Source organism: Primulina tabacum, chromosome 1 (assembly GCF_025594145.1).
Source record: "Primulina tabacum isolate GXHZ01 chromosome 1, ASM2559414v2, whole genome shotgun sequence".
Lineage (NCBI taxonomy): Eukaryota > Viridiplantae > Streptophyta > Magnoliopsida > Lamiales > Gesneriaceae > Primulina > Primulina tabacum.
Genome location: NC_134550.1, coordinates 55,107,725 through 55,219,636, shown reverse-complemented (window position 1 = coordinate 55,219,636; position 111,912 = coordinate 55,107,725). Strand labels below are relative to the sequence as shown.

General features: G+C 34.5%; 14 protein-coding genes across 20 annotated transcripts; 6 read left to right on the top strand and 8 right to left on the bottom strand.

The window, feature by feature from the left end:
- Positions 1–1,797: 1,797 nt before the first annotated feature.
- Positions 1,798–3,736, top strand: LOC142519892 (uncharacterized). The gene is made up of 3 exons (XM_075622909.1): positions 1,798–2,387; positions 2,482–3,071; positions 3,158–3,736. The coding sequence occupies exons 1-3, from the start codon at positions 2,279–2,281 to the stop codon at positions 3,674–3,676; spliced, it is 1,218 nt and encodes a 405-aa protein (XP_075479024.1). The 5' UTR covers positions 1,798–2,278; the 3' UTR covers positions 3,677–3,736.
- A 7,667-nt stretch (positions 3,737–11,403) lies between these two features.
- Positions 11,404–14,034, top strand: LOC142551299 (protein Asterix). The gene is made up of 3 exons (XM_075660457.1): positions 11,404–11,641; positions 11,816–11,916; positions 13,739–14,034. Exons 1-3 carry the CDS (start codon positions 11,474–11,476, stop codon positions 13,803–13,805), a joined length of 336 nt encoding a protein of 111 aa, XP_075516572.1. The 5' UTR covers positions 11,404–11,473; the 3' UTR covers positions 13,806–14,034.
- Positions 14,035–15,918: 1,884 nt separating this feature from the next.
- On the bottom strand, positions 15,919–20,847 carry LOC142551282 (uncharacterized). Its single transcript, XM_075660434.1, has 6 exons — positions 19,711–20,847; positions 18,496–19,587; positions 18,175–18,279; positions 17,584–17,673; positions 16,829–16,939; positions 15,919–16,652 (listed from the first exon to the last, which is right to left on the bottom strand). The coding sequence occupies exons 1-6, from the start codon at positions 20,656–20,658 to the stop codon at positions 16,143–16,145; spliced, it is 2,856 nt and encodes a 951-aa protein (XP_075516549.1). The 5' UTR covers positions 20,659–20,847; the 3' UTR covers positions 15,919–16,142.
- A 1,475-nt stretch (positions 20,848–22,322) lies between these two features.
- LOC142551290 (uncharacterized) lies at positions 22,323–24,207 on the bottom strand. Its single transcript, XM_075660445.1, has 2 exons — positions 23,770–24,207; positions 22,323–23,044 (listed from the first exon to the last, which is right to left on the bottom strand). The coding sequence occupies exons 1-2, from the start codon at positions 23,824–23,826 to the stop codon at positions 22,430–22,432; spliced, it is 672 nt and encodes a 223-aa protein (XP_075516560.1). The 5' UTR covers positions 23,827–24,207; the 3' UTR covers positions 22,323–22,429.
- A 3,792-nt stretch (positions 24,208–27,999) lies between these two features.
- On the top strand, positions 28,000–31,118 carry LOC142519869 (calcium-dependent protein kinase 10-like). Of its 5 annotated transcripts, none has more exons than XR_012813802.1 (5): positions 28,000–28,747; positions 28,863–29,016; positions 29,380–29,579; positions 29,674–29,841; positions 30,545–31,118. XR_012813802.1 is itself a non-coding variant. In XM_075622888.1 (5 exons), exons 2-5 carry the CDS (start codon positions 28,964–28,966, stop codon positions 30,653–30,655), a joined length of 444 nt encoding a protein of 147 aa, XP_075479003.1. In that variant the 5' UTR covers positions 28,000–28,747; positions 28,863–28,963; the 3' UTR covers positions 30,656–31,118. The 5 variants fall into 5 exon arrangements, 4 of the variants coding, with proteins under 4 accessions (XP_075479003.1, XP_075479009.1, XP_075479015.1 ...); XM_075622888.1 differs by having other exon boundaries at positions 28,863–29,012; positions 29,380–29,495; XM_075622894.1 differs by having other exon boundaries at positions 29,380–29,495.
- Positions 31,119–37,580: 6,462 nt separating this feature from the next.
- Positions 37,581–40,517, top strand: LOC142551272 (uncharacterized). The gene is made up of 5 exons (XM_075660421.1): positions 37,581–38,049; positions 38,558–38,691; positions 39,270–39,417; positions 39,535–39,641; positions 40,297–40,517. The coding sequence occupies exons 1-5, from the start codon at positions 37,758–37,760 to the stop codon at positions 40,336–40,338; spliced, it is 723 nt and encodes a 240-aa protein (XP_075516536.1). The 5' UTR covers positions 37,581–37,757; the 3' UTR covers positions 40,339–40,517.
- Positions 40,518–41,659: 1,142 nt separating this feature from the next.
- Positions 41,660–44,063, bottom strand: LOC142551263 (uncharacterized). Of its 2 annotated transcripts, none has more exons than XM_075660402.1 (3): positions 43,471–44,063; positions 42,530–42,924; positions 41,660–42,405 (listed from the first exon to the last, which is right to left on the bottom strand). In XM_075660402.1, the coding sequence occupies exons 1-3, from the start codon at positions 43,607–43,609 to the stop codon at positions 41,989–41,991; spliced, it is 951 nt and encodes a 316-aa protein (XP_075516517.1). In that variant the 5' UTR covers positions 43,610–44,063; the 3' UTR covers positions 41,660–41,988. The 2 variants fall into 2 exon arrangements, with proteins under 2 accessions (XP_075516517.1, XP_075516524.1); XM_075660409.1 differs by having other exon boundaries at positions 42,530–42,918.
- A 6,260-nt stretch (positions 44,064–50,323) lies between these two features.
- LOC142551256 (hypersensitive-induced reaction 1 protein) lies at positions 50,324–52,752 on the top strand. Its single transcript, XM_075660390.1, has 6 exons — positions 50,324–50,438; positions 51,153–51,344; positions 51,512–51,632; positions 51,760–51,851; positions 51,948–52,044; positions 52,170–52,752. Exons 2-6 carry the CDS (start codon positions 51,156–51,158, stop codon positions 52,532–52,534), a joined length of 864 nt encoding a protein of 287 aa, XP_075516505.1. The 5' UTR covers positions 50,324–50,438; positions 51,153–51,155; the 3' UTR covers positions 52,535–52,752.
- A 9,657-nt stretch (positions 52,753–62,409) lies between these two features.
- Positions 62,410–66,072, bottom strand: LOC142551247 (isochorismate synthase, chloroplastic-like). The gene is made up of 13 exons (XM_075660381.1): positions 65,807–66,072; positions 65,492–65,686; positions 65,167–65,378; positions 64,928–65,045; positions 64,723–64,839; positions 63,999–64,286; positions 63,752–63,870; positions 63,605–63,662; positions 63,393–63,503; positions 63,175–63,259; positions 62,985–63,082; positions 62,797–62,889; positions 62,410–62,682 (listed from the first exon to the last, which is right to left on the bottom strand). The coding sequence occupies exons 1-13, from the start codon at positions 65,927–65,929 to the stop codon at positions 62,623–62,625; spliced, it is 1,677 nt and encodes a 558-aa protein (XP_075516496.1). The 5' UTR covers positions 65,930–66,072; the 3' UTR covers positions 62,410–62,622.
- Positions 66,073–69,357: 3,285 nt separating this feature from the next.
- On the bottom strand, positions 69,358–73,692 carry LOC142513572 (uncharacterized). Its single transcript, XM_075619731.1, has 3 exons — positions 73,112–73,692; positions 72,673–72,834; positions 69,358–69,432 (listed from the first exon to the last, which is right to left on the bottom strand). The coding sequence occupies exons 1-3, from the start codon at positions 73,556–73,558 to the stop codon at positions 69,358–69,360; spliced, it is 684 nt and encodes a 227-aa protein (XP_075475846.1). The 5' UTR covers positions 73,559–73,692.
- Positions 73,693–75,832: 2,140 nt separating this feature from the next.
- LOC142551238 (uncharacterized) lies at positions 75,833–80,155 on the bottom strand. Its single transcript, XM_075660370.1, has 5 exons — positions 80,028–80,155; positions 79,704–79,931; positions 76,436–76,520; positions 76,147–76,225; positions 75,833–76,049 (listed from the first exon to the last, which is right to left on the bottom strand). Exons 1-5 carry the CDS (start codon positions 80,124–80,126, stop codon positions 75,998–76,000), a joined length of 543 nt encoding a protein of 180 aa, XP_075516485.1. The 5' UTR covers positions 80,127–80,155; the 3' UTR covers positions 75,833–75,997.
- A 1,797-nt stretch (positions 80,156–81,952) lies between these two features.
- Positions 81,953–85,119, top strand: LOC142551226 (HVA22-like protein a). 2 transcript variants are annotated; one of them, XM_075660350.1, is made up of 5 exons: positions 81,954–82,192; positions 82,492–82,518; positions 82,682–82,804; positions 84,532–84,778; positions 84,877–85,119. In XM_075660350.1, the coding sequence occupies exons 1-5, from the start codon at positions 82,128–82,130 to the stop codon at positions 84,934–84,936; spliced, it is 522 nt and encodes a 173-aa protein (XP_075516465.1). In that variant the 5' UTR covers positions 81,954–82,127; the 3' UTR covers positions 84,937–85,119. The 2 variants fall into 2 exon arrangements, with proteins under 2 accessions (XP_075516474.1, XP_075516465.1); XM_075660359.1 differs by lacking the exon at positions 82,492–82,518 and having other exon boundaries at positions 81,953–82,192.
- Positions 85,120–91,203: 6,084 nt separating this feature from the next.
- LOC142551219 (transcription factor TCP15-like) lies at positions 91,204–92,890 on the bottom strand. Its single transcript, XM_075660337.1, has one exon. It carries the CDS (start codon positions 92,556–92,558, stop codon positions 91,392–91,394), a length of 1,167 nt encoding a protein of 388 aa, XP_075516452.1. The 5' UTR covers positions 92,559–92,890; the 3' UTR covers positions 91,204–91,391.
- Positions 92,891–107,456: 14,566 nt separating this feature from the next.
- LOC142551213 (protein PHYTOCHROME KINASE SUBSTRATE 3-like) lies at positions 107,457–109,178 on the bottom strand. Its single transcript, XM_075660324.1, has one exon. The coding sequence runs from the start codon at positions 109,002–109,004 to the stop codon at positions 107,637–107,639; it is 1,368 nt and encodes a 455-aa protein (XP_075516439.1). The 5' UTR covers positions 109,005–109,178; the 3' UTR covers positions 107,457–107,636.
- Positions 109,179–111,912: the final 2,734 nt, after the last annotated feature.

The window sequence follows — 111,912 nt, the reverse complement described above, 5'->3', positions numbered from 1 at the left end:
GGTATTTATAGGAGGATACCTGGGCCCTTGATGGGCTTGTCTTCCATTTGGGCTAGGGATGAGCCAAGAGTAGTGGGCCCATCCATGTCTTCCATCTGGGCTAGGCCCATCCATGGGGTATCACCAGTCTCCCCCTCCCGAGTCGAACTGAATCGTAGGTTCAAAGTTCGATTAGTTGTGTTGTCCTTGATTTATCGGCGACGAGGACGTACCGTAATAGAAAAATTTATTTCGTTTGTCGTTAACGAACGATGTTTGCCGCTGTGAAAATTACGGGGATCGACCTGCCAGGTCAGGTCGTGGGGGTGTGGGGGCAACGCCCCCATAATTTTTTCAGAAATAAGCACTCGCAAGGGTGAGGCCGTGCATTTTTCCTGCGGTTCTCAAGTCTCCCAAGATTTGGAAACAAATCAAATCGCAATCTTAATATGGAGGGAAAGATATCAAATCAAATCACAATCTCCTCCTAAATGGTAAGGTATGGGCTGAGCTCCCCTATAAATAGAGGCCACCTTCTCATTTCATTCTTACTTCTCCCACAAAAATTTCCGCTGAAATTCATTCACTAGCTCCTCCTTGCCCACGCTTTACCTGCGTGTTAACCCTAGCGCCGCCTCACAACCACTCCACCGTCAATTTAATTCGCCGCCCCGGCCACCACTGCGCGCCGTCCCACTCTCGCCCGAGCCATCGCACGCCTCGTCTTAGCCAGCGCACGCCTCGCACAAGCCCAAGCCACGAGCTCGCCCCTCGCCGAGCCCGCCGAGCGCCGCTGCACGAGCGCCACGCTCGCCCCTGCCGCGCGCACGCTCGCCCCTGCCGCGCGCACGCCCTCGCCCCTACACGCTCCACGCTCGCCGCTCGCCGCTCGCCCCTGCCAGCTCCAAGCTCGCCCTAGCCCGAGCATCCAGCCCGCCCTCGCCCGAACGCACAGGTGCACGCTCGCCCACATCGTAAGCTCGCCGCCGAGACGCTCGCCCAGGGCGCACCCTCGCTCGCCGAGCCGCTCGCCCGGTGCGCTCCTCGCCCCGCACGAGTGCACGCTCGCCCCTCGCCGCTGCGTGCTCGCCCACCGAGCCGCTCGCCCCCGCGCGCATACTCGTCCAGCAGCACGCTCGCCCGAGCGCCTCGCCCCTTCCACGCACATACATTGCCACGAGCTCGCCCAGCCGCACGCTCGCCCCTGCCACGAGCTCGCCGTGCCACGCTCGCCCCTGCCACGAGCTCGCCCGACCGCACGCTCGCCTCTGCCACGAGCTCGCCAAACCACACGCTCGCCCCTGCCACGAGCTCGCTCGGTGTGCTCCTCGCCCCTGCCACGAGCTCGCCCCGCCGTGCCACGCTCGCCCCTGCCACGATCTCGCCCGGCCGCACGCTCGCCCCTGCCACGAGCTCGCCCTGCCGTGCCACGCTCGCCCCTGCCACGAGCTCAACACTTGTTCATTCTTGCGGTCCAATCTTTCGAGTATTTTTCCGCGCCTTACCCGGGTCAGTTCTCTCCTTTACCTGTTTGATTATCCTTAATACTCATGTCTTCTTCCGATTCCGAGTTTAGTTACTCGAGTTGCTCTGAGAGATCTAGCGGGTCTAGCGAGTCTAGCCAGAGTAGGACTTCCCTAGCCGATCCTGATTTTACCATTGATCCTCCTGAGGAGGAAGTCACCACTCATAGTCATCCGGGTAAGGAAGTTCGTCACGTGATCCAACAAATGAATATATCTGAAGCAGATAAACTATGGTACGATCACTTGTCATCCCACATCCCTCCTGCGAGTCACAACTTAGGACTCTGTGGCACATTCATTCCTCTCACCAGATCATCATTCCTGGCCCAAAGGACCGGCCCTATTTAGCCCCTAAGGGCTACTATACCTTCTTTCAGCATCATTTTGATGCCGGTCTCCGTTTCCCTTTGTGCGATTTCTTTCAAGAATTAAGCAAGTACTACCAGGTGCATTTAGGTTTACTCACGCCCAATGCTTTCCGTTTAATAAGTTGTTTCGCTGTGTTACTCAGGGCCTTAGACCTCCCTTTAAATTGCACCACCTTTTCCTACTTCTTAGTTTTGTCCAGGTCAAAAGATGGACCTTTCTATGTAACCTCCCGGTCTAGTCACAAACTGTTCGATGGGGCCCCCAGTCATGTGAAGGACTGGAAAAAATACTTCTTCTTTGTACAGCCACCCAAAGAATTGACTTGCTTTACCAATTGATACCCTGTCTTCACTAAACCCAAACTTTCCAAGAGTTATAAGAAAGATGAGGAGTACCTGCAGATAATGAGTGTACTAGGACATCGATGCTTTAACATTCCCAAACTTCTATATGAGGATCTCCTATGTCATGCCGGGTTAAGTCCCGCTAAAATTAAGCTGAAGGAGAATGCTGGTAGATATTCTCATCTTTCCATACTTCTTGTTTTTCTTTTGTTTATTATGTTACTTGATAACATTCTTATTTGGTTCCTTGTCTCTGCTTGCAGGTACTAGAGTCATGAATGCCCTATTTCTCCGTGAACTTTCCAAGACGAAGGCCGGGGGTTCCTCATCAGCACCCCAGAAGTCCGTTACCCCGGCAGTCACGATGGGCCCAAAGGGAGATTGTTCTGCTGCTGAGAAAAAGAAAACAGGTTCCTGTTCTACTACCGCGAAGAAGCCTGCTAGCTCCCCTAGCTCCCCTACTGCTGCGAAGAAGAAGAAGGCAGGCTCCTCCTCCTCCGCCTCAAAGCGAGCCTCCTCGCCACCTCCTCGCGCCAAGTCCCCTCCTTCGTCTAGTAAGCAAAAGGCATCCACTGATCTTAGCCCGTCAGCCCCTCAGCATGGCAAGCGCAAGATTTCTGAGATTTCTGTCGTATCGGTCTCTTCTCCAAAGGGGTCCAAGCCCGATGAGGGGCCTCCCCTCGAATCGGCGGTGCATCCTCTATACACTTCGGATTCGGCCATCGTGGGGCGGGGTCCTACTCATCTGGCTCAGAAGATAATGTATCAGCTTCCTTCCGACGCCGATGCAGCGTTCATGAGTTTACTGGGGTGGTCAGACCTCCTCCGCCGGACATGCAGCAGTGTCACCGAGGTATACTTCTCCTTATAACCTTTAGATTGATGTTTAATATACATTTGATCTTCTTGTCGTCTTTTCACCCTTGTCTACTTATGCAGGGCATGATGTACGTCGGGGATTTGGCTGAGCGCGCTAACGCTGCTCGATCCGACTCTTGTCAAGAATTACGCGAGGGTCAGGCTCTCCGCGAACAGCTCCAGGCTACTATTGATGAGATGAAAGTGTCGCATGCTGAGGAGCTTTCGGAGTCCCAAGCTCAATTGTCGGAGTCCCAGATCCAGTGCGGCGAGCTCTCAAAACAGAAGCAGGAGTCTCAGCGGCTGATAGAGGATCAAGCTAAAGAGATCCAGAAGCTGAAGAAAGAATTAAAGAATTCACAGGCTGAGCTTAAAGACGCCAAGGCACGACATGTTGCAGAAGCCTCCTCCTTCAAAGAGGAATTTCTCAAATCCGAAGAATTTGTCGAGATCTGTGGCCCGAAAGCTTTTCACTACCTGAGGGTGGGTTTCGAGGGTGCAGTCGGCCTCTTCAAGGCTCAGGACTATCCTCTGCCAGGCGCCCCTACTGACTTCATGGACCTTGAGGGCTTCATATCGAGTCTCCCCCCTGATTCTTAGATTGAGCTCCTTTATTTATGTTATTTTCTGCATTGCTTTACTTTCCATAGGATTATGCGACTTTTGCACTGTTTACATTTGGTTATTTCCTCATGCGCACTTTTGACATGTACGAACTCGTTTTATTATGCAACCTTGAGTATTTTGCATTTGAATTTACTGCTTCTCACGAGTTTGTCTCTGATATTATTAACCTGCTAGGGCAAATAAAATCATCACCCTCTAACTCTTCTGCTAGGCGATACCTTAGCAGGAAAATAGAAATTCACCACCTCCCCCCTCTAACTCCTCTGCTAGGTGATACCTTAGCAGGAAAATAGAAATTCACCACCTCCTCCCTTCTAACTCCTCTGCTAGGTGACACCTTAGCAGGAAAATCAACATCATCACCCTCTAACTCCTCTGCTAGGCCATACCTTAGCAGGAAAATAAAAATCAACACCATCACCCTCTAACTCTTCTTCTAGGTGATATCTTAGCAGGAAAATAGAAATTCACCCCCTCCCCCCTCTAACTCCTCTTCTAGGTGACACCTTAGCAGGAAAATAGAAATTCACCACCTTCTCCCTCTAACTCCTCTGCTAGGTGACACCTTAGCAGGAAAATCAACATCATCACCCTCTAACTCCTCTGCTAGGCCTAACCTTAGCAGGAAAATAAAAATCAACACCATCACCCTCTAACTCCTCTGCTAGGTCATACCTTAGAAGGAAAATAGAAATTCACCACCTCCCTCCTCTAACTCCTCTGCTAGGTGACACCTTAGCAGGAAAATCAACATCATCACCCTCTAACTCTTCTGCTAGGTGATATCTTAGCAGGAAAATAGAAATTCACCACCTCCCCCCTCTAACTCCTCTGCTAGGTGATACCTTAGCAGGAAAATAGAAATTCACCACCTCCCCCCTCTAACTCCTCTGCTAGGTGACACCTTAGCAGGAAAATAGAAATTCACCACCTCCTCCCTCTAACTCCTCTGCTAGGTGACACCTTAGCAGGAAAATCAACATCATCACCCTCTAACTCCTCTGCTAGGCCTAACCTTAGCAGGAAAATAAAAATCAACACCATCACCCTCTAACTCTTCTGCTAGGTGATACCTTAGCAGGAAAATAGAAATTCACCCCCTCCCCCCTCTAACTCCTCTTCTAGTTGACACCTTAGCAGGAAAATAGAAATTCACCACCTCCTCCCTCTAACTCCTCTGCTAGGTGACACCTTAGCAGGAAAATCAACATCATCACCCTCTAACTCCTCTGCTAGGCCTAACCTTAGCAGGAAAATAAAAATCAACAACATCACCCTCTAACTCCTCTGCTAGGTCATACCTTAGAAGGAAAATAGAAATTCACCACCTCTCTCCTCTAACTCCTCTGCTAGGTGACACCTTAGCAGGAAAATAAAATTTGCTCCTGCCCTCTGCTCCTCTACTAGGCGATGTCATAGTAGGAAAATAAAATGTTCCCCTACCCTCTGCTCCTCTACTAGGCGATGCTTTAGTAGGAAAATAAAATTTTCCCCTGCCCTCTGCTCCTCTACTAGGCGATGCCTTAGTAGGAAAATAAAAATCTTCTCCGGCCCTCTGCTCCTCTACTAGGCGATGCCTTAGTAGGAAAATAAAATTTTCCCCTGCCCTATGCTCCTCTACTAGGCGATGCCTTAGTAGGAAAATAAAAATCTTCTCTGGCCCTCTGCTCCTCTACTAGGCGATGCCTTAGTAGGAAAATAAAATTTTCTCCTGCCCACTGCTCCTCTACTAGGCGATGTCATAGTAGGAAAATAAAAATCAACACCATCATAATATAACAACATTCATAAATTCGAAAAGAAGAACTTGATTTATTGAATTCCAATGGATTACATAAGAAAGTTTAGAAAGTAAAATGCATCGACGACAGAATCAAGAATAATACTTCATAAGGTGATAAGCATTCCTAGGCCTCTTCAAAGCTTTGCCTTGCGCATTCTCTAAGTAATAGGCTTCAGAGCTCAGCCTCTCGATCACTTTGAAGGGACCCTCCCAATTTGGGTACAGTTTTCCTCTCTGCTCTTCTTGCACCTTCCTCAGAACCAAGTCACCCACCTGAAAGTTCCTCTGCACGACTCTTCGATTATAAGACTGTGCAATGCGGTTCTTATAAGCTTCCAATTGAATGCTGGCAGCCTCCCTCTTTCCTTCCAAAAGATCAAGGTCAGTAGCGCGTCTCGCACCATTGTTCTCGTCATAAAACATCACCATTGCCGATTCCAACCCGATCTCAGCCGGGAGCACTGCTTCATTACCGTAGACCAAACTGAAAGGAGTTTCTTTGGTTCCCTCTCTCGGAGTGGTTCGGTATGCCCATATGACACTTGGTAGCTCATCCACCCAATTGCCTTTGGCTTTGCACAGTCGAACTTTCAGACCATGTACCAGCGTCCGATTAGTCACCTCCGCCTGGCCATTACTCTGCGGGTAAGCTACAGAGGTAAAGACTTGTTGGATCTTCATCTCTTTACACCAAGCTTCGATTTTGGCCCCTTGGAACTGTATCTCATTATCGGATATCAGCCTCCTAGGTACCCCGTACCTGCATACTATACTCTTCCACAAGAATTTCAGGACGTCGTTCTCAGTGATTCTGGCCAAAGGCTCTGCTTCCACCCACTTTGAAAAATAATTAACTGTTACCAGTAGGAATTTTTTTTGAGCTGGAGCTATAGGAAACGGTCCCACAATATCCATTCCCCACTGGTCAAAAGGACATGCGGCCGTGACAGCTTTCATCATCGCGGCCGGCCGGTGATTCAAACACGCATGACGTTGACAACTATCACAAGACATCACGAACTCTTGAGCATTATGCAGCACTGAGGGCCAAGAATAACCGGCGAGCAGCACCTTCCTCGCCAATGCATATGCCCCCAAGTGATTTCCACAACATCCCTCATGAACTTCTCGGAGCACATAATCAGCCTCTTGGTAACTCAAACACCGAAGAAGCGGCCCTGCAAAAGATGTTCTAAACAACACTTCCCCAATCATTACATAACGCGAGCATTTCATCTTCAACTTACGAGCTTCGCGAGGGTTATCAGGAAGCTTTCCCTCTTTCAAATATTCGGTTATAGCGGTTCTCCAATCCCCTTCTTCTTGCTCAACTACAGGAGAACTTATGTGAGGTGTGAGTTCGACCTGAAAGACCACATCTCTAGTCTTCCAACTCCCCATTGTCCCAGCCATTTTGGCTAGAGTGTCTGCCTTCTCATTTTCTTTCCTGGGAATCTGTTCAAATGTAATATCCGTGAATTTCTCTATGACTCTGTCTACTTCTTGAGCATATTCAATAAGTTTCTCGTCTTTCACATCATACATTCCCTTCATCTGCTGTGCTACCAACTGTGAGTCAGAAAAAACAAATACCCGAGTAGCTCCCACGTTTCTGGCTGCTCGCAGTCCTGCCAACACAGCCTCATATTCTGCTTCATTGTTAGATGCTCGAAAATCCAATCTAACTGCCAACTTCACCTCCTCCCCAGCCGGCGAAATCAATACTACCCCCACCCCACTTCCATCCTTAGAAGATGAACCATCAACATATACTTTCCAAGGATCTTCATTTTCAAGATGCACGGTCTCAGCCAGAAAATCGGCTAAGGCTTGTGCTTTAATAGATGTTCTCGACTCATACTGGATGTCATACTCCCCTAGCTCGGTAGTCCACTTGATCAAACGGCCAGACATATCCGAATGAGTTAGGATTCTGCCCAATGGACTGTTGGTGAGCACCACAATCGGATGAGATAGGAAGTAGGGCCTCAAGCGTCTTGCTGTCATCACCAGAGCCAAAGCCAATTTTTCCAACCCGGAATATCGGATCTCTGCCCCTTTGAGTGCATGCGAAACATAGTACACCGGCTGTTGAACTGATCCATCTAGCTTGACAAGGACTGAACTCGCGGCCCCTTCGGTGGCGGATAAATATACCCACAAAGGCTCACCCATTGCCGGTTTGGCCAGGACAGGAAGCTCGGCAAGGTACTCCTTCAATTCTGCGAAAGCCTTTTCGCAATCCGGACCCCACTCAAATATTTTCGCCTTTCGTAAGGTCCGGAAGAAGGGTAAGCTCCTGTGGGCGGACCTCGAGATAAAACGTGCCAGCGCGGCAATCCTCCCTTTTAACTGCTGAACATCTCTGGGCCCCTAGGGAGAGACCATATCTCGGATAGCTTGAACTTTCTCGGGGTTAGCCTCAATCCCCCTCTCTGTTACCATATAACCCAGAAACTTCCCACTCCTCACCCCGAAGATACACTTTTGAGGATTCAACTTCAGACCGTAGGATCTGAGGGTAGCAAAGGTTTCCAACAAATCCGGTATGAGCTGGGCTGAATCCTTAGACTTCACCATGATGTCATCCACATACACCTCGACATTCCTCCCCACCTGTTTAGAAAAGACTTTATCCATCAATCGCTGATACGTGGCTCCGGCGTTTTTGAGTCCGAAGGGCATGACCACGTAACAGAAAGTTCCTTCAGAGGTGATGAAACTCACTTTATCTTGGTCCTCCACAGCCAAGGGGATTTGATGGTACCCCTGATAAGCGTCCAGCATGCACAAATATTGGTGTCCGGCCGTGGAGTCCACCAACTGATCTATCCGGGGCAGAGGATAACAATCTTTAGGACATGCCTTGTTGAGATCTCTGAAGTCCACACACATCCTCCATTTCCCCGAACTCTTCGGAACAAGAATGAAATTCGAGAGTCAAGTAGGAAACTGTACCTCCCGAATGTGCCCAGCACTGAGCAACTCTCCCACCTCCTTCTTTATAACCATATCTTTCTCGGGCCCGAAGTGTCTTTTATTCTGCTTCACGGGACGAGAATTTGGTAAGATGTTTAATCGGTGTTCTGCTACATCTTGACTCGTCCCTGTGAGCTCTTGGGCTGACCAAGCGAACCCGCTGAGATTAGCCTGTAAACAAGTAATGAGTTTTTCCCTGACCTCTGGGTCCAGATCAGAAGCTATTCTGAGCATTTTCTTATCGGGCCCCAATGTCACGATCTCCGGTTTTTCATCCATCACCTCCTGAACCTCTCTCCTTACCATGGGCAACCCGCTTCGCCCTCTTCTAATCATATTGACCTCCACACGCGCCCTCTTCCCCTCTCCTTTCACTATTCCTTCATAACATCGTCGCGCAACTTTCTGGTCTCCACACAAGACTCCAACCTCCTTTCCCACAGGAAACTTTAACTTCTGATGATAGGTGGACGCTACAGCTCTGAAATCCTTTAGGGGTGGTCGCCCCAGAATTCCATTGTAAGCGGATGGGGTGTCCACCACAGTAAAGGTTGTCATCTTTATTACCCGTCGAGGCTCATGTCCCAAGGATAGAGGAAGGACAATCTGACCAAGCGGAGGGATGGCATGTCCTGCGAATCCATACAGAGGAGTGGAGATTGGCTCAAACTCAAATCCTTCCACCTTCATCTGATCCAAAGTGCTCTTGAACAGGATATTAACAGAGCTCCCATTATCAATAAAGATTCGTGCCACATCGTAATTGGCAACGGTGGCCGTCACCACCAAGGCATCGTTATGAGGAGCCACAATGCCTCGGAGGTCATCTGGTCCAAAACTGATGACAGGATCCTGGGGTAAGCCTGCATTCCTGGATATTTCAAAATTCTCCAACCTCCTCCCATGCGCCTTCCGCGCCCGCCCGGAATCCCCATCAGTATCACCCCCCGAGATCATATGAATCATTCCTCTCGTCGGGTGGTTATCTTCATTCGCTCCTCTCCTGGGTTCCACGGGCTCCCGAGGGGTATCCTGACCTCGACCTTCTCTCCTTGGCTCCTCGATCCTTTGATTTATCCACGAAGGGCCTCGACCCCGCCTAGAGGATGGGCGAGATCTCAGTTCAATCCCAGACGAGGACCCTTCTTGTCTACCCCTCGACGGAGGCCGAGCACTGCTTTCAACCCTCTGTGACTTCTCCCCCCTCTCCCCTGACTCCCTCACCTCCATCACCTTATCCCGACTCCTATTCAGAGGAACATGTGATGAGAATTGTCCTCTACTTTTAGTTCTGTCCTCCTCTCTCTCCCCCGTACCCCTCTTCCTTCCCCCTCTCTCTGCTCCCTCCGCTCTACTTCCTCCCGGCCGATTCTCCATCCTTCTGTACCGTTGGGCATCTTCCAAGTTTACATATTTCTCAGCTCGAGCCAACAGATCATCATAGCTCGACGGAGGCTTTTTGACCAGCGACTTGAAAAACTTCCCTCCCCTCAGTCCTTGTGTAAAGGCACTTATCATGATGTCGGGGGTAGCCGCCGGTATCTTCAGCGCTGCACTGTTGAAGCGCTGGACAAATTCTCGCAAAGTTTCAGCCTCCTGCTGCTTCATCACAAACAGGCTCAGATAATTTTTCTTGTGCCTCTTGCTGCTGGCAAATCGGCGCAAGAAAGCTGTAGCAAAATCCTCGAAAGACTGTATGGAGTTGGGCTGCAGGGTATTAAACCATTGCTGGGCTGACCCCACCAACGTGCTCAGAAACACCCTGCACCTGACTCCATCTGAGTATTGATGCAACAACGCCGCATTTTCAAATCTCCCCAAGTGTTCCTCGGGGTCCGTATGTCCGTCGTACTCTCCAACGTTTGACTGTCGGAAATTCGGAGGAAGCCCTTCCTCCAATATGGCTAGTGAAAAAGGGCTTCCTCTCTTGGGTACCGGCGCCCTACTCCCTACCTGCTCCCTCAACCTCCGTATCTCCTTCCACATCTCCCCCATCTCACTAATCTCTCCACTTTGTATGGGTTGCGTCTTCTCCACCCTACTCTGGTGGACTTCAACATTTTCCTCATGCTCCTGACGAGGGGCATGTTCCCCAGCACCCATGGACTCTTGGTTCCTCCTCATGGCCTCATCCACTGTACGAGTGATGAATTGGCCCAACTGTTCCAGGGTCAAGTTTCTCACGTTCTCATTAGGACGGGTTTGCTCAACCCTCGTCTCGTGACGGGGCTGCTCAGCTCTTGTCTCTTGACGAGGTTGTTCCTGTCTCGTCTCCAGACGCGGTTGTTCCTGTCTTGTCTCAACATGAGACTGTTCGGGTCCCCTCTGAGGACGCAATGATGCTGAGGTAGCTCTTCTACTTCCTCTCCTGCCTACCATCTCTACGTCTCAACTCAAGTGTTTCCCACAGACGGCGCCAAGTGATACTCACGGGAAATTTAGGGTCTGATCCACGCAAGCGTCACTAATCCAGACACGGGTTTAAAAATTACCCTGGGCCTGAAATCACAAATAAGACCGTTAGAAGGGGGCCAGGAGGGTGTCCTGGCGTAGCCCCTCCGACGCTCAAGTCAGAGACTGGGGATATATGGGGGGAGCAGCTAAGGGCGCTGCTGAAAACAATATAGTGAATAGTTTAACTGAACAATCAAACCTGATATTTATAGGAGGATACCTGGGCCCTTGTCTTCCATTTGGGTTAGGGATGAGCCAAGAGTAGTGGGTTCATCCATGTCTTCCATCTGGGCTAGGCCCATCCATGAGGTATCAATAGATATTGTGTAATATGTAAAATGACGTTGAGAACTATGTCTTTGTGTTAGTTTGGGGATACCCGATATAGTTATAATTGTAATATTTTTTTTTATCTAATTTAGCAGAAGTAATTTCATTCGAAAAAAAATTGAATTATTTAAGAGTAAAATAGACAAATACTCGTAACCACGCGAAAAGGTCCAACAATATAATTAATGCTTGCTGATTGAGGGAGAGGAAAAGATACGAAAGAGATGGCGTCGCAAGATCGCTCCAATGCCTACTTCCTAGCCTCGAACGATCCTCGGCAGCCATCGGCGACGCGACCGTACAAGCCGCAACCAGTGGCTCCACAGGAGCTTCCAATCGATTACTCTGGTTTTATCGCCGTCATTTTCGGCGTACTTGGTGCAATGTTTCGGGTGCATTTTTTCTCTCTCTCTCTAACTATGTTCGATCTATATTTTCGACTCGATTCACCACTGTAGTTGATAGATTAGATTATATCACTTTTTATCCAGTTTGAATTTGTCCAATGAAGAAGGGTTAGCGTTAGGTGTTGATTAATTAAACGTTTTCCGTTTGGTTTGCCACAGTACAAGGTTTGTTCGTGGCTCGCTATTATATTCTGCGCACAATCGCTGGCTAACATGAGAAATATGGAGAATGATCTCAAGCAAATATCCATGGCCATGATGTAAGTAGTTTTTACGCTGATTATTTCTACTTGTACCCATACAGTATTAAAGCTTCAACTGTTTTGGTTTATTGGGGATATTCCTAATATGTGTTCGCCTTTTTATATAGAAAAGTCATTGAAAAATAGGAACTATATGTTTCTCAGAGAAAGTGCCTAAAAAACTGGAGTTCCTTGCCATCCTTCATAATTAAGAGAGAAATAAAATACGTCCTGCTTGAGCGGCGGGAATTGGAACATCATGTGTTTTGCAATTGGTAACACAAATAAACATAATCATTAGTGTTTAGATGGAGGTTTGTGTAAGTTGAAGGTACTTAGGCCTGGCTCTGGACCAGGATATCAGTTGAGGTGATGTGATCAGATGAGGATTAATAAATAGAATTAGTATTTGGGAAAAATTACACATGAAAAAGGTTTTTCATTTGATGGGGACAATGTCACCCATGTCTGCCCATGCAGTCCGCCCCTGTTTAAAGGGAGGTAGAAGTGATCCACTGAATAAAATTTTGTGCACTATTGTGATTTAGTATATTGTTGTGTGGACTTAATGGCTTATAGTTTTCTTGATTATAGCTTGATGTTTTTTGTTAGAATCATTTAAAGAGGGGCTGGTGAAATGTCACACACAAATTAACAAACAAATTACACAAATTTAATAGGGAAAGACTGATTGGAAAATATATAGTAGATGGTGGCAATTGTTTCGTTTCTGTTCACGGCTAACTTTCTATAACCAGCAAGTGTTAGCTTTATCACTCTTCCTGTCCTTCATCTTGTGCATTTCTCCTATAACTTGTGTCGAATATTATTATGAGCGAGAAAAAATGAACAAAGTGATGTATTTTGGTCACTATCTGTGAGCAAATTTATGAGATGGTTAAAAGAAACTTTTGGTAAAGAGATTTGTTCACTTGGAATATTTTCAGGCACTTTTGGTACCATGTAGGAGTCTGCTTTTAAATAAAAGCCACAGATTATGAGAACATTATTGTAGGAAAAAGTGTAATTAACAATGAGACAGATACCAATAATTATTAATCTTTTATCGACTAGAATTTTTCTATATATATAATTGATAGATGAGTTCTTCAATGTTATTTTGCTATAGTATAACCTCTGTCCAGCTTTATATCATGAAGATCTAATCTAAAAGATAGTTACATCGTAAGAATGATGACAGAAAGATGCAGAGAAGGAAATTAAGTGTTACATGTGGTGTTTATTTAGAAAATACATAAAATGGTATCTCAAGAGAAGTATTATGGTGCATTTAACAGAAAGGAGGAGTTTATGTCAGGATATAAAGTTGAATAACAGATGTGTGATAGTATTGTAACTAACACAATGACTATAGAAGTAGTACAAAAGATTTCTATCGTTGTTGTGCTACACCAAGATTTTACATTTAGTTCAAGTCTTTTTGCATCGATTAATAACAGAAAAAATTTATCTTGGGAATATGATATGGTTACGGACTTTGAATCATGGTCTAAATTGACAAATGAAGTCAAGAAGAGGTTTGAATATGGAGGGAAACCTTCAAGTAGACGAGATTGAAGCTGAGTAAGACTTTGTCAGAATATATGCTGTGCCAGTTTAATGGTATGGAAAATATGAAGGAGGAGGTGATTTCTCATAGTGCTCGAGCACCTTATTGTTAGCAATTATGATACAGGGAAACAAATAGTGAAGAAAATGTTGCATCTGATCTATATTACCGTTGGTGCAATACATATTTGATCTGCTGCTTTGTTTGATGAATATAAATGTCATTTTTAAGCCTGACATCTTTTAATCAATTTATTTTTGTGGACACCAGGTTTGGTATCATGGGGCTGGTGACAAATTACATGGGGTTGGGACCCCGCTCGAGCACTAAAAGTTAGGAACTTTGATACTTGTGATGTTTGAATTTTGCAACTTGTCTTGTCCACCAAAAGACCTTAGTCTCTCCTTTACCATGTTCTGATAGTTTCAATACAATCCCTCTTATATCTTTGTAGTATTTGCGTTTAATATTGTATTTGTGCTTTATCTCGTTGTCTGCGACGATGATTTTGATTTTGGTAATATCAAGACCGGTGTCAAATAAGCTATTCACTTTGAGTTCTATTATTCCCAAGTTGTTTTTACATTTTCGTTCATTTATTTATCATTGAATATATCATGGAAGATCACGACATAGTAATTATTTTGCTTTATTGGTATTTTTTGTGTTAATTCTAAAATACCCCTTATATGTTATCAAGGAAGATCACGATATAGATAAACGACCATCGATATTAATTTTTTTCTTCTTCTAATTTTCTAAAATATTTATTTCATCTAATTAATAATATACCAAATTATTTTTTAGTATTTTTTTAAATAATAGTAAATTACATATTGATTTAGACTTCATCATACCCGAGGGTTGTCTTTTCTGATCTTTTTGTGTCAGTTAGCTATGAAAAACAGCAAATGAGAACTATGACTAATGTCACGATGTATGGTCGGATAGAAGATTTATTTCATAAAATAAAAAATAGACGATTCATAAGAATTTATGTGTTTTAAAAGTCAGACGTGGTTTTAATGTGTTATTTTTCTTGTAAGATTTTTGGTGTATTTTTATATAATTTTCAACCATATAGTTGTACATATTTACTATTTAATGGTCTCATGCGGATGAGTGTCTGATCACTCCGTACTTTATTTTATACACCCATCCTCTAAAAAATTAATTTTTATTTATATTGTATACGTAAAGCCGTAAAGGTTACTTTCCTCGGAAATTAGTGTCGAATTCCGGGATTCCATTCCTTTGTTTTTGTCCGCTATCATTAAAACTGATGTAATCTCACTACATGTTTACATATAATGTTTCTAAAAAAATTAAAAATAAATTAAGATTAACCTACGAGCATAAAAAAAAGTATTGAATTCGTTAATACACATATTTTTTGTATTGGTATACATCATCATCATATTGGACAGTAACATTTTTGGTAGTTTAATTATCAGCTCATGAACCAAGAATGGAATAAAAATGTTCCAAAGGATAACTTAGATGGTAGGGTATGATGAGTCTGTACCAAAAAGTTAAAAGTTCAATTTTCCTCTGCTTATGTCATCTCAGCTTTGTGCATGTCACGCATGGCTTGTCCATTATGATTTATCTGGTCAGCTTAGTTTGCAACTATTACGTTGATTTTTTCGGTTTACTCAGAGCGTACCAAAAATAATGCTAGGGATGTAAACGAACCAAACCGTTTGTGAGCTATTCGAAGCTCGATTCGATAAAAGCTTGTTTAATGAGGCTCGTTAAGATAAACAAACCAAACTCAAGCTTTACAGTATTCGGTTCGTTAGCTCGTGAACATGTTCGTTGGTAAGTTCATGAGTAATCTTTTAAATGAAAAAATAATAGTTTTGATATTTGATTTATTGATTTTGCATATTATTTATGAAATATATAGGAAAATCAAATTTTAATAAGAATAATATATTTTTCTTTAAATATATAATTTACTTTTTAATTAATTAAATGAAAATTTAAATGTATAATTCTTATTTATTAAGCTTGTTTAGGCTCGATAAAGGCTTGAATAAGCTCGTGAGCCATGCATATATTCGTTAAATAAAGCTCGAGCTCGGCTCGATTATAAACGAATCAAGCTCAAACATTCAATAGTTCGGCTCGGCTCGACTCGATTACATCCTTAAATAACGCATATAAGTTCCCAAAATAAAATAAAAAATAATATACTCGAAAAATGTAACAAAAAAAGAAAAAAAATACTCTCCATCTCAATTATATAATTCACTTTGTTTTTTACACGGATCAAGAATATTATTGAGAAAACAAGTTATATATGCAATTTTCCTAATACAATCTTATTTAATGATCTTAAGAAAACAAATATAATAAAATTATAGACATTAAATATCGGTATATTAGTAAAAGAGTTTATTAAATGTGGAAGCCAGAGTACATGTTTATATGAAGAACGAAAAAAAGGGTGAATTGTATAATTGGGATGAAACGAGTTACATATTAAATTCATTTAGTTCTGCCCATGTGGTCACGGGCTTATAGCCCAATAGTCTCACCCCGATTAGTCGGTTTCTCGGATTCATTCCCCCTCTCCGCGTGAGTTGTAATCTAAAAACAAAAAACAAAAAAATCTCATTTTTGCTGTTGTATGTGATCGTTATATATTTCTCCTGGAAAAGTCCTTGAACTAGACCAATTCACCACTACTTGTAATCTCCGTCGTGAAAAACTGTTCTGCTTTGTTAATAAAGCTTACAGGAAATCTACAGTGCAGCATCAAAGTGGACGCATCACTAGTAGACTGACCATTTGCCCTATGCTGCAATTCTTCACTAAGCTTAATCACTTTATTGTCTCTTTGGTTTCGCCCATGAACAATTCTTGACATGCTACCAGCACTGCCTCTCTGAGGAAGGACACGGGTGTTTTTTAGATGGTTTTTGTTTGATTTTTGATGAGCATCTTTTGTTTCAGAACCTGTACGACTCAATTCACGAGACTTGTCATTGTTCTGGAAAGAAACTGTGGTCGAATTGGTTCTGCACGATTCCAGCAATGGGAGGAGCATATCCATGCTGAGTTCTTGTTGAATGACACCCTTGTTTTGCTCACATCCGTATGAGGCAGCCACTAACGTGCCAGCTAAAACAGGCATCAACTCAGGATCGCTGAAGAACACAAAAGGAAGATCGCACACCTGTTTTTTAAGTCTGCAGTTAGATTCCATTATCCCACATTCAAAATACATTCTCTACTATACTGAGTGAATGTTTTGCCCAGTTGTGGCTTTCATTCTATGTAAGCACATAATACCGGTCAAGTGGAGCAGAACTTGAAACGCAAAATAATAGGTATGCAAACATATTTACTTACCTTGTGAAGGATAGTAGGGCTCTTTCCCCAGCGAAGCACAGCTTGATTCTCGGGGTGAAAAAGTGCAAAGTAGCCAAGAAGTGACAAAGATTCCATCAAGAGAGAACCAATCTGTGAAAAGTGCAGCAATCATAAGATTTTCTTACCCCTCATACCGTCAATCATGCTAACAGCATAATGAATATCTGGAACCACAGATTCTCAGACCAGAGGATATGTTACTGGTAATTCATTCCGACAGTAGTGGAGTATATGCAAAAGGAAAAATTATTCCCATTCCAACCCCTTTTCACTTTTTTGAGCCAAAGCAGAAACAAGCTCAACGTCAGTTTCATGCTTTCACTTTAGAAACTTTTTTTGAGAGAGAGAGAAGAAAATAGGTCTTTTCATGCTATGCCCTGCCTGGTGACGTGAATTGAATGCATCGATAAACATTATACCATGTGGGACCTACATGAAGAATCCAGTGAGACTTGCATGATCCAACCGATCAAAGCACCCAATGTATGTCACTCCAATGTGAAATAGAAAAAACAATAGGAACATCATAATACGATGATGGGAACAAGGACGTCAACTGTTGTGACCAATGGCTTAGAGATGAATGTAAATCTAAACATGTGAGTTATTGATGCCGAATTGCTGCCGGAGTAAGTGAGAAACATATATTTCTCTTAAGCACTGTTGAATTTGTAATTTACCAGTATGTCCACTTTATATGTTCATCTTGACATAGATAAGTAGTACTACGTTACCTTATCGGTTGCTGCTCTCCAGTTGTTTGTGCAATGAGCAAGAAAAAAACTCATCAAGTGGAAGAACTCCATTTTCAGGTCTGGGCGTGCCTGCACTTGATTGAGGAGAATAAAAGTAACTAATTTTAGATCAAAAGGAAAAGGAAATACATAATGTAAATAAAGTGTGTGAATGACATAGCGAGCTAAAATTGTATTGAACACTTTTTTGAGAACATATATATCCTAACCACAGAACTAATTAGAGTCCATTCCCAGGGGTAATTTAATACGCATAAAACTAGTAAACTACGTAATTCACACCTAAAATAATTTATGACCTTTAAATTATCATTTTGGCCATTTTCTTTCAGCCATTTCCTGCAATCAGTGATACAAAATATCTCCATAACCTTTTCCTTCAATGAATGTCTTCTTCTGCTATTTTGTGCACAAGAAACTCTTCACCAAATTGTGATTGCTAAGCCCCTTCAATATTTAATGCCTTATCATATAGTTAAGGTCTTGAATCATATGATATATTTTAAAAAATTATGTAATAACTATTTACCATCACAAAAATCACAGAATGAGAGCCCAGCAATGACTTACCAGCATTTTCTGGATGAACCTTACATCTATCAAAGCCAGATTGTTCAACACCTTCAGAATACCAGTCGCCACTTCCTCGAAATTAGATGGAAGAACATATGAGCTCTGAAAATATATGGTTAAAAAAACAATCATAACATCGAGGATTCAAGCGAACTTAACACCGTCGCGATACTTTTCACACAAACAGCTACAACAGCACTGACTCAAGATAGTATTGAAGTCACTAAGAAAAGAAAACAAGGAACATATTATATTGTTCTGCAGACCATTATATGGACATACAATGGCACTCATATATGTCAAGGGCCGAGCAGTTACCTGTTCAGCAGACAACCGGTTATTGGCTTGCAATAGCACAGCAGTCAGCATGGAAGGAAGACACACTAAGCCAGTCTCAGAAATTGCTGAAAGAAGAAATATTGCAGGATGTTTTGAATCTGAACCACTCAAATTGTTTTTGTCTTTACTACTACTTGCCGAGTTATTCCCATACTTCTGATCAACTGCACACTCGCATGTAACATTTGTTGGAATTTTCAATGGCTCATTCATGACACCTGAACTCTCGATTTTAGAAGAAATATGCCTGACATTGTGTGAATCATTATTGTCAACAAGTATAGTAACAGCTGTTCCTTTGAAAGTGGAAGTTTCATCTAATGGCTTGCCCTTTGGAAAATCTGGCAAAATACATGTGGTTTTACTTGACCTCAAAAGGGGTACGTTATCTACACTAAATTGTGGTAAATTGAATCCTAAATCAGCACGTTCAGGAATTTTTATCTGTCCAATTTTATGCCCGTCCATCACATCACTAGGAAAAGATTCCCAGTCTATTGAAGATGTTTCTCTGAATTTGGAAGTCAGCACTGTCAATAAATTTATGCTAAGGAGAATAGACGAGGGAAAAGGAGAACCTTCCACCTGTGGCCTGTCATAAAGTGCAAAAAGGTCTCGTAGCCGGTGAATAATTTGGTACGCAATAACAAGTTCTACCAAACCATTCTGCATCTGAACTTGGAGCTCATTTCTACTGGTGAAACCAATAATGGCAGCAACAGTCCATAGAAAACCGTCGGTGACTTCAGAAATCAACTCCATATTTCCAATTGACGTTTTACTCGAGACAAAATTAGTTGAACCAGGAATAATTAATGATGCTGCCATCTTGATATAGCTCTCAAGAGCTGCTGCCAACATTGGGATAATTGGAGGCAACAGATTTTGCACAAGAAAATAACATTTGTTTGCAGGCGTTGCCAAGACTACCCTAAGAAGCCGTAATAGGAAAATCATCACCCAGCAGGGTTCAGGTTTTGATGTGTGAGAAGCTGGTAGTGCTGAAGCAATAACATCAAGCAGACCAGCTTGGCGAGAAGCCTGCAACTCAAGATCCCTCCCCTCCAAGAACTAAATGAGCGAACAAATGAATGTCAAAGATATAAATAACTCTACAAAACAAGATAAAACAAGAAATATAGATATAAGAAAGAGGAAAAGGATAACTGAAAAACTAAAGACAAAGTCCAGTACCTTGATCATTTCAGAAGTTATCAGTCCAAAACTAGAAGCACCGTCTTTTCTTGCTTCGCGAAGTTTTTGAAAATCCTGAAGCCACTTACCAATTTTTAACCTTGCAGTTCCTATGGCAGTTCGATGTGCACTTCCAGAACTTTCAAGTCCAAATGAAGGCTCTGGAAATTCATGTTTCATTGACACGAGTCTTTGCCGTATTCTTCTGATTCTTCGCTTCAGTGAATGTTGTGAAGCCTCATTAATCAAAGTACAAGAGTCTGCAGCACGGCCACTATTGTTTTCCTGATTATCTTCTCCATTACCAAGTGGAATTGATCTACCTAGGGCTTGGCCTTCTTTACCTGTAAAGCGCCGCAATAAAGGTGAAGATTGATCCCTAAAATCCATTGATGCCCTTTCCCGTATTTGTTCTAGATAACACTTTCGTCGCTGCTCACTTTCGCTAAGTCTTTCAGCTAATTTCTGAGCCAGGAGTTCAGTTTCTTCCTGTTGGGCTTTGGCTCGAACCTCCTTTCTCCTCATCTGTTCCATAGCCTTGGCTTCACGAGCAGCACTTGAAGCTTTCCGTTCTTCTTCCCTTCTCACCAGTGCCTCTTCCTTTCTGTGCTGAGTCTCCGCAAGGCGCTGCAACTTCTCGGCTTCAATGAGCCTCCTACGTTCCAAAACAGCTTCTTCCCTGGCCATGTCCTCTTTCTGCTTAGTTTTCATTACTTGAACTTTCTCTGCTCTCCTCAACTCAGAATCCTGAAGCTTTTTCCATAATATATGCTTTTTATTCTCTTCGTTCAGCGAGGTGATGAAGCGTACCTCATTAACTTTACTGCTTTCATCACCAGCTCTTCTAACAACCTGGGCTAAATAAGCTTCATGTCTGGATTCAGTGCGCTGATGACGAGCAAACATCGACTCTCGTAATTTATTGCATTCGAACAGTTTGCCATTCATTTACACGATTCAATTTCTCTGAGGTTCGTTGAAGCTTTTGAACTCTCTCGTTCTCAAGTTGAGTTCTGATTCTTGTGGCTCGAGCATGTTTTTCTTCTGCTTCTTTTTTAAGATCAAGGGCAGATTTTTTTTTCTTCTCCGGGGACATAAGTTTATCGTGTAAAACACGCACTCGCTCGGCACTTTTCCTTCCCATGCCTGGTGAATAAGAGAAACGAGAAGATACACAATGTGGATATGAAAGTAAGTCCTCCCAATTCCTCTTCTCTTTCCAAGCATCCAAGGATTTTCCTGAGTACCCACTTCTCTTGTTCCCATCTTTTTCTGTATGAGTATCTCCTCTAGGGATATTCGCTGATCTAGGTTTCTTCTCACTGGTATGCTCGTGTGGTTCGCGATTGCTTTTACCTTTGATGCCAGTAGCATAACCTGGTTTACCAGAGTCAAGATTTCTTTTTTCCTTGGTTGAGGCCTGTGAGATTACTGGATCTCCAGTGCTTGCTTTCACAGCGAATCCTTTAGAATCACCTTTCTGAGCACGCTTCTCTTTCTGAGCACGCTTCTCCAAAATATTGCTGGATCTCAAGTTGCGACCATGACCATCAGGCCCTAGTTTCTTGCCATTGTTACCTCTTTCACTTGCTCGATCTTGTTGAATTTTCCTAAAAGCCTCAAGAGATGATGAAAGGATTTCTGCTCTCCGTGGCGAAGTTGTCATTCGACGGACCTGCCTCAATATAGAACAGAATCATGTTCAAGAAATCATTAAGAGAGAGAAAAATACTGAACATGACCATTATCTCATTACGAAATGAGTAAATTGTTTCAGAAATCAACAATTTATGTTATGAGAAACCATTATAAACAAGCGACAAGGATTTCATCAACCACCGGAGCTAAGACTTAACAATGCAAAAGAAACAAAGAAATTGACAAAATATTTTCCTTAATTTACTCAAAATATCTGTAACAAGAAAGCATAGAGTGTACAGAGTCAATGCACCATCTGAAGGAAGTAGAATATGTGCCCAACCATTTAACTCTTCATCATGCATTTGAAATTAAAAAGAGTAAGAATCTAACCTCCCATGAAAGAGCATGTGGTCTGCGATGATCAGACTGCAATATAGATGGTGCCCCATCAGTTCCAGGACATGATGACCTTTTTAATTTCTCGAACTTTTCAACTCTAAACTTAAGTTCTCTAAAATCTAATGCAGCTTCATCAAGAACAAGACCAGCCTCTTTCATTTGATCAAGATCACACTCTAGTTCACAGAGAAGATAGAGTTCATCCACAGCCCTATTGAGGTTTTCAAAGAGAAATCCCCAAAGGCGTTCTCTGAATCTTTCTTTGCTCTCACCTGTGACGCCTGCATTCTGGGTATCCAGTAAATCCTCGCCATTTTCTTGCTGTTTTTGTTCTCTGGACTCCTCAACTGAAGCTCTCAGTGTCGATTGTCCTGGACTCCCAGTTTCAATAATCTCACTTACCAGTACCTCGGAAGTAGGGGTAGTTTCCCCAATGCCTAAAGAAGAAAAAACGAGAGAACGGCCAGTTTTCAATATATCATTAGCAGTTTCTCTCATCTCAACTTCTTCACTGGCAGAATGTAAAATATCGTTATCCGGTGGATAGCACGTGTCATCATTCTCCTGCTCAAGTTGTTTAGATTCTATGTCAACGAATGAAATAGGTGTACTTGGACAAACTATTTTCTCACAAGTAATTTGCTCTTTCACTTCTTCTGAAGTCATTTCACTCAGCTCTTTACAGTTCTCTTCGATGGATATAGACCTTGGAAACAATGAGTGGGGACTTTGGAGGATCCTGAATTTCGTCGGTTGCTGCTCGGATGAATTTGCTCTCCTCAGGATCATGTGATCCAACATATGAAAGAGATTCACCAGAACCCCCAGCCTTCACGGAAGCCAGATTGTGATTTTCAACTCCCCCGAACTCAATTCCAGATCCAGAAGCTTTCCCATAATTTACTAGAGTTCCCTCATCCAGGTCACCCCACTTAATTATAGAAAGGACACCATTTTTAGAAATATGATCCTGATTTACTACTAATTTGTAACTAGCTTGTTGAAAATCTGCAGCTGCCAAATTAGACGAATCTAAAACTTCATTATCTTGATTAACAACACGTTTATCAAGGTACAGATCAACTGCTTCGTCCTTAGCAACGACTGAAGAATAATTCAAAGCTTTGCTGACATCATGCACAACATAATCTTTACTTCTATTGGAATGCTGGGTAATATTATAGTTATTCTCAAATCTTTCACACAAAAAAAGCCGATTGCTAGAATTGCAAAAACTCTGTTTTCCCGTGAGTCCTCCAGAACTCTGTATGAGCTTGGAACTGCTTCTGTGTTTCTGAAAATAAGTCAAAACAAGAAAGTGGAACCTCACATTCTTATCATAGAGATAGCAATAGAATAAAAAAGACGAACTTCATGTGAGAGGCCAAAAGAAACAGCACACAGATAGAAAGGACCAATTAGTAATGCAGCAAAAGAAAGTCTAATGGTAGGAAGGATAAAGAGAAATAGAGGGCTGCATTACATCCATCAAGTAATACATCTACAATAAAAAGCCTACACATTGGTTCATGATACTGAGAAAATCAGCTTCAACTCATTTGTGTAGAACCAAGTAAAAACTATGGTTTTTAAACAAGCTACTGGCACATCCATTTCATTACGAGTAGACGCATTTGAGAAAATATAAATCTAGATGCTGAAATTACATGGTATGTATTACAGTCCAAAATCATTGTTTTAAAACTTCCAATATGAATATTTTCAAGACATAAGGAATCAAATACTTCTTCCCATGAATATCAGGGTGTGCAGCAGCATCCTTTATCTTCACAATAATGATATGTTCGTCCCAAATTCCCAACTGAGTGCAGCTTATCCACTCGCAAAAACACTCAAGAGTACTAAACAAGACTTGACACAAAAAGAAGCGTATTTTGAGGAACACAACCACATTTTTTAACACAAAAAAATCTGATCACAAAAACATATCTCACAAGAAAGTGTCGGGAAAATGTATTTTAAATTCAAGATATTAAATAAAAATTTCATCTTTATCACCTTTTTAACTTGCATCCATCCAGAGCCTTGATCATCGCCTCCTCCGCTGCTCTCCATCAGAATCTGCAAAAGCTAAATAACTTTTTCCTCCTAAATTCATCGATTTGAAACAGACACCCTTTTCGTCTTAATGACAAAACCAGGACAAATCAGCGGTTGGGCAGTCTATCAACCACAGCAAAAACATTCAATAGCTCAAAATTAGAAGCTTAACCAAAAAATAAGCCCAAAAAAAGGTCAACAAATTGCCAAAATAAAGTTGGCCCTCGAAAACAATGCCTCGGATTGATTTTTTAAAAATAAGGCTAAATTATGAACCCAAAAAAGGAAGAAGAAAAAACTATAAAATAAAAAATTGGATGCCTAAACTTGTCGGTTGTGGCGCTCCTGTGAATTTATTTGTGTGGAAAATTTGATGAAGAGAATGTTACACAGGATAGTGACAGTAATTTAAAAACGAAGTAGAGAGGGGAGGGCACTTGACTGGATTATTTTGACCGATCCCTCCCTTGAATTGGTTTATTATTACATTTGTGCCCCCACAATATTTACCGACACTGTCAGCTTACAGTTGTTTGTCACTTACATATTTTATATGGTCTCATTATCCGGGTTTTTTTTAAAAATAATATATTTTTAAAACTTATTTATTAAAATATAACATATTCTAAAACATTATGAAAATATGACAATTCGGAGTTTGAAGTTCCGGATTCACTGTCCCGATCAAAATCCGGGACAGACTGACACGGATTCTAAGAATCCGATTTTAATTTTTTTTTAAAAAATGGGAAATCGACGACGGTTTAACCAAAACCATCACTATTCGCGACAGTTTATCAAGGTTTTACCAAAAACCGTCGTTAATTCCCAAAATTTTAAAAAAAAATTTAAGAAATGTTCTTTCCTAAACAATATTAAAATAACTTTATTTCTCAAACAATATTTCATACTATTGAATCAAAAAATTTATTATTGTTTGGGAATCTTAATTGTTTTGGAATTTAAAAGTTGCGGTAACTTTTTTTAACGTCGCTATTTGCGACGCTTTAACCAAAAACCATCGTTAATTCCCAAAATTTTAAAAAAAAATTAAGAAATGTTCTTTCCTAAACAATAATAAAATAACGTTATTTCCCAAACAATATTTCATACTATTGAATCAAAGAATTTATTATTGTTTGGGAATCTTAATTGTTTTGGGATTTAGAAGTTGCGGTAATTTTTTTTAACATTGTTGGAATTAAACACATTAAGATTTTCATGTTCCTCTTAAAATATGAAAACAATTATTTATAGCTAGAAAATAATTTACAATTTTTTTAACATTTTTTAAACATTTCAGTGTTAAGTTACGGTAAATTTAAACAATTACATTATTTATACTAATGACAGTAATTTAAATATATTTATTTATAGTAATTAAATTTAGATAATAATAATATTAATTGTGTACTAATTTTTGCATCCATGTTTAAACAAATTTTTAATTCAACAGAGAATATAAATATATTATGATATTAATTATTTAACTAATCGTTTATATTGAGATTAATATTTGGAGTATTAGTATAATCAAAATATTTGTAGTTATTCATATTACAAACATTATCAGAAATAATATACAAAAAACAATTCAATATAGAAAGAAAAAACAGAGAATCGAATTAGACTCGGCGCAATTCTCCCAAATTTCTGATACTCAACACAATTCTCAAAAATCAAATTTCGAATTACTGAGACTCGGCGCAATTCTCTCAAATTCTGTTATGCGACAGAAAACTATCGAATCAAATTAAGAATTCCGTTAAGCACACGATCGACGCAATTTATAAGGGAAAGAGAATCACTGAATTTTTATAACAAAAAAAAAAGACACGGACCGAAGAAAAAAAAAACTGCTCAAGAAGAATGCCGAAACCTGAAAAGTTGAGCTGAAGGATGTGATGAATTCGCCAAATACTCGGTGCAATTTATAGGCATGAAATTGTGTCACGGATTCAAATGAATATGTCACGCGTTCCGGTTAGAATGGCAGAAAATTCATGCCGTAGCGCCGGTTTTTGGTTAAACTGTCGCAAATAGCGACGGTTTAAAAAACCGTCGCTATCAGCGATGGTTTTGGTTAAATCGTCGCCGATTTTCCTTTTTTCAAACAATTAAAATCGGATTCTTAGAATCCGTGTCAGTCTATCTCGGATTCTGACCGGGACAGTGAATCCGGAACTTCAAACTCCGGATTGTCATATTTTCATAATGTTTTAGAATCTATTATATTTTAATAAATAAGTTTTAAAAATATATTATTTTTAAAAAAACCCCTCATTATCCAAGGGATATATATACATACATATGATATAGATCAATTCGATTTATATATATGATTAGTAATTTGGCTTTGATATGAAGAGATGGGTTGATTTGCGTAAAAAAACTGAAACGATCGGAGATGAAGTTATATGTCATTCTATAACTACAATTAGTTTTGTAATGACACGTCTGGCTAGCAAGAGCCTGAGTAACGACATTGATCACCAGATCTCAAGTTGCGTAGACTACGAATATATTGAATATCAATCGAGCTTTTCCATTAAGCTTGGTGTAAGTCTGGAAAGTTAACTTGCCGGAGATGGCATGATTATAGAAATCAGGGTCGCTAGGGAGGCGATTAGTAAATAATGTAAGTGTGGTATTCATATTGCTTAAGGGGGGTATATTCATTCTATACTTTCAAAGATTTTTAATGACTTTTTTTAAATGATGGACTTTTGTGGAGTTAATAGATTTTTATTGACTTTTATGGAATCTCATAGAATTATAAAACAAATTTCATAGACTCTTATGGACTTTTTTTCAAGATTTTTGTAGACTTTTGTAAACTTTTTTATAGAATTATGTGAATTTTGTAGTTTATAATTGTGATTTATTTTTTATTAATTTTTTTAAAATAATTATTGGACATAAATAACCTCTTCTATTTTAAATTATTATTTTTTATTTATGAATGTAAATGAATTTTACTTACTTAAAAGTTAAATCAATTTAATTTGTGAAAAACGACAAATGAACTATCCAATTTATTTAAATCAAAATTTCAATTCTTTATGTCAATTCAACATATTAATGAATAATATTTTTATAAGTTCATAATAAAATTTTATTAAAAGAACACTCAAAATAATGAGTAGTCTTTTATAAAAAAATCTAATCATTACTGACAATTTGATCAACATTGTTCTACATTCCATTGACTATGATATCCCTCAATGCATTAGCATTTGCTCGTTGTTGTTTTTGAGTATTAAATAACTGATCAAAGTCGTCACCTTCATGAACTTGTGCTGATGAAGACAATTGAGCTTCATTATCTAGTTCAATTTGAAATTCATCAAATTGACACTTCTTTCAAAGAAAATTGTGTAATATAGCACATGTTAATACAAACCCTGTTAGGGGTGGGAAAAAATACCGAATTTTCGGCATACCAAGATTACCATAACAAAAAAATATTGAATTTACCGAATTTTAAGTATATCGAAGATTTCGATACGGTACGGTAACAATACCAAATTTTTCGGTACGGTAACGATATCCAATTTGAAAATTTTGGTATATACCGAAATACCGGAAAAATATACAAAAATTTTAAAATATATAATATTTTAAAACAATAAATTATAAAAAAATTTTAAAATGTAAGGTTTTTTTGGTTCGGTATACCGAAAATTTTGGTATAGTATCGATATGAATTTGCTTATACAATAATTTAATATATAGATTACCTAAAATTAAAGAAAATAATTAAAAATAAAATGTTATATAATAATTAATAAAAAAATTAAATTTTAATTATGTCTTTAAAAAATACAAATAAAAGGAAAAATAAATAGATGAGAAAAAAAATAAAAGTTTGTATTGATTTTGGGAGATTTTTCAATTAAATGTACATCCAAATCTTTAGGTTGAATCAAAAACTTTTGTTGACATTTTATTGTTGTAACTTAGACTATAATTCTTGTACTTAATAGAATTCCATAGAGTCATTAAAAGTATATTGAAATTTTGAATACCTATAGACTTTTGTAGAGTTTTTAAAAATCAAATTTGAATATCACATTACTTTTTAAAATTCTAACTTGAATATCTCTAAACTTTTAAACTCCATAAAATTCATTAAAAATTTATAACCAATAAACCCCCCCAGTCTCGGGCACTGACTTTTCTCGAGGGGATGAGCGCCTGTCTAATGCCATGGCCTCTGTATCGAAGGAATGCATTGCTGTTGGCGTGCCGGAAGCCAACCCTGTTCGGGTTTTTAAGGGTGACAGTGATGTTAAGGGTGATGTTGTATGTGTTCAACGAGTCAAACTTGTGGTTTGAATTTTAAAGCAATCTTATTTAATAATATTTTACGGATTTGATTTTGGGTTGTCTGTATTTTTCAAGCCCGGTAAGAAATGGTTTTTTCTGGAAACTGTTAGACTTCTGTATGTTGATACTATGTTCTGCTTGATAGAGTATGCTAATTGCTCATGTTGTTCTTTCTCCAAAATTTATCCACAAGTTCTGCCTTTCTTTTGCTGGTGTTTACTTTTTTCCTGTAAAGAATTTGGAAATCTCTTGTAGTTTTTTTTTTCTTTTTTCCTAAAATTTTAAGACGAAACGAAACTATTGTCATAGACTCATCATAACTTATTTGTGAGAGTTGTTCTTGCGTCAATTAATTTCTTGAAAGAATCTCAAATATCTGCTCTGTTGAACGAGAAAGCTCTTCGTTCTGAGGGGTAGTGCATCTGTACGATGAATTTATTAAAAAACAAACAAAAAGTTTCAATCCAGGTGAAAGATTCTCTGAAATTGTGGGAAATCCATATTATGGCACCAGAGGTTTTGAAGAGAAATTATGGACCTTAAGTTGATGTTTGGAGTTCTGAAGTCATTATTTATATTTTATGCGGTGATCCTTCATTTTGGGCAGGTTTGTTACTTTCAAGTGTGTGCGTGTGTGTTTTTCCTTTCTCTCGGAATCTGAATTTCGTCGCCTCCATCCACTAAATTAATGGATCTGCATTTTATTTCCTTATTTGATGCAGAAACTGAACAGGGTGTGGCAATATTAATTTTAAGAGTGATTGATTTCAAAAGGGAACCATGGCCTCAAGTCTCTGAAAGTGCCAAAAGCCTTGTCAGGCAGATGCTGGAGCCGGATCCTAAGAAGTGTCTGACTACCCAGCATGTGCTTGGTTGGTTAGTTCTATACTTCGTTTCTGTCATTTATTGTCTATTTTGCATGTGATTTCAGTGCATTACATGCTAAGGAAGGTGTGGAAGGACAGAAATATGGTTTTGGCTTAGAGTGGGGATTGGGGAACATTGGACTATTTCGATGAATAGTGATTAAAAGATACCAATGGCTACAATTAGTAGTCTGGCAATTAGGCCTGTTATTTACTGGAAACTAAGAAGTGATAATGGCATAGTTGAAACATAGATGGTTAGTATGAGAGACAGCTCGGTTAACATATTTTCGAAATCATGTAAATTGAGAGCGAGTTTGTCCTTCGAAACATGTTTGTTTGTTAAAGTTGTTTCTTTAATTGTTTTGTTCAGACCACCCCTGGATACAACATGCGAAAAAGGCCCGCAATGTTCCATTGGGAGATGTTGTGAGGGCGAGGCTCAGACAGTTTTCTGGGCTGAATAGATTCAAGAAGAAAGCATTGAGGGTACTTGAGGAATTAATTTCAACATGGAAGATTATTATGTTGCTTGGTAATCATTGACGAGGAGTGGCTTTCTTGCTACATATTGTATGATGCACTTTGCTTGATGATATTTTTTGTCGAGAGCAGGCCAATTATTCAATTCTGATTATTCTGTATATCTCTATTATTAACTTTATAGGTTATTGTGGAACACTTATCCGTGGAAGAAGTAGAAGTAATGATGGATATGTTTGCATTGATGGATACCGACAATGATGGGAGGGTTACATATGAAGAACTTAAAGCCGGTCTGCGGAAAGTGGGCTCTCAACTTGCTGAGCCTGAGATCAAGTTGCTAATGGATGTGGTAAGTATCTTTATACTTAAAATTTCGAATTACTTGGTGATACAGGGAATTGGTGATGTCTGGCCTGATTTCAGTTATATCAGACTCAAATACTTCGAAAGCTGTTTTTGTAAAAAAAAATTGAAGTGGTGTCTTTGATGAGAGCATTGGATGTATCGATTGCCATTGAATCAAATAATGTATCGATTGCCATTGAATCAAATATAATCTATGTGATTCAACAAGAATCAAGATGCTCAGTGTGTATTTCTCGGTAAGCATAGCACAGAGAAGGAAAAGAGCATTTAGCTACGGCTAGTAGATACTTGTCTGGTGATAAGGTCCCTTTGGTCAGGCTGATGTTGACGGAAATGGAGTGTTAGACTATGGGGAATTTGTTGCAGTTACCGTTCACTTATAGAGGATGGAAAACGATGAGCATTTCCGCCGAGCTTTTATGTTCTTTGATAAAGATGGTAGTGGCTATATTGAACTAGATGAAGTACGAGAAGCCTATACTGAATCTTACCATACTTTCTCTAATCAATCAAAATACCTCACGCCAAAAAGCTTTGAGTTGATACATTTTTCTTTTGTCAAAACCATTTTTGCATTTTATTTCCAAAATACCTGCTGAACAACCAAAACTAGAAATTTTTTTTAACACGGCATCTTGTCCTGATTGAAGGATTCTGTTGACAACCCAGCTGGTTGTGTTTCACAGGATGGACAAATTAATTATGTGGAATTTGTTGTGATGATGAAAACCGGAACAGACTGGAGAAAGGCATCCAGACAGTATTCAAGAGAAAGATTCAAGAGCTTTAAGTGTTAATCTGATGAAAGATGGGTCTCTGCAACTTCGGGATGAGCTTACCGGTCAATCTGTGGTTGTCTGAAACATTTCAAAAATATGATATTTTCTCTTTGCGTCTTCATCTGAAATACACTTGGTCTTTTTGAATCCAATACCTAATACTTATTGACATTGGAAGTTTCGGAAAAAGGTAAAGATGCAAGAAAATATTTGGCTTACTCTGGCATTCTTCAGGTTGTAAGATATAGTACGGAATGGGATTTCGCGGATGATCGTGTAATCTTGTTTTTGTTTGTAGAATGTGTAGGATTATGTATTCTTTGGTTTCTGGTATCCATTTGTATTTGATTCATTTCTTAGTTGAAAATTGTTGGTTAGGAATATGTGAAATCTGAAATATGATTGTTCAACTTATGTAAATGTTCTTTGGTTGGGATCTTCTGTTGACCTTTTATATCAATGGATTTTTTACTTTTGTCCACCTCACTGTATTTCTTTAGTGGAGAAATGTTGATTAGAGGAAGGCCGAAGGCTATTATTTTGTGGACCAATATGGGAAAAAGTTATGTACGTACTTTATTTTTTTTACTCTTCAAAAAATTTATTTTTTGTTGAAAAATATATTTAAAATGTGAGTATTGAATATTTGAATGTTGAATATTTGAATGTTGAAAATAAGAGTTGTAAATATTGAAAATTAGTGTGTGATGATGTAGGTAATGATGTATTTTATTTTTGGATTATTTGTAAAGATTTCCTATAAATAGATCTCCCATTTGTGAAGAAAAACACAATTGAGTAGAGAGAAAAATATTATAAAGTGTGTAGTTTGGTAAATTTTGAGAGTTTGAGATTTTTACTTTTTACCATAAATTTTTACTTTTTCACAACACGTTATCAGCACGAAGCTCTAAAAGTCCTACATACTTTTCCAAGCTCCAAACAGAAGAAAAAGGTAACAAAAATAATTATATTTATTTTACTGTTATTTATTTATTGTGTATTTATTTAATATACAATATAATGTTATTATTAGAAATAATAAAAATAAATTTTTCATAAACTTGTTATAAATCCTGGGAGGATGTTAAGACGACATCCCACACTCCCGGTAAGGGATACGACAAGTATAAAAGCCTATAAGGTTTTTAAACAAAATAAATTATGACACTCATTATAATATTATGATATGATATACATAATTATTTAAACATGTCTAATATTATATATCATATTATTATCATAAAATTATACAAATACATACCTTTATTTTTTTTGTACCCCAACGGTCATAAATGGTAAACAACGGCTATTTTTGCCCTATAAATATGATCTCACAAACACATTCCATCACTCCAACTTTCTCTTCTTCTCTAAAAATTATTCATCATCAAATTTTTCGAAGAAAAAAGAAGATGGCTTTCTCAAGGTTATTTTTAATTATTTTGGTTATCATACTCACGAGTCTTTTATTTATCGGAGAATATCCTCCTCGTGTGTTTTCTTTATTTTTACAAATACTTGTACTTGTTGTTTATCCGTTACTTTGTATTGCAATAATTATTAACTAATAAAATGCATCGTAATTTTTTAGTACCACCATGTCAAATTTAACAAAGCTCGAATTTGTTGCGCTCGACATCACGGGAAAGAATTATATGCCATGGACTCTAGATGTAGAAATGCATCTTGAGTCATTGGGTCTAAGCGAGACCATTAAAGAAAATGGCATATGCACGTCACAAGAAAAGGCAAGAGCCATGATATTTTTGCGTCGACATCTCGACGATGGATTGAAATGTGAATATCTGACTGAAAAAAATCCCATGGCTTTGTGGAAGGGATTAAAAGAAAGATTCGAACATATAAGAGAAGTTATACTTCCGACCCGTCCGGGATGAATGGAATACATTGAGATTCCAAGACTTTAAAAAAGTCAGTGATTACAATTCGGCGATGTATAGAATAATCTCGCAATTAAAATTTTGTGGACATGAGGTCACAGAATCTGAGATGCTTGAAAAAACATTTTCCACGTTTCATGCATCAAATATTACTCTACAGCAACAATATAGAGTACGTGGATTCGCGAGATATTCTGAACTCATCGCCTGTCTTCTTGTGGCGGAAAAAAACAACGAGCTATTAATGAGAAATCATCAGTCCCGACCCACTGGATCAACAGCATTTCCAGAAGTAAATGCTGTAAGTAAAAATGAATTTAAACCTGGAAACCAAAATCAAATTCAAAGACAAGGTTTTGGTCGAGGTCGAGGTCGAGGTCGTGGACGTGGAATTGGCCGTGGTCGTGGTCAAGGCCGTGGTTTTGAAAATAATCGAGATAGTTATTTTTATAACTCATCTCAAAAGAACGTCCCAAACCATCCACAGAAAAGGCATCATGAGAATACAAGTGTTAATGAGAAGCACTCAAAAAGATATGAAAGTTCTTGTTACAGATGTGGTACTCCAGGACATTGGTCCAAAGTTTGTCGAGCCCCTGAGCACCTTTGTAAACTTTATAAAGAATCATTAAAGGGGAAAGAAAAGGAGACCAACTTCACTGAACGCAGTGACCGTTTGAGTGATGCAACTCATTTTGATGCTGGTGATTTTATGAATGATTTCTCTGGAAATGATCAATATGTTGGTGGGATAGAAATGAACAATATTGATGCTGCAGATTTTCTCAACGATTTCTCTGAAAATGAACAATATAATGGTAGAATATAAATGTACAATAATCTATTTTTCATGTATTCATAGAATAATGTTTTATTGTATAATTATGATTTGTGTTATATTTAAATATATATTGCAAGTAATTTATTTCATTGCATATTTTTTTGAAGTTCAAATATGGAAAATGCTATGAGCAAAGCTGAAGTTTGCATACCCGATAGTGGTACAACGCACACTATCCTCCGAGATAAAAGATATTTCTTGGAACTAAAACCAACAAAAACAACGGTGAATACAATATCAGGTCCTGTAGACTTGATTAAAGGATGTGGTAAAGCACAATTTTTGTTACCTAATGGTACAAAATTTTTGATCAATGATGCTTTATATTCACCACAATCGAAAAGAAATTTGTTGAGTTTTAATGATATATATTCCCATGGGTATGATACTCAAACAATGAATGAAGGGAATGAGAAATATATGTGTCTTATCACATATAAATCAGGAAAGAAATATGTGATTGAAAAACTACCAATGCTCCCTACTGGATTGCATTATACACATATAAGTCCCATTGAATCAAACATGGTAGTTGATAATTCTTCGATATTAACCAATTGGCATGATCGATTGGGACATCCTGGTTCAACAATGATGCGAAGAATTATAGAAAATACACATGGTCATCCACTGAAAGACCAGAAGATCTTTCAGAATAATAAGTTTCAATGTAAAGCATGTTCTCTTGGAAAACTTATTATAAGACCATCACCAGTCAAAATCCAAACTGAATCACCAATGTTTTTTGAACGTATTCAGGGTGATATTTGTGGACCAATCCATCCACCATGTGGACCATTCAGATACTTTATGGTATTGATTGATGCCTCCAGCAGATGGTCACATGTATGTTTATTATCAACTCGAAATGTTGCATTTGCAAGATTACTTGCTCAAATAATAAAATTGAGGAATCAATTTCCCGATCATACAATCAAGAAAATTAGACTTGATAATGCTGGTGAATTTACTTCCCAAACTTTCAATGATTATTGTATGTCTATGGGAATCATTGTTGAGCATCCTGTTGCTCATGTACATACACAGAATGGATTGGCTGAATCATTGATTAAACGTCTGCAAATGATTGCTAGACCAATGATAATGAAAACAAAGCTCCCTATTTCTATATGGGGACATGCAATTTTACACGCTGCTTCATTAATTCGCATCAGACCAAGTGCATATCATAAATACTCCCCATTGCAGCTTGCATTTGGTAAAGAACCAGACATTTCTCATCTGAGAATTTTTGGATGTATGGTGTATGTGCCTATTGCACCACCGCAACGAAAGAAAATGGGACCTCAAAGAAAGGTTGGAATTTATATCGGTTATGATAGTCCATCAATCATTCGATATATTGAACCTCAGACAGGCGACGTGTTCACAGCACGTTTTGCTGATTGTCATTTTAATGAGGAAATCTTCCCAATGTTAGGGGGAGAACAGAAACATACCGAAAAAGAAATTACATGGTATGTATCATCATTGTTACATCTGGATCCAAGAACAAAACAATGTGAAAAAGATGTACAACAAATTGTACACTTGCAAAGAATAGCAAATCAAATACCAGATGCATTTGCAGACACAAAAGGGGTAACTAAATCATATATACATGCTGCAAATGCCCCTGCTCGAATTGAAATTCCAAAGAAACAAATGGAAGATACTCATGATGTCATTAAACGCCTGAAGCGTGGAAGGCCAGTCGGTTCCAAGGATAAAAATCCTCGAAAAAGAAAATTCATAGAGAAACATGATGATCACAAAATAAAGAATGACGTTTCTGAAGAAACACATGATGATCACAAAATAGAGAATGGTGTTCCTGAAGAAACACATGATGATGAAAATGTTCTGTCAGAACCACAAACTGACGAGAATCATGAAATCTCTATCAATTATATTAATACTGGAAAAATATGGAACCGAAAAGATATAGATGAAATTGATGATATATTTTCTTATAATGTGGCAATCGACATCATAAATGATAACGAAGATCATGAACCAAAATCTTTTGGTGAATGTAAAAATCGGCAGGATTGGATAAAATGGAAAGATGCCATCCAGGTTGAATTAAATTCGCTAAATAAACGTAATGTTTTTGGACCTATAGTCCTTACACCTGAAGGTGTAAAACCTGTTGGATACAAATGGGTTTTTATTCGAAAGCGAAATGAGAAAAATGAAATAGTAAGATATAAAGCTCGACTTGTTGCACAAGGTTTTTCTCAAAGGCCTGGAATTGATTATGAAGAAACGTATTCTCCTGTGATGGATGCAATTACGTTTCGGTATTTGATTAGCTTGGCGGTATCTGAAAATTTAGAAATGCGTCTTATGGATGTTGTTACAGCTTACTTATATGGATCACTTGATAGTAATATATATATGAAAATCCCTGAAGGATTTAAGATGCCTGAAGCACAAAGTTCAAAACCCAGGGAATGTTATTCTGTGAAATTACAAAGATCATTATATGGGTTAAAGCAATCAGGTCGAATGTGGTATAATCGACTAAGTGATCACTTGATGAAAAAGGGATATGTAAATAATTCAATATGCCCTTGTGTTTTCATTAAGAAAACAACATCCGGATGCGTAATTATTGCTGTATATGTTGATGATTTAAACATCATTGGAACGAATAAAGAAATTCAAGAAGTTGTGTCATACTTGAAGGAAGAATTTGAAATGAAGGATCTTGGAAAAACCAAGTATTGTCTGGGTTTACAAATTGAACAAAAAGAATGTGGAATGTTTGTTTACCAGACAAATTATACAGAGAAGATCCTTAAACGTTTTAATATGGATAAAGCAAATCCTTTAAGTACTCCAATGGTTGTTAGATCATTAAACATAGAAAAGGATCCATTCCGTCATGTGAAGATGATGAAGATATTCTTGGTCCAGAAGTACCATATCTAAGTGCCATCGGTGCCCTTATGTACCTTACAAATTGTACAAGGCCTGATATATCTTTTGCCGTGAATCTGTTGGCAAGATTTAGCACATATCCAACAAAGAGACACTGGAATGGAATTAAACATATATTCCGTTATCTACGAGGAACGACAGACTTGGGACTTTTGTATTCAAAAGATGCTAATCCAAGTATAATTGGTTATGCTGATGCTGGATACTTATCCGATCCACACAAGGCACGTTCCCAAACTGGATATGTATTTACTCGGGGAGGCACTGCAATATCTTGGCGTTCTCAGAAACAAACGCTCGTAACAACTTCATCAAATCATGCCGAGATTATTGCACTACATGAAGCAAGTCGTGAATGTGTGTGGTTAAAATCAATGACCCAACATATCCAAATTTCATGCGGATTATCATCTGATGAGAAGCCTGTGATACTATATGAAGATAATGCTGCATGTGTTGCTCAAATGAAAGAAGGATACATAAAAAGCGACAGAACTAAACATATTCCTCCTAAGTTCTTCGCATTCACTAAGGAGCTAGAGAAGAATAAATATATTGATGTTCGTCACATTCAATCAAGTGAAAACTCATCAGATCTCTTCACAAAGGCACTTCCTACGTCAATATTCAGAAAGCACATATATAATATTGGGATGCGCAATCTACGAAATTTGTGAAGAATTGTTCGTGTCAACATGAGGGGGAGTTTACGTGACTGCACTCTTTTTCCCTTACTATGGTTTTTATCCCAAATGGGTTTTTCCTAGTAAGGTTTTTAACGAGGCAGTATAAAAACACGTAATGAAGACAATCATTATGATCATCATCACAAGGGGGAGTGTTGAAAAATATATTTAAAATGTGAGTATTGAATATTTGAATGTTGAATATTTGAATGTTGAAAATAAGAGTTGTAAATATTGAAAATTAGTGTGTGATGATGTAGGTAATGATGTATTTTATTTTTGGATTATTTGTAAAGATTTCCTATAAATAGATCTCTCATTTGTGAAGAAAAACACAATTGAGTAGAGAGAAAAATATTATAAAGTGTGTAGTTTGGTAAATTTTGAGAGTTTGAGATTTTTACTTTTTACCATAAATTTTTACTTTTTCACAACATTTTTAAATTAGTCTTTTTTATTTAACATGTATAACTGTACAAGAATGAATATATAAGTTTCATAACCATGGAATTTAAAATTAATTATTAAGTAAATAATTAGTTTGTTCTTCTTGTACTGGTTCGACGAACCAGACAAGACGGAAAAAAAAAATTTGCATCTTTTGACGCTGGCAACTGAGCTGGTCGTCCATTGGGATTTGGGCCATTACCCTTTCGTCTTCTCCAAACGTCCCCCCTTACTTTTATGTAATCCGAAAATTCTGCAATAAAATCAATATTGGAAATTTAACCAATAAATAAACGATGATGATGGGTATGCAAATTCATACCCCTGTTAAGCATCTGATGTTGTCCAAAACTTTGCTGCCCACGCCCCACAAATTGTTTTTTTCTCGTAATTCAACCACCGCGAAATGCGGCAAAGGCAGAGAAATCAAGAATCTTTATGGTTTTCCAACCGCAAAAGGGCTGAAAAGAGGAGGGCTGTGTGTAACTTCATCATCGAGCAATGTGGCCGCGCCAATGTGGGATGGCTGGACTCCCGAGAAGAGCTCCAAAGCTCCTTCCCTCAGTGATATAGTTTGGCCTTCTGCAGGTACAAGTTGTGTTCCATTTGCTTATTCAGGAGCTTGTTTTTTGCTGGTATTGTGTGTAAATATGGGTTCTTCTCTCTTTTCTTTTGCATAAACGTCGGACGAAATTGTTTGCAGCAAGCTCTATATAAAAGTTTATGGAAGGAGCTTCGGGATGGGGGAAAATTGCTAATTTAATTGATCAAAACAATCATTTATGTGACTTATAGTATATTGCTTAAACTCTCTGATTTTTATTTTATCGAGTATTAGCTGTTAATCCCACTCCTCGAAGTCAAACTCTTGGTTCGTCAACCACAGCAATTTTTTAGTTTGTATGATATTTTATACTGGGTAGAGTACTGTCTAACCTTGATAAATGTGCAGTTTGTGTTTAACAAAAGTTATGCGTTCAAATTTGGTCTTACCCAATTGCTAAGCGAGTATGAACTACTGACTTAGAGCTTTTTGAGCTGCTCGAGTGTTCTAAAGTTAAAAATTTATGATTTGGTGGTGGTTTATTCTGGACAGGGGCATTTGCAGCCATGGCCATATTGGGAAAGGTGGATCAAATGCTTGCACCCAAAGGCATTTCGATCACAATTGCGCCAGTGGGAGCGGTTTGTGCGGTTCTCTTTGCCACCCCTTCTTCTCCTGGTGCCAGGGTATGCAGCTTTTGATTTCTTTTCTTTCCATTCAATAGCCTAAAACTCCGGCTGAAACCCCTTTTTATCTTGTGGCACTGATATAATAAAAGAACGTGGAAAAATCATTTCGGTGGTAATACCAATACTAAGTATATTTACTTTTTTTCCATATTGTAGCTTTCAGAGTCTTGTCTATGCTGCTTCAGTTGAGTTTTTAATTTCAACCATTGCATATCCAAAAAGTTAAGAAAACGTCCACACAAACGGTTGTAGAGCTAAGGGGGTGGCAATGACGATTGCTCCCTTTCCCTCCTAACCTTTCCTATAGGTTTATATATTTCTGTATATCATCTGTAAATAAAAATACGATTTTGTCCCTCTAAATGTTTTGAGTTTTAGTTTCGCCCTTCCTGTGTGAGATTCTGACTCCGGCACTAAATGGGAACCTAGAGTACATAGTCATTAAAAGGGTTTTATGAATCTCAAATCGATTTTGACATCAAAATCTATATAACTAGAAATTCCCTGCTTTACAAAACTCTAGTTTCCTTGAATCGTGGTAGTTATTTCGTACAATATTTGGCCTCCTCTTGCAGAAATACAATGTTTTTGTCGCTCAAATTGGTTGTGCAGCAATAGGTGTTTTGGCATTCTCAGTTTTCGGTCAAGGTTGGCTAGCTCGGAGCACTGCTGTTGCTGCTGCCTTAGCCTTCATGATTTGCACTCGTTCAATACATCCACCAGGCAATATTTTTATGATTAAACTATCCTAGTCGCATTTTTTCCTGAAAACAATGACGTTTCTCTTACATTTACGAGTTCTTGAACTGCTAAGAATGAGTTTTTTCTATTGGTTTTCAGCTGCGAGCTTGCCATTACTTTTCATCGATGGAATTAAGCTTCATCATCTGAACTTTTGGTATGCTTTGTTCCCTGGTGCAACTGGATGCATCCTCTTGTGTCTGATTGTAAGTTTCTTTAAAATTCCTAACTCTTATAATGCTTGAATGTTTTCATCTTGCTTAACTCAAGCTGTAGTTGAAAAGGTAGCGTTTGATTTAGTTTTCCTTCTCTCTCCTCTATCAGTGGAAAGAGTGTGATCTATGGGATTCACAGTTATCGTCAAAGCATAAAATTGTTGTTTGTGCCATAACTTTCGAACAGAGTAGTTTCCACATGGAACACAATCCCCATATATTTCATTAAGTTGGCCTTGGTTGGTGCACCAACTTATACGTGTAAATGTTTAATATTAATTTGATTTTCCGATCCTCAACATGTATGTATTGAATAATAAAGTATAAAACTATTCATCATGTCAACTCTCCCAAAATCAAGTTTTTGGAAAATGTGGTTTCAACCGATATCTTATATGGAATCTAATCATACATTATCACATTTGTGGCTCCGCCACGCATAGACCTGATGGATTCCTGCTGTTGGACCAAACCTGGGGTTGTTTCCTTTTTATATACCCGACAATGGACATCTCTACTCGGGATTTCAGTCTGTGTTGCTCGCATTTCTTAAATTGTTTTATATTTATTTCGGAGATATATGTTAGAGTAGATAAAATACTGTTAAAAACCCCAGATATGACTGAATATAATCTGATTGGTGCAGCAAGAAATGGTATGTTACTTGAAGGACAATTTCAGATTTTGATTCTTGGAGTTGTGCAGGCTTCATCTTCCATTCATAAAATATATATCCAGTTTGAAGTGTCAAAAAGGCATGACAATGGTTTGCTTACCCAACTGTATGTATGCACAAAGTGTAGCTTCAAATTTGAAAATAATACCGAATATTCTCCATTGAAGTTGTTCTGATGAAGATAAGCATCATATCCGAAAGTTGAGCTAGCACTTTCAATTAGTTGAATCCGGGACAAGGTTCACGCCCCGTCGTCATGCTAATATTATTTGTATCATTATGATCTTACTGAAAGGACTATGTTCAATGTTAGGATTGCGAACAATATGAATTAGTTCGAGCATGAGCTTCTTGACCTTGAAAATTAATTGTTTCGCGATTTTGTGAGCTAGTGAATAATTTTTTTAAAAAATATTTAAGATAGTTCTCGTTGCTTGCGCTTGGATTGATGAATCTGAGACGATGTATCATAAATTCTTTGACTTGCTTGTATTGCCAACATTCAAATATTATAAATTAAGTAATTTTAATAATAATTGTTTTGTATTTGAAATATACCAAAATGGCGTCATTTGAAATGTTTTCTCCAATCAAACTCTTCGCCCCATATCCAAGTGCAACCTTGATTTGATTACTATAGGTCCTAACATTGATTCAGATTAAAGCTGTGTCCAGATATTTCTTTTGTAGCAAAATGTCGTTTTACATATACAATTTGAATTTAAGAGAAATAAGTACATGAACAAGATATAATTCGGTTTTAGATCAAGTAGACCATACGTGGATCCAACGACTCTACACTGCACATCATTATATTGTGCATTGTAGATGGTTCTTCGTATGATTTAAATCCATCTACATTCAAATATTTGAGAAAATAAAGGTGAGACGAGGTGAAAGGACGACAAAAAAGATTTAGTTTATGTTTGAGTTGGATCACTATTCACCCAACATTAATGAAATCCTATGAATATCATATATCGATATGGAATAAAATAAAGACCAATATGTTGCCATCCAAGTCACATGCCACATTTGATGGTGCCTTTCCCCAATATGTTCTTACTCATATAAAGTCTCCACCAGAGCAGTATCTCAACTGAAACTGAAAGTTCTATCTTTTGGGCTTGAATGGGGTTAGGATCTTGGAGGTGTTCGGACAAAATTTTTGTAAAAAGTTTATGAAATTGTTTTTTAAAAAATTATTCTCCAAGTAAAATTTTTAAAGAATAACTGAAAGGTACTTTTTCATATTTACAAAATACAAAACTTTGTGCTCCCGCAACATATGCGGCATCTTCCAACATCTAAACACACTGTCTTCTAATTCTTGATCTTGTCTTACGCTTCTATGAGCTTTCGGGTCGACGGTGCAGCATATAGTCACTTCCTCCAAGAGATTCATAGCGCAAAAAAATTTGAAGAACAAAGAACATATTAATGTTCCAACACCTGACATGACCGAATGTTTGACATGAATTTGTTCTCTCATTTCTCATCAAAATCAGATTCTAAGGGAGTCCAATCCACAAACATTGTGCCAAAACAAGAATACAATACGGGGTAGTAGCTATGTCAAACATAGCCAGAAAACGAACAAGTACTTTCATACACTGCAATAAAAAAACTTGAAGAAAACAAAACATATACACCAGGCGGAACTCAATATGACCAGAAGCTAAAGCCATGGTCTTCGATCGGAAACCATGAGTTTGCAGGGGGGCCGTGGCAGTAGCCTTCTTTGCTCTTTGGAGAGACGTAAGCTTGTTTCAAAGATTCATCTGAAAAATCCGTCCGATCAGGTTCAAACACTTGAGAAGAATCACCTGTTTCAAAAAGCGAAGAGTGTCTCTCATTATTGTAACATAGACTATCTGTACCGGTACTTGAATCACTTCTGGCTTCACTTTGATCTTCATTTAGGCATGCCACTGCCAACACTGTGTATCCTTCGTCTTTAGAGACCGCAGCAGATATGGGTTTTTCCATCCATGATTCAGATGGTCCTTTCAGGATGCACGGTTGCGAGTTTTCCTTCTCCTTTTCTTTAGCATCAAGATTTTCTTTGAGGTGAAAAACCTGCACGACAAACTAGTCAACACACAAGGAATACAACAATGTTTGAGCATAAATTACTCAGAAATTCAGCTTCTTCGTTTCTCATTTAAATAAAGAACGCTTAGAATTGATCGAGCATCATCACCTCTAGATTGAGTTTCTCATTCTCCTTGAGAAGGTTATCGTAATTGGTTTTCAGGCAATTATATTTCTCGCTTAATGACTCATAATCAGTTTCTAATTTCTTTGTCTTCGACCGAGCCCTGCGATTTTGGAACCATATTGCAATCTGTCGAGGCTGTAAACCGAGCTCTACAGCGAGCTGGTTCTTTCTTTCTGGTTCGAGTTTATTTTCAGCCTCAAAACTCTTCTCAAGAAACTGAACTTGGTCGACCGTAAGACGCCTCTTCTTCTCAGGATTATTGAAATACTCATCCAAATACTCATCTCCACTAATCTCTTCTCGTTCGAAAGATCGACAACACAAGTTTCCAGACATGTTTACACTAAAAGCTCCAAAATTAACCATGGCACCTGAGCCTGAAACAGAACTCAATCAGCAATGCAATATATATTGACCCGTATGGCCGTATCAAGAAAACAACAGCAACAACAATGACTACGGGGTGTGAATAAAACGGAGGCTCAAAAGAAAGTTATCCTCAAATTTCATTATGTTCATAAAAAATACGAATTTCACCAACTGGCAACATTATTTTTCCTAGCATAGCCTCTATTGGTCGCTCTTGCTGCTCCAAGAATCACATCTCAACTAAAACAATTTCAACAATAAAAATGAAGTAAAATCAAAGCAAGCTCAAGGGAGAAAAAAGAAGATTGTTAGCATCTTATGCAATACTTTCAGAGTAGGCTGCGGATCCTGACATTGGGACTAGGGGGTGACTCAATCCCTTTGAAGGTTCAATATTTCACTTCATTTTTCCAACAAAAAAAAAAATCATATCATATCAATCACCACGTATAAGTTGTTAAAAAGCATAAAATTCATTAGCTCCACCTTTGGACAAGTGGCTTCAACAAAAGTCAACGAAGTTATTTTGCTACCAAAAATCAATAAACACGTACCGGTAAAAGGATTTGAAGAAGCAGACGTAAAGATTGAACCAAAAGGCGGCTGATCAAGAGAAGAAATCTTGACTTTCTGCTTCTGATTCGGAGCATGGCCGCCATCACCACCACATATCGTCCCCCTACCCATCATCATTTCTATATGTAGATATAATTTTTTTTTACACAGAACAGCAACATCACAGAACAAGTATGAAAATTTCAAGAATCTGCCACTTTTGCAATCGGTTCCGCTGATTTTACTTAATTCTACCGTGGGAAGAAAAAAATTCGCAGGCCCTTCACCGGCGCTAGGCTTGAGGATTGGCCAAACTAGCAGGAGATGCAAATTTTGTGACGGAAAAAGCTTGTGATAATGATCTCTGTGACGTGAGAAGTGTGAGAACACCTGCTGCTCATCACTCCCATCATTTCTTTCATCTTTCCACTGCTAATATTTTCGAAGAAATTAAGGAACAAACAATATGCGTTGTCTGTGAAGAATGTGGAGAGAAGCGTTAGCCGGAATCGGTAGCAGCGAGAGATCAATTTCTGTGGTTCTGTGAATCTATTCTTGGTACCACTTGTAGAAGGAGAACAGTGGAAGGCAGTTTGATAACGAGTCAAATGATTTCTAAATATATATTTAGCAAAAAAGGATTTCTTATTTTATTTTTATTTTATTTTTTAAATAGTTGTACTCATTTAATAGATGAATCACAATCAGAAAATATATTTATTTGAGTACGAAAAATAAACGAAAATCTATATAATTGAAAGAGACAACTTGGGTTAAAAATATTATGAAGCCAATATTATATATATTTGATTTTCCTTATCCAAAGTATTTTCTCTCAAATTATATAAACAAAGATTGTAAAACTAGATAATTTAAATCTTTAAAACAAAAACTATTATGAGACAATTTTAAGATACATATATTTTATTTGAGTGTCTCATAAAAATTAATATTTTTTATATAAAAAATATCAATTTTTATTGTAAATATGTACAGAGTTTAACATATCTCTTAAATCAGAAATATCACTTTTTATTGTAAATATATACCGAGTTTAACATATATCTTGGATAAAGATTTATAAGCTCTACTCAATCTTTAATCTATGAAACAATTCTAAAAAAATTAATGTTCCATTTTTTTAAAACTATAGCATTGAAATTTCTTTCCTTTAAATTAGAAGTGATGAGCTGTTAGACCCTTGTTGCACCACCATTTTGTCTTTCATAGCCATATGCTAATCGTACGAAATTATTTTATTTTGACGATATATGTTGTACTAATTATAGCATCATAGTTGGCTTATTAAACTAATGATAAAAACTTGTGTGAGACGATATCACATGTCGTATTTTGTGAGACGGATCTCTTATTTGAATCATCCATGAAAAAATATTATTTCTTATGCTAAGAGTATTACTTTTTATTATGAATATCGGTAAAGTTGACCCGTCTCACATATAAAGATTCGTGAGACCGTCTCACAAGAGACCTATGTTGGATCAATTTTATTTATATGAGCTTATATGTGAATAATTATGTGTTATGTGTTGTCTATTAAGTTAAACACAAAATAAAGTGATCAACTAAGGTTTCGTGTTATTTGGTTTTAATGTATCTACTAGGTTGTGTGCTTTTAATATGTAGATGCACAAGTGTAATTTTTGTTTTTATGATGAGCTAAAAGAGAAATATTAGAAGATAATGACAAACATTATATATATGGGTCATGGTTTTCAGATCTCACGTTGTTACGTTTTCTAATTTCTCCCCTATTAAGAAAATAATTCTGAAGATAAACTAAATGATTCTCTCAAGGAAATAGCGCATAGATCTGGAAGATCAATACACGTTCTAAAGAATTCAGAAATATGGCTTCAGCAATGCTTCCGCTTAAGTTTTCAATCAAATTCTTAATGTTTTAGCACGATGAATTATGCGGTTTATAAATTTTCCCCAACAACTTACTCTAAAACAACCAATTGCTGTGGACAAGACTTTTGGTTGGCCTTCGAATCACATAGAGACAAATTTAATCTAATTATTTATAAATTTGAAAATATTTACCCCTTAATTTTTTTTAAAAAACAAAACAATATTATTTTGCAACAATAAACTATGTTCGTCAAAATGTTAAAATTCAAAGTATGAAAACAACAACTATAAAACGATAAACGAAAATATGATCGTATATAGACGACATACACGTATCACTAAATAAAAGCAATATGAAACTAGAAGTATAAATATCGAGTATGTAAAATAATAAGAAATCAATAAGCGGGCCTCTTGAATCCTCTGTTCTATTTACCTATTTTTTCTTAATTAAGACATGTACGAAACGTTGAAAGTCAGAACGTGGAAAGTCAAAAAATACTTCCACAATCATGAGCCATAATTAACTCAAAAATATGAAAAACTAAAAGACAATCTCAAATTCGCACGCATGATTTTGATTCAAAATTAAATTTTAATTTCAATTTCCAGCACTCACAACCATTCTTCTTTCAGAGATACATCGAACAAAATTTGTATATACATAGTAATTTACAAACCACACATAGACATATCTGTCCACTATATTAATTAATAATATATATTTTGTTGACATTGCCGTTGCAACTCATGGCCAATCATCTGTCAATTTAATTTAATTAATTAATAACGCATTGTAGAACCTATTTGTATAATATAAAATTTTCTTTTTTATTCCGATAACATGAAATAAATTTGATCGAGGTGAATAAATAAATGGAACGAATGTTATTTAATTGGCCATGCACACGTGGCTAGTGGACAAAGTGTCAAATCTAGAAACGACCAAGAAGCCAGGTCCAGTGTATCCCCGATGATTCATAAAACAACCGACATTACATGATTCTATTCTTCACACCCCGACAAGAAGAATATTAGTATCGATAGTAATGGCATTTGTAGTACAGTGATAATAGTAATAGATGTCGTCGTCGTCGTTATAGTTGATATTCACTGCAAAATTTAGGGTCTGATTCCAACGATAGTGATAATGGTATGGCAGTGATAGTGGTAGCAGTAACGACTGTGATGGCGGCGGTCGATAGTGCTATTCTAGATAGTATTAGTCGTTGACGTAATTGTAGAGGTGGGTGGTCGGGTGGTGGTGGGCGAGGACCGGATTTCTGTTGGCCGAGAAACTGGGCTTCTTTGTACAAGTGTTTGGATGGGCCTTTTCATTAAAGCCCAATGATATTGATTTTTTTTTTTTTAAATATATATTTACCATGAATGAGAAACCCCTTTATATGGATAAGAGACTACTTGACCCACATAGAATAATAAATCTAGAGATGTGTATGAGTACGCAAGGATATAAGGGAGATGACAGCAAACATCGACCACATAACATATCCTAACAATATTTTAGTGATAAATATGTTTCACACGAAGATCGATCATGTGATGTCGGAAAATAACTTCTCACGTCACTGCAAATCTTACCAACTCAGCTATACCCAGGACACCAATACTCTTTAGTTAATCAAATACTTGCGTGTGTGTTATCTGTGAACCGAAATAGGAAGGGGGATTTTAAAACATAACTTTGATAGATTATAGGACTAATAAAGAAAAAAATAATAACGTAAAGAACTCAACTGACTATTTTCCTTTTTTTATTTTGATTTCCCTCTGGTTGGACTTTTGTCTTCCATCTTTAGGGTTGGATGAATAAAAAATGTACCAATATTTCTAAATTTGTAAAGAAGTCATGAGGCAACCCAATCATACAACAAGCAAACGACGAGGGTGGCGGCTCCCACGGTAGTGCCATATTATTTCTTAAAACTTCAAGTAATTAATGAGATATTTATGTTTCTTCATCAAATATGTAATATAATCAACTAAGGGAAAAAAAAGCTATAAGAGGTAAAATCCAAAAAAAAAAAAATAATGTACAATGTACAGTTTAAAATTTCTCGTTTTTGACTGTGGCAAAATCTTTGGTCAACTTTGATAATATGCATAGGTTCACTCCTCTGGATAAGATTATATAACATGAGTATATCTTTATTCCCCGGGCCTAGTGATGAGCTTTGGTTGCGTATTCGAAGATATTTAAGTAGTGTTTGCAAATGTTTTAGAAAAATAATTGCCAATTTTTTCTTTACAAAATTCGAAAAAATCTACAATAATTTTTTTAAACAATTTTTTTTTTTTTTTTTGACATTGGAGTTCACACACGCATGCGTGTATGGGCGCTACCATTTCTCCACTAAATTTCAGATGCTATAAAAATTATGATCAAATATAAAATATAATTGAGTCTCTAGATTAAGATATCCATTATAATAAGGCAAAAATTTGTGTTATACGGTCTCACGTGTCGTATTTTGTGAGACAAATCTCTTATTTGGATCATCCATGAAAAAGTATTATTTTTTATGCTAAGAGTATTACTTTTTATTGTGTATGGTTGACCCGTCTCACAGATAGAAATTCGTGAGACCGTCTCACAATAGACCTACTCATATGATAATTAAATTTTTTTTGTATTATTGCCTATACTAATATAATATAATTTCAATAAAATTATATATTTTTTTAGGAAATATACTTTAAAAATCATGTTAAATATAATATTATCGATTTACTCTCCCGTTGTGAATGAATAATTTGTTAAAAATACATGGAAGTGATTATGAAAGCATGTGGAAACTGGAAACCAACATGATCAAACTTCCAAAAGGGTCATTGAACCTCACCATAGTAGAGATGGAAGTTAGTCAACTCTAATCTTATTGGCTGGAATATTTCTGAATATTGTTTGAGTTTTGAACGTCCCAAAAGTTTTTAATGAGTTCTTTTATTATTTTAGATTTTTTTATGATAATGTAACCCTAATCGTTATCGTCGTTATCGTATATTTCACATCGTATTTTTTGTGACACAATCTTATTTCATTTCATATTCAATTAATATATGAGGAGTTGTCGAAGAGTTTTTCGATTTTGCACGGATTTGAATTTGTACGAGACTTTTCGATCACCGATAAATTTGAAAACTTATTTCCGATTCCATGGAATATTGTCATAGTTTTCACAATTTTATATGCTTAAATTGAAACTTATAAGAATATATGAACGCGTGATGGAGACAAAAACTTTGGAGATAAAGTATGAAATTGATCTAGCCTAATATGAAAAAGTCGCAATAATAATAATAATAATAATAAATATTTATCTTGAATGTGAGGCACAAGATAAATGCTATGGTTCTTTCCTTCCTAATTTAATTCTCATGTCTTTTACTAGCATTGACTAATGCATACATTGACAAAAGTATATATTTATATATATAAAATACATGTCGATTTGAAAATGAAAATATTTTACACACAAGAAAAAAATATTATTAATATTGTAATTGTATTATCTTGTAATATTAGTGACTTATTTTTTTATCGTTGTTTGCTATGTTAATATATACTAAAATAAAGAATACGATGACACATGGATTTTAACTAGAGTCGTTCTGTTCGATCGGCCCGTCCCGTCCCGCTAAGTAGCTAGATTGATTTGACATTTTTTCAGCTCCACCCAAATCCACGAAATATAACAAAAAATTGGCAGGCCGGCCCACCCTGTCTTGCCAAATTGGTGCGTTGGGTTGCCGATTTTCGAACCCATCTCACCCAGCCAAATGACGTGTTGCAGGTCGACCTAATTTGACTGCTCTAATTTTAATATGGTTTGATCAACACGCCTACATCAGAGAGTTACACTCAAATATCAAGCAAATTCGCTAAATTTCAAGAAAATATTATAATCAAACTAAAAGACACCCTATTTTCTAATTACACATTTTGATGGCCAAGTTCACCAGACTTCACTTGAAAAGTATCACTCCTCTTCAACTATGTATTAATCAAATGTGCAGATTATTCACCTAATATCATCTGCGATTTATCTTGATCAATTATAGAATTTAGAATATCAGCAATAATGAGCCTAAACACTTTTTCGTTATTTATTCAAAGATCGTATTAAACAATATTATATATATATATATATATATATATATATATATATATGAGATATGACAATTAAGATTAACAACATCAAATCTAAAGAAATATCTCACAACCAGACATATTTAATATTTTTTTAAATCAAAATTAACCACAAGATAATCCCAAATTTAAAAGATCAAACATATCGAAATATCCACTAATTTAATTAAGATATCAAACCAACGAATCATTGTATACTTCTTTCCACTGTCGATAATCAAAACTTGTACTATCATATATATATTTATCTGTATACGAGATAAATCAATTTTGTTTATATTTACAATAAAAATTAATATTTTTGACATAAAAAATAATATTTTTTTTTGAATGACGTAATAGAATATATAACTCATAGAATTGATCCATAATATCATTTCAGAAGAATTTTTGTGTTAAATTGGATTTCATTGCAAATTACAAAGAATTAAGGCAAACTGATGACATGTCAGGTCCAATTGGGACATCCCATCACGTTGCATCGCAGCTCTAAATTACCTGAAATTATATGTTCCAAACTTTTGTTCAATATATACTAACTATCTGAATTCTTTGGATATGTCACAAAATAATATAAAATAGATAAATTTAATTGTACATTTTTTGTCATATTTTTTCCCTAATAACCTATTAACATTGAAAATCTAGTTTGCATCAATGCTTCACGAGTAAACATAGTCGTATTTATTAATTTTCAAATTTAATTATATATGTAAGTTCCATTATTAATCTAGTATGTAAATAAAAATAAGTAATATTAGATAATATATAAAAAAATTTATCGGGGTTTAAAAGGTAAATTAGTGTCTATTCCTATGGCGTGCTACTCTATATAAATAACAGATTTTCCGAAATCTCCAACCATTCTTGCTCACGAACTACAAGTCTTCCTCTCGAGGTCTTCGTCTCCAGTGGCAAGCTGTACTCTCTCTCTCTCTCGCCTTTTCTTTTTGGTTTTGCGAGCGCTCAGAGTTTTTAGTGTATGATGGATCTGTATTCTTGTCTGAATTATATTTGAAATGTTTGTGGGTTTGCTTCAGATTCTGAAAATCTGTTGAAAATTGAATTCTTGAGATTTGACTTATAGCGGGGGATCAATTTTTTGTTTGATTGTCTGTGTTTTGCTCACTTGCTTGCTAATTTATAAAGTTGCTATTTTTACTGCCGAGATTTATCGAGACCTGGAATTTCGTGCGGGGATCGATAGAGGGATTTAATTGATTTTTTTTCCCTCTCCACTCTTTATGGGTTTATCTCTAAAAAATTTCATAGCGTCCGTAGTGACAAAAACCCATAATGAGTGCAACTGAGCTCAGAACTTGAGCCCGGAGTGCAACCCATCGAAGAAATAGTAGATTCAAGAATGCGGATAATGAATTTTATATCGATTAATGAACTTGTTCTATTGTTAATTGATAGTTAGTCAAATTTGTATTGGATTACATGAGATTAAATTGTCTTTAAATATTCAGACTATAGATTATAGTCCAGTGTTCTTTATGGCGCCTCATCGAAAATTTTGCCGACGTATTTTCAAGAAACCAAATACCACTCCACGGGCGAATTGTGGGTCATTTTTTTTCCTTTGGATATCAGCTATTGTCACTTTTCCTTCAATCCTTCTAATCTTTGCAGGACATGGGAAATTTGTTATGTTGTGTTCAAGTTGATCAATCGACGGTTGCTATCAAGGAAACATTTGGAAAATATGCCGACGTCCTTCAGCCAGGCTGCCACTGCGTGCCTTGGTTTCTTGGAAGCAGATTGGCCGGCCACCTCACCCTCCGGCTGCAACAATTAGATGTCCGGTGTGAGACCAAGACAAAGGTCTCTTTTAGATAACCTTGATCATAGTACAAAACCACATGCTTCAAAACTAGCTCACAACCACAAAAATGTTAATTTCATGATACATGAATATTTATTCTTAAATCTTTGATATGCTTCAGTCAGTATATAGTTTACAAATTGAATTTTTGTTGATTGTCATTCAGGACAATGTATTTGTCAACGTCGTGGCATCAATACAGTACCGTGCCCTTGCAGATAAAGCGAATGATGCCTTCTACAAGCTCAGCAACACGAGAAGTCAAATTCAGGCCTACGTGTTCGATGGTACATTCTTGACCTTGTACTCAATAGTCGCTGTGCATAATGTATATATTTATTTATGTTGACTGCCCCCGTTTACTAAAATGCAACATCGTCATACCTAGAACGTTTTTGTTATTTGATCATTCAGTGATAAGAGCAAGCGTTCCAAAACTCAATCTCGATGACACATTTGAGCAGAAAAATGAAATTGCTAAGGCTGTGGAAGATGAACTTGAAAAGGTAAAGTATTGAACAATGCTAACTGATCATGCGGACAGACTCGAACCCGATTCTTAACTTTTTGACATTGGTTTTGTGATGGTTGTTTGTTTGCAGGCAATGTGTGCTTATGGGTATGAAATTGTTCAGACGCTAATTGTCGATATTGAACCAGATGAACATGTTAAAAGAGCTATGAATGAAATCAATGCAGGTAAAAATATAAAGTACCGCACAAGGCCAAATTCGATCCAAAACTTTCTCAAATACTCCTCAGTCCACCTGTTCTTTTGGTTGCCATGTTGCTCATTTATTCTCGACCCATTTTCAATTTAACAGCTGCTAGGCTGAGAGTTGCTGCTAATGAAAAAGCTGAGGCTGAAAAGATTCTGCAAATCAAGAGAGCCGAAGGTGAAGCTGAGGCCAAGTTTCTCTCTGGTTTGGGTATTGCACGCCAGCGTCAGGCAATTGTGGATGGATTAAGAGATAGTGTGCTTGGTTTCTCGGTTAATGTTCCCGGGACTACTGCGAAAGATGTCATGGACATGGTTCTTGTTACTCAGTACTTTGATACAATGAAAGAAATCGGAGCTCATGCTAAGTCTTCAGCTGTATTTATTCCTCATGGACCTGGTGCGGTTCGTGATGTGGCGACTCAGATTCGTGATGGGCTTCTTCAGGTTTCTCACCCTGATTTGTTGTAATATCTCCGGTGTGTTGAATATCTCGGTCTTGCATCTCATGTTACGTATAGTTTTATTTGTTTGATTTTATGTATCAGGTGTTTCTTGGATACATTTGTGGTTTATTATCATGTTTTTTATATGTGCTACTGCAGAAGTCTTGGATGGCAAAATTGTTTGTGTTAAAGCATCGTATTGTCTTCTTTATCTGTGAATTGTATCAAGATATGATTTATGTAGCGATCATCGAATTGAGCGAATAATTTTGTATATTTTCAAGACAGTATCGAAGTATATAGGGCTGAACGTGTTATCAATTATAGGACCGATTGTATGCTACCAAACAGTTCAAATGTTTCTAACCAAATAGCCAGCTAAAATTCTCTGTTTCTTAGAAAACCACAAAGCTGTACTTCAATATTCCTGCATAAGTGGACCTGAGAAATCACAGGTTAGATGTGTATCATCAGCAGGTGTTGACACGCACATACGTTTGAAATCAACAGTTGTTTTGAACTAAACAAATTACATTCCACTACTGCAAAAGAATCTATTACTATAAAACAAATTCCGCCGACTCCTGTTGCGGAGATAACTAAAATCCAAGGTAAATTAATATCAACAAATGACATTGGCATCGAGACAGCAGTGGAACCATAAATGGTAAAAAGTTTAGAAAGATAGGGGAGAAAAAGAGGGGGATGACTGCTCCCACCGGCCATCTTTCTCCCTCCACCACACGCTTCATGCAGTTGCCGGAGGTGCATTGCTTTCAACTTCATTAATCATTTTCAAGATTTCGTCTTTCTTAAGCTGCATGTCTTGCATCTTTTGCTCGATCTTTTCGAGCTTCACCCTCAATTTGCTGGGGTCCTTTTTTATTCTCAGGATTCTTATCCTTCTTCTTATCCTTTGCACCATCCTTATCTTTCTTTTTCTCGTCGATGTTGTCTTTCTCTCCATTTTCCTTCTCCTCGTTGTGCTTATCCTTCTCCTTCCTTTCGTGTTTCTGATCTTTCTCAACTTTGGTTGCACTGTCATTCTTAGGATCTTCTGTTTCTCCCATTAATATTTGGACAAGATCAACTGACCTCTGCCAGACTGCCATACAAAACAATCAGCTTAGAATCAAGATTTTCATTTAAAGGGTTGAATTACAATATGCATCTAATCAACTGAAATATACAAGGATAGCATTTGAACACTTTCTAAACCATTTCTTTTCCTTAAAATTAAATATCATTTTAAATTTTAAACAAGCATTTTTATAGAATAAAAAAGTTACACACAGATATATATCTATACATATTATAAAAGTGTGAATCAAGGTCAAAAGTTTTTCTATTGTGTATTGCCAACTTTGTCCTTAGTTTGTACATACAGGAAAAATTTAGTGAGGATGTTTTCGTCAAATCAGTTATTATGATAAGAACAAAATTGTCAAACTACATTTATATTAGATAATGATCAAGTTGCCAAAAAAACTGAAACTTTAAAATTCTTTGATTTTTATTTGATTGTAGATGAATTGAACAAACTTTTTTCACAAAAAATATTAATTTGAAAATATTGAAATACCAAAATATATTGGTTTTATTTGCTTATAGATGAAGTGAAAAAGAATTTTTTCACAAAAAACTTAATTTGTAGATTTTTTCACAAAAAAGTTAATTTGTAAGATTAAAATAACAAAATTCTTTTGTTTTATTTTCTTGTAAATAAAGTGAAAATATTTTTTCCACAAAAACTTAATATGTATAACGATAGGATGTTAAATATCTTTTATTTTACGTTCATTAAGATTAATTATTTTAAAATGAAGAATTAAACTAATGAAGCCAAATAATTAAACTAATTTTGTTTTTGTTTTGACAAGGTTGGTGTCATGAAGAAGGTTCGATATTTAATTACATTTACAAAATGATACAAGAATTTTCAGATATAAATAGAGATAATCCTAATAAATATTTCATTGATATTTATTTTATCTATATTTCTTTATCAAAAAGAAAGTCAACTAATATTGTTCAAAGCCTTGGTTTATTTTGAAAATTTAACGATATAAGATTGAATAATATATTTGTATTAATTTTAACTATATTTTCCTCTTTTTAAAGGCTAGAAACTATAACAATTATTTTATGAGATATTCTTGCAATTAACGAATGATTATTTTTATGAGAGATATATATTGACAAATCAGTTATAGTTTTTGTAACATTAAAAGATATATCTTTGAATGTAAATTTTTAAAATTATGATAAATAAATTTTTATAAAATTTATTTATTAGCAATACTCACTACTTCTCCATAGACAAAGTCAAAGTTATTTGGTTTTTATTTACTTGTAAATGAAGTGAACAAATGTTTTTCACAAAAAATATTTGTTTGAATGTGATTTATTTTATTTTGTAGATTTATAATCTTTTGAATGATTTTATATATGCAAGAAGTTTATCTTTAATTTGGTGAGAAAGTTTTTGTAAAATCAATTATTATGATGATGTCAAGATTATCAATCTACGTATGCTAGGCAAGGATCAAGTTGCCAGAAAGATGGAAACTCCAAAATTTTTTGGTTTTTATTTTCTTGTAGATGAATTGAACATATTTTTTTCCGCAAAATATTAATTTGAGAATATTGAAATACAAAAAATCATGGGTTTTATTTGTTTATAGATGAAGCGAAAATAATTTTTTCCCAAAAAAATTAGTTTGTACAATATTGAAATACCAAAATTCTTTTGTTTTATTTGGTTGTAAATATAGTGAATTTTTTCCACAAAAAACATAATTTGTGTAAGGACATGATATTAAATATCCTCTATTTTGCATTAATGTGAATTTGTTGCAGCCTTCTTTGAATCTGATTTGAACACGTTTCGTTCGGCAACTGAATTTCAGAAATTGCGGATGTTCATACTGGAATGATGCATCTATAAATAGATGCATCATTCGACATTTCAATGTATCCCATTCACAAGCTTCTTCTTGTGATTTCTTATTTCTCCTATTAGTTCTATAATATTTGTGAGGTGTTTGTTCTCCTGTATTAAGAGAGTGTGTGTTCTCTTTGGAAGAACAGTGAGTGAGTTGTACACCGTAAAATATTATAGTGGAATTCTTTTCATCTTGCCCGTGGTTTTTACCCCAATAATTTTTATGGATTTTCCACGTAAATCTCGGTGTCCAGTTTACTCTTTATTTTCGGGATTTATTATCTCAAATTCCATACGTGGGACCAACAAGTGATATCAAAGCCTTGTTTTAAAATTTCTTAAAATTCTGAGTACGCTCTGTGGTTGAAGCCTAGACTGATCTTCCACATCAGAAAAGATTTTTTGAGATTTTTTTATTAAGGCAGGATTATTTTGTTCATTCTACTAAATTGTTGTAGACATAATAGCGGGCAGGTACGAGATAGCAAAATTCAACGGAAGCAATTTTATGCTGTAGAAAATAAATATACAAGCAGTTTTAAGAAAGGAGAATTGCTTGACGGCTATTGGAGATAGACTGGTGGAAATTACGGACGATGGAAAGTGGAACGAGATGAATGATAATGTTGTTGCTAATTTACACTTAGCTATAGCTGACGAAGTTTTGTCAAGTATATCTGAAATAAAAACAGCCAAAGTTATCTGGGATACTCTGACAAAGATGTACGAGGTCAAGTCACTACACAACATGATTTTCCTAAAGAGAAGGCTTTATACTCTTCGGATGGCGGAATCCTCATCGATGACCGACCATATCCAACACACTAAATACTCTATTTGCCCAACTCACTTCCATGGGGCATAAAATAAGGGAAAATGAACGTGCGGAGCTTGTTTAAAGTCTACCAGATTCATATGATCAACTTAAGAGAGTGTGTTCTCTTTGAAAACACAGTGAGTGAGTTGTACACCGTAAAATATTATAGTGGAATTCTTTTCATCTTGCCCGTGGTTTTTACCATAATAATTTTTAGGGATTTTCCACGTAAATCTCGGTGTCCAGTTTATTATTTATTTTCGGGATTTATTATCTCAAATTCCGCACGTGGGACCAACAAGATGATCTTATAAATATTTCGTGAGTATTTATTCTATCTATTTTTCTTTATAAAAAATCCAACTAATATTTTTCAAAGCCTTAGTTTATTATTAAAATTTAACAATATATGATTGAATACATACAGTTTTACTAATTTTAACTATTTTTCGCCTTTGTAAGGATCAGAAACTATAACAATTACTTATTTGATGATCTTGCAATTGATGAAGATGTATTTTTATAAAGAATGTATATAAGTAAATCAATTATAGATTTATGTAATCTGAAATGACATATCTTTGAAGGTAAATTTTTAAAATTATTATGAATAAATATTTACAAAAATTATTCATTATTGCTCAATATTTCTCCTTATGAGTTATAATTGATAATAAGAAAGGTCAAATTTATTTGTTTTTATTTGCTTAGTGAACATATATTTTTCACAAATATTAAATTGAATATGATTTGTTTTATTTTGTAAATCTATAATCTTTTGAATGAGTTATATATGCAAGAAGTTTCTCAGAAAAAAATTAATATATACAAATTTAATACTTCCAATAATATAGTATGAAATATAAAAAAAAATATGTTATCGTAATTTTGAATTTTTGTATTTAAATAACATATTGCATAAATATGTTATATCATTAAGAGTTGAACACTTTTTTTATAAATATAATAAAATATTAATTAAATCATATTTTGTCAGTTGTCTAGAAGATAGAATAACCAAAATTCATTGATTTTATTTGCTTGTATATTAAGTTAAAATATGTACAAAAAATAAATATAATTTGTAGAATACTGAAATAACAAAATTCTTTGGTTTTATTTGCTTGATGAAACAAACTTTTTTTTCTACAAAACACTTAATTTGTGTGGAAATTTGTAGAGGCATCAAATAGAGAAGAATATACATTTCTTCTCGTAAGATTTGCTAATGAAGATGGCGAGAATATTTTTTTTTCACAGAGAAGAAAAAACTGATGACAAAAAAATCATGAAATCAATATAAATTGAAAATATAAAAGAAGAAAACATTTGACACAATAATTTAATTTAAGGTTTAGAATATATTATCTATATTATTTTTTATTTTTCATAAATCAATAACACATGGTAAAATAAGTGGTCAACGTTATGTATTATACTTTTTTCTTCTCTCAAATTTAATTTTAATAACTATTGTGATATAAATTTTATATTATATTTTCTCAAATGTCTAATTTATACAAAATTATAATATTTATTACTACTGTGTTTTTCAACAATTATTAATTTATTTAGATTGCGCTTGGATAAATTGATTTCAAATTTATGGATTAGAATTATAATTTTATTGTTAACAATGAAACAATATATCAAATCTTGAATCTACACATTACTTATTTACATATTATTATTTATATAAAGTAGAATAAATTTCAAATAACATTATTATTGGGTGGACTTAAATAATATCATAATTAACATGAAATGATACTATATAAATATGAAATGAGTGGATTTGAAGTTTATGATGTTACTTCTCTAAATAACAAAAATACATTTGAATTTATTGAAATCCTTCCATTCAAGAATAACCTTAGATTTATAACACATAAAATTTTTAAACAAATATCTTTTGCACTCATTTTATAATACATGTAGTACAAATTATATTACATTGAATTTTCTACGGATAATACTAAAAGTACAACCAATATATCGTACTGCGATATTTACAACAATTATATCGTGAGATTTTGTTATTATCTAATGAGATTTTATATTTAATTTATCATGAGATTTTGATAAATGAAATTTCTGTATTGATTTTTTTTGAATTGTAAGAATTATTGTACAAATTTAGTTCTACATGTAGCATTACTAATTTTCTATCGACTAATATAGCATGAAATCATTAATATATAATTTTTTGTAAATTAATCTCTTCTGATCTCATTTCTTTAACAACAATTATTGATAATAGAAATGTATTTTTACGTGCGTCGCACGTGTCTTTACCTAGTAACCTGAAATATCTTGTGATTTTGATGATTTTGGGGGTGTGTCATTAACAAGTACTGCATTTAGTTTATATAATCTCTCGAGCTCCAAAATATTTGTCCGATTTGTGTGCATTTTCAAGTAAATCTTTGATCTATAATCTTCTCCCTTATACTTTTACTCCTACCCACAATTTTCCCCTTTTTCTGTCAATCCTCTAAAATTGTTCTTTTTAATTTTCTTTCACCTCTTGCTGTGTTAAAAAAAGCTACACTAATTACTTATGTCTACATTAAAAATGTATGTTCATGACTCGTCTAATTTTTTTTTCTCGTGAATATAAAAATAAAAGTAAATTTTTTTATTCTCATGAATACAAAAATAAAAGTATTAGTATCTTCAAATAGATAAAAGTGAATTGTATTTGTGTAAATAACTAATTTATTATTAAAGAAGAAATTTTATATTTGAATTAAATTGTAGTTTAAAATAATTATCATGATTATGTCACAATATATATGTCTTAAGTCAATTTTCAATAATAAACCGTAAGACAGTAAATTATTATACTTCTTCAAAAATATTTTATGTTTGACTATACATATGTCGATTACATGCACCTATACACCGTAATTTTTTCATTAAATTATACTAACTTATCTTCGAATAAATAAGTGTTCAATATTAACACAGAAACACAAGTTTTCTAATAAAAAAATTAAATATAATGTTAAAGATTCTTCGATAAAATTAATATTAGGAGAGAAATTTCTAGATTTCAAAAAAAATTAATTGGTATATACGGAATGAGTTGGTGGGATGCGAAAAATCACATTATTTAGTTAGTAATGTACATATTTGAAACAAGTGATTATTGACTTTTGTTTGATATATATATATTATCTATATCTATAATAATAGTAACTACTGTAAATATATGACTTTGTTTGTATCGCTAGGTTCATATGTACGTTGTTTGTATCGCTCGGTTCGCCCCGAATATATATGTTACTGATAAAAAATATTATTTTCTTGTTTTACCAATACTATGATGTTGATATTTGTGTTCTGGTTTCATATGTAAAGGTCTGAGGAAGGTGACAATAGCCCTAGGAGAGGGTTGAGAAAGTACGATGGTGCATGCATGGCCACAAACCCTATTGATCAATGTCGGAGATGTGTCAAGAATTGGGATAGAAGTCGGTGGAATGTGTTCTTGGGTTTGGTCGTCACACGACAGGAGGTGAAGCAGGAAAATATTATGTCGTGACCGACCCCTCAGACAACGATCACCTGAACCGGAAACCAGAAACTCTGTGACATGCTGTGATACAAGCACAACCATTACGGATCACATTTGCGCATGATATGGTGATCAAAACTGATCCAGGAGCTTAAATAAAATTTTCATTTATTTTATAAAATATTTTGACAAATTTTAAATAAAATTAATTAATTGTATAGAAACAGATCCCTAGTTGTGTTTAAATATATTTTAATTTAATTGACAATACGTAATATAAATCATATTAAAGTTATTTTGTAAGAAAAAAAATTGCATTCAATATTTATAATTGTACGTTTAGGCTAGTACACTTGGGATGATAGAATAAGGGTATAATATATCTTTTTAAATAAATTGATAATATAATTAGATTAGGTAGCTAAAGGCGAAGTAGTATTAACGAAATCAAACCCATCAATTGGTGTAAGTCCACATTTTGGTGGATCTTGGGTTAATTTTAAAAATTTGACGATTATGTTTGTCTTATTCTTCAAATTGCTCACAATCATACATTTATAAACAAGGATAATGACTTATTTTGGTCCATTAACTTGTTCTAGTTTGGATTTTTGCCCGTTATCTTGTCAAATTTTGGTTTTGACACAATAATTTTTAATTTTCAACTATTTTAGTCCAATAATTGTAGTTAAATTTGACAAGTTAGTAATTTTCGATGCTATGTATCACGCCCCAGGCCCGCGTTTGCTTGACTACACAATGAGATCCATCATCGCTTTATTAAAATGATTAATCCAAGTTGATAAAAAAATTCATTATAGTTTATTATAAATTAATTTTAAATCTTTAATTTTATCGTGTGAGACAAAAGGTATCACACTAAGTCGGTATTTTCCAGCACCACATGCTACAATGACACATCAACAATTAAACCAAAATTATCGAAAATTAAAAGATAGTAACCAAAACCCAAAATTTAATAATTTAGTGAATCAAAACTGATAAATAAATAAATTAGTGGATCAAAAATACAATTTTCCTCATATATACTGGGAGCAACTAACAAACTTTTTTAAAAGCTTGACCGCCAACTTCATGCCTTAATTGACCAACTGATCACACCTTTACATGTATATATATATATGTGTGTGTGTGTGTGTGTGTGTGTGTGTAACATCAAATTTATTATAATAATAATTTTAATAACAATAAATTTGTGAGATAAAAACACTCATTGATGAAAATAATACGACATGTTCAAAATACAAGTGGATTTAACGATTTAAATTATATAAAATTTATTTGCCAAATATTAAATATTAAGGACATAACCTGACCAAATTAATTGTTGCCAGGTCTACGCAATGTTAAGATTTAATCAATTCTCTTCAGCTTGAAATATTTATTATAGGCGACATATATATTTTAGATTAATTGTGGTGTGCAGCATGCATCAACCCAATAAATTCTTGACGTCAGAACTCTTTGATGTGACGGTGAAGCCAATATTTTTTTACGGAGATGAAAACCAGATAATTAAAACTCAAAGGCGTGTTCAAACTTCGGATAAAACCGAAAAAATCGAAAATCCAAACCGAAAAAATCGAACATCGAACCGAACCGAAATCCGACTTTTGTAATTCGGATATAAATGTTAAAACCGAAGTTTATTTGGTTCGGTTTCGGATTAAATATGTCAAAACCGAAAGAACCAAAATTTCATTAGATTAATAATTTTTTATATTTTTATTTATATTATATATTTTGGTATGATATTTAGTGAATGAAAAACTATTTTGAACAATTTTTAATTGATTGTTGTTTGTTTAATTAATTTAGACCTTATGTTTAAATATTTTACTAAGGAAAAGTTAACATATTATATTTTACAATATATTTATATTATTAATTTAAATAATTATACCAATCGAATTAACCGACCGAAATAACCGAATCGTTTTGGAAGAAAACCGAACCGAACCGAAGAAAAATAGTTCGGATATCGGATTATATATTTTCAAAACCGAAAAACCGAAAAAACCGAAATAAAAAACCGAAAACCGAACCGAACCGACCGATGAACACCCCTATTTTGTACCATTTTTTGGTAATTTAATTTGTATTTTCTCTATTTTTAGTTGTCTTATCATTGAATTAGCATTTTTGGTCTCGTTACTTGCATTTTTTTTTTCCGTTTTTGGTTTTTTTTTCCGAATCCGTCGCATCTGCTAGACATTACTCACGTGATGTGACGACTGTAAATGCTAACATAGATTTTTAGAATGAAACTTAAACATTTATCATGAGTTTTTTAAGAATATCACGTTGCCTTTGAGATTTGTTCATTTTTTTAGTTTATTGCCTAGTTGATAAATGAATATCATGACACATGCAATTTTCCTTCAGTTTTCTTCCAAAAAGTTCATGTAAGCATCCGTGGCCACCGGATAAGCAATTTCCGGCCAACAAGCTGGACTCTGCTAAAAAAAGATCAGGAATGAAAACAAATGCAAGTTACGATATAAAAAATGTACTTTTTTCTCGTGGAATTATGTTTTGATGAAAAATCTAATAAGTATTTGACAGAAAAAATGCTTATTCATTTGATCAACAAAGTGATGGATCAAAGAAAATAATATATAGAGAACATAAATTAATTTATTTGTACACTATATATATATATATATCAATATTGTTTGATATTTGCCTTTACACAAGGAATTAAAAAATTGTGTGATCACAATTATTTGTCTGATTGAATTAAGCTCCATCTGCTCAGGTATTCCGAAATAATGCATCTGCCTGAACTTCTTCCTTGATTAATTCACTAGTTTAATGGTCTCCACTACTTGTTGCCATGACAGGCTCCTCACGTTTCATCAATTTTGTGAACTGTTCATTATTAACAAAAGAAGACAAACTAATATTTTATTAATCTCAGAGAATTAAGGGTCCGACAAAAATCTTGCACTCGATCGAATTTGATGTTGAAATATTATTACAAACCTGCGAGGTTTTGAGCTCCAGTTCCTTCCATTCCATGGCCGATTTACTTCCTTCTACTATCCCAGTTCCGGCGTAGAGTATAGCACCGATATCCTAACAAATCGAACCAAGATCGTAATTAGCATCGATCATGCACGACTACTTTTGTTATAAATTATCATTTTTATGCAACCGTATCGTATGCTCACCTTGCCGACCAAGGCTGATCTTATTCCAACAGCAAATTCACTCTCTGCACCACCAAACCATCCGACAGGACCAGCATACATGCCTCGGTCGAAGGATTCTGCAAGAATTATCCGAATTATAAATCGAATACAATCTTGCGTTTTTGAACTGAAAACAATATAAGAGCTAAGTGCATGTATCGATCCTAACCTGTTTCGGTTATAAAAAGTCGTGCTTCTTCCATGGGTTGGCCGCATACAGCGGGTGTTGGATGGAGAGAAGACAGAATCTTGAACTGAAAATTTATATTCACAATTATAGGATTTATGAACGTCCCAAAAAAATTAAAAATGAAGATTCGTAAAAAAAAAAAGGTGTCGTGTAATTATATCTAAGAGATATTGGAACAATTAGTTATATGTAAATACCTCATCATCCTCTATGTGAAGTGTGCCTGTCAATTTAGCATAAAGATGTTGTACTCGTGGAAGTTTTCGTAGAGCTTTGTTTGGTTCGACCACTGTGCTGGAACATATAGCCTGAAAATTCAAGAATTTGAAAATCAGACGATGTTTTAGTTAAACTAATTTAAATATGAAAAGGAAAAATCGTTTCTCTACTTATTGAAATCTCGACTTACCTCGAGTTTTCTTCTTATACTTTCTCGTACTACAGCGAACTCATGGTGATCTTTGGGGCTGCGAAGGGTTCAAATGGAAATAATTTATTTCGAATGCTTCAAGAAGCTGGCAATATATTTAGTCGAGATTGAGAATAGAAAAATAACCTGGAAAGCAAATCCTGTCCCATTTGTAAGTCTAGAGCTTCGGTTGCACCTCTAGCTCGTGTGGCAGCCAGCGCGTCGCTGCTAACGAGAATCCCATCTCGAGAAAACAGTCGTTCAGGCTATTAAAATTTTAAAAAAATATATGTTACACTATATCTTCACAACAAATTTCATGTATTAAATTTTCATGTATTAAATGGTATACAAAGAATTTCATAATAATGAAAAAAATATATGAACTACTCACAGTGTTTCCAATGAATGCAGGTGCTTCGGGAGGTTGAAGGCAAAATTGATACGAATTTTTCCCTTCAGCCTGTAAGGACTCCAACCATATTAAGGGGTCGATTTCTATGTTCGCTAGCACTCGGCTGCCACGTGCGAGTACGACCTTATTCAATGCCGAATCTTTGCTCCTGATCATACTTAAAGCTTGATTCACAGCTGAATCCCAAGATATTTGGTTGGGAACGTGTGTTTGATCGAGCAAAACGGCTGGAGTCGCGTTATTATTTAGGTTGATAACTGGGGAAAGCTGCAGCAAAACGTTGATAAACAGATTGAGTTAATAACATGAAACACATATGCAAATAAAAATTATTTAATTACTGTCGAAATGAAGTATTCAGGTATAAAACTACCGTAGGTTCGACTCTCAAGCTCAACTTTTGATAAATGTGGTATGCAACATGAAGTCGGTGCGTATAATATAATTTTGAAACCCTAAATACCCTGCTCCTTTATATTTCATTAAGTTCATCTTGGTATGCTTATTTCTTGGCCTTTATTATTAACATCCAACGTCGAATTCCCAAGTGTACAGCGTGGCCACCTGGTTGCTTTTGGTGTCGGACTTATGTGTAAGAGGACAAGTTAATTAACGTACAAACTGCTATCTGCCCCCGCTGTTCTAATTAAAGAACTTAGAGGTAATAGGATAAGTGGTTTCTAAAACGAAGTGGCTAGGCTACCTGCAACATTGTAGCCTCAAGTGCAGCAACGGCTTGTTCGTATGTCGTCGAGAGGTGATTATCCCAAGCAACGGTTGCTGCAAGCATTGAGCATCCTTCAAACTCATCGAATTCAACCTGTATTCATCATATATTTATATCGAATCAGAAATTGTATTCTTGTGAGATTGTGAAAGCACGTAAAGGGTCTTAAAAATGTTCTTACTTGAGGAACCATGAAATAGAAGGAACCAAAATCTTTCCATTCGGGGGAAATATTAGCCCTGGCATCAAAACGCATCCCTCCATAAGCACGGATCAAAGGAGACGTTTTCGATACGAACCTGAGTTTAAACACAAACACGGTTTCAACAAATTATAAACTCGAACAAACTTAATTAAGAAGTAGTTAGATGCTAGCTAGGTCAGATAATACGAGAGAAACAAGAAAAATAATTATGATACCTTTTGATGGAATGCCAATCATTCAAAGAGAATGCATTGAGATGGCGGAATGAAACTGCAGAACCAAAGCCAGCAACACTGACTAGATTTTCTTGATGGTCGTAGGAAGAGATGACGTTAGATTCTCGACCGGAGAAGTAGGTACGAGGAAGAAGAGGGTTGTTTTGAGAACGAAGCCAGTCTAGTGCTTCTATGTGTTGTTGAATGGGCACCTACACAAAACCATCACAATTTTTTAACTCAGAACAAATGGTAGTTTTTAAAAAATAATAGACCAAGAAAAGGAGTTTCTTTGACACGTAGAAATTAATAAGCATGTACGTACCTCAAGTCGGACTATCCCCGATCCAAGTTGTGAAGGGTTCGATTTTAAGTCGTAGATTGCCGAGTTGAGGCGATCAGCAGCTAAATCGGGGGTAGGAGCCATTGGAAATGTTTTAGTTTCAATGGTGCCGATAGGAGCTCTTGGATCGTCAACTTGGCAACCATTCATAGATAGTGAAGATAACTCCTTATATTTCTGTATGCATTCATTAAAAGAAATAAATAATCAGAGGTTTGTATGCATGAAATGAAAACAGACATGCATATTGCATTTTCTTCTTTTACAAAAAAAAAAAAACCATCATTTAGTTCTTACATTATTCGAGAAATGAACTGAATGTCTTGCGAATATAGTCGGCGACGACGAAGATGAGGATATTTTCCTCGAATCGATGTCCGAGGAACGTGAAATACAGTGCTTATAAGCAACTCCTGCCATGGATTTAAACGACAACTTTTGACACACTTTAATATGTGTTTCTGTGTGCTTTGGTGTATTGCCAAAGTGTGAGCGATACAGAATGGAACTTGAATTGGTATTTATACAAGTAAACACCTATGCTTTAAGCTCAAATTCACGCCACACCTGACTTGAAGTCATTAAGTTCTAATAATTCTCTGAATACTTGTAGTGTATTAATAATATCATTGACTAGCCCCATGCTCCCACTAATATATACTGATACATTAATAATAAACTCCCCATAGAGCATAGAGGGATCAAAATAAAATTAAAATTTATTAACCTTTTTCAGTAAAAATCTGATCGAATTAAACAATTTCAATCGTAATTGTGGCGGATTTCAGATACACCTGAGATGACTGTTACTTGAAAGAGTAGGTTGTGAGACGGTCTCACGAATCTTTATCTGTGAGACGAGTCAACCATACCGATATTCACAATAAAAAGTAATACTCTTAGCATAAAAAATAAAATTTGTTCATGGATGACCAAAATAAAATATTCGTCTCATAAAATACGACCCGTGGGATCGTCTCACACAAGTTTTTGCCTACTTGAAATCAAATCAAAACTTTTTCTGAATCGAATTCATCAATATAATCCAAGCATAATATAAGGACATTTAATTATTTAGACTTCCTAGGTAGCATATTTTTATACACTCTGGAAGGTAATTTTTTTTAAAGATTGACCAAATCTAAATAACTAAGTATCCTGCAAAACGAAGCGATGAATTTCAAAATCGCACTTTAATTAAACTCTCTTGAAATCGATGTATCTTTATATTTTAAACTTGTGCAGTAACTAAAGTAAAATTCAAATTTCTACGAATTTTCTCTCTTCATATCCTTTGATTTTCTCAGAAGATATTTGATAACATAAGCAACACAACTATTGTACAAAATAAAAGTAAAATAAGTTACGCGGATTTAAAAAGAGAAATTTTGAAAAATACGCAATGATCAATATTGGTCAATAAAAGATCAATTTTAACTCATTGAACTTTCGAAAAGACCTTATATATTTTCATTAAAACTTGTAATTTTTTTTTAATTTTCTTGAGTCTTTGGCCTGCATGGTACACACATACAAGAATTTTTTTATTATTTATTTAAATTTAAACAAACAAAAAAAGCATGGTCCACTCCAGGTAGCATTGGTCATCTGCTGTTGCCTTTAGTTGATTATAGGATTAGTTAATTTATATTTGATTATATATTATTTGACTAAAATAAAATTGAAGTAATTTTTTTGGACAAGTTTGGACAGAAAATTGATATTTTAAAGTATAGTCTTATCTGGTGGCTGTAAAATTAAGAAACAATTCCATGATCAGTCATTTTTGACTTAGACTCGTTTAATTTGGGGCGAATGTATCTGAGACACATCCAACCTCAGTCGTCGTCGTGTTATAAATTATCAAACGAGATTTAGTTCGTAATTTATGTTAAATATACCGCAATAGTCTTATCAAAACTAATGCATGGTTAAATTTTATATTACAATATATGGTCGGTCATATTTTCGTATATCTTCGAAATCGGGTGACTGATCCCTTGGTGCCTGTCAAGTTTTTTTATGTAAAAAGCTATATATAGCTATTTCCAGTTTTTTGTGAGACGATTTTACAAATTTTTATTCGTAAAACGTGTCACAAATTTAAACAGAGTGATGTTATTTATATATATTTATAGATTGATCATACGTGGTGTCACATGATGTCGGATTGTATGATTTGTTTGGAGAGAAATAATATGCATTATCGGGTTGTATTTTGTTGAACATTTTACCATTTATCAGTGATTTTATTATTGTTTATTTATATTATATTATGTTATATTATATTATATTATATTATATTATACCATTCAATTATTGAGTTCCACGTGATCTTTTACGTATCTCACATTGTTTTATTCGTGTTTATATTTAAAAATCCACTATTTTAGCCAGGTGGTCGGTAAATCTAGCAAGAAAGTTTTTTTCTGTTTCTTTAATTTTTAATTAATTTATTTGAACTAAGATAAAGTCAAGCCCTTTGATTGTGTTTCGATCTAAGGATTTTAAATGTATTTTGTTGTTTAGAGAAGTAAAATCATAAACTTCAAATTTACATCTTTCATGTTTATATATTATTTCATGTTAATTATGACGAATTTCAATTTCACTCCGTAACAATGTCACTTGAAATTCATTTTATTTTATGTAAATATAATCAAAATCTATGTATTTCAAATTGATCTCTCCAAGTGTATCTTTGATTCAAAATATATATATGGAGTGATATCAATATTGTGACAATTTATATTTCATTGTACCACTCTAAAAAATTTTATGTCCGGAGTGAGTCTAAAAATTTTAAAATATTATATCGATCGTAATTAGAGGCAGCGTTAGAAGATATTAAGTACTATGGAATTTATGACATTCGATCAATTAAATAATTAATAGTCAAATTTTGTTTATGTTCAAAAAGGAAATAAGGCATAAACATCGCAAAGAAAACTCACAAACAACAAAAATACATACATATATAATTATAGATATATGTACAGTCTATTTAATGCAAATAGTCCATTTCGCCAGGGCTAGCTAATTAAGAGTATCAGTTCGTCTTATATTAACTATCGTCTTAAAAAAACCAACTTATATTTAAATACTCAAAAATTTATTATATAATTCTTATATTAGATTTTCACATACAAGTTTTTCACAAATAATTTATTGTCATCGAGCCGAATATTTCATCTTAATTCAAATTATTTCTGACATATATAATCTCAATAATATAGAACAATAATAATTGTTTTCGTAAATAATTTCGTAAAAATCCGACTAGTATAACAAGAAACGTGTTAAAAATGATATTTTGAGATATTTTTCAAAAATAGAAAGTTTTGAGATAAACATATGAATTGAAGAAATTTGTTGAGAGGATTTCAGAACAGTTGACGGAATCGAATTTGAAATTTTCTATTTTAAATTATAGGATTTACGAAACTTTTCTAAAAAGACAAAAACGCGATTTCAGAGGCCTAAATGAATTAATTTCAAGTTTTCGAACCATGTCTCACAATTATGTTGTGAATATATTACTCGTTGGGTCGTTCCAAAGTGGACTGATACCACTTAAATGTCAACTGGATTATGAACCTATTGGCTCTGATACCACTTAAATGTCACGTCACGAGCCTCGAATTAGTCGACATCAGCGTTGTTCAACAATCACATAATCGTAAAACAACAAACATTGTAGTACAATATAAATCAAAACCAGTTTATATCACAAATATTATCAAATAGAATCGTTTTCACAACATAAATTTTAAAAACTATAAAAATATGCGAAAGCGTTTACAACTTGAATTAAAAACTTAAAAGAAAATATTTTTAATTAAACTTCTTCATTGTCCACTACCAGACCCAAAAGTTGACTTGTTCATGTTCCTCGATTTCCTCTTCTGACTTATCTGAGGAGGCTAGAGCAGGGTGAGTGATATGATCGTCATTCAACAAGTGAGGTTGTTCGAGCCCATACATAACAAATACACATGATTTACGAAATGACATATCATATCATGTATAAAATAATTCGCATAACATATCATCAGCATGAACATAAACATATTTGGCCTTACGCACAAAGATTCATCTACTTTCCATGTTTTACAGATATCAGTCCATAATTTTTATTCTTTTAAGGGGACGATGCCATATAATGGTTACAATTCCATCATTTCAGGGCTATAACTTATCATACATTGGATTACCAATCATATCTTGATAAGTAAATCTTAATTTTTTTTGATCTTCTTGGTTAGGAATTCTTGATTTTTTGCTAGGCATGTTTTGAAATATGCATGTATCTTCTTATCGTGTTGGCATTTATTTTTCATCTTGATATTTAGAAATTTCGAAATTATACACTCAAAATTTCAAAATATATATACATAATTGTATATATCCAATATCTCTTTATTTAAATTCTTAGATCATATATCCCAAACATGAAAATATAGGCATATTATCATCTTAAATTTTGAACACTTTAGGTACTTGCACATAAAAATTTAATTATCATGCATAACTTTAGATAATCTTGGTAATCTTTGATATCATGGTACAAATTTTTTAGTACAAAATAATACAGGGTTTGGAAATGCGGATTTTACATTGTCGGGGTTGTGGATCGGGTCCGATTTTGATACCCCTACCGACAAAAACGATAGACTCCGGTCAACATAAGTCAAAAACGAAAACAATTCAAGTTATATGACTAAAAATGTAAATTCATTATTAACAATTAAAGTAATGAAGATCTCACTTTCAAGGAAAAAAATTAATCAATAACTTCGAAATAATTCTCAGAATAAAATCAATCAAGAACTTTGAAATAATACTCAAAATTGTCATGGTTGCCAAGTTCCAATTTGTAGTTGTACCGTTCTGCTCAAGCTATTAAGATCTAATTACATAAACATAAAATCTAACATCAAACGTAAACTGTAATAATAAGGGAAAATATCTAAATCGTCTACTAAGTTTGTCTATTTTGTATTTTAGCCATGCAAGTTATTTGTGTTTTGGCTTTTGATCAATTTTCTCCGGAGTTCAGATATGACGTCAGAAAATACTGATGTGATATCAGAAAATATTGATATAATGTTCGTTGTCACTTTATCGCTCCATCATTAAATTACTAAACACCAAAACACAATCTAACTTACTAGACCAAAGCTCAAATTTTATTACTTTACGGGATTAGTTAAAAAACAAAATAACCAAACTTAAAAGATAATTTTGACTATTATTCCGTAATAATAATACACGTTAGCATTCCGCGCAATTCGATGAAAAACCAACTACCTGAATAATCAGTTATCTTGATATTGGACTTATTGATTACTTAATTATATCGTATTCCTTGCAATAATTTACAAGAGAGGCTATCTCAAGAGACGTGTGCGAAATAGAATTGTTGACAAGTTTTCCCTTTTTTTTTTTTTTTTTTTGGAAACTTATCTCAATAGTACTGTAATACCATCTAAGTTTGTGAATAAATTAAATTTTCAAGGGTTGAAAAGATATTAATTTATTTTTTAAACAGTTTGAATTGACTGTATATTTCGGAAAAATATACAAATTTTTGTTAATTAAGTCGTTGTATTATATAGTCTTTTCTTCTTCTTCTTTAAGCCCCCCACCCGACTGCTCCGGGGGACGAGAATATATATACATATATATATATATAGATCTATATATATCCATCGACATCTGAAAACTTTTATTTTTTTGCACAAAAGTACTTGTTTTACGTGATTAGTATATTATTACATATGACATACATTTCACCCCTCAAAATGGGAAAAAAAATTTAAAGATATTAGTTTAAAGTTTTAAAAAAGAGTAATAGATAATTTTTTATTTACGCTCTCAGAAATTTTGGTGTGTACTGAATAAACCATTGAACTAACACGACACTTTGCAAATCACGTTAACACAATAGTACTATGATATCAACATGTTCTAAATTTTCAACAAAATGGTTCAAACTTAAACAGTCATACACATTTTAATTTTGTGTGTTATATTGCAAGATTGCTCTAGTGATGATTTTGTCGATTCGAGAGGTTTGAAAGAAAATCATCGATCGAGTCTATGTCAGACATCTAGATTCTCGGTGGATGTGAGGAATATGGTATATATTATTGTTAGCAGCTCTATTGTGATATAGTTTCACAAATCTTTATCCATGAGACGGTCCATATATCATGCTCATATTTACAATAATAAGTAATATTTTTGACATAAAGAATAATGTTTTTCTATGGTTGTCACAAAATAAAATATCATTTTCAAAAAATTGACTCGTGAGACCTTCTTACGAAAGTTTTTGTAATTGTTGTAAGTGCACAATTACAATACTTTATAAAGCGATTCAAATATTTTCACAGCCAAAACTTATTATTATTAAATCAGACAAACATTTGATCATTTGACCTATATTTTTGGGTAACATTAGTATGTGCGATAGATAATAGGGTTTAGGGTTGGGCAAGGCCATGCAGTAGTTATGTGGTTTGACAGTCCAAGTAAGGATGAAAATTGTGGATTTTTTCACCTCGACTTAATTGATACATGATTTTGATCAAATGTTACATATATATATAATTTATTAAAATCTTGAATTCAATTGTACGTACGATTTTTTAGGGTAAATCATATATATGTGTGTGGGGATTAAAATTAACAAAAATATGTATATATTTTTTATTGAGAAAATATATTGTGTGAAAGCACGATTGAGTTGTCAAATATTCAATGATCAATACATGCAAGTTGCAATTCTTTTCTTGTAGATCGTTCTCCTTAGGGATCCCATATTATATTTAAAATAATTGAATTCTTTTTATAATCCGAGGAATTTTTAAAATATTTATTTTTTTGAAAAATAATAATAATTAATGAATTCGTCGTTGTATTCATTAAAAGTTTTTTTTTTCCATTTGTAATTTTTTTTATGTATTTGCGTCAGTAAAAACTTCGATAATAAAACTTCTCAGCATCGACTGTGGTAGAAGAGTATGTCTCTTGTGAGACGGTCTCACACCGATATTCACATTAAAAAGTAATACTTTTAGCATAAAAAGTAATACTTTTTCATGGATGACCAAGTAAGATATTTGTCTCACAAAAGACGAACCGTGAGACCGTCTCACACAAGTTTTTGCTTCAGAAGAGGTTCCAGAGATTTGTAACTGTTCAAAGCCTTCTAAAATCTTATAGCTCTCGATTAATTCTTTCATAGATTCACCAAATTCAGACATGTTGTGGGGCTGCAGTACATATGCTTTGAACTCGTCTTTCATCCACTGCATAGGCTACAAATACACAGAAATGGAAATAAGATTAAGTTGATGCTTCCGATTAACATGCATCATTCATATAGAAAGAATGGAAAACAAATCTAAAGTTAAAAAATGACGGAATTCATAGTTACACTTATACAAGGACAAACTTGAGAAACACAAAAACCATCACTAATTAACATTTGATTCAAAATTCCAAACAAAGAATATAATTTTTCATTTTAAAAGAATAAAAATAAGCATTCAAGGCAGTGAATACAAATGATCAAGCTACAAAATATCATCATACCTCACATCCAGTTTCTAAAGCAAGTTTGAAGAAACCGAGTGACACCGAATGCTTATTAGCAGACTCAGAGAGCTTAATCTGAGACAACCAATAAGATGCTGATGATACAACACTGAATTTCTTCCGGCTAGATGACCTAGAAACATCAGAAACTGGAGTATCACTTTTCCGGTTATTGCTGTCAGACCTCCTTCCTCTAGCCTCATATATTGGGGTTATATTGCCAAAAGATTTTGCAGCAGGGCAGGCACTTGACTTGGAAGGAATAGAGAATCGCTGGGGTGTTCTGGCAGATTTTTCGTTCCCAGATATGTCAAGAACACTCACGCTCTTACTCACACCAGATGCTGGCCTTGCACTGAATGCAAAAATCGACAAAAAAAAAAATATTAGCACGCAGCATTCAATCCAACAGTACATGCATGGGGAAAAGGATAGCATTTGCATCTTCACGAACCTTCAAATACTGTAATCTAACATTATTTTGTCATTAAACTTTCACATAAATGCTCAGAGCAAAAAATCAAAATTTATATCATATATTCATTTCTACGACTAGTCACTTTGAGGGCATATAGAAAACAGATACACCTCAATTCTAATAATTAAAGCTGCATATTATATTATTATATTATGTAAAGAATATTGCTTGACATATATAACGTTATATAATAATGTAAAGTTATGAATTTGTGTTATATCATGATGAAGTGTTGTGTCAAATGTTACAATATTTAAGACAACATGCAGCGGAATATTAAAGTTTGTAACACAAATTGACTTTAAATAAATAGATGTGCAAGATTAAATATGCACAAGTATAAATACTTGCGCGGTGCCTTGGGGAAAAAATTAATCACTAGAAAACCAAAGCATTTACAAAAACCAATCACTAGTGATTATGACTAAAATCAATTTCCCCAACACATTGAGAAAATAAATAGCTTTCTAAAAACAACTCCAAATACTAAAACAAGGGTAAGAAAGTAGAAACGTGATGTCAAAAGCTTGGAGCAACAAAACCCGATCTTAAGCCAACACTTGCACGCGTGTTGTCTGAAATGTCTCTAACAATTACGGCAGCACGAGCAACAACACTCTTTAAAACAACAACGTCCTCGTAGTATATTTTTCTCTGAGATTCACGACGTTACCATGAAAACTTTCAAGCAAAGAGTGAAAAACACGAGAGCAATAAATCGAAGAAGCTCCACGAAAAATCTCTCCTCCAAGAAAAACTCTTCCACGAAAAATCCTACACGTGAACTCTCTGAATTTTTCTTTCCAATGCTTTTGAATCTTCATCTCTTATTTATAAATGTTTCATCTTCTATGATTTATCTTGACGGAAATCTATAAGATATGTTATACAAGAATTATATTAGAAACAAAATCAATAATATCATATCATGTAAATCATTATCATAAATAATATGCAAAACTTAATATTCCACACAATCTTATCAAGAAAGAAATTAAATTTAAGGAAGATATTATATCACAATAAAATATTAACATAATTATCTAAAAAGGAAAAACCATAATTAAATGTTAAATATCATATCAACAAAAAAAAATATATCTTGAGAAATAAATTTAATATGAAAATTATATTTCCTTTCCTATTACATTTTATTTTTCTCCGGAGGGAATCTTATAATTTTGATCAGTCAAAAAAGGCAAAAGGAATACTTCTGAACTCGAAGTTGGCGTATTAACATGGGATGACTCCATATGGTACTTTTTTTCGAATATATAATAATAATTTGACCAATATTTATTGCAATTTTCACAAGAAAACAAATATATAAGAGGGATGATTTTAATTTTTGTACATGATTTTTCATTTACACATGGGGAGATGAGGATCCAATTCGGAAATTGGGTGGAAATTCGATTGGTACTATATTATTATAATTGAATATCAACGATAAAATTATGGTGAATATATAGAGGAAAGACTAAGAAGATGTTATTGTATTGATCCAAAACTATGGTTCAAATTTAGACTATACACTACTAAATTAAAAGTGAAGAAATCTTTGAAAAGCTTATAAGATGCTTGTGCTCTATAATTACGTAACTCGTTTAATCACTTCGAGATTCTAAACAGTTTTATAAAATATTCTACTGTGTTATATGTGAATGTATTTAGGACAGATGGATTTCAAATTCATAGATTTCAAATATAGGTACTCTATAATTACGTAACTCGTTTAATAACTTCGAGATTCTAAACAGTTCTATAAAAGACCTTACTGTAATATCTATGGTTACATTTGGATTGATATATATTTTTTCAGAAACTTTTTTGTTTTCAGAAAATTTTTATTATAACGTCGTTCAGACGGTAGAAGCAGTGAAAAAAAATTTCGGCGGCTTCTTAAACAAGGACATTCGGTTTATTTAATTATAATAATCCATATTAATAAATATATATTTATTTTCTCTTCTTTCTTCCTATAAAATCTAATATTATTTCTTTCTAAAGATTACAAACACTCTGTAGAATCAAAATTAATATCAAAAGGAAAAAAAATAAAAGAAAGGAGAAAGGTGATTAATATAGAGTATTTTTCAATTTTATTTAACTGACACCGAGAAATTCATCGAGAAACTATCAATAATCCATTCGCATGTTGGAATAATGATTCAAGAAAAAAATATTGCTTGTAAAATCTGAAACTATTCAATTTTGAAATACTGGAAAGAGATGGTAAAGATTAAAATGGCTTGCTATCAACAATACAAAGTTTTTTCTCATCCTTACACTGAACTGATAGTTTTTTAAAATTCTAAATAACACTAACTACCACCTCTTTGGTCGTAGGATCGACTTTCGCATGCATGTAACTCGATATCCATAGCCGACGACAGCAAAATCGCTCATGATGGCTTTCCAAAGAGAGGTATGAGTTGTTTCTCCAACTCTACTAATCTGGAACAACCGGATAATAGATCATGCGTGCGAAATTGGAATAAACCGATCAACTTTTACAGATTCAGAGCAAAAGAAGGATATATTCATTACTTACATTTCATATTTCCGCGAAGCTTCACTATGTTTCGCTCTATACATCTCGCTGCCTTTGGGTATGGTGCTAGGATCATTGCCTGCAATAATCGATAAGCCATTAGAACTTCTTCATATGCAAAACTATGCACAACAACGTCCAAAAGTACATGTAGTAACCACTGACGCAGGTGTGGCTATCTGTTACACAACCAATTCAACAGTTTTCTCAACGATAATAATGCATCAGTTCCCAATGATACATGTTTGACAACTAAATCCAGCTACAAATTTCTACTTTGAGGAATTACCAGTAGAATGAGGAGACTCAGTAGCTTTTACTTGAACAGTCTGATGAACCCTAGTGGGAGGAGGCAACTTAGCAACAATCAATCCCTGATTAATTTGGAAACAGATTGAGAGTTAAGAGTCTATCTCACGTATAAAACTATAAAATGTTTAAAATAAAAAAAAACTAAATGGCAGCTGTATATCTTAAAATAAAGGAAATAAAAGAGGATTAGCATGAAATTTAGCCAAGGGTCTTATCCTACACCAAAGATTAATTATCCAAAAGGCTAATCCAAAGGCTCAATTGCATTTTCACCAGTGTGTTCGTTGAAAGAGGCAATAGGCTATTGCAACTATGGCTAAATTAAAAAACGATGCTCACCGGGAACTATGGAAATTTCAAAACATTTTAAACAGTTTACAAGTGAATGGCAAAATTATTCTCATTATTGTTTTTGGAAAAAGAAATGATAGTAACTTGCCCATGGCCACAATTATATAACACCACTCTCTGAACAAGTACTTTTGCTGAGAGATCAATGATGGGACAGGATCATCAAGTATCATAAATATTAGTTTTCAGTTGATTTCGTTTTTTAGGTTCTCTGATACGGCCATTCCACTCAATGTTGACCAAGCGGTGATGATAATTGCGAATGAAGCACACCAGGAACAGAAAGATCTGAAGCCCAATCATGACATAAATACACGTCATCGTTCTAGAAGGCAACAAAAACCCACATGGGTGAAAGATTACGTCATGTGAATGGCAAAACATCATTTCCATCCTTTTAGTTAGTTGCAAATTTGTCATGCTGTTTTTTATCTTGTTTTTCCATAAATTAGAGGAAGTAAAAATTGTAAATTTAGGGGAAAAGCGAGATTTCCAGAAAGTTAAGATCGTTTTTTCTCGTTCAAGGAGTGAGCACAAACTCGAATTGTGTTCATCACTGTCATCGGTGCTCTCATTGAGAGGAACAAAGACATAGCTGAAGCCAGGCGCCAATTGGAGGCCAATTTTAGCCATTTTGTTTTGCTGCCAGTGAAACATTCACCAGCTACTTTGTCTTCTCCGGCAGGCCAGACCACTACTTTGTACATGTCCAACAAACCACAGGGTGTTCTTCCTCCTACACCATCCAGCGTTTCATTCAAGAAATTAACTCCAGCAGAGATTCAGGACAAGAGAGCAAGGGGCAAATGATAGACTCCAGGCAGCCTCGGACTCAGGTGAGGACCTTGAGGTTAGTTTACACATACTTAATAACGCATCGAATCCTAGACTTTTCCGTATTACGGCCACACACTGCAATGTTCCTGTGAAAATACTGGAAGCCATAATAATTTCATTCAAGAAGGGCTACCTGAAAAGTTGGGATTGAATTGCATCAATGCTAAAAGGTTTCGTGTGTATATGGGGAATGGTCAGCATCTATGGTGTGATAAAATTTGTCCTCGAGTTTCTTTCTTATTACAAGGCCATGAGTTCTTTATAGATCTCTTTTTCTTCACCTATTTGGGGTTTGGACGTTGTCTTGGGCATGCAATGGTTGCGCAAATTGGGGTCGTGTTTTCATGATCATGAAGCCTTGACCATGGAATTCTCTTTTAATGGTTAACACATTTGTTTAGAAGGCAACAAACTGGCAAGGAAAGAACCTATCTCTTATTATCAGCTGTACACCACTTTTCGCCAGCATTTCATCACTTCATGTTATTCAATTACTGGCTCCCAGTTCAGGGACCCCAAGTTACTTCTGCCTCTATTACTGCTCGTGGGTATCTCGGCTGCAAGAGTGATAACCAAAGGGCAGCAACAAAACAAGCAAATATTAGTCCAATGATCTAATAGTTTCCCGGAGGATGCTACCTGGGAGGACTTCAAGAAGTTTTGTTCGTCATAGTCTCACTTTAACCTTGAGGACAAGGTTGTTTTTTATGAGGAAGGGAGTGATAAGGCCATTCCACTCACATGGGCCCAGCGATAACGGACCAACAGTTACAAGATTGGGCCAACCAAGGGATAATTGTGACTGAAGCGGACCAAGAACAGAAAGATCAGAAGCCCAATCATGACACAAATACATGTGCAGAAGGAGAGAGTGAAAGCATCGAGCATCATCGTTCTAGAAGGCACCGAAAACCCACATGGATGAAGGATCACGTCGTGTGAACGGCGGGGCATCATTTCCATCCTTTTAGTTAGTTACAATTTGTTGTGCTATTTTTTTTCTTGTTTTTCCGTAAATCAGAGGAAGTATAAATTGTAAATGGAGGGGAAACGAGAGATATCCAGAAATTTGAGATTGTTTTTTCTTGTTCAAGGAGTTAGCACAAACTCGAATTGTGTTCATCACTATCATTGGATAATTGTGAATGAAACAGACCAAGAACAGAAAGATCCGAAGCCCATCTTGTAATTGTTGATCCATTACCGCTGGGCCCATGTTGATTGGAGTGGTGCCATATCATGCTCCAAACCAAAAATTCGATTGTCGAAGAGTGTTTTTAAGGTGTTATTGGCTTGAAGATGATGGCAGTGAGTTTCATCAAATCCTATTCCTTCCCTAAGTTTTGTTGCTTGACATGATGACGATGGAGGATGGGGAGAAAATGAATGCGGCATAAGAAAAATTTGTGGTGCCTTGGATTGCGAATGTGAAAGGGGTAGCAGATAGGAGAACAACTCGTGGTGGGCAGCAGTTACAAACTGGTGGAGGAGTGAGGGCAAGGTGGCATCATAATTTCCGCACAGAGGATTTGGAGTGGCTCGGTGGATATATGATACTGGGCAGAGCTGCTTTTGAGGGGAGGGTGGTTTCGCAAGGGTGTAGTGGCATTACTGAGACTAATATGGCACATGTTATGATGATGTATCTCCAGGGAAGCAAAGATGCTGGAGGTTGTAGCTGGTGAGGTGAGTACGGCAGTGGAGGATGACTGATTCGCTGCTATCAATGACATTCAGAGCAGTGAATTTCGAAAACAGGGTGTACAAGAATTGTGAACATTAATTTTTTTCTGTCGCCGCCATAGTACCTAAAAACCTTTTCCCCTCACTTATTATAGTTAATTTCTTAGAAAAATGCTAGATGGAATTAGTGAAACACAAGAAGCAATAAGCACAAAGAACTCCAATTTCCGTAATGATAAGGTAATCATTTAAGCAAACAAGTAGAGAGCAAATCAACTTGAAAAAACTCCAAAAGAAATCTAATTTTTTATGTTCGATTTTCCAACCCCAAAAAAGGTAAATCAATGTCCTCTCCCGCGAACAATAAAAAATACCTGCTTTTCCTTTCGCTTCAAAATCTTTACATGGCACTTCTTTATGTAATGCATCAAATGGTAGCGCGAATGCCTTGCATACAGATGATCTCTAATTTCTGGGTTAGCATTCAGCCAATCGGATACGTCCGCTGACTTAATTACCTCATCAGTGTCCAGTAACTCTAGCCAAGAATAGACTGGCATCCATTGATCGGTACGCTGAAATCTATGATCGTATAATTTCTCCTGTCCAAGAACAAATTCAGAGCTTTAACAGTACAATTTACTAAAATTCAAAATCATAGATGAAAAGGGAAATTGATTATACTCAACGGGAATTACCATAGTGGGTCGTTCGGAATTTGGGGCGTTTTGGTGCTGTAAATTTGCTGCGAGGAGGCCGAGAAGAGCAGGTGAAGATATGCACACTAGTCCCTTCATTATATATATTTCAAATTTGTGGTGCTTTTTCCTCGAGTTCTTGAATTTTGATCACAATTTATAAAGTCATATAAATGAATCAAGTCGTTTATGAGCTGCTCGAAGTTCGGTTCGACAAAGTACTCATTTGAGATTGTTCATTAAACTTATCGAATAGAACTCGAGCTTGATTTTGAATTCAACTATTTTATCGAGTTGAGTCGAGCTCGAATTTAATGGTATTTGGCTCGTAAACTTGCGAGCTTGTTCGCTAGTTCGACCTCGAACTCAAGCTTGAGTGATTTATTGAGCCGCGAATTTAGCAACATGCATTGTTTATTTGTATCCAACGTTAAGTTTTAGTGAGAGATGATAGCGAATGTAATAAAATGATATGTCTTTTGTGAGATGGTTTCACAAATCTTTATATGTGAGACATGCCAACCCTATCGATATTCACAATAAAAATAATATTCTTAGCATAAAAAGTAATATTTTTTCATGGATGACCCAAATAAGATATTCGTCTCATAAAATATGACATGTGAAACTGTTTCACACAAGTTTTTGTCTATTAGTTGACATTTTGACTAAGAATGCTCAAAAAACTAAAAAATGAGTTTGTTTAATGAGCTCGAAAACGAATCTGTTTAACAAGTCAAACTCATTAAACATTATAAACGAGCTATTAACGAATCGAACTCGAGATATTCGCGAGCTTTGTAATTTTCAAACGATCCGATGAGCTCGAGACTAATTATAAAAGCTTGAATCGAGCTCAAGTCTATGTATATCTTAAACAAGCGGAGCTCGAACATTCGGCTCGACTCATTTACATCCCTACAATTTACTCAATTTCGATTAATTTTACACCCGATCGAGCTCCATTTGAACCGGGAATCAAAATCAAAACCCATCTCCCCTAAAACTAAAACCATTTTTTTATTATTATTAAATATTTAAAAATGGTATTTTTACTTCCATTTTGAAATTAATTTTTAAAAATATATATTTCTATTTTATATTTCAAAATTAACTAGTTAGTTTCGGTTCTGAACATGAGAATGAAATTGAAATATATGATATCATTGTTATTTTATCTAGCAAAAGCAATTCTCAAGTGATATACTTGGGCATGTTATTGTCAGCGTCGAACCTAATAAAAATATGTATAGAATAAATTACTATTACAAGAAGAGTAGATCTATTGTGAAACGATCTCACGAATTTTTATCTGTGAGACGGGTCAATCCTACCGATATTCACAATAAAAGTAATAATTTTAGCATAAAAAGTAATATTTTTTAATGGATGACCCAAATAAGAGATCCGTCTCACAAAATACGACCCGTGAGATCGTCTCACACAAACTTTTGCCTTACAAAAATGGATCAATGATAAATATTTTTTTTCGAAAAAAGTTTCGAATTAAAAAAATTTAAAAGGAAAGAACAAGAACTGCATTATTTATTATTTTTTCTAATGACGTGCGATCCTTTTTGTCATTTTTTTTTACGTTAATTGAAATCGTTAATTTTTTTATTATAAAAAATCGAATTTTGATCAATGACCAAATATTAATTAAGTTGGAGATCTAAGCCAAAAGTATTTATTATTATTATTATTATTATTATTATTTCAGAGTAAGTTTCTTGTAAAACGATCTCACGAATCTTTATCTGTGAGATGTGCAATCCTACCGATTTTTCACAATAAAAAGTAATACTCTTAGCATAAAAATAATACTTTTTCATGGATGACCAAAATAAAATATTTGTCTCACAAAATACCATACGTGAGACGTCTCACACAAATTTTTGTCATTATTTTATTACAGGGTTCGCTCCTTTCACACTGTTTGTACTTTACTCTTTTGCCTTCGGAGTATTATACTCTCGGACCGACTCGTCTAAGTTAAAGAAATCCCTTTCAATTTCTTGATTTCTGGAAACACCCTGAGCATACTCCACCACCAGATCGAGAAAATCTAAACCAAAGAAGGATTTTTTTTTTTACTCGCATATGGGGGGATCCGGAGCCGGAACCTTGCTGAAAGTTCTGGCCAGCAATTTCGACGTTCTAGCTGGGTAATTCCGCACTCAATCTTGGTTTTCTCTCTATCATAATTTGGGTTTTGAGCTGTTCATGGGCTATTGATTTAATGTGGCTAGTGTTTCTTTTGTTTTATAATTAATGTCGTGGCTGTGGGTTTACATTAATTGATTCCTGATATGTTATGGTTTTTGATAATGTTAAGTTAGAAGAAAGTGGTGTACAGGACTTAAGACAGGAGATGGGTATGATTTGATGACAAAGCTTATGTCTTTCGAAAAATTTATATCGGGGATTTGGTTTCTTATTAAATTTTTGTTTATTTATGTTGCAGGCCTGTCGTTAGTCTGGTTTATCCTCTGTAAGTTGGATTATTTGAATGGTAGTGACCTCTTGTTCCAACTTCCAACTATATGCTGCTATCAAAAAGATATTTGATTTGTGTTTGGAAAGTTTTTAATTTGTGTGTATTCTATTGTGAATGTTTTGGGTTAATGGATGTTTACTTTTGAGTTCGTGTGCAGATATGCATCAATCAGGGCAATTGAGACGAAATCGCCTGTTGATGATCAGCAGTGGCTTACTTATTGGGTGCTTTACTCCATGATTACACTTTTTGAGCTTACTTTCGCAAAGCTTATTGAATGGTACGGTTTGTGTTCCTTTTTTTGAGCAGGTGGAATTTGTCGCAATTTTGTGTTTTTGGGTTACATTTTACATGGAGTACTTGCTTGGATAAGTAGCCCACCAACATTCAAAAGAACTGCGTAGGATAGGTGTGTTTGGACGGGATTTATGTTTTTTTGAATATCCTTACCTTTTTTTTTGGGTTAAGCTTAACAAGAGTATAATTTGTGTTTTGAGTGTAAGCTTAATGAGAATATTCACATGGAAATGAGAGATGAGATTTAGGCAAGACTCGAAAATTAATCATAGCCTGTTTTATTGATATGGAAAAGTTATCGATTCACTTTTTAGGTATATGTTTAATATTAACATTTTCTTAACTTGGGATGTCCTCTTCAATATGGAGTTATAGACTAAACTACCTTGGCTGCATAAAATTCCAGTATGTACATTTTTATCACTAGTTCTCTGAATACACGAATCATGTTTCTGGTGAATGAACTAGGATATTTAGAGTAATGAGGTTGGGATTAACTTCTAGATGGATATAGTCACCGCATGTTATTATGGCAGGACGTATTTTTCTAAATTTTTTCCAGTTCTAAGGAAATTAATGGATAGTCGATCTGGTAATTGTTAGTTTATCGAGATTATTGATCCATTGATGGAAGTTATATAATGTGATTTATGTCACTGCATGAACGGTTAGATACTCGTTTTTTTGTTCGCTTGGGTATGTCTAGTGTACCTGTAATCTCATCTTCATGATTAATACGATTTAGATTTATGGATAAATACAAGAAAGTTACATAATGTCAATCACAATTGTGAACTAGTTGTAAACGTTGGATACTGAAGTCAAACAGTGATTGGTTATGAGATCGAAGAAAGGCCATATTCTTATCTTAAGTAGGTACTACTTGGTAGGCTTTGGGTGGATTTTGTTTTTTCATTCATTTGTTAAACATCTTATAGGCAATGTACATGTGATGTAAAAATACCAACTACAGGGTTTTGGTTAGAAACAAGTATGTTTTGTACGAGTCTAACTGGGAGATTTTATCTATGTAAGGTTTAGAAGCAAATAGCGATGAGGGAGGAGGAACTAATGTTTTGTTTGGATTGGTGGATTTTAGCTTCATGGATTTAAAGTCTATCTTTCAAGTTCATCATGTATGTTTGGCCATTATAATAGTTGGGAATTTGAGCTATCTTCAAAGGCAGTAATAATTTAAAATCGACTAATTCAATTTCTGGCACTCAAAATTCATCGTCAAATCATGAAAGAATTTTGTTTAATTTTTTATTTTTTTGCCTGACTAGTGTCTGTATGGCTGATGAATCACACCAATTATCACCATGCCTCAATTATTATGGATTCAAGTAATTTGGAGGAGATTTGTTGCTACATATATCATCCTTAAATTTCTGATAACTCTTTAACCATCTTATTGCGCGTTTGGAATACCATTTTTTTGGTGGAGTTATTGCTTTTCAAGGCAAATGTATTGGGTTCGAGTCGCATGGATGCATGAATGTGAATGTAAAAGAAAAATCAGATGTTTGTGTTTTTTTTTTCTGTAAGGAAAGATGTGATAGATCTGAATGGTCCTGGGTCAACTAACATGGAGTATCTTGCGAAGTATTTCCTTTGAGGTTCATTCTTCATACAAAGCTTTACATTCTTAGTTTACTGTTGCCAGATGTGAAGTATGTAACTTTGGTCTCAAATTTCATTGTGCCCTAGGATTCCTTTGTGGCATTATACGAAGCTAATATTCACCTGCTGGTTAGTTATGCCATACTTCAGTGGAGCCGCATATGTCTACGAGCATTTTGTCAGGCCTTACTTGGTTACCGGGCAAAAGAGTGTTAACATATGGTATGTTCCTCGAAAGAAGGATGTGTTTAGCAAGCCAGACGACATTCTCACCGCAGCAGAGAAATATATCGAGGAAAATGGTCCTGACGCATTTGAGAAGATGATCCATCGGGTACATGTGAAAATTTCCCCAAGCTATGAGTAGCTCTATGTTTTTTCTTTGCACGAGTCTTCTTTGATTTAAGTTTGATCTATATTTGTTTTATACAGGCTAATAGAGAAACTACGTCTAAGAGCAGACATTACACCGACGACAACTACAGGTACTGATCGTGGTTGAGTTTCAGTGTTCTACTTGTCTTGTATATGGTTACCTAGTGAAACATGGCCTGGTAGCATCGGACCATGTCGATCTTGTGTTTTCTAGACACTCCAGTTTTCTTATGTTGTGGTTGGCTGGAATTTCTCTTTTCTAAAATCCTTGTGTTTGATAATCTAATGTATGTGCATGTTTTGTCCTAACGAAAATTGAAAGTTGGGTTTGTCGTTGCCATAATTATGTTGTGCTTTCACATTCTTTGTGCAAAAGTAGTACCGGCGGAGTGAGTTTTTGGGTAACTTCAAGAATCCCAAGAATGGGAATTCTAACTTAAAAAAGGTTCGGGGTAACACAAGCATACGAGAATAGGCAAAAACTTGTATGTGACGGTTTCATGGGTCGTATTTTGTGAGACGAATTTCTTATTTGAGTCATTCATTGAAAAAATATTAGTTTTTATGCTAAGAGTATTACTTTTTATTGTAAATATTGGTAGGGTTGATATAAAGATTCGTGAGACCGTTTCACAAGAGACTACTCACGAGAATAATCTTTGAGAGAGTTATTTTTCAAAGAAATTAGTTTGAACAAGGTTATTCCTAAAATTTCTGGAAAGAAAAATTCTAATTATAAGAACACAGTTCTTCAATTATGATACCAGAAAAACGAAGTTCGGTGAAGAAATCATATTTTTTTTCTCTCTTCAAAATGCCTCTAATAAATTCATTTTCGAAAAATGATTAAAAAATTCTCTATAGTTTGTTACTCGCCTGTTCCAGTAAGAATATGCTACAAACTGTTTTATTAGATTAATGTTTTTTCCAGTTAATATTTTTTTTGGTTAAAATCCTTTTTATTAGATTAATGTTATTTTTCAGTTTTTTTAAAAAAATTAATCAATTTCAGATAATTATGTTGCTGTATAGGCAAGTTAAATAAACTTTTACGCTAATATCCGGGTCGCATTTATTAGTACTTTTTACCATATATTTTCAAATGTTTTATGTTCCTAACGATATGCTTACTATCAGCCCAAATTTCATTTTAAACGCTGAAGTAAAATTTATATTACATTTTAACTTTAAAAAATTATATTACATTCAGATCAATTAACATAGATTTTAAAATGTAGGTGTAAATATTTCGATTAAATTAAGGAAAAAAATCTTAAAATCCAACCATTTCTTAAAATTCTGGTCAGAAAATCCATTAAACCCGTTACTTGAATTTGCTTTCTTACTTATCTGGGTCTGATCGATCAACGAGAAAGATCGATGCTCGGGAAAATATGGATTAATATCTTCGAATAACCCATGGTATCGAACCAGATGCCCCAAATTTGGATATTTTGACGACTTAGCTCCCTCAAATCAAAGAATGAGCATTAACAAGGGGATTGAGGTGTGTTTCGATGTATCTCCTCCGACACTCCGAGACAAATACTAAAAAATATATAGTGAATATTAATATGAGATACGTTACCCTTAAACCATAAACCAAACTTGGTATTTAAAAAAGGGGAGCTTGATACTAATCATGGTCAAATTTGGGGTCAACGCGCTAGATTGGGAACTAAGCCCTCGTTAATTCGTGTAAGCGCCGTGAAAGATATCCCTACACAAAAACATTTATTCATTCTGTCTTCGGCGATAGCACGCCTTGGATTCGGCCAAATAGCCAATCTCGAAACCCATGGACAAGTTTTTTTAAGAACCATTCGCGTCGAAAATTGACGTAACCCTCACATGATTCAAACAATTTCCATAGTCACAGATCAATCGAGATCCCATTTATCTAACAAGCATAGGAAGTACATTGGATCTCTTTCCCAAATTGACACTCGCCGTTTTTCGTAAGATCTTTTGTTGACTTGAGACATACACCCGATCTCCTTAAAGGATATCAGCCCTTGGACTATCGAGCACTTGTTTAGGACATATGTTGCTTTTCCTCCTTACCTTCGACCCATATGATCACGTCCTTCATTTTCAGTCTACGGGCCTCCATACTAGATGACGTTTTCGAGCATTGGCTTCTTGGGCCAAAATCGACTAGCCTAATTTATTAGACTTGATCGACCTCACCTCAAGATCAAAGATGAAACCAATAATTTTTTTTTTCGATTTGTTAAAAATTAAAAAAAAATGTTTTTCAAATTCCCATTTTCCTTCCTCTCCTTCTGCCCAAATGCCATCAAAGCTAGCTGTGACACAATATAATGCATGTCGTACACTGGACATTAAGCTTGTATTAATTTAATGTAAATTTCCAAAATAAAAGGCAAGTTCAACTCTCCCAATAAATTTCATATTCTAGTACAATAATTGGACGTAGCTGGAGAGACGTCAATATCAGCGGTGGGCCTTTTGAGTGAAATAAACATTAATCATAGCCAAAAGCATCGAACTTATATAAGTGGACACTTTTAAACCCAAAATTGAGCAAATCTTGTTTATGTTCACTACTTGGGGGAAGATTTGCTGAACTTGGGGGAAGATTTGCTCACACATTATAAGCTGCAAACTGCTCAAATTTGTCATATAGGTATGATTAACTCGCCGTCGAACCTGAAAGGAAAAGTTATCTTGGATTACAAGATATAATTCATCCCTTGAAATAATTTTTAAATTTAACTTCTTTGTATATAAAATTTCATGATATATTGAATTAATGATTTAGTCTTTTTAGATATGATATTTATGCTAATGATTTTTAAAATATGATATTATTGATTTAGAAAGAGATTGTTTCTAATAGAATTCTTGATTTTCATATCTTGTAGATTTTTTTGAAGATGAATCCTAGAAGATGAGACAACTATAAATAAAGGAAGGACATTAAGTAAATAGTGTGGTCTTTCCTTTAGATGCTTTAATTATAGTGCTCTCAAAACCGTTTTGTCTTTCACTCTTCACTTGGAAGTTTTCGTGGCTGTATATCGTGTGCACTTTGCACGTTGTGGATTTCAGAGAAAAACATTCTACAAAGACGTTGTTTTGAAGAGTGGTGTTTCACGTGTTGCCATGATTGTTGGAGACATCTGCAGACAACATCTGCGAAAGAGTTGACTGAAGATTTGTTTCTGTTGCTTCAGTTTTTGACATCACATTTTTGCTTTCTTAATTGTGTTTTTGTGTTGTTGATTGTTTTAGTAAACGTTTTATTTTCTCAACGCTTTGAGAAAATTAATTTTCATTAAAATCACTAGTGTTGGTTTTCGTGTAAACTCGTTCGTTTTCTAGTGATTATTTTTGCCCTGAGACACCGCACACGTATTATACTTATGCAAAATTTATTCGGTTCCATCTACTTAACGTCAATTTGTGTCATAAACTTTTAAATTCCGCTGCATGTTGTCGAAAATGTAACATTTCACACAACATTTAATTCTGATAAACACAAATTTACCGATTATATATGATTTTACTAGTTTACATACGATCTTACTTATTTTGTTATTAAACAAGATACATCTCATACCCTACAGAACCATTTAAACACTGCTATCAATTAGTAAATCTCGCATTAGCGTAAAATATGGATAGAGAAGTAGTTTACATAGGAATCTCTATGGTCTCGTGGATTAACCCTTCTTTAGATTACAAATTTCGAGATCGGGTGCTATTTAGCCTGTTGAAGGATACAATTCATGCTATGTTAAGCTCAGAGTATTTCATTCATTAGGACCGATTTGTTGTGTGAATTGGTTTCAATCAATGAGCATTTTCTTGCTACCGAATGACAAATTTAGTGTGAATATTTTGATGGCAAGACACCAATGGTCCACTCATAAACCAATGATCTTGCACAACCACGACTAAGGTTGGTTATATGTACACATTTGTGTCTTTTTATGTTTGACATTCCACTAACACAAAAAGTATACATACATCTCACACACATATACATGCACATATGTGTGTATATATCAAATAGTAGTAAACACATATTCTCTTCTGGCGGTGCTAGTCGCCAACCCAGAAATGGACTTCAGCTACATTGGGCCAATTGCCACTGAAGTTCGAAACTTTATTGGATACACTCAAAGCATACACCTTAACTACAAAAGTAGATCGGTGAATGTTATTGCTCACTCACTTGCATCTTTTGTTATTTCTTTTCTATCTCCTTAGTATGAAAGTCAAGAACTTTCTGTTTTGGTTGATTAATCTTGTAATCGACGATCTCACTCATTCTTAATAAATTTTACAAGGTTTTACTGTCAAAAACTAATTAAATACTTGGTTGTATAATTGTTAACTTGAGAGGAAAATAACTATGAGTTTTTGAGTTTTTTTAATAGGTTGCTAATTTTGGAAAATCAAATGGGAATTTTTAATGAGAAATTGTTGGCCACGTGTGGGTATCAATTGCCTCTACTATGCTATGCGACCATTTTTACGAGATTTGGTGCGCAATTTTATTATCGAACCTAAATTTTGACACCCCCACACCAGTTGGAAATTTTGGTGTAAAAATATGTCATTAGTACTCGGGAAAAATAAAAAATAAAAGAAGAATGGTTCAATACAAAACAATTCTGTAAAGAAGAAACAAAAACAAGGAAAATTGAATATTCAAAATCTAATATATCCTTCACATCTCATAATCTTAAGCGACCTCTATTGGACATCTTGGATCAAAGTCTTTCAAGATTCCAAACTCAACATTGTACGCGTTCTGCTAATGTAGTATGACAAATACTTGTGTGAGACGGTCTCACGGGTCGTATTTTGTGAGACTGATATTTTATTTGGGTATCCATTAAAAAAGTATTACTTTTTATGCTAAGACTATTACTTTTTACTGTGAATATCGGTAGGGTTGACTCGTCTCACACTTAAAGATTCGTGAGACCGTCTCACAAGAGACCTACTCATGTAGTATCTCACACGTTAGCTCTTCACGATTTTAGTATAAAGATGTTTAATGAAGTATTTTGTTTCTTAAACAAAATAACAATTGGGATTCTACAACGTGTAAAAACACAATCTTAGCTTATTATATATATATATATATAAATGAATACCATTATATTAACGATAATCCTATCATCGAATTCTTTGCTAATGATCACTATCATTAATAAGTATCTGAATTTTAAAACCCTAAGAAGTTAGCAGTTGATAGTGAAGTGGGATCAAGGTAACCTCACAAGTTGTCAAAACTATTGAAGATTCTACATCTTTTTTTTTAAATATCAAATTCTACACATTTTTTTTTTTAAAAAAAAAAAAAGCCAAAGAACTAATCATTCAGTGAGCCCATTAAATATCGGGCCCACATAACTCCAACGACCCAGATTAGATACATCCGTGGGCCAGTCTAAACCCACCACCGATCCTCATGGCGCCAGCGATGCCTACTTCTGATGTACATAATTAATCCATCTGTTGCTCATTGATGAATTGTACTGAATGGTTAAGCCAATCTCCAGCATGTGGGCCTCACCACCTGAGAACGCCTGCATCTGTTCAGATATGGGCCCCCACAAAGCCCAATCACCCGGCCCACCCCATTCAAGGACACTTGCCCATGTTTTCATTGGGTAGAGAGAGTATCATAAATATTTAACAATTCCCCCTTAACTCACGTTATTATAGATATGGTTTTATTTATTTCCCACAGTAGTAAAATATAAGGGTGGGTCACTTATATTTTTTTATCACAAGAAGTTACATGGTTCACAAAGTGAAATCAATATACCATATATGTTGAAATCATTGGCACTTCAAACCCGTTGAATCAATATCTTTTTGGTTTAGTTCTATCCCATATCTATATCTGTGAGACTGATTAATCTGATCTATTTTTTGTATAAAAAATAATATTTTTTCATGAATTGGATGAGAGCAGATCGAGATCGACATCACAAAACTAACTCTTCAAGATATATGAGTAAAAAGATAGAATTTGGTGGAATCAAATGACATACAAAATACGAAATCCCTCTTATGCAATAAGAATCTATATCCATCACAAACTTACATGGACTTTTATTCCCATCCAATAGTCAAGAGCTTGAAATGCCTCACGGTTTAGAAAAACAAATTTGAAAAAAAAAGAACATTCAATTAGAAGAGAAGAAATGACCATTTTATAATATGCTCAAATATCATGCAAAAAAAAAAAGATAGGTAAAATATAACCAAGAATCATAACAAAGAGTTATCTGAAAACAATAATTGCATTGATCAAATATCGTGTGACAATATAAATTAAAAAAGAGAAAATCAAATTTGGCCTATCACAAAACCAACATCCAAAATTCCAATGTCGAAAAAAAAATTCCAACTCTAAATTCATCACATTAATCACACAAAAATTAGGAGCTCATAAAGAATAGGAAAAATATATATAAAATAAAAACAAGAAAAAAAAATTTTAAACTACATAATCAAGCCTCACGTGTGTGCTTTACACAACAAATTGAACAACACCGAGTTGGCGGCAGATTTGTAATCATTCAAGAATGGTGGCTCGTTCCGTCGTGCCGATCATTGCCACCGCCGTGAGATGAAGGAGATTCCGACACCCCTGATCCGCCGCCACTTCGATAGGGATTAAGCCCAGCAAGAAGGCCACCTAATTGACCATCACCCAAACAATTACCCAAACCATTACCACCACCACCTCCTCCTAACTGCTGGCTAGGCGTCAGCGCCACCGGCGTTGTGAAATTCATGAAATGTAGCCCACTAGACATATTTCCTCTGTACAAAGCAGCCGCCGCGGCAGCGCTGTTATTGATGTTAACCGGTGGAAACGTCCAAATTGGATCTCCACTCATCCAAAAGTTCGCCGCCATTGAAGAGTGGCTTGCCGGAATCGTCCCTGTACTTGACTGCAACAAATAGTTTCCAATCTGGTGTTGTTGTTGATTCTGCAATAATTCGTGCTCCGCCCTTCGCTTCCGCGCCCGTAGACCTTCCTCCGCTGTCTCCGCTGTTAAATCCACGGAATTGCTCTCACGCATTTCTTGCTTCGTCTGCATCAAACTAGGGTTTATGTTCCCCGATTGAAAATTCATCAGAGTCGTGGAAGAACTCTCCGGCGACAACCCAATGCCTGGAAATATCCCACGGCGTTGCTGAAGATTGTAATTCTGGTTAAGATACGCAGATCTCAATTGAGAAGGCACAGACATGCTTGAACCCGAGCTACGTAGAGAGATATTAAGCGAAGTAAAGTTCGCGGGAATCGTGCCGGTCCCCGTGGCTGCGATGACTGCCGGCTCCGCCTGTTGTAGCAGCCACTCAATGGTTTCACCGTCGGACTTGTGGCCCAGCTCTCGAGTGAGCTGGAAAACCCTAGCAGCACATAGAGCCGGCATCCGGATGCGCCGCCCACGGCCGTCGACTTTGGTGTGGCGATCTTTGGTCGACGTTCTTTTGGGGGGTGGCTTCTTGGACGGTTCCGCTGCGGCGATTTGGAGGCTTGAGGATGGTGTTGCTGATCGTGGAGTGGTGGAGCTAGGGTTTGAGATGACATCGGTGGAGATGGCAAGGGAAGGATAGGCGGAGCTGGTTGAGCAGCCGGCGGCGTTGTCATCTTCTTTCTTCTCAAGTAACTGAAAAGGGAAGTTGTGGCGGCTGTGGTGGTGGTGGTGTAGATGATCATCGCCTCCCTCCATGATCGCATTAGAGCTATAACTCCAAGAAAATCAAACCCCACTGCTTCAAAAATCTAATCTTTATCCCCTATCCTTTATTAAAAGCAAGATCTCTCCTATATTATATATGGAAATATACCTTTAAATCAATTAATATAAGTATATATTAATTTCTGAAACAAAAAATCATAAAATGGGGAAGGAGAATTATATGTAGTTTCCCTCTGTAAAATTTCTCTGTGTCTGGAATTTCTATCACAATCTGTGTGTTTTTGGTTCAACAAAGAGAGAGGAAGATAGAGGATAAGGCAAAAGGAGAAGAAGCTTTAAGCAAACAAAGATAATGAGTGGGAATTATATGGGGTGAGCTTTAAAAAGCTAAATTTTTTATATATAAATAATAATAAAAAAAAACAAAAAACAAATGCTTTTGTTGGGTTCTATATGTGCCAGTGAGATGTGGAAAAATATAATATTTTTTTATTTTAATTGTATGGTTTTTAAAATGTTGCATATGAATATTATAATTTCAATTTTGTAGCTTGTGGAATATAGGTTTTGCATTGATTGGATTCTCTCAACTTCTCTTTCCCCCCTTTCTTTTTCATATCTTTTTGACAAAAATCCCTTTGTTGCAAAGCACTAAAAAGATGATAAAGAAAATTTGTGATGATTCTTCTAGTTAAATTAATATATATTATTTAATTTAAGGGAATTATGTGGGATGATTGTTTTTTTTTCTTTTTTTATTGTGGTTTGGACAGAGGCCTTTGGTTCAGACTCCACGTGAGGTGCTCTTTTTATCATTCAATCCACAAAGACAATGGTGTCCAATGTGGGACCCTTCCCCAAGTCAAATTAATGGAGGAGTGACCTCAAATTAGTAATTTAATATTTATATATACATACATACATACATACATATAGACACTCTCACTCAGTACTTACATATGATGTTCACAAATTAATTAATAAAAATGTTATAAGTGTAGTCATGATACTAGCTAGATAATTTATTAATGCATCCATTATCATGGATTTTTCGATTCTACGTCTCGACTGTTCTCCACGTTTGGATCATCAATACTTAATGTCAATTTACATTAAAATATGAAAGATAAGTTTTCGACGTGATCATCGTTATTAATGAAGATACACCTGTTTTAATCCATAACTTAATTAATGCTAACAATTCGGTTCTTCAATTTATATGTATGACTTCTATATCATGCATAATACAAGAGACGAAAGAATATAATCGTTTTGACACAAATATTATTTATTATATCTGAGTATAGGTCTCTTGTGAGACGGTCTCACGAATCTTTATCTGTGAGACGGTCTCACGAATCTTTATCTGTGAGACGGGTCAATCCTACCAATATTCACAATAAAAAGTAACACTCTTAGCATAATAAATAATAGTTTTTCATTGATTACTCAAATAAGATATATGTATCACAAAATACGATCCGTGAGACCGTCTCATACAAGTTTTTTCCTTATTATCTTCTGTTGCGATTTGACTTGGGTTGTTTGTTATTGTAATATGTCTGAAAATAATAAATCAGATTTTAAAGTTTTATCGAATTTTTAAATCCATTTTCGGAATTATGTACAATGAAGTTTATTTCCACTGTAATTTAAAAGGATATATCTTTTATTTAGTTTAGTACTACTACAAATATGAAGCATGTATACCAATTAATTTTTTTCCTTTAATCCATCAAATAGATCGCGTGCTGAAATCCTAGTGAGCAAATGTCGTACGAGGTAAAATATATAATGATAGGTAGATATAATCGAGTAAATTTCCTAGTCTTACGTTGTGAAATATATTAAATATTATATCTTCAATTTAGAAGTACAAAATTCTTAATATTATAGTAATTATTAATAGAAGTAATTATATAAAGTTGAAATATAGTGTGCATAGGGTGATATGATTACTGCTTATACTACAAATAATCGATGTGAAAGATAAAATTTCAGACATTGATTTTTTTTTCCCCAAAAGAAATATAGAAAAAAAAGATGTTTTTGTTGATAAGGGGATTGAGAAATGGTGGCCTCCTCCATTCAAGTAGTAATGGTTTCCTTTGCTTTTTGGTCATTTGTTTAGCCTTAATCATTTATTTATAATCAATAACTAAGCATTCTTTTTGTTGCCTTTACATTCTTAATCATTGCTCTTAGCAATTAACCATTATTCAATTTACAAGAGAACCATTATAATTTAAATAATACGTATGAATGAATCTTCTCATTTGAAAAAATTAGTATTTCATGTTTTCTCCATATAGATAATGTCTCCAAACGTATTTATCAAACCTTGTTTTTATGTGCACTTAATAGTTCAACACCATGAAAATTTTGTTACGTCAAAATTTATATATTTATAATTTTGGTCATTTATATTTGTAACGTCCCGAAAATTTGAAAATACACGTGAACCACGTGCATGTAAGTTATCAAATTTCTTATGTATTTTAAATAAATTGTTTTAATTGCATGAATTGATTGTGGTAGGCATGTTTACATGTTTAAAATGTAGTTTTCTACTAGAATACATAAAAATATGTTTTTTAAACGTTATTCGAGACGCAATCGAGGAACGAATATCGGGGATCATATAAGGGAAAAATATTTTTATTAAATGATAATTTTTAATTATTTAATATATGATATATTTTAATAGGTATTTTCGAAAATGAGGTGTTTTTATACGCCAAGTCATATTTTAAACTGGTAATCGATTTTCGATAAAAATAGGTACTTTTTGAGAACTCGACTAATATTTTCACAAACTTTCCTAAATAAAATAATTTAAATATTATATGATGGACTTAATGGGCCTAATATACTAGGTTAACGGGACTAAGCTTGCACCATGTATTTTAATTAAAATATAAAGCCATCAAACCCTCATCAAACCTTCATAACTCACGCACACATCACACAAACACACACAATGACTCTTCATCGGCCTAGACACACGCACACATGAAAGTTTTTGAAGGAGAAATCACGCGAAAGCTTGAAATTTCAGCAAGGTCTTCCCCTCGTCAACGTCCCTCGCATCGCAAGTTGTTTTTCGTGCGTGAAATACGCTAAGGCACGCCTTAATCTTCCTTCACTCATCTTTCATACCATATTATATGTTTTGATACATATTTGCATGAAAAACATGATATACTTATTTTATTTTCGTTTTTATGGCATAACATGAACAAAACTAGATTTTTCATCTTTTTTAACTCTTGTTTATGATGCACAAAGAGGTTGTCATGGTAGAGCAATGGAAAGGGACAATTTTCAATATGTTTAAGGGTCTTTAGGTGCATGTTTAAGGCTGTACAGGTAGGTCAAAAATATTGAACGAAAATTTGGATTTTAAGGAACTAGGGTTTTTGAATTGGAGTTCTAGAAGGGCACGGCTATGAGCTGCTATTGGGGCATGTCCAGGGGTCCTAATAAGGTCTAGTCATGGTCCTAGATGGCTTCAGGGAATGCTGGTACGAAGAGAAAGGGGCTGTAGCGTGAGGCATGGGCGCCCAAGGCTTCTAGGGTCGGGTTTGAGGAGCTATGGGTTATAGGTCATTTAAGCTCAGTCTAGCAAGGTCTCTATGGGTCAGTCATGGTCCTAAGAGGGTTGGTTAGGGTCTGGACATGATAGTTAGGGTCTAGGATCAAATGACATGAGGGTTGGTTAGGGCTAGGGTTCGATAAATTGGTGCAAAAAAATCCAGTAGGCTGGTAGGGTTGTTCAAGGGTTATAAATGGCTTTAATTCAGTTTTATAAGGTATGGTTAGGTGTTGTTAAGCTATGGGACAAATTTGGTAAGTTTTGATTAAGTTTCGAGTCGAATCAGGTTAAAATCGAGACATAGATTTAAATTTTAAAACGAATTGAGAAATTGGTCAAGGAGCTTATGTTTAAGTCTAAAAATATTTATGGGCTAATTTTAAAGTATTATGTTAAGTTTAGATGGATTTGGGTTGTCGTTTAAGATCTAAGGATATAAATTGAGAAAGTTAGGGTTTCATGGGCAAAATGATCATTTTACACCTGAAAAATGTTAGACATCCTGGCAGTGTCCTGAATGTTGTAATAAATGTTAAAATGTTTATTTTAAATGTTTTTGAAATTTTATGATGAAACGTTAATGCTAAAAGATATGTTGTATGCTTGGTTCAAATGAAAATGAGTTATATATGAATGAATTTTTATAAATGATGAAAATATGAAAATTTGAAGGAGTTGAATTGATTGTAACTAATACGATGATACGATTATATGATTGGGGATATCGTGAGGGAAAAGGCCCCAGAGGGAGCCTGTTTACGGGAGAAGGCCCCAGAGAGAACCCGACGATCGTATTTTCATCGAAATGATATGATGATATGTAAAGTCAATGCTCAGTTGACAGGTGAGAGTGTCGTTGATGTCCCCGTCGCCCGGTACAGTGATAATATGTAGATGGATCCATCGACCTACAGCTAATACGAAAGTCACAATTGAGGATCTGAATTCAATAACAAGGGAAACATATGCGTATATGATGAAAAGAAAAAGCATATGATGAAAAGAAAAATGTTTAAAGTTACGTTCATGAAAAGCTATTTTATTAAAAGTATTTTCACTGTTGCTTGTGAATGTATATGTAATACTTGCTATCATGATTAAGGTTTGCTGAGTCAATAGACTCACCAGATGTGATCGATGCAGGTGAGCATGATATTGATGGAAGATTTAATGGTTGAACTAGCTGGACAGAAGGTGCACACAACCCGAGGACCGTCGCTATTTTTCCGCAAAATTACGTTTATGATTGAAGTTTACTTTAAAGATTTTATGACTTATGATGCTTTGAGTGGTTTTGAGATATTTAAGAGTTTATGCTTTATTTTGAAAAATACTAGTTTTAGATTTGGTTGGATGATTTACGATTTTCAGATTTTGAATTGCGTTCTTTTGGATTTTCAAATAGTATGATTGGTTGTAAGTACAATTCGACCGAGGCCAATGGTTTTTTTTAAAAATATTTAATAGGATTTTAAAATTAAATCATAATGGACGTCTCGATATTATTGAAATCGAGTTTTGATCAATTTTTTTTTAAAAAATTTGGTTGGATCAGCCAACATATTTAATTTAACTGGACATGTCTTTTGTTGAGATTTAGGATTAAAATGGTATGGCTGCTAGACTGGCATATATGCATCTACCAATTGGAATTTAGAATGGCAGGTAATGTCGTATATTTTATTCATTCGTTATTACACACACACACACATATATATAATAGTAGCCACAATACATTTAAATAAAAATCATAGTGATGGGACATTGAAAAACAGAGTCCCGTACAAGAACTGTGTGTATGGAAAATAAAACATCTCTGCTGTAACATATAGAGGAGTTCTAGCACATAAATAATTATGAATTTGATAAAAAAAATTATAAGGATCTCAAGTAAAGCGGTGCAGAAATGTTTGTCGGTGTTCATTATACACACACACACACATATATATATATATAAATGTTTGTTGGTGCTCATTATACCTACGTAGATATATCTTATATATATTATTGAGGTACAATCATTATCTCTATTGAGTAAAGTGATCGAACCATATTGTTTGTGCCATTGTATGATTTAAAAAATTTGAGTTGTATTATTACCACAATCTATAGTATTTGATAAAGCAGCAAACGTTAAGTCCTACAGTTGGTAGCAGAGTCAAGGTAATGATTTCGATTCTCGTTAATTGCAATGAGTGTAATTACTGTGAGAGAGATTGTTGATGTGCAATAATCATTTCTGTTAGATAAAGCGATCGAATCATGTCGATTCAGTTGTTGTACGGTTTAAAATATTTTTGACTTGTACTTTTACCACCAACTATAACTTTTATTAAAGTTATATATATATAATTATCGAAACTAAGTCTATATTAGAGTGTAACATTGAAAAAGGAGATGTCATACCAGGTGAAATTCATCAGGTCGACGTATCTACCGCTCATTTGTGTGTTGTGAGAGCCTATACCAATTGAAAAGTCACAGCTATACCAATTGAATAGCATAGAATCAACTTGTGGTCGATGTTACGCCGAACGACTTCAATGAACATGTATTAATTAATTAATCCGTTTTTTTATGTTATAAAACTTTGTTAATACCACTGTACTCTTAAATTCGAAATAGTTAAATGAGGGGTCCCACGAAATTTCATTATTTTCCATCGTTGTTAGCTAACCCGCCGATTGTCTGATTCTTTCACATATGCATGGATAAAACTATCGTAGATATATCAGAGTCATGTTAAAAAAAGAATAAATTGTCGTAACAAAAAATAATAGTTTAAGATTGAAATTTGACAACATTAAAAAAAACAAAATCTTACCGAGACAATCATACAATACCAAAAAATACGACTTTGCATGATTATTATTTCTTTGTATTTGTTTTTCCCAAAATTCCTGGAGTCTCTCATATTCATGTAGATAGATAATGAAAATATATAGTCACCCAACTGGTCAGAATTTATAGATCATAAACAACAAACTTTGTTATCAGTAACTGCTAACTTGAAGCTGGATAAATTAATTAACGAGACTGATCAGGAATGTTGACCGGCACATGTTATATTAAATATACGTGTCAAGTGAATGAAATGTATCTATATACAGCACTTTTCACTCAGTTATATTCCTCTCATTCAACAAATTTATAATTCCATATATATAATTATATAATATATATATATATATATGTATGTATATACTTGGGTTATTTATGAAAAAGTAATATTTTTTATGTCAAAAATATTACTTATTATTGTAAATATGAGTAGGGTTGACCTGTCTAACAGATCTCATCCATCTCACGAGAAGAAGACGTACTGTGTGTGTATATATATATATATAGACACAGCAACAAAGAAATTCAAAAGATTGGAGTTAGACATACATGTAACCAAAATAGATCAGTTTCTGTTCCCATGTGATGGCTTTAGTGGATCTGTAGACAATGCTGCTCCTTTTGAGACCACTAGCTTTGCCCCTCTTTTCGTGAAGATGACAGCTCAAACATTGTTTTATTTTTTATATTATGTTTTTTTCATGTATTAAAATCATCAAGATTGTTATTGTACTATCTATCATCCACATACATTAATTATTTATAATAAAAATCACATATAAGTATGCCAAAGGACATTCAAATCTTTGATATATATTATCGCGTTCGATATATGATAAACGATATCGATATGTCATTGGTTCGTCGAGTCGGATAATCTTGAAAATCAGACTTCGGTTATATATGTAGGATCGAGTTCATCTCTATAAGTTATATATGCATTGCCAATGATATTCGACAGTAATGGATTTTTTGAATAGCAAGTTGGGTGTACTTGAAGAATGAATTTCATAACGGACTATACTTTAATTCAACAAATGGAATGTAAGTGGACTCGGACCCAACCCGACTTATGAAAAATTAATATTTTTGATGTCAAAAATATTAATTTTCCACTACAAATATAGATCGGATCGACCCATCTCATTGATATAAATATTTGAGACTGTCTCCAAAAGTATTAATTTTCACTACAAATATAGATCGGATCGACCCATCTCATTGATATAAATATTTGAGACTGTCTCACTATATAACTATTCGTTAGTTAAATGGTTTGAATTACACACTAGATGGATAAGTTTGTATTTTATACCCCATGATCCTGCAATGTTTCTTTATAAAAATATAAGAAATTTTATTATTGTCACTAGAAGTGGATTTTTATTTAACAAATACATCTACATGATTTAATATAAAGTTGTGGTTGAATTGATGTATTTCAAATTCATTAATTTTAAATATAATTTTTTTTGTTTTAGATAAACATCATCATAAATTTTAAATCCAATTCTTGCATGTTTATATAATATTTCATGTTAAATATGATAGATTCATATTCACACAATATCGATGTCATTTGAAATTCATTATATTTTGTGTAATTAATGTTTAAATAAGTAGGGTATGAATTTAACATCTGATATTTTATTTAGTTGTTAACAATATAACAAAAATTGAAGTCCATAAATTTCAAATTTATATCCTCGACTGTACTCTAAAGTTGCATTTGAATAGAAAGATATCGATTTGAGAAAAAAAATTAGGAGAAGAATTTCAAATGAGCGTATTTATTAGCAATATAACCTTCTTTTTTATTATATATAAAAAAAGCCCTTCATAATTCCGGACTATTAGAATTCAGTAGCAAGGCCATAACCCAACTTTGAACGAGGCCCACAGAGCCCTAAAATCCAGCTAAATATTAGGCTCGCGAGTAGCCGGTCCAGTGAGGGAGCTCGATTAAATTTTCTTTTTTTTTTCTTTGATACCTCCCTTTTTGTTTGGGCCGATCAGAAAATTTACTCTCAAAAGGAAAGCTAATAATTGAACGTAATTTTTCATAGGCAAAAACCTACTGTGAGACGGTCTCACGAGTAGTATTTTGTGAGACAAATCTTTCATTTGGGTCTTCTATGAAAAAATATTGTCTTTTATGCTAAGAGTGTTACTTTTTATTGTGAATATAGATAGGATTTACCCATCTCACATATATATATATATACATATATATATATATATATGAAAATGCATTATTTGTTTACGACCATCACATAATTTGTGCACGATATTTTAAAATCTAGAATGGGGATGATATTCATTACAACGACGGGACATTTTTTGAGAAGTGACAATAAGACAAACTAATTAAATAACATGTGAAATATCTTAAATATATTTCAAATATCATATTTTAGGATATATTTTTTTAAAAAAAAATTATTTTGTCATTAAACAAAGTGGTCCAAGAATTGTAACACGATTAATTTTACCCCAAACCATTAAAGAAGGTTGTCCCGCAAGAACATTCTCATTCCGGGGACCTCTAGCTTTGCCTTTGATAAAACTTACTTTGATCTACTTGTGACATATTCAACATTTTGTCACTTACTCCAAAACATTTTTTTTAAAATTATTGAACCTTTAATTTGTCATCTCCACTTAATTAATATATCTAAAATATTATAGGGAAAAAATTATATTTTACATAAAAATTTATTGTGTAATTCGATAAATTCATTCAAGCTTCTTCCTTTCATATGAATACTCGAATTTTATTTGGTTATGATGGATATATAATATTGCAAATAATGAATTGTTTAGTGACAATGAAGGAAGACATTAGACAGGCTTCCCTGCTTTCCTTATCGGGGCTGTTGGGAATTCAATGTTGTTGGTGAAGGTGGTCACATTCATTAAAACAACGCTTGTAAGATGGTTTTATGAGTCAATTTTGTGAGACAGATCTTTTATACGAGTTATCGGTGAAATATTACTTTTTATTATAAATATGAGTAGAGTTGACCCGTCACAAGAGACCTACTCCGCATTCACATATATGTTGTGCCTCAAATACATTTATTTTCTATATTGTTACATATAAGGCAAATCAATGTTTGGAGGCTGAGATAATTAAAGCCTTCATCCATTTATGAAAATAACTTTAACGAATAAGTGATTAATCATATTGTGTTGAATAGTTTTGATATCTTACACACCTACCGTGCACACCTTTGTGAGCACCGATGAAGTGTCACTCGCCCATTGGATGTGATGAAATATAGAAAAATTGCGCATCCAATGGACGAGTGACACCTCATCGGTGCTCACAAAGGTGTGCACGGTAGGTGTGCAGGATATCAAAACTGATATATATTTCGTGGCACCGTTATCCGCTAGATTGTTACGAGAAAATCGTACTTGGAGGACACATAGGAGTTTACATATACACAAAAACTCTCGTGAGACGGTCTCACAAGTCAATAATATTTTCTTCTATCCGAACACACACACTCACACACACACACATATATATATATATATTACTATTATAAATATATGAGTTTGAATTGTGAGCTTACTTTTTTACCTTTTTATTTATTTTATATTGTCATGTTCATTTGGTTCTTTAAGTAATTTTCTATGTTAATTTAATATGTTTATTAATAGTGTACTTAACTTTTATTTGTGAGTTTTCTTTTTTACTCTTTCATTTGTTTTATATTTTGTCATGTTCATGGGGTTTTTTAAGTCATTTTTCATGTTAGTTTAATATGATAATTATTAATAGTGTACTTAACTCAATCAAATTAATTTACAATGACATCAAATTAATAAAAAATCACTCTCATGATGTTATACATTAAAAAAATTATTAATATTGCGAACATTAAAGTAATAATAGGAAGACGAATGTAGATGAGTGGCATTGAAAAAAATTAAATAATTAAAAAATATTAATTTCATATAAAACATCTTCTTCCCATTTACAATAGAGATATTTTATGCCTACTTGTGTATCAACAAATATATGTGATTGAGAGAAAATATTTGTATGTAGGTGATTTCAATATAAACATTTAAGTTATTTAGTCAATTTTTGATATATGATGTTAAATAAATATTATCTATTAAATATATGATTTTCATTTGTAACTTTACCATTTTACCATTTTTTGTTTTACAATTTTTCATGTCCATGATGTTATTTAAGCCATTTTTTATGTTAGTTTAATAAGATCATTAATAGTGTACTTAACTCAATCAACCTAATTATTGTTTTAATTTACTTTTAAATTTAATTTTAATTACTAAATTATACATTTCCGTCAAATTCATGAAAAATATCTACCATATTGATGATAGGTAATAATGGGCAGATGAAGGGAGATGAGTCGGATTGAATTAAAAATAAATTATCAATAAATATTAAGGTTATATAAAACTTCTTTCTCCCATTTAGAATAAAGTTATTTTCAAACTCTTTATATGTCAATAGAGATACATGATTGAGAGAAATATTTGTATGTAAGTCCAAAAACTGTTTTTAAGTTATTTAGTCAATTTTTTTATATATGCAGCTAAATAAATATTACTAAATAATATACTTCATTTGATCATTTTGTATTCTTGCAATGAGATGAGTTTTTTTAACATAGAATTACATATTTTGGTGTTATATGTCGTTTGTATTGATCATGTGTATTGATCATGTTGTTTGGATTTCTTATGTGATTTGTTTATTCACCGAAAGAAAATATAAAACAAAAGCATATATTCCACAAAAATGATTATTTTTTTTTTTGCTTGAGATATTTTGTTAATTCTTAAACACATAATACATATTTTCAGTTTTCTTAGATTACTTAGTTTGAAGCGACTTAGAAAATATTAAAAATGATGAAATATTTCTTTGTTTTTAGCTTATATCTCAGAATATAAAGAGATAATATTTTTTTATTTATTGCGACAAATATATTTTCAGACTTCTGTCTATAAATCAGTATATCAAAATTTTTACAACATTAGTATTATCCCCTAATCAAAATTTTTTATTTAACTTGATTGAAAGTATTTGAATTTGAGTTTTTATGTGCTTAATTATATTATTTTTGTAGATTATTTATTGTGAAATTTATAGGTTGACTAAAAAAATTAATGGATCTATGAGTCTTCTGGTGGAAGAACAACATGGATAAATTGTTAAAAGAGATAATATCAAGTAGATTTTTGGCATACGATTTTGTTCTAATTAAATGATTATGAATGATTCTAATTTTTAATTGTATCACAAGTTAAAGTATGTTTTGTCGTTGCCAGATATATTTTTTCAACGGTCTAATATTTTTCTTTGATTTAAGGAAAATTGTGTGACTTCGTATTATATTTCTATTTCTTAAGGTTTTATTAAATGATTTTTCATGATGATTTTGAGGCACCATTTTTTCCTTTGTGTGTTTTTTTAAAAATAAAATATTTATGAAACCATGACGTTAATAAGTCGTCTTCACTTTATTTAAAAAAATATATTGAAAAATTTATAAAAATTTTGAATAATATGAGTTAGTATTTAATTTGAGAGTGATTTATGCTTTGTTGCTCGTATATACTTCAATTTCTTTGTTATTGTACTAAATAAATTATTTTTTAACTTTGAGTTATAATTTTTTTACGGAGATTGTTTGTGTCATGAATTTTTTAAATTCATTTAGTTCAGTATTGTTGGCGGCAATTGATTTTTCTGATATTCTATTATTTGTCTTGTTGTTTATATGAAAATATGTATGAGAGTACACTAATCAAAGCCACATATTTTGGGTCTTATGTTCTACGAAGAGGGTAATATATGATTTCTGTGAATTATATAATTTATTGATTCTTCATACATGTAGTTAAGAAATGAATCAAATTTTGAACAAAAAATTTATGACAAACATAGTGGATGAAAATACATGTTAAAAAAATAATGTTGCGTATTACTATGACCCTATTTCTGTATGATATAATTCAAACACATTTTTTTAGATATTTGAAATTAGATCTAACTAAGTGACATGAAACATATACATATATATTTGAAGGCGTATTTAAAGCAAAATATTAAGATCAAGAATGATTCATATTTAAATTTCAACACAGCACAATGAAGAAGAAATTAGAAAATTGTATGTGTAAACCTTTAAGGGTTATATAGTGATTATGTTGTTACTTCATGGTTTGCAACATATTGATGTCATATAAAATATCAATATTTCTCAAAGAATAAACAAAAAGAAAAAATTCTTCATTCAGAAAAAGAAATACATGAAAAAAATTGTGTATAATTCTCATTCTATCTTTAATGGTATGAGAACAATTCTAAAGCTTTGTGGACACAATAGATCAATTTTGTGAATTTTTAGTAAATTGGGACATTGAGCCGGTTGCACTTTATTTCTTCCAATATTATCTTGATATATTTCGAGGTGGCTAAGAGATTGTTTTTGTCTATTTTTAAGTTAAAATAGCTAACAAACTAATTCATGAGATATATGATGGTAAATAAAGAACTACTCGCCAAGTAAATTCACTTAGCCGAATAGTGAAATTCAAATTGAATTATACAATATTTCATCAAATTAATTTTGTTTATTATAAGATGCTCATGAAATTTAAATAGTTGTATTATTAGATGAGATATTGAATAAGACAAATACCTTGATATATATATTTGAATGATATAACATATACATATCTTAATTACGTTATCCATGTCATTCTCAAGATTTTTAAAATACAACAATTAATTTTGTATGTCGTTCCACAATATATAAAATATTATAAAACAAAATGTAAACTCGATAGAATAAAATTTGTTTTGTTTATGAGATTGAAACTATATCATCCCCATGATATGATGCACGCAATTATTGTTCCAAATCTTCTAAAAAATGAAGAACGAAATGACTTTCCTGAATTGCGTCAAATTAAACGATGACACAGTTCTAAGATATAGTCATTTGAAAAGATTTTCAAGTTTTTTTCTCACACTGATTGAGAAATGATTGTTAAAAATTTATTAAACTTATAACTATATGTTGATAATATTGATACTAAATATATAAAAACGATATTACAAATATCACGATGTTTGAAGAAATTACAGCACCATTCATTGGTTATGTTGTTGAAGAATATATAGGTTATACATACTTTTAGTCACAAGTAAAAATCAATCATGACTAAAAACAACATTTATTCTTTTGAGTTATAGTTGATGATCGTCAAAAACTGAAAAATCATTCAACAATAAAATAAATATTTGGAAAATAAGATTATTGGATAAAAACAATGTAGAAAACCGAAAAAATGTCCTGATAGGAAAGTAAACTACGAGCATGTCAGATCCCAGATGAAGATTTTAAATAACATAATATATGTTAAAGACGATCATATACTTGCTGAGTATACCAAAATGGCTATATGTATATTATAACAAACTACGACAAAGATAACTTCTCCGATTCATATACTGTCTATGGTCATGATTTTTGATTTTGTGGTTTGGTTTGTTTCAATTAATAAATGCTATTAGCCATATTTTAATTCATTTAAATATTATCAAAATTTCGTACTTATATTTCCAGCAATTTAGTTGCTCATGTGCAACTACGTACATTTTTTTAGTATATATATATACCCGAGATTCAATTATTCAGACAACGTTATGTGATAAAAAGGTTGGAGATTTGAAGTAAGATGTGTCTTTGTAGGACCTTCAACTTTTTTAATTGCATGCATGCACGGCAAACGTGTAAGATTTTATACCGTACGTTGGTTGCCAAAAATGTTGCCCAAATTGCAAAACCAAAGAAAAGGTCATCTACTGCATTGAATTTAAATTTTTTAAATTTAACTATTTTTAAAAAATTTACATTTCATCTCTTGAAATTATTAGATTATTCTTATGGAATAAATTTTAAAATCCCCTCCAAATGATATCATTGTACAGAACCTTTCAAAAGCAAGAGTGCATATGTGGTCACGTCTGCACTAACTACAGAACCCTAGACAAACATCGTGAAATTAAATTTCTAATTAATGGAGAAATTACTCAGACAAGGGTGGTAACCTTCTATTCATGTAATAATTAATGAGAAAATATTTTTTTTGTCAACTAACTTGTCTTATTTTGAGTTTTGATAAACTTTTAGTATTCAAAGTTCGGCAGGTTTTGAACCTTTGGTGTAGCAACTTCGATTTTTTGCTTCTAGTAATATGTTTTACCAGAGTGTTCTGATGTGACGTTGGAAAATATCGACATGTCAACGAAAACTAAATTTTGACAAGAGTCAGTAGACTGGAACCAAAATGGATCAGTTAAATAAACCAAAATATTTATTTTCCCATTATAACTTAGCTTATCGCTAGAGATGAAAAACCTAAACCTTTTATCAGAAAGTTGACAAGATAAGATTAATTATCATTTGGTGTCACAAAAAATGCACTAACTAATGAAACACAAATTATATATTCTTCAAAAATCAAGAAATCATATTACAAATAGCAAAATGCAAGCACCATTCAACTCAAATCTTTTAAGGTGATAAATTAAAAAAGTACACATTCCATAACAATTACATAAAAATTTCACATATTTTGTTGCTGCCTCCAATAATTCAGACATTAAGCCCTTAATGTTTTACTTTTTCCAGAGCCTTGAGACATACTGTTTGATCAGCAACATCAACTGATTTCTGATTCTTGCATCCTAAAAGCCCGCCGGGCCGAATCTTTTGTGCTTCCTTGCCCCCTCCGTTTCTGTTTCTTGGATTCATATTGTTGTTTCTTGAAACCATGTCGCCTGAAATGCTAACCCATCTTTCTTCGGTGTCCGACAGAACCGACGAGTAATCTACGGCGCCTGCCGTGACTACACTCCATTGAATACTGGCTTCACTTGGTGCATATTGTGATGTAGGACTCATGCAACAAGACACGACATCACCTTGATCTGTTTTTGAGGCTAAGATTTGATTTATACAACCCGAGATATTATCGATTTCGAATAGATCGGAGCTTGCATCACTAGCCATATCATCACAAATTATTGTGCTGGTTCCGACAGTAGAGGCGGCTGGAATACTATTCTGATGGCTTTTCCCGTCTGGAATTGCGTCCCATGTTAACATGGAGAGTTTCCTTTCCAAATTCGTAGCTATATCTCCCTTTGATGAAATCCTTGATCCAAACACTTCGATTGATTTTCTCGCCTCTTCTGACTTATCTTCTTCGATCTTGATTTTGTCTATGATGAAATCTTTTTGTGATTCTTGGTCCGGGTTTTTGGTGAGATGACGGGATATTCGATCTGATCCGGTTCGACCGGCCTTCGAGGTCTTGTATGTGATACCGTTTGGGATGATCTGATCATTGATCTTGACATTTTTCTTGTCGAAACAAGGCACCTGGCAACCAAAGCCGGCGAAAATTCTCCAGCTGGTGGATTTTTTCTGCTTAGTTTGCGAATAGTTTCTTCGTAGATTCTTCATCATTTCGGTTTGGCTGGTCCAGCTACTCGTTTCAGAAGCAAGGCTTCGAGTTTCTTGGACTGCATTCGAAGAGATTCGGGGTAGATTTACGGGCCTATTTTTGTTAAATTCTCTTTTCAACCCTGATGTGTATTCTAATTTCATGTTGAAGTACCTGTCAGCGCCAAAAACACTGATTTCTCCATCTTTGGAATGGTGATCTTGAGAGAAGGTGAATGCTGAAACAGGATCTTGGATTGGCCGTGGAACTTTGAACACAAAATTCTCTCCTGAAGTGTTGAGATACGAAAATGAATCTGTTCGGCCGTTTTTTAAGCTATCTTGAGCGTCTTTCGAGTGTGAAAGATTGGCATGGAATGGAGATTTTATTAAAGGGGACTTACTTTTTCCTGAGTTTATGACAAGAGGTGTTTCTTGGGCCGAAATCCGGCGAACCAAGTTTTCTTTATCCCTGTCTAGGTAACACGAAAACGAGGCAACACGAAGACTCATATTGTCTTCATTCTCCATGGATGTTGAATCGATTTCGGTTACGATGACAACAAATTAATCTGGGAAGAATTTCTATGTAGAGATATATGATTATATAAGATATGCCTGAAAAATCAGATGCAAATTTATAACATTGGGAATAATTTTGAGCATTAATGCACGAAGGTGGAGCAAAGTTTTGAGTTTAAAATTGCTCCATGAAAAGCTATCCTTTAAGTAGGCATGGCAAGATGGTTAATGCAGCTAGGCAGTGGATCCTACTTGTTTGTTACCTCGTGTGACGGTTTCACTTTTACGGCCGCTGCAGGGAATATCAACATGGTTAAAAAAAGCAAAAGCGACACTCTTTTCATTCTGAGTTATGCTTACATCGGTAGTGCTACTCGCGATAGATTTTATATAAAATGTTTAAGCGATCATTTCATTTCATGTGAACATCTTATACAAAAATACATCTAAAACACTCTCGATGTAGCATAGAATCACCCGCTCTTTTCAAGTCTACGAGTTCTCTTGTACCAGAAAATTGCATTAACAATACATTGATTATAATTTAAAATCGAGAGAGGTATAAATGATAACATATCAAGTGCAAAAATGATAAAATATAAGAGGTAAACGGATTGAATGAAAAAAAAAAACCAATCAAAATCAATTGTTAACAAACATCTAACGACACATTTGTTTCCCAATATTACTCCCGAATTGGAGAAAGTCCGCGCCATTTTTGTGAAAAATTATCAATCCAACCCACGTATATTTTATATAACGAGACAAATCTAACTTATTTTCACGTCTCTTGTTGAACACATATAAACGGTAATTAGTATGACCCTTGATAATAGGCATAAGACCATGCTCTGTGAGTGGACATCCTAGCTAAGTTAGGGTCGTCCCCACTACATATTCAACTAGATCTTTGGTTTCCTTGACATCTTAAAGTCCATTTTAATACCTGATACAATCTCAAATTAATTTTCCTCAACTATCTTCATGATAGAAATGAATTCTTTAGGAGAAGTTACGAGTCCTGCAAACAATCTTTCCAATATTCAACGGGAAAACCCTCACAATTCAATGACTGGTTTCATAAGATTATATTGATCGAGTAGGATGAGTAGTGAAACTAAAACTGCAAAGATGGATCAAAATCACTGGAGATATAATATGAACTGGGTTACAAAAACCAATGATCGATCATAAAACCATTTTGTCAGAGATCTCATTTTGCCTTCGAGTAAGAAAAACGCAGGTAGTTATATATAGTCATTATTAATGTCATCACTGGAGATTTGGATATGATATGTTTACATTTATTACATGTTCTTTGGTTTAGGAATATACATTTAATGCCAAGTTAGAAATTCTTACAAAGCCACCAGACTAAGAAGTGGCTCAGAAGGAAGGTTTAAAACCCACCATTCGTTCGACCTATCGAGCCTAAAGTAGGGACTACAATGTCCAAATCATAATGAATTTATGATTTAAAGCTCCATATATTTTATCATCAAGGAATTTTTGGTAGTTGGATTCCAGAGATCGACAATATATATTAATGTCTGAAAAGTGACTCGTTCTTCAAATGTACATATATATCTTCTTGCTTCCTTATCTTTTGGAGAAATCTTTTAAAGAAAGTCCATTCTAATGATTTTTTGCATGACACAAACTCCCAAGATCAAATGCACAAAACCAGAAATTAATCGAATATAGATGTCCCCGAGATGTATAATGTACGATGATCTTGTTTTCAGAGTTTTGGTAGAATATGTATTGGTTGTTGCATGAGGGGTAGACTATTAGAGTATCGTTATCACCTAAGTTTTGAATACATTTTACTCCCAAAAACATATCCCACTTGATCTAGTGGGTAAAGCTATACCCAGACATTGAAGGGAAAAAATTTTTCTGAGATATTTAAGTTGAAAGCGAAATTGCATTTCAAGTCAGAAAATTTGTCAATGTCTTTTACTTTCAGCCAGCACTTGAAACATAATCTCGCCCCAACTGTTTCAAAGTTGATAAATCGTTTTCGAAACAAACAAAACAGTAAAATTTTACCAAGTGATCATCATGAAAAACATTGTGTGAACAAGATTATATGTGTAAAAAATATGTTTTAAACTTTGAAAGATTTTAGTTCGAGCAGGAGACTGCCTATTCCTTGTAATTCAGTTTGGTCCCCTCACGTAAAATGCGGTAAGTTGTAACCTGTTCCTACATCAACAAGGACCAAATCATTTATTGGCATAAATGATTACTCTTACGATGGGGATGAATCAGATCGGTTGTGTAACAATTACTTATTGATCTAGTATTTGGATTTCGAGTTCGAATCTTGTCGAATGTATGCGTGAATAAATTTTATGGTATAAGTTGTCTATCATTGTAATGAAAAGCTATAACCAGTGACGATGATACAACTTATTTTAACCATGCAGCCAAGCTATCAAACCTCATCATACTAAGTCAACGATATATGACTACAACGGCAATAGTCGCTGTACGTACAATGAAGTTGAAATTTGAATCGTGAAATTTCATGTAAGATATAGCTGCTGTCATTTGCCTAAGACAGTGGCTAATTCATGAAATTTGCTGTAGGTAGAACCCTGAAATTCAACTAGAGAATAAGTCGTTGTACTGAGACTATTTGAAATCGATAATATTGAAAACTTATTTGTTTAAAAACAAAAAAAAAAATCATTTGGAGCCCAGGTTTGCTTTCTTCTGTCGTTAACGAGATGCATCAAATGGCAGACATTTATGAATAGTCTTTTTTTTAAATAAACTCGCAAAATCATAATTATTGATACGGGACGAATGTCCATCTTTAGATGCAGTGCTAGGGTATTATCTTAAGGGTAACATGATGTCGGGATTTTCCATTAACTAATCTAGCACTGCACCACAGCAAATAATTTCT

What these genes read in the sequence shown, in the direction of transcription:
- LOC142519892 (XM_075622909.1), top strand. Translation starts at nt 2,279, where the DNA reads ATGAGTGTACTAGGACATCGATGCTTTAACATTCCCAAACTTCTATAT. An exon ending in TAAGCTGAAGGAGAATGCTG is followed by an intron (nt 2,388 to 2,481) that starts GTAGATATTCTC and finishes CTCTGCTTGCAG; the next exon opens with GTACTAGAGTCATGAATGCC. An exon ending in CATGCAGCAGTGTCACCGAG is followed by an intron (nt 3,072 to 3,157) that starts GTATACTTCTCC and finishes CTACTTATGCAG; the next exon opens with GGCATGATGTACGTCGGGGA.
- LOC142551299 (XM_075660457.1), top strand. Translation starts at nt 11,474, where the DNA reads ATGGCGTCGCAAGATCGCTCCAATGCCTACTTCCTAGCCTCGAACGAT. An exon ending in TACTTGGTGCAATGTTTCGG is followed by an intron (nt 11,642 to 11,815) that starts GTGCATTTTTTC and finishes GGTTTGCCACAG; the next exon opens with TACAAGGTTTGTTCGTGGCT. An exon ending in CAAATATCCATGGCCATGAT is followed by an intron (nt 11,917 to 13,738) that starts GTAAGTAGTTTT and finishes TGTGGACACCAG; the next exon opens with GTTTGGTATCATGGGGCTGG.
- LOC142551282 (XM_075660434.1), bottom strand. Translation starts at nt 20,658, where the DNA reads ATGAATGGCAAACTGTTCGAATGCAATAAATTACGAGAGTCGATGTTT. An exon ending in ACCGGTTGTCTGCTGAACAG is followed by an intron (nt 18,280 to 18,495) that starts GTAACTGCTCGG and finishes ATATATTTTCAG; the next exon opens with AGCTCATATGTTCTTCCATC. An exon ending in GGAGAGCAGCAACCGATAAG is followed by an intron (nt 16,940 to 17,583) that starts GTAACGTAGTAC and finishes CACTTTTCACAG; the next exon opens with ATTGGTTCTCTCTTGATGGA.
- LOC142551290 (XM_075660445.1), bottom strand. Translation starts at nt 23,826, where the DNA reads ATGGAGAGCAGCGGAGGAGGCGATGATCAAGGCTCTGGATGGATGCAA. An exon ending in GATGGATGCAAGTTAAAAAG is followed by an intron (nt 23,045 to 23,769) that starts GTGATAAAGATG and finishes ACTTATTTTCAG; the next exon opens with AAACACAGAAGCAGTTCCAA.
- LOC142519869 (XM_075622900.1), top strand. Translation starts at nt 28,829, where the DNA reads ATGGATCTGCATTTTATTTCCTTATTTGATGCAGAAACTGAACAGGGT. An exon ending in TCAAGAAGAAAGCATTGAGG is followed by an intron (nt 29,496 to 29,673) that starts GTACTTGAGGAA and finishes TTAACTTTATAG; the next exon opens with GTTATTGTGGAACACTTATC. An exon ending in TCAAGTTGCTAATGGATGTG is followed by an intron (nt 29,842 to 30,544) that starts GTAAGTATCTTT and finishes TGTGTTTCACAG; the next exon opens with GATGGACAAATTAATTATGT.
- LOC142551272 (XM_075660421.1), top strand. Translation starts at nt 37,758, where the DNA reads ATGATGATGGGTATGCAAATTCATACCCCTGTTAAGCATCTGATGTTG. An exon ending in TATAGTTTGGCCTTCTGCAG is followed by an intron (nt 38,050 to 38,557) that starts GTACAAGTTGTG and finishes TATTCTGGACAG; the next exon opens with GGGCATTTGCAGCCATGGCC. An exon ending in CTTCTTCTCCTGGTGCCAGG is followed by an intron (nt 38,692 to 39,269) that starts GTATGCAGCTTT and finishes CTCCTCTTGCAG; the next exon opens with AAATACAATGTTTTTGTCGC.
- LOC142551263 (XM_075660402.1), bottom strand. Translation starts at nt 43,609, where the DNA reads ATGATGATGGGTAGGGGGACGATATGTGGTGGTGATGGCGGCCATGCT. An exon ending in TTCTTCAAATCCTTTTACCG is followed by an intron (nt 42,925 to 43,470) that starts GTACGTGTTTAT and finishes GTTCTGTTTCAG; the next exon opens with GCTCAGGTGCCATGGTTAAT. An exon ending in ATGAGAAACTCAATCTAGAG is followed by an intron (nt 42,406 to 42,529) that starts GTGATGATGCTC and finishes TTTGTCGTGCAG; the next exon opens with GTTTTTCACCTCAAAGAAAA.
- LOC142551256 (XM_075660390.1), top strand. Translation starts at nt 51,156, where the DNA reads ATGGGAAATTTGTTATGTTGTGTTCAAGTTGATCAATCGACGGTTGCT. An exon ending in GGTGTGAGACCAAGACAAAG is followed by an intron (nt 51,345 to 51,511) that starts GTCTCTTTTAGA and finishes ATTGTCATTCAG; the next exon opens with GACAATGTATTTGTCAACGT. An exon ending in TGGAAGATGAACTTGAAAAG is followed by an intron (nt 51,852 to 51,947) that starts GTAAAGTATTGA and finishes GTTTGTTTGCAG; the next exon opens with GCAATGTGTGCTTATGGGTA.
- LOC142551247 (XM_075660381.1), bottom strand. Translation starts at nt 65,929, where the DNA reads ATGGCAGGAGTTGCTTATAAGCACTGTATTTCACGTTCCTCGGACATC. An exon ending in GATTGGCATTCCATCAAAAG is followed by an intron (nt 65,046 to 65,166) that starts GTATCATAATTA and finishes GTTTAAACTCAG; the next exon opens with GTTCGTATCGAAAACGTCTC. An exon ending in TTCACATAGAGGATGATGAG is followed by an intron (nt 63,260 to 63,392) that starts GTATTTACATAT and finishes ATAAATTTTCAG; the next exon opens with TTCAAGATTCTGTCTTCTCT.
- LOC142513572 (XM_075619731.1), bottom strand. Translation starts at nt 73,558, where the DNA reads ATGCAAATGCTATCCTTTTCCCCATGCATGTACTGTTGGATTGAATGC. An exon ending in CTTTAGAAACTGGATGTGAG is followed by an intron (nt 72,835 to 73,111) that starts GTATGATGATAT and finishes GTGTATTTGTAG; the next exon opens with CCTATGCAGTGGATGAAAGA. An exon ending in CTTCTGAAGCAAAAACTTGT is followed by an intron (nt 69,433 to 72,672) that starts GTGAGACGGTCT and finishes ACCCTGCTCTAG; the next exon opens with CCTCCTCAGATAAGTCAGAA.
- LOC142551238 (XM_075660370.1), bottom strand. Translation starts at nt 80,126, where the DNA reads ATGAAGGGACTAGTGTGCATATCTTCACCTGCTCTTCTCGGCCTCCTC. An exon ending in TGAAGCGAAAGGAAAAGCAG is followed by an intron (nt 76,521 to 79,703) that starts GTATTTTTTATT and finishes CAAATTAATCAG; the next exon opens with GGATTGATTGTTGCTAAGTT. An exon ending in TGAGTCTCCTCATTCTACTG is followed by an intron (nt 76,226 to 76,435) that starts GTAATTCCTCAA and finishes CGATTATTGCAG; the next exon opens with GCAATGATCCTAGCACCATA.
- LOC142551226 (XM_075660350.1), top strand. Translation starts at nt 82,128, where the DNA reads ATGGGGGGATCCGGAGCCGGAACCTTGCTGAAAGTTCTGGCCAGCAAT. An exon ending in TTCGCAAAGCTTATTGAATG is followed by an intron (nt 82,805 to 84,531) that starts GTACGGTTTGTG and finishes ATTGTGCCCTAG; the next exon opens with GATTCCTTTGTGGCATTATA. An exon ending in TTGAGAAGATGATCCATCGG is followed by an intron (nt 84,779 to 84,876) that starts GTACATGTGAAA and finishes TGTTTTATACAG; the next exon opens with GCTAATAGAGAAACTACGTC.
- LOC142551219 (XM_075660337.1), bottom strand. Translation starts at nt 92,558, where the DNA reads ATGGAGGGAGGCGATGATCATCTACACCACCACCACCACAGCCGCCAC.
- LOC142551213 (XM_075660324.1), bottom strand. Translation starts at nt 109,004, where the DNA reads ATGGAGAATGAAGACAATATGAGTCTTCGTGTTGCCTCGTTTTCGTGT.